Source organism: Petaurus breviceps, unplaced genomic scaffold, assembly GCF_028583685.1.
Source record: "Petaurus breviceps papuanus isolate PSGF00001 unplaced genomic scaffold, PetGlider_PUasm1.0 90842, whole genome shotgun sequence".
NCBI lineage: Eukaryota > Metazoa > Chordata > Mammalia > Diprotodontia > Petauridae > Petaurus > Petaurus breviceps.
In genome coordinates this window covers 13,410,940-13,555,118 of record NW_027187358.1, presented here as the reverse complement: position 1 = coordinate 13,555,118, position 144,179 = coordinate 13,410,940, and positions in this window count along the sequence as shown.

Below are 144,179 nucleotides of genomic sequence, written 5' to 3'. Positions count from 1 at the left end.
GAATTTATTAGAGCTCTGGACCCTAACAGTATAATGCAAAGGATAAGATAAATTATCAGGGCTACAGGACCTAGGAGTGGAATGCAGGTGACTGGTGAGTAGGAAGTAAAGGATAATGGTCTGATTTGCAATGGTGTGAAGCAGGACTGGAAGTAGCTTGGAGGTCTAGGATTGACAAGATAAGACAGAAACTGAATTATTTGGGCTGAAAGGCCTATAAAATGTTGAGGGGAGGCCTGCATTGGCTGCTTTCTCCATCATTCCTAAATCAGTAGAGGATGGCCTAAATTAGGGTGCAGGCAATATTGTCAGGATTGATGTAAACAATTCCAGCTTCCTTCTCTTCCCCACAATCTTCTATACTACCATTGGCTTGCACTACTTCTCTACCCCCAATCCCCAGGAATTTTAAATATCATCTAATTTAACTCCCTTACTTTAAAGATAAAGAAACTAAAGCTAGGGAAAACAGACACACAAACGAAACTGAAATAGTTAAATGAGTTGCCTAGGGTCACACAGGTAGAAGTTGCCTAGGGTCACACAGTAGAAGACTAGGATTAAACTCATATCCCGTGGCTCTAAATCCAGTGTTCTTTCCAATATGTCATGGTGTTTGTCTCTTTGTATGGACTACTTGTCAACCCCAGCCTTCCTCAACTTCTATCCCAATAATTTCTGAAATATCATATTGCTAGTCATTAGCAGTGATGGCCCAAGGAGTGGCAATTCCCATCAGTCACTAAAATAATCTTTGTCAGTTACACACAGGATGATTTTCTGTACATTCTTCTTTTAAGATTTCCCTAGCATAATGTGAGGTTTTTCTTCCCTTTTTTTTAGGCTGTTGGTCTGAAGTGGCATTCATTATGTAGATTTCTAAAATTGTAATCTAGACCTCTTTCCATCCCTGAGGCTTGTCTCTCTTATACATTAATATCAAATAAGACCCTATTTTGCATATTGTCCTGATTTCTGGGCTTGCCACTGTTGATACCTTTTTTTTTTTTTTGCATAGGTCTCAGGAAAGAATGCCATTATTGTCTGAAAATGTGACATGATTTAAGGACTCTCTATTTATCTTAATACCTTTTTTTTTGCCAGATCAAAGATATGGAATGTTTTCTTAAAGCAAAATGAGGGAGTGATCCAGTAGAAGGTTGTGTGAATGTCCTTGATATAATCAAGTTGAATCATCTTTTTATAGAATTTACTTGTTCCTTCTTCCTATACTATTCTGAACCCAACTCCTATTTTCAGAGATGCATTGGAGTAACTGTTCTTAATTATCAGCAATAAAAATTCTTTCATTAATAGTTTATTTAGGGGCGGCCAGGTGGCTCAGTGAGTAAGAGCACCGGCTCCAGTGTCGGGATGACCTGGATCAAATCCGGGCTCAGATACTTAGCTCCACCCAGAAATAACTGGCCGTGTAACCTTGAGCAAGTTACTTAACCCTGATTGCTTTAAAAAAAAATAGTTTATTTATATTTAGTGGTACAAATCAGTGTGTAATCCTCAGATTTATCCTAAAAACTCTGGATTAGAATCTTGCTTTTACTTTCGTTAGATATGGGGAGATTGTGTTAGGGTAAAACTAGCCAGAGAAATCTGACATTTCAGTTTCACTCTTATATAAGTTATCTCATTTGTGTCTCAAAAGAACCCTGTTTGGCTGTGCAGGCAATATTGCTTCTACTTTACACCTGAGGAATTAGACACCAAGTAGTAAAGAGGCCTGTTCAAGGTCCCATCTAGGAAGAGGCAAAGCTAGATGCAGACCTGGGCCTTATGTTTCCATATTCAATTCTCCTTCCGTGAATGGACAGAGCACTAGTGGAAGTTATACCCCAGAGGTCTACTTTTGACTCTGCTAATAACTACTCATATGACTCCTAGCAAGTCACTTAACTCACTAGGATCTGTTTTCTTATCTGCCTAATGAGGGGGTTGGACTTGGTGGTGACCTCTGCAGTGGCTTCCATCTGTAGTATTCCATGATTAATTCTAGGTAGCGAGATAGGTCATAGCAACCTGTTATCCTTCAAGACTCCTGTTGCAGAAAGTTATAAAATGTGGTTCCAAAGAGTTTTTTCTCCTGTGAATTTAGCTATGTGGTGAGTCAACTCAGATTCTTCAATTACATGACATAGAGAGCTCATAACCCTTTACATGCCCCCAAATCATCATTTTAATCATCTTCTGCCATATTTCACATTACTGCTAGCCTGTTTTATTTTTCAAATATCCTAGAATCAAATGAGGTATTTCAGCATTGCTCTCCAACTAGCTTAAAAAAAATAGGAGATGAACTAAAAGGCAAAAATGAAAGAAGGTAGCACTGAATTAACACAATTGCTATTTTTATACAATGGAATCAGTGCAGATACCTCAGCTCCCACCCAGTTCTCTGGCTCCAGAGTCAGTTCAGGCACTTATTAATGGCTTATTCTCCCTTGGCAATATTAGCATTGTTATTAAAATAATAATAATAGAGGGGTGGAGTCAAGATGGTGGAGTAGAAGAAGGATGGCTTCTGCTTCCACCTTCCCTAATCCATGTAAAAAGGGGACTCTAAACAAACTTTGGAGCTGCAGAATCCACAAAATGACACAGAGAAGGCTCACCTCCCATTGAGGACAGCCTGGCAGGCAGGCAGGAATCCACCAGTGCAGCGCTCTGGGAGCTGAGCCCAGCCCCACGCCAAGGCTTTAGCCCGAGGGCAGGCCTGACCAGCCCCCAGCTGGAGGGACTCCAGATCAGCAGAAGCTGTGGCCATTTCCAGATTGCAAAGGATGAGGTGAGAGGTCAGTGCAGTCTGGACTTTGGGACCCAGTAAGCGGGAGTGTGTGGCTTTTGCCCCCGGGGCAAGAGGCCTCTGAGATGCCATGGCCAACCGGCATCATGTGCTGTCTTCAGCTGCTGGCCTGCAGAGTGTAGGGGGACCAAACACCAGTCTGAGGGGTAATTGCTCTTGCTTTAACCTTCTTGGATCTGGATTGTGGTCTAGGGTGGAGGTCCTGGGGTGTGGGTCCAGCTTGCCAGAGCCTGTGGAGACCTTAGAGAGAGCACCCATCTAATACCTCTGGCAGCTGAGAAACCCCAGCGTTTGAGACGAAAGCTCCCCTATCTGGTGGCAGAGTCCTACTGTGGCAGGGAGCCTGGGGGTCAGGTGACTGAGGGGCGACATGACCAGGCGGGGTAAACAAAGCAGACAGAAGATTCCAACATTAGACTCCTATTTTGGGGACAAAAAGGAGCAAGGCATGGAACAGGAGGAAGACAGTGAAGTCAGAACTCCTGCACCAAAAGCTTCAAAGGAAGATACAAGCTGGTTACAGGCCATAGAGGACCTTAAGAAGCAGATAAGAGAAGTGGAGGAAAAATTGGGAAGAGAAATGAGAGCAATGTAAGAAAATTACAAAATGAGAGTCAACAGCCTGACTGAAGAAAATACTTCCTTAAAAAATAGACTAACTCAAATGGCAAAAGAGGCTCAAAGAGGCAATGAGGAGAAGAATGCCTTAAAAAGTGAATTTGCCAGATGGAAAAAGAATCTCAAAAGCTCAATGAGGAGAATCATTGCTTCAGAATTAGATTGGAACAAATGGAAGCTAATGACTTTATGAGAAATTAAGATGCTGTTAAACAGATCCAAACAAATAATGAAAGAATAGAAGGCAATGTGAAATATCTCATGGGAAAAACCACTGACCTGAAAAATAGATCCAGGAGAGATCATTTAAAAATTATTGGACTACCTGAAAGCCATGATCAAAGTAAGAACCTAGAAATCATCCTTCAGGAAGTTCTCACAGAAAACTGCTCTGATGTTTTAGAACCAGAGGGCAAATTAGAGGTTGAAAGAATCCACTGATCACCTCTTGAAAAAGATTCCAAAAAGAAAACTCCTAGGAATATTATAGACAGGTTCCGGAATTCCCAGATTAAGGAGAGGATATTACAAGCAGCCAGGAAGAAACAGTTTGAATATGGTGGAAACACAATCAGGATAACCCAGGATCTGGCAGCTTCTACAGTGAGGGATCAAAGGGCTTGGAATATGATATTCTGGAGGTCAAAGGAGCTGGGATTAAAACCAAGAGTCACCTACCCAGCAAAACTGAGTATCATGTTTCAGGGGAAAATATGGTCATTCAGTGGAATAGAGGACTTTCAAGCATTCTAGATGAAAAAACCAGAGTTGAATAGAAAATTTGACATTCAGATACAAGAAGCAAGAGAAGCATGAGAAAGTAAACAGGGAAAAGAAATCATAAGGAACTTATCAAAGTTGAACTATTAACATTTCTACATGGAAAATAATTGTAACTTATGAAATTTTTCTCAGTAGTTGAAGGGAATAGAAATATATATGTCTATATATGAGGGTATATGGGCATATGAATACATATGTGAATGTGTGTATATATGTTTACAGGCATATATAGATAGAGGGCACAGGACCAATTTAACAGGAAGGGTTGATACTTAAAAGGTGAAATTAAGAGGTGAGAGAGGAATATTATGAGATTAGATGGGGAGAGACAGAATGGGGTAAACCATCTCATATAGAAGAGGCAAGGGAAAATGGTTACAATGGAGGGGAAGAATAGGAAGGCAAAAGAGAATGAGTCAACCTTATTCCCATTGAATTTGGCTTGAGGAGGGAATGAAATACACACTAAATAGGGTATCTCACCCTCCAGGAGAGTAGGGGGGAAGTGGATGAGAGGGGAGATGATGGAAGGGAGGGCAAGCTGGGTGGGAGGGAAGTTGAAAGCACCCACTTTTGAAAAGGGACAGGATCAAAGCAAAGAATAGAACAAGTGGAAGGTGGGATAGGAGGGAGTGAAATATAGTCAGTCTTTTACAATATATCTACTATGTTATTGTTCTGTATTAACCACACATGTACAACCTATACTGAACTGCTTATCTTCCCAGTAAGGGTGGGTGACAAGGGAGGAAGGGAATGAATCTGGAATTCAAAGTTTTAAAATAAAGTATTCAAATATATATATACTGTTATTAATACTATTTTACATGTAATTGGGAGATAAAGATATACAGGCACTGGGGCATAGAGATCCACTGGAAAAGTCAAAAGGGGTATGGGAGAATATATGGGAGAGAGTAGATTGGAGGAGGGGGTTTCCTGTGGGACTTCTATTTTGGGGCAGTGGGTAGGGGAAAAACGGAAAAAATTTGTACCTCAAAATCTGTGGAAATGAATGATGTAAATCAAAAGTTAATAAAGCTTTTGGAAAAAAATAATAATAATAGTGGTAGTTAGATTTGTGATTGTAGGTTTTTTAAATTGCTGATGCTTCCTCTACCTTATTTGACCCTAAGAGAATCCCATGAGGTAGATTGGAAAGTTTTTATCTCCATTTTATTGGTAAAGAAACTGAGGTATAAAGAAATTAAGAGACTTGAGCAAGGTCACACAATAAGTTAATTGCTGAATCAGGCCTAGAACCCAGGTCTCCTAAGTTCTGAATCTATGATTTTCAATTAACATGTTCTGGACTAGAAATTAGCAACCATTTGGAGCTAGTACTTAAGTATCCTAAAACAAATCTTCATGGCTTTTGGTCAATTATGATGATGATGATGATGATGATGATGATGATGATTAATGGTAGTAACAGTAATAACAGTAACCAACATTTATATAGTGTATGCTCAACACTTTGTAAAGCTAAGCCGTTTGAAAATATTATCTCATTTTTTCTCTCAACAACACTGGCAGGTAGGTGCTATTATTGTCTTTCTTTCAAAGATGAGGAAATTGAGGCAAACAGAAGTTAAGTGACTTGCCACTCAGTGTCTGGGCCAGATTTGAACTCAGATATTCCTGACTCCAAAGCTACCACTGTACCACCCAGATGCCCCCTGGATCCTGTGACTACTCTAGGCATCAGATTCCTCATGTGTAAAAATTCCTTCCTTCATTCAACATTTATTAAGTGCCAGGGGCGTCCAGGTGGCTCAGTGAGTAAGAGCACTGGCTCCAGTGTCGGGATGACCTGAGGATCAAATCCGGGCTCAGATACTTAGCACCACACCCAGAAATAACTGGCCGTGTAACCTTGAGCAAGTTACTTAACTCCGATTGCTTTAAAAAAAAAAAGCATTTATTAGGTGCCTAAGATATGTAGATTCAAAGAGATTATAAATAAAAATAACAATTAATTCTTGTTCTGAAGGAATATGTATGTATAGGACAATATCACTTAGAGCTAGATGAGGCCCTAGGGGTCATCTAAAAGACCACTGTCTTTTTAAAAGTGAGGAAACCATTATCCATAGAGGTTAACTGACATACCCAAGGCCACATAAGTTATAAGTCATAAGTGGAAAAGCCAGAATTTGAACCAAGGTCTGATTGACCTTCTGTATTGTACCATGAGAAGAGACACGTACACAAATAGGTATAATAAAAATGTTGGTGATTAATGAATAAAAATGGTTCAGACAAATTTTATGAGAGTTTATTTCCCTGAGAAAGATCTCATGGATGAGTTGAAGTTTGAGCGGAGTCTTGCTGGAACGGTAGGATTCCAGGACGCAGACATGGAGGCCAAGTCATTCTAGGTGGATGGAGAGTTAAGTAAAAGCACTGAAGTGGGAAAGCAAATGGAAAAAACATGGTACATCCTTAGGGAAAAAGAAAAAAGCTGACTTTGACCAGAGTATAGAGTTCATAAAGGAGAATCCTGTGAGCTAAAGGTGGACTATATAATCTCTTAGGTCCATTCTAACTCTTACATTTTTGTGGATTTACACTGCACACCAATGTTCATATAGGACTGGCCTACATGACTTTTGAGTTCTGAAAAGTCCAGGATGAAGGTGTGAGTAACGAGTGAGCCAGACAGTGCATCTGTGACTGTAACAGACCAACTCTTGTTTGTTCCATCAATCAACCACAGGGTTTCTGAGCCACTGAATAGTACATGTACCTTTAAAATTAATTGAATGACAAGCTGATGCCAGGCTACAGGGCAAAGAGGAAATCTGTGATGCACTGGTTTTCATGGAAACCACTGCTACTTCTCTTGCCCTATTATCATTAGATTTTTGGTACTTTGGAGTCCATTGTATTCTATAGCAAATTCCTGGCCAAGTGCTAGCCTCCTAGGACTTGATGCCATTAAGTGAAAAGTTTGCTTTAAGCTTCAACCTTGGGAATTAAATTCCAGTTCTGAGTTCTCTTCAGTCTTCCACTACTACCATGAGCTGTCAATCTTAATCATTGGCTCAAACATCTGTTCAGAGCTCAATTACTAATAAAATCATTAGAAATCAAGTTGTATCTACAAAGGTCAAGTCTAAAATTCGAAGTCTGCTGACCTATTACAGATAGAACACAACTACAGAACCCAACCTTGCCCAGTCCTTGTTAAAAGCCAGGTGTTATTTCTTTTTCTATCAACATGACTTTGTTCATCCCCTGGGACAGCTGCTCTGTGTAGCATTCAATACCCTCTTGTGAAATATCACATCATGGAACTGGCTGTTCTCTTTTCTGTCCACCTTTATTTCTTTTGATTCACATTTTGATCATTCTTATTCTTTGTCTTTCTGTCATGCATTGTTTTATTTGTCTCATGTATTTTCAGATTTCCTGGCCAATCATGATTCATTGACATATTTATAGGAATTTTCCAGTTACATCAGTGTCAATGAAAACTATATTAACCAGCATCACGTACCTCTTTTTTTCCACTAAGTATTAGATTTCTGAGACACAAATAGACTAACTGCTTATGAAATGAGAAATAGATACATTTTCATGTTTGCTGCATCATATTTAAACTGAGTTTTGAATGTTTTTCTTAAAATTTACATAATCATTCACGAATCTCCTTTCACACTGAATGGTACAGTAATGACAACTTAAGATATATTGTTAGTTGCTCAAAATGGATTTCAATGATCAAAATATAGCTTTATTTATGCACCTGTTTTAATGTTTGCTAAGGGTGATATGATTAATAATTCTGATTATGAACACTGATGAAATTCTGAAAATGTTGATCAAAATGCATCATAGGGGTTTCTTTGAAAATAAGGAACTGTATTTAAGTTTTAGAAAAATGAAAAAATAGGAAAAAATAAAATGTGATTTATCCTGAAAGAAAAAGAAAAGATGGAACTGTTATTTTTCCAGGTCTTTTAAATTTTTCAGTGTTATATAGATTCCTATGTGTATGTACATTCAGATAGCTGTTGCATTGCATTCATATACTGTTTATGTAGTTATAATGTATATGGTTTTATACCCCAGTCTCCAAATAATAACAGAATAGGGTTGACTAAGTGATAATGCTAAACCAAAGCTAAACTCTAATCCCAGTGACAACATTCTTCTTCCCTGATGCTACAAACATACAAACCCCAATTTATTAATAATTCTAAATGTGGAAGTGAAAAGCAAAAACAAATTCACTCTGTCATCCAGATATTTTATACTACCTATTTTTCAAGGCCTGGCTCAAATCCCATCTTCTTCTCTACAGGAGGCTAAAAGTGACCTCTGCCTCTAAATTCCCATGGAACTTACTGTACTTCTCACATGGCATGTACTATTTACTGCTTGGATCTGTATGTTTTTTATTCCCAACTCAGTTGCAATTTCCTTAAGGTCAGTGATCCTGCCTCATAATTCTTCTAATTGCCCTTAGGAGTTCCTTGTCAATAAGGAAGGACTCAACATAGAAGATTTGATTATTGATCAATTGCTTTCTTTATTCACACAGTCCCAGATAGCCAGATGATGGAATGGATTGGAATTTTAATTTTTGTTTAAAATGTGTTATTATATCTTAAAGGTCATCAGCAAACATGGATATTTAAGAATAAATAAGGAAGGACTTAAAAAGGGGAATGCATATAAAACTATGAATCTGCCCCATGTAGATTTTTTTTTTGAGGGGGGAAGGTAGGGCATTTGGGGTTAAGTGACTTACCCAAGGTCACAGGCTAGTTTTTGTGTTGTGTCTGGACTAGATTTGAACTCAGGTCCTCCTGACTCCAGGGCCGGTGCTCTATTCATGGTGCCACCTAGCCGCCTCCCAACTAGATTATTTTTAAAAAGCATACACTATTACTGCTCTGCTTATTGGTGTCCCCTTCTAAACTTCCATTGCTCTCCTCTTACTATTTTTAAAAAGTGTCATTAATACTTTTTCTTTCTTTTCTTCTTTGTTTTATAATACTCTTGCTAAATCCCCCTCCTTCACTGATTTCTACTCCACCCCAATTTTTTTTTCACTTTTAATCCTAATTTCTGTCTTCATGTAGATACAGTAAAAGTTTAACTGAAAAGAAAGTCTCGGTAATGTTTTGCTTAAAGCAACCATAGCAAATGAGGTGTTCTCTAGTTAATGATCTAATCTTGTGTATTTACACTTGAATTACTCCGGAAATAATGTGAAGAACATTACATTGATAAGTTGTTTTTTCCCCCATTCAAATACATTTACCAAGGGTTATTTTACTGACAATCCTAATTTCAGACTTTAAATGACATGCTGGGTCCAATTGTCAAAGTGGAAATAATGATTTTCATCTGTGTAGCTGGAGGGTCTCACCACTGTTCTCGATAGGCTTGCCATCTGCATTCTCTAGAGGCTTAGATAAGGCCCCCAAGCTTGCCATTCTATCAGAACATTTTCTTCATCTTATTTCCTATCTTAAGCCTTGGTGGAAAGTGACTGGCACTGGAGGAACTGTTGCTTAAATTGACTGAGAAGGTGAAAGACTGTTTCAAATTGAATTGGATGAGAAATGCTCTATTTGAGGAAAAAGAACACTTTGAAATTTTACTGTCTGGGAATGAACATAACACGTATCTAAAATATGTGATATCCCATTATGCCAATGGATCTATGATCTAATAGATGGAGATTATCCCCACCAAGAATTCATATTATATACCATTGATGCTCACCCATCATAAGTGATTCTTGTCCAAGTCCTCTTCTCACAGAGGGTACCTCTAATATGCTTGGGGGCCTTCTTTTATTTCCTCAAGGATACCAGCAGACTAAACCTGCTATTCATGAGGTATTCCTTGGTCCTGCTACATGCATGGCCCATGTTCATTTTCTGCTATATCTTTCCTTTATGATATCCTACTATTTCTCCTGTATTATTTTTTGTAATGTGTTACAGCCAGTTCACACCTACTATGCACCTTTCCATTCCTTTTTGGGTTGCACAAAATTTCAGTGAATCTCAGTCATATAGTATCACAGAAGGAATATTAACTGGTGCTAAAAGATAAAACTTTTTTTTAAGTGAGAAACAGATTTCCCTTCTTATGATGTCTATTTCTTTTTTTTTTTAATTTATTTACTTTTAGTTTACAACAATCAGTTCTACAACTTTTTGAGTTACAGATTTTCTCCCCTCACTCCTCCCTCCATGATGGCATGCAGTCCTAGATAGTTTCTACATATAGCTTCACATTAAACATTAGTTAAGTTGTAAAGAAGAATTATAACCAATGCAATGAACAGTGAGGAAGGAGAAACAAAGCAAAACAAAACAAAAGAGAAAGAGAGAGCAGCAAGTACTTTGCTTCAGTCTACATTCAGACTCTGTAATTTTTTCTCTGGATGAGGATGGCCTTTTCCATCATGAATCCTTTGGAGTTGTCTTATAGCCTCGCATTGCTGAGATGAACCCAGTCTATCAAAGTTTGCCATCACAGATAGGATGTGTCTGTAATTGTGTACAGTGTTCTTCTGGTTCTGCTCCCCTTGCTCAGCATCAGTTTATATAAGTTTTTCCAGGTTATTATGAAGTCTGTCTGCTCCTCATTTCTTATAGCACAGCAGTATTCCATCACATTCATATACCACAACTTGTTTAGCCATTCCCCAATTGAAGGGCATCCCCTTGATTTCCAAGTCTTTTGTTAAAGAGCTGCTATAAATATTTTTGTACATACAGATCCTTTTCCCATTTGTATGATCTCTTTGGGTATTAGTGGTATAGGAAGTCAGAGGGTATGTACATTTTTATAGTCCTTTGGGCATACTTCCAAATTGCTATCCAGAATGGTTGGATCAGATCACAGCTGTACCAACAATGCATTAGTGTTCCAATTTTTCCATATCCTCTCCAGCATTTATTATTTTCCTGTTTTGTCATCTTAGCCAATTTTACTGATGAGATGTGGTACCTAAGAATTGTTTTGATTTACATTTCTCTAATCAATAGTGATTTAGAGCATTTTTTCATATGCTTATAGATATCTCTAATTTCTTCCTCTGAAAACTGCCTATATACCTAATACCAAAAGGTATTAACCTTTTGACCATTTATCAATTGGGGAATGACTTGTAGACATCTTTTATTTCTTAAGCTTCTCTCTGAAAACCAAACAACAAAATATTATAAGGAAAGAGATTTGGAATACATCATTATAGATTTTAGAACATAGACACTGATTTTGACCCATTGATCCAACCACATAGCAAGATAAAGGCTTTTGTAATGAGGTTTTCCTATATTTAAATTAGTCTCAAAATTTCTTCTTAACCCATCACTTGTGCAAGCAGTTTCTACACTCAAAAGATGGTATATCATCTGGGAATTGTAAAAGACACATGTAAACTCACTGATATCTGGAACAATAACATTTCTCCTCTATGCATGGGATTTTTATAGCATCCTTTAGTTCAGGACCTTAAGCCATGATCTGTGTATAAGCCTTACATATTCTCATAATCTGTAAAGTATACACATCTAATCAAAAGGCAAGACATGTGATGCTGAAATGGAAAACAGATCTCCAGAGGAGAAGATAAGAAAGATTTTGAGTATCAGGTGTATACATCAGGTATATACATATATATCTATACAAGATAGAATTCTAGCTATTCATAGGCAGTAGAGGACAGCACATGTTTTAACAAAAAGATGAGTGAATTAGGAATACCTGAATGCCTATCTGGTTCAGACAATTTTAGAGTTGGATAGGTCCCCACAAGTTATGTAGTACAACCCCTACCATTTAAGATTTAGTCTATAAAGACAAAAATGAAAATATCTCTGCTCTCAGGAATCTTACATTATATCCAAAAGTAACTTTTCCTAGCTTTGTGAGTTCATGGAGTGGTGGTAGTTTCATGAAAATAATACCAGATTGGAGTTCAGAAGACATGGGCTCAAATCCCTCTTACTGCTTTTACTAAGCAAATCATTTCAGTGTTTCATATATCTTTCCTTGACATATGACATATGTATAACATGTCTCTCTGTCACTAGAATGGCAAATCACTCCAGTATCTTTGCCAAGAAAACCCCAAATGGGGTCACAAAAAGTGATGACATGACTGAAAAACAACTGAACAATAATATGTAACTTCCTTCTTGAACGTCAGCCCTGCATCTCTACTTGTTGGACATCTCTTGTCCCCCCTCCCCTAAAACCCATATCCAGTCTGTCTCCAAGTTCTGTAAAAAAATTGGTTTAAAATCTCTTTACTTACCATACTCTATTGACATCTTGTCACCACTTGCTTGGAATATTATAATCGCTTCTTAATTGTCTTGAAGCTTCCAATCTCTAATCTCTCTCATTTTTAATTCACAGAATCTGACTTGGAAGGGACCTTCACAGTCATCTTTTCCAATGTATACACTACAAGAAATCCCCACTATAACTCATATGAAAAGTGATCTTCCAGCTGCTAAAACTATCTTCCAAAGACATTGGTCCTTACTATCTCTTTTCCATAGCCATCTTTGGTGGCTCTCCGTTCTCAAATAAAATATGAAATCCAGCCATTGAAGACCTTTACTTTCTCACTCCAACCTACCATTCCAGGCATATTTCACATTTCTCGCCTTTAAATATTCTTAATTTTTGGCAAACTATACGTACTATTAGCCATTCTGCAAATGTGATATTAAATTACTTTCATTAAATTTATCAGTTCTATTAATTTCCTCATGCCTGGAATAGATTCCTTCTTCATCTCTGCCTTTCAACAATCCTTATTTTTTTCCCAAGGCTTAGCTCAGGCACCACCTTTACATCACAATGTTCCCTGATCTCCCTCAGCAGAAAACATTCCCTTCTTCCCTAAATATTCGTAGAACACTCTAGTTGACAAGTCACCACAGTCCCTCTCTACATCATAATAACGTTTATTTTATAACATGCTATCTTTGTGCATATTAGTTCCTCCCAGGAAAATGTAATCTCTTTGTATCCTGAGCATCTAATACTGTGCCTTGCACATTGTAAATACTTAATGAATGTTGTTTGAATTGGATTAAATTACAAAATCCCTGACAGCTTATTTTGTTTTCATTTTCCTTGTTTTCCTAAAAGCCAAGCATGAGATAAAGTGTCTACTTAACTGAGTGTTCCAATTAGTAGAGGCTTTAATATGTGCTTTAGCTTTCCTGGGAAGATAAAGATATTTTTTAAACAATCAACTGGTGTCAAAAAGGAACCAGCGACCCAGAATGACCAGTTATTTGGTTTCATAGTAACAACTGCACGTGCACACACACACACACACACACACACGATCACACATTATTACTACTACTTTTGCTACTGCTACTATAGAGTCTTTATAATACCTTGTAAACTGATGAAAAATATTAATTCTCAACTCCAAGACCACTGTGCTTCCTTTGTTTCTTACATTGTTAATCTACTTTAAAATTCATTCTTACTGCCTCCCTCATTCCATATCCTTGGGTCTACTTTAGTTAGGCAATTGTTTTGTTTTGTTTTCCTTTTTTCTGGTTCCCTAAAACACATAGGGAGTGAAGGGACTAAGCAGTTTTACTGGTTTGGCTGTGGATGTGAACCCTTCCCTTGACACCCAAGACTTCAAGTTTCCAACAGCTTTCAAAATAGCACAGGAGACAGGCCTATGTTTAGTTGCCAAGCCTTACCCAGGTGTAGTATATACTACATTTCAAAAGCAAGTGGAGCAACAGTTGAAAAAATGGAGAAAGAATAAAAATTCTCTTCTCATTTTTTTATCACCACTAATTATTTTTAATTTTGTATCTTCCCAGGAGAACCTCAAGGGGCAGAAACCAATTCAGGCATTACAGTAGGTTTGTCACAGTATTTTTTTTTTCCTTTTGGAACCTTTTTAGTTTATGTTATAATTGTGTAATAATTCTCCAATCCTATTCAGACACCTTGAATTTAGGAGGTGTTATTTAGCAGTGATTGAAATTCCAATCTTACTCATAATCATTCTAAGGATTCTTTCACTGTTATCTTAACTGGCTCTGTAGCTTGAGAACCTCTGAACCTTGCCTTCTGCCCCACTGTTGTGCCCTTAGCACATCAAGGCCTTTCTAACTGCCATGAAGCTGAGCTTTTTTTTTTTTTTTGGAGGGCAATTAGGGTTAAGCAACTTGCCAAAGGTCACACGGCTAGTTTTTTGTGTTAAGTGTCTGAGGCTGTATTTGAACTCAGGTACTCCTGAATCCAGGGCCGGTGCTCTATTCACTGTGCCACCTAGCCACCCCCCATGAACTTTCTTAGTTACTAACCTCTATTAGAGTGCGAGGTCCTTGGGAGCAGGGACTGATTTGATTTTTTCTATTTGTATCCACAGTACTTAGAAAAATACTTGTTACATAGTAAGAACTTAAATGCTTTTCTATTCACCGAGTGATTCTGATAGTTTCTTCAGATTTTCAAATTGAATCACTTCTGATAGAATATATAACATGGCTTATTTCTATATAATTTAACCTATCTGATCTAAATTTTAATTTATGTTTATTTTCAAGGAACCAGCTCCTATTTTCTTTCTTGAGTAACCCTCCCTCATTGAAAATAGACACAGGGAGTGTCTCAGAGTCTCATTCTCAGTATTGTTTAGGGCTAGTTTTTATCACTGGCCATCTCCCTTTGACTGTCTATGGAACTCATGCCTTCCTAACTGAGTATTCACAATTGGGACTCCTTGCCATTACACACAAGCAGTTACAGAGTGGTGCATTCCCTGCTTCCTTGGAAACAAGCAAACAAAAAAAAAAGGACATAGTTTCCTGGTGCCCGACTTGGATTGACTAACTCTTGGGCAGAGATATGAACTAACACAATAGGAAAATTGAGGAAAGGATCCCTCAAAAAGAAGGTGAAATATTAGCATTCCCATCTAAATGTTCTGTCTGTGAAATTCATCAGTTACTGCTCTGCATTATCTTGTATCAGCTCTGTGTAGTCAAGCAATATCAAATAGCTTAATATAAATCTCTGATGCTTAGTCTTATAGACTACATCTTATTTCCTGCAATAGGGACAGCCAACAATGACAACATGCTCAGCTGTATTCTCTCAGTAGTCGATGTTCCTCTTTCACAAATCTGTGCAGCCATATTTTCATGGTACTCTTTGTGTTAGACATCAGGCTATGCCAATTGCCTTCTGGATGTGACTTGCTCAAGAGCATTTAGACTTTTTTACACTCTAACAAAATTTGGAGATATTCCATTCTCAGTGTCTTCTGATTTGCCTCTTGTGTAAGTTTGTGTCTTTTCCCTATGGTCAGTCCATTTGAGATTTGTACCAGGGGAATGTGTCCCATCTTTGTACTCTCAGGAGACCTGGAAACTGTGTGTGGCCAACCTATGCTTTTTAGCCATATTGGATATTATTCTTTCTCCCTCACCCTGAGGTAGAGTCAAACTGGCCTTCTTTCTGTCTTCCTCAAAAACAACAGTCCATTTCCCTTCTCTTTGCTTTTGTGTTGACCATATTATTTACCTGGAATGCAGTCTTTTTCTTACATTTGCCTCATTCTTCCTCTTACTTGAGATGTATCTCAAGTGCAGTTTTCTGCATAAAGCCTTTTCTGATATCACAACTGCCAGTGATCTCCCTCCAAAACTCCTTTGTTTTAAAATTCTTTGTGCATATTTTTATTTATTAATTTACTTTTAAAAAATTCCTTTATGGCATATTCCATAACATAGCACAATGAAAAGATGATTGTACATGAAACTGCAAATCTATCATGCACAACTTGCTTTTCCTTTCAAATATACAAAAAATTGTCATGTAAGTTCCCCCCCCCCATCCTAGAGATGGCTACCATTAGACACAAATATGTATGTATGTATCTATCTATCTATGTGTGTGTGTACATATATATATATATATATATATATAAATTATTCTATGCATACTTCTATTTATCACTTTTTTCTCTGGATGAAGATAGTCTTTCTTCATATGTCCTTCACAGTTAATTTGGGTATTTGTAATAGACAAAATGATTTATTCACTCATTTTTTAAAAAATTAATTTGTTTGTTTACTTTTAGTTTATAGTATTCAATCCCACAATTCCTTGAGTTTCACATTTTGTCACCCTCTCTCCCCTCTCCACCACAGCGGCATATAGTCAAGTATAGGATCTGTAAATACTTTCACATTATACATTAGTAAGGTTATAAAGATGGATTGTATCAGATGGAATGAAAAATGGTAAAGAAGACATAAAACCAAACAAGAAAAGGAAAAAGATCAGGTATTTTGCTTCCATCTGGATATAAACTCAGTGCTTTCTCTGGATGCACACATTTCTCTCCATCATGAGTCTTTTGGGATTGACTTAAATCACTGCATTGCTGAGAAGAGTCCAGTCTATCAAAGTTGGTCATCACACATACGTTGTGTCTGTAATTGTGTACAAATATGTCCTGGTTCTACTCTTCTCACTCAGCATCAGTTCGTATAAGCCTCTCCAGGTAAATATTAAGTCCATCTGCTCCTTGTTTCTTATAGCACAATAGTATTCCATAACATGCATATACCACAACTTGTTCAGCCATTCCCCAATTGATGGGCACTCCCTTAATTTCCAATTCTTTGCCACCACAAAAAAAGCTGCTATAAACATTTTTGTACATATGTGTCTTCCTCCCACTTCTATGAACTCTTTAGGATATAACCCTAGGAGTGGTATTGCTGGGTCAAAAGATATGAAATTATTTATAGCCCTTTGGGCATAATTCCAGATTGCTCTCCAGAAAGGCTGGATCAGTTCACAACTCCACCAGCAATGCATTAGTGTTCCAATTTATCCACATCCTCTCCAGCATTTTTCATTTTCCTGTTTTGTCATCTTAGCCAATCTGACTGGTGAGATGTGGTACCTCAGAGTTGTTTTGATTTGCATTTCTCTAATCAATAGTGATTTAGAGCATTTCTTCATGTGCTTAAAGATATCTTTAATTTCTTTCGCTGAAAATTGCCTATTCATATCATTTGACCATTTATCAATTGGGGAATGACTTGTATTCTTATAAATTTGACTCAATTCTTTGTATATTTTAGAAATGAATCCTTTGTCAGAGGCATAGGTTGTAAAGATTCTTTCCCAGTTCCCTCTTAATCTTGGTTACATTGGCTTTGTTTGTACAGAAGCTTTTCAATTTCATGTAGTCAAAATTATCCATTTTACATTTTATAATGTTGTCTAATTCTTGTTTAGTTATAAAGTCTTTCCCTCTCCACAAATCTGCCAGGTAAACTATTCCTTGTTTTTTGAGACTGCTTACAGTGTCAACCTTTATACCTAGATCATGCATCCATTTAGACTTGATTTTGGTATATGGTTTTAGATAATGGTCTATGCCCAGTTTCTGCCATACCATATTCCAGTTTTCCCAGCAGTTTTTGTCAAATAGTGAGTTCTTATCCCAAAAACTAGAGTCTTGGGGTTTATCAAACAATAGATTACTATAGTCGTTGACTTCTGAAGCTCATGTGCCTAATCTATTCCATTGATCCACTTTTCTATTCCTCAGCCAGTACCAAGTAGTTTTGATGACTGCTGCTTTATAATACAGATTAAAATCTGGTATAGCTACTCCACCTTCCCTAGCATTTCTTTTCATTAATTCCGTTGATATTCTGGACCTTCTATTCTTCCAGATGAATTTTGTTACTATTTTTCCTAGCTCTATAAAGTAGTTTTTTGGTAAATTAATTCATATAGCACTAAATATATAATTTAATTTAGGTAAAATTGTCATTTTTATTATATTAGCTCGACCCAGCCACGAGCAATTGATATTTTTCCAGTTAGTTAGATCTGACTTTATTTGTGTGAAAAGTGTTTTGTAGTTGTGGTCATATAGGTCCTGGGTTTGTTTTGGCAGGTAGATTCCCAAATATTTTATAATGTTTACAGTAACTTTAAATGGGATTTCCCTTTGTATCTCTTGTTGTTGAATTTCATTGAAAATATATAGGAATGCTGAGAATTTCTGTGGGTTTATTTTATATCCTGTAACTTTGCCAAATTTATTTATTGTCTCAAGTAGTTTTTTACTTGATTCTCTAGGATTCTCTAAGTATATCATCATATCATCTGCAAAGAGTGATAGCTTGGTCTCTTCTTTGCCTAATCTGATTCCTTTGATTTCTTTTTCTTCTCTAATTGCTACTGCTAACATTTCTAGTACCAGATTGAATAAGAGATCGTGGACACCCTTGTTTCACCCCTGATCTTATGGGAAATGCTTCTAGCTTCTCCATTACATATAATACTTGCTGATGGCTTTAAATAGATGCTACCTGTTATTTTAAGGAAGGCTCCATTTATTCCTATACTTTCTAGTGTTTTTAATAGGAATGGATGTTGTATTTTATCAAAAGCCTTTTCTGCATCTATTGAGATGATCATGTGGTTTCTGCTAGTTTTATTGTTGATACAATCAATTATACGGATGGTTTTCCTAATATTAAACCATCCTTGCATTCCTGGAATAAATCCTACCTGATCAAAGTGTATTATTCTTGAGATAAGTAGCTGTAGTGTTTTCCTAGTATTTTATTTAGAACTTTTGCATCTAAATTCATGAGAGGGATTGGTCCATAATTTTCTTTCTCTGTTTTATCTCTTCCTGATTTAGGTATCAGTACCATATTAGTGTCATAAAAAGAATTTGGTAGGACTCCTTCACTAATTTTCCCAAATAGTTTGTAGAGTATTGGAATCAATTGTTCTTTAAATGTTTGGTAGAATTCACTAGTAAATCCATCTGGCCCTGGAGATGTTTTTCCTAGGGAGTTGACTGGTGGCTTGTTCAATTTCTTTTTCTGAGATGGGGTTATTTAAGTAATTTACTTCCTCTTCAGTTAACTTGGGCAACTTGTATTTTTGTAAATATTCATCCATTTCCCTAAGATTGTCAAATTTATGTGCATAGAATTGGGACAAATAATTCCTAATTATTGTTTTGATTTCCTCTTCATTGGAGGTAGATTCACACTTTTCATTTTTGATATTCATAATTTGGTTTTCTTCTTTCTTTTTTTTATCATATTGACTAAGGGTCTATCAATTTTGTTGGTTTTTTTCATAAAACCAGCTCTTAGTTTTATTTATTAATTCAATAGTTTTCTTAATTACAATTTTATTAATCTCTCCTGTGGTTTTCATTATTTCTAATTTAGTATTTAATTGGGGATTTTGAATTTGTTCTTTTTCTAGGTTTTTCAATTGCATACCCAATTTATTGACCTCCCTTTTCTCTAATTTAATTAATCGTATGCGCTCAGGGATATAAAACTTCCCCTAAGAACTGCCTTTAATGCATCCCACAAATTTTGGTATGTTGTCTCATTGTTATCATTCTCTTGAATGAAATTACTGATTGTTTCTATAATTTCTTGTTTGACCCACTCATTCCTTAGGATTAAATTGTTTAATTTCCAATTAGTTTTTAGTCTGTCTTTCCATGGCCCTTTATTGCATATAATTTTTATTGCATCATGATATGAGAAGGATGCATTTAATATTTTTGCCTTACTGCATAGAATTGTGAGGTTTTTATGCCCTAGAACATGGTCAGTTTTTGGGTATGTGCCATGAACCACTGAGAAGAAAGTATATTCCTTTTTATCCCCATTCAGTTTTCTCCAGAGATCTGTCATACCTATCCTCTCTAAAATTCTGTTCACCTCCTTAACTTCTTGTTTATTTTGAGGTTGGATTTATCAAGTTCAGAGAGGGGTATATAGTTTTGCTATCTATTTCTTCCTCTAATTCCTTTACCTTCTCCTCTAGGAATTGGATGCTATACTGCTTGGTGCATATATGTTAAGTTATGATATTGCTTCATTCTCAATGGTGCCTTTTAACAGGATATAGTTTCCTTCCTTATCTCTTTTAATTAGGTCAATTTTTGCTTTTGCTTTATCTGAGATAAGGATTGCTACCCCTGCTTTTTTTACTTTAGCTGAGGCATGATATATTTTACTCCAGCCTTTTACCTTTACCCTGTGTGTATCCCTCTGTTTCAGATGTGTTTCTGGTAAGCAGCATATTGTAGGATTATGATTTCTAATCCATTCTGCTATCTGTCTCCATTTTATGGGAGAGTTCATTCCATTCACATTTACAGTTATGATTGTTATCTGTTTCTGTCCCTCCATCCTATTCCCTCACCTGTTAATGCTCATATTTTTCCCCTTCTCCCTTCCCCCCTTAATTATTTTCCTTTTGACCACTGCCTCTCTCAGTAGTCCCTTATCAGCCCCCCTCCATTTTCCTCCCCTTTCCCCTTACTTCTTCCCTCCCTACTAACCACCCCTACCCCTTTCATAGCCCTTTCCCCTTCCTACTGCCTGTAGGATATTTTTATACTTAATGAAGTATGTTATTTCTTCTTCGCACCAAGAGTGACAGGAAGAAATCTCATGCAAAGCTCCTCTCCCTCCCCTCTTTCCCTCTAAAATGATACTTTTTGCGTTTCTTCTCCATAGAGTCCTGTGCTTAACTGGTTGTTATTCCCTCCTTGTACTAGAACCAATGAGGGAAAAGCTCATAAGATTCTCATCTCCCTCCCTTCTTTTCCTCTGCTATGCTGTTTTTATGCCTCTTTGTGTGGCATAATTTACCCTTTTCTACTTCATTCATTCCTCATCTTCCATTGCAGTCCTTTTGTAGCCCTTAATAAGATATTTTTTTAATTGTCATTTTGTGTATTTTATACTCATACCCTCTACTTGTCTATAACCAGCTTGCTCTTATTAAATAGCAGTGTGTGTGTGTGTGTGTGTGTGTGTGTGTGTGTTTACAACTTGTTTACCTTTCTATGTCACTCTTGTATCTTGTAATTGGAGGTTGAATTTTCCATTGAGTTCTGGCTTTTTCATCAGGAAGGTCTGGAACTCTGTTATATCATTGAATGACCATCTCTTTGTCTGGAAGAATATGCTCAGTCTTGCTGGGTATGTGATCCTTGATTGTAACCTGAGCTCTTTTGCCTTCCGGAAAATTGTATTCCACTACTTCTGATCTGCTGCCAAATCTTGTGCGATCCTCACTGTGGACCCTCGATATTTGAATTGTTTCTTTCTGGCCACTTGAAGTATTTTCTCTTTTACCTGGTAGTTCTGGTGTTTGGCCACAACATTTTGAGGACTTTTCAGCTTGGGATCTCTTTCAGCAGGTGTCCCATGGATTTTTTCGATTTTTATTTTACCCTCAGGTTCTAGTATCTCAGGGCAGTTTTCCTTAATGAGCTCTTGGAGAATGTTGTCCAGGTTCATTTTTTCACCATGATTTTCTGGTAGGCCTATGAATTTCAGGTTATCTCTCCTGGATCTGTTTTCCAGGTCAGTTATTTTTCCACTGAGGTATTTTACCTCTTTTTCTAATTTTTCATTCTTGTTGTTTTGTTTGACTAATTCTTGGTTCCTCATAGAGTTATTTGTTTCCATTTGGTTGATTCTAGTTTTTAGCAAATCATTTTCCTTGGTTAATTTTTGGAGCTTCTTTTCCATATCATACACTTTTCTTTTTAGAGAGATGTTTTCTTCACTATAATGTTTTTCTAATTCTGCAATTTTAGTTTTGAGAGAATTATTCATTTTGTCTTCTATCTCTCTCATTTGGTTTTCAAAGTTCCTTTTGAGCTCATCTAGGAGAGCTTTCTGCGCTTGGGACCTGTTCCCTGTAGATGTTTCAGCTGTGGGTGTGGATTCCATATTGTCTCCCTCTGAATTTGGTTCCTCCCTCAACCCCCCTAGCCCTTCTAGGACTCCAGAGTCTTAGTAGTCTGCTTTCTACTCATTTTGAGGCAGGGCCCTAGCCACGCCCTTTCTCTAGGGATCCCAAGCCTTTATTGTAGAGGGTTTTGCCCTGGGGCAATAGTTACTATGTTTTCAGGGTCAGAGGAAGGGGAGGGGGGTTGGAGCAAGCGAGGTTCACTCTGTCATCCTGGTCTTTGGAGGACCTTATAGGGGCTTTTTTTTTTTTTTAATTTCTGGGCTATGAAATGGTAGCCCCAGGAGTATTTGCTGTCCCAGACAGGGGCCCCTGCATTTGGTTGTTACCTTGCTCTTTCCAGTCCCAGCCCTTTGGTGATAGGCCTGGTAGTGTGGTTGGTGGTTGCCCTCTGAGTTGATCAGGCCTCTTCCAGGCCTGCCACTGCCTCTGCCTCTGCTGGCCCTGCCTTCCTGGCCTGCCTCTGAGTCAGTGGGCCATGCCTTCCGGGACTGCCTTTGTGTCTCTTATTCACTCATTCTTAAAAAATATTGGTATTGCTGTGTACAATGTTCTCTTTGTTCTGCTCATTTTGCTCTTCACTGTTTTGTACAGGTCTTTCCATTTGTTAATTTTCTATTAGTGCTTCATATGTTTATGTGTGTACTTCTCCTTTAAAATATAATCTCTTTGAGAGAAGAGGTTGTTTCATTCTTTGTACTTGTAACCCTAGTATGTATCATAGTGATTGGCAAATAGTAGGCACTTAACTAAATACTTTTTCATAGATTGACTATATAATTCATAGTTTAGAAGTAAAATTCTGGGTTTACATATGTCAGGTCCAAACTTTGGCCCTTTTCACTATTTATAGAGTGTTTTTGTTGATGAGTCATTTCAGTCATGTTAGTCTCTTCATGGACCCCATTTGGGGTTTTCTTGGCAAAGATGCTGGTGTGGTTTGCCATTTCCTTCTCCAGCTCATTTTACAGATGAGGAAACTGAGGTAAACATAGCTAAGTGACTTGCCCAGGTTCACACAGCTAGTGTCTGAGGCCAGATTTGAACTCCAGGCCTAGCACTCTATCCACTGTGCCACATGCATGTGCTTGTGTGCATAGATGTGCATGTGTGTGTATGTTTGTGTGAATACACACACTTAGTTGTTCCCCTGGGGATTTCTGTAATTTGGTTCATGAATAAATATCAATAAAAAGGTCCTCAACTCTGAAGAAAATGCTTAGACTAAAAAGCAAAACAAAAACCAAAACATTCCATGAAGGATAAGACTTATTTAGTCTCACAAAAATGAGAAACAGTAAAGATATTTAGGGTATCTATCCCCATATTGTCCTCAGTGTGGAACTCAAATAGCTGACATATACAATTGAGTGACTTCTCCCACAGTCAACCCAGGAAGTTAGAAGTAAAACCATGAAGGGGATTGGGGAACATATCTTCTGTTTTATAGCTTTATGAAAACTTATCCTGTTCCATTAGTTTGACCATTAAGATATTGGTTTGTTTATCAGACAAAGAATAGTCTATCTTGCTAGAGCATGCAGAATGTTAATATGTAAAAAGGCCTGAAAGGTATAACAGTTTGGATTGTGGAAGAACTTAAATGCCTGACAAAGTTTTAATTTTAATCAATAGGTGATAGGAGCCATTGAAGATGTTTTAAAAGGGGGGAGAGGAAGGAATAAGCATGTATTTAGTTCCAACTATGTACCCAGAACTGTTCTGAGAAATTTAGAAATGTTATCTTTTTTTTTTTTTTATCTCACTGCAAACTCATTTAGAGAGACACAGAACTCTATCCACTTTGCCACCAAATTGTCTGATCAGAAGAGACAAAGGTATTTGGGGAAGAATTGTGATGGGGAAAGAGTAAAGGTAGAAAAGAGGCTATTACAATGTTTCATATAGATGGTAGTGGGAGATTTATATTGGGGTAGTTACAATGGAAATGGAGTGAGGAGTGAGGGAGAGAGAATACCTAGTACATCATAATTTATTGAATATGAGGGTTGAGGTAGATAGATGAGTCAAACATAATCCCAAGGTGCTGAATAGGAAAAACAAGATGAATTGACAGTAATGTTGAATCCAGAAGGAGGACAAGATTTGAAGTAAAGGTTTGGAGTTAAAGACTGTTCTTTGTCAGGTTCCACTTGGATTAGATGATCTCTTTCAGTTCTAAGATTTAATTGTTCTGTAATAAGCATGTTTAGGAACATGATTAATTTGAGGTGCTGGCTGGCTTTCCAGGAAGAAATGTCCTTTACACAATTACATGAAGGGTTCAAGAGCTCAGTAAAGAGGTCAGGACTGGTAGTATAAATTTGAGATTCATCTGTATAAAGGGGGCATTCAAAGCCATGGGAATAAAGGAAGTTGCTAATGGAGTGAGTATAGAGAAAATAGAAGAAAGCAAAGGAAAGAACCTTGGAAAGAACAAGCATTAAAGAGTCCTGAATACGCTTAATAGCTAAGAACACAGAAGAAGAATGGTTGAAAGAGTTCCAAAGAAAGTCTAGAGCGTAGAGTGTCTGAGAGAGACAGAGCAAGAGAGCCAGATCGAGACAGAGGGAGAGACACAGAGACAGAGATAATACTAGAGAAACTTTTACTGAACTGTATCAAATTTAGCAAGTATCAAGGAGTATGAAAACTGAAAAAAAAAAAAGACTATTGGACTTGGTGATTAGGAAGGAGTCATTGGTGTTCTTTAAGATAACCTCTACAGTAGAGCAGTGGGAGTAAAGTCAGTTGTAGTGGGTTGAGGTGAGGAAGTGGAAGCTTCTCACATCAGTAAAATTTTCCAAATGTTTGACTGCTTTAAGGAGTGAAAACAGGTGAGACTTGATGAATTAGAAAAAATCAAGAGAAGGCTTTTCTAGGATTGGAAAGACTTGAGTGTGTTTGTAGGAAAATGGCAAGGAGATAATGGTAAGATAGAGATTGACAATGAATGAAAGTCCTAATAATTAACTGCTGGAGTAGTCCTGGAAGTGGGACAGGATGTTATCAAGAATATATTATCCTTTGAGAGAAGTAGGTATGTTTTGTTTCTCTTGGGATCAAAGAAAATTAAGGATAAGGATGAGGCTGAGAAGTTTCAAACTTTGGACAAAGAGGGCTGAGTGTTCATATGTGCATCAAATAATAACAATCTTTGTGAAGTAGGAGGTACAGTTATAAGCTATAAATTTGAATGAATAAATAAAACATTTGTTAAGCACTTATTATTATACTCTGGTAAGTACTATGGGTACAATTGGAAAAGAGTAATTTCTCTGAAGAAGCTCACATCATAATGGAGGAGATTACATATATGGGAGGGTTTCATTGCAAATCAGATGGAAAGATTTTGGGTGTTGAAAGGAAGCTGGGTACTTGAGGGCAGAGAGAGGTCACAAAGGGGGATGAGAAACATGTACATATACAAACATGTACAGTGTGATTAAATCCAGGGCCTGCGTTCTTCAAGTTTGATATTTACAGCAACCTGTTGGAATCACAGTATTTGAGAGATGGAAAAGACTTCATTGACCATTTATTCTAACTCATAATCCCAAAGAATGTCCATCATAATGTACATGCCAAAGGGGTTGTTTACTTTCTACTTGAACACTGACAACGGGCAATAATCCAACAACTCTGGAGGCACCTTGTTCCATTTTTGGACACAGCATTAATTGTTAGGATGGTTTTCCTGATACAACCATAAGTTTGCTTCTTTGTAATGCTTCCCCATTGCTCCTGGTTCTTCTTTGTGGAGCCAAGCAAAACAAATTTAGTCCTTCCACCTGAAAATAAGTATTTGAATACAGTTATCATGTTCCCTTTGATTTTTTTCTTCTCCAGGCTAACCATCCATAGTCCCTTTAATTAATTCTTATATGACATAGTCTTAAGGTGCATTTCTGTTTATAGGATATAATTTCCAATGTGTTGTTAGCATAATTATGTGACAATTGCAAAGAAACTTGGGCATATCTGGGAGAGGAATATAGGTCACTTTAGGCCTATGTAAATTTGGAGGTGTGAAAAAAAGCATTTTTCTAAGTAACAGTTTTTGGAAACTCTATCAGTGATGTGTCTGACCATGTTGACTTGCAGACCTCTTCCACTATGAAGTGCTAATAATCATGATACCAAAAGATTCTCAACTATCAGTAAATACCATAATAACAAATTCCTGAAAGAATTAGCAAAAGAATAGTAATGGTAGGTTCCTTGGGCCTCAGCTGTATGTTGTAAAAGGAGGCATTGGGGTGGCAGGGGCATAAGAAGTGGCAATAAAGGGGCAATGGAGATGGCATTGCTTAATGTTAACCAGTCTTATTTAGAGCTGGTTCAGAGTAAGGAGTAGGAGCATAAGTCAAAACATATGTGAGCCTGTTTAAGCCCCTTTGCTGAAGTGCTTTCTGTTCTTATGGACAATGAAAGTCTCTGGATGGATCAAAAGAAAGACCCATCTTGGGGTTGGTTGAGGTTATAGGATTATAGTATCATAAGACTGGAGGAGACTTCACAGTCTGTACAATCTTCTTATTTTATAAATAAGGAGACTGAGACCTAGTACCACAATGTGGTATAAATAGTACATCTAGTATCTGAACCTATATCTCTAATGTTAAATCCAATATTCTTTCCACTAAACCATGAAACTATGCTTATGGTGTAAAACATAAATGGTCCATTGAATAAAATCCAAACACCAATATATTTTGAAATATATAGGCACACCTTATTATAAATAAAGGAAGAAAGCTCATCTGGATGAATGAATGAAAATTTTCACTTTTTACTGAGATGATTATGGATGGGCAGGTAATATGAAGGTGAATCCTGCCAGTCATTTTAACAGAGGTAGAACAGTCAGAGGATTTGAGATGTTAATTAGCCTTCCCCTGAGCTAAAGTAGTCTTTATCTCTAGCTGAGTGGCTCTAAGAAAGAATTGTCACTGGCCTTTGAAAATATCAAAAGAAAATTACTCCCTGTTTGATTCTTAGTACCAGAGGTTCATTTGGGACTTTGAATCAAAGGGTAATTACATCAGCACTAGGAAGAAATCACTTTCTGAGAGTCTAATTTGACATATGGAAGTGATTAGGAATGATCCCTAAACCTGTTCTCATTGTATTAAGATATTATCATTCTGTATTACAAAGGTTGCCCCTTGGAGCGAAGTGGGTACTATTACTTCTTGAACCTATTTAGATTTCTATTCTGTATGAACTTTTAGGATAACAAACTTCATATATTTATTGTTTGCTCATATAAAAACCATACTTTCTTTTCTTTCCCATAAATCTGCATGTCCTATAAAGTCCTCCTCCAATTCCTCATTAGGTGACCCTGGATTTTTGAAAGCCTTGCCTCTGAAAGTAGCACAAGTTCTTGCAGGTTTCATCAGTCTAGAAAATATTAAAAGTCCAATCCTAGTGATGAACTCTAGGTCTGTTGTCTGAGGATTGGGTTAGAGTAAACTCAATGAGGGTTCATCTCATATCTGGAGTGAGTAAGAGGTGAGTAGTAACAATAGCGATAACAACAACAATGACATTAACAAAAACTGGCATTTCTCTAGCACTTTAATATTTGGAAAAGACTTTATAAATATTATTTTAGTTTAAACTCACAACAGTTCTGGAAGGTAAATGCTATTATTGGTTTCATTTTGTAGATAAGGAAAGTGAGGCAGAATCATAGTAAGTATCTGAGGCTGCATTTCAGCTCAGGTCTTCCTGACTCCAGGTTTAGCAACATGTCCACTGTGTCACTCTACTAATCAGGTATAATAACTCTTGAAGAATTCGTCCTAAGTAGAGGAACTGTTTTCTGTATTGGTGAAAGAGGTATCTAGTGCAATGGAATCACAGTTCTTTGGAGTTGAAGCACTTAAGTGCCACCTATTTGACTGGTCCCTTCAACTTACAAAGTATATAAATATTCTCTCTTTTCTCTAAGTCCCTTCAGCACCTTGGACAACTCTAATAAAGTTCCCTAGTCTCTCCACCTGGATACTTTGTTTTCTCAGACTCCTCTACTACTTTAGCCCCCCTGCTGATTCCACTCAGCACTTTGGACAATGCTAACGGTGTGGCCTTTCCTCCCCAGCTGGATAGTCTGTCTTCTCAGGGTTACCTCAATCTAGACTTCTTTAGCCCTCTGTTGATTTGACTTTGTTCTACAACCTCAAGCTAGACCTCCAGAGGCCATGTCCAGGAATAGCTAAGCTTCTTTACCTCAAACTCCTATTCTGGAATCAAGCTTTATTTTTTTTTTTTTCATTTTTACTGTTGTTGTTTGGTCTGTTCAGATGTCACCAAAGCCCTTGGTAGTGTCAAATAGTTCGACATTAGAAACAGATATGGTTTTATGCATCAAAAAAGATACTAAAGAAAGTAGATTGCCATCTGCTTTGTCATTGTACCCTAAGAAGGAAACAAGCATTTATTAAGCACCTTAAATATCCCAGGTACTATGTTAAATACATTATAAATATTATCTCACTTGATCCTCAACAACAGCCCTGGGAAATACTATTATCCCCATTTCATAGTTGGAAAACTTAGACAGAGCTAAATGACTTGCCCAGGGTCACATAGTTTGTGTCTGAGGCAAGATTTTAATTTAGGTCTTCCTGATTCAAGGTCCAGGGCTGTATCCACTGAATCACTTAACTGACCTAGGGGGATATCCATCTGACCTACAGTTGAAACCTCCTACATTTGTTATTTCCCCATATTATAATGAAAAACACTTGAACAGGTACTGCTCTTACGTCACCAAAGTTTTGCACAATGCTTTGTACTTTGTAAATAATTAATACTTTACAATTCATTCATTCATTCATCTGTATTGTTTTATTTAAATATAATTTCATGGATTCCTTCAAAGCTTAGTTTATGTACTGCATCCCATGAGAAGCTTTTTTAGTTGTGAGTGATTTTTCCCTCTTTTGCAAACTACCATTTGTAAATTTATCTATTTACATGCTGCATCTTCTCAGTAGGAAATAAGATCCTTCAGATCAGGGACTTTTCTTTTGTGTTGTCTTGGTACCCCTAGTCCATAGCAATCAATCAGCAAAAACTTATTATGTGTAGGACATTGTTCAGAATGCTGGGGTTACAAAGACCAACATGAATCAATTTCTCCACTTGGGAAACTGATATCCAAACACAGGATCTTCCATACACTAAGTGATTCATAAATGCTTATTGGATTTCATGGACCACTATTCCAGTCCATGACAGGAAATAAAACTAGTTCAACATCATCAATAAATTTTGCACTTGGACTTAGGAAGACCCAGGTTCAAGTCCTAGCTCTGGAAGATATTAGCAGTGCTGGGTAAAAGATGAAATGGCAGAGGAAACAAAGATTTACTCTTTCAAGCATATCAATTTATTAAGCAATATATGCCAATTGCCTAACAATTCAGGACCAGAACTACTCAGGTTGGGGCTAGACTTTAAATACAGAGGGAGACAGACTTTTGTACATTAAAAATAACTATTCAAATAAGGCCAACTGATGAAAAGGAAACAATACAATATTAAGTAATCTGATTTCTAAGTGGAAGAGATATTAGGGACTTTCCAAGTGGGAGGGGGAGAGTGAACAGGTATAATTCCCTGAAATCAGAAAAAGTGTCCTACTCCCCAAAATAATGGAAATAATAAACTGACCAGAATGGGGGAAATTTTCAGATAAGACATGAGTTGCTTAATTTCTTTCTTTCTTTCTTTCTTTTTCTTTCTTTCTTTCTTTCTTTCTTTCTTTCTTTCTTTCTTTCTTTCATTTCTTTATTTCTTTCTTTCTATCTGTCATCTACCTATCATCTATCCATCCATCCATCCATAATTGTGAGAAAACTCCTTCCATCACTCTTTGGATCTGAGTTTCTGGGCAGCATAACCTAGGTCCTTGGCTAAAGGTCTCTAAACAGCAAGTAGAAGTGGTCCAGTTTCCCTGCCATGCTGTGCTAGGTTCACACAATACTATATGGTTTTCTCCCATTTCCCACAATTGAATAAACTTTTCTCACAAGATAGAATTTGGACTAGAATCATAATTGAATAGAAAGGAAACTGAGCTAGCTCCAGAATTGAGTCACAAGATGGAATCAGTGTGGTTTATTCAATTCCAACAATTAACCACTTGCTGTCCTAATCCCCTCAATTCCATCAATTTCATCATGACCCCTGGGCAAACCACTTAATGTCTCTGAGTCTATTCCCTCATTGCTCAAGTAGGACACTAATAATGCCTGTAGTATCTATGCCACATGGTTGTGGTAAGGTTTCTCATTCTTTCCCTAAACTATGTTGGATTCATTTTGTATACATATATGTATATACACATACATACATATATGTATATACACATTTGTTTTCTCTCCCATATGAATGCCAGCTAATAGAAAGCAAGGGATATTTCAGTTTTGCTTTGTATTCCTAGAACTTAGCACAATGCCCAGGTTGCATATTAGGCATTTAATAAATCCTTATGGGTTGGTTGATTGAGCAAATGAAAGCATCCTGGGCCATCTCCAGTCTCCTGATCTATACCTTGCCACTGGGCCCAGGTGACTCAGGAGGAGAGACTGAGGCTGATGACTTTGCACAGCTCTGCCTCACTTAAATCCAGTTCCCTTGCAGATCATGACATCACCTTCCCACATTTCACAGTCCTCTTCTAGAATGGAGGACAAACAACAGCAACAATGAACAAATGATATAATACCTGTAAGGTGCTTTGCAAAGTAAATCACTATGTCAGACTGCTGTTGCTCCTGTCAGCAATACCATTGTCATCTACCAGGTTCTGTGCCTGGTACTGGCGTTACAAAGATATTTAAGAGAAGACATATGACGTCTAAAAGCTTACAATCAGTGTGTGGAGAGGGGCAAGGTACATGTGTAGTAGGAAAACAAAACATTTCAAGGCAGCCTAAATGCCAAATGCATAGTGCAAGTAATTGGCACTACTAATGAATGGCACACATGGCAAGAACATTCCTTGGTTTGCCTCACAGGTGCTATTTTCAGAACCCAGCCTTCTTGATTCTGTTCCCTAGCTAGCCTGGTGGTTCACACTGCCTTTTAGATTTGCTCCATTCCTGGTTTGCCCTATACCCAGGTAAGGCTGTCTGTCACCTCTACTTCCCAGCAATCCATAGCTACACTGCCTCTTCAGTAATTGGGCTCTTATTATATTCTTAAGACAACTTTTCTCCTGCCCATCATTGGAGCACACTGTGCAGCAGCTGCTTAAGAATTCTGTTGTCATTCATTTCCCTTCTACATCCCACCCAGAAGAGTTATGTTTCAATATATATTGCTTCAGAGTGGGGAGGCTGGCTTCAATCCAGGACCTCATTGTCGGGAATGCTGTCTTCCCGTTTAATTCAGCAAGGCTCATTGATGGAGATGCTCAGGAAGCCATTTGGAGAATCCTAAGCAGCTCCAGGTCTCACCACTGTACAAAACAGCAGCAGATGGAGGTAATGAGGGGCACACACTGTCTGCCAGCTGCTCATAAAGCTCCGTGGCCTTCTTGGCTCACTTTGCTATGTAATGGGCATGAACCCATCAGAGAGCAGGAAGCAGACTGGTTAGCCCTGGAAAATAGGTTAATTTTTTTCAGGGTAAGAGTTCAGATGATTACAATCTCAGGAACAGAGAATGATTTAGCACCTGAGAGTGGTAGAGTTTTAGAGCTGTAGGGGATCTTAAAAATGATTTAACACAACTTTCACTTTATGCTTGAGAAAAGAGAAGTCTAGAGACATGAAGTATCATGGATCACTTGAGATGCAGTGTGGTAGAAAGGATACTGGGCTTTAGCTTTAGGAAAGACCCAATTACACACTCCTTCCTTCCTAATCATTAAAAATCAGTTCGTTGTTTTTTGTCCTTCATTTTCAAAGAGGAAAGGAGTTTTGGATGAGGAAATTACAGAGATGATAGCTTACATAGCTTTTCCAGTCACAATGATACTTAATTTGGTTATTATGTATAGAGCAAGAAGAGAAATTAGGAGAGAGGTACATAGAATTGCAATAGACAGATGACAAAATGACCTACTTGGATGACTGGATGGGGTGTGAAGGTGAATGAAACATGGCCTCCTCTTTATCACCAGAGTGAGTTAACAGTATTAGTTTAGAGTTAAAATTTTCTGTTTAGAGTTTAGAATTAAAATTTAAAAAAAAAATAAAAAAAATCTTTCAGTTAAAATCAGCTGGATAGTAGTTCCAAAGATGAGTGCATTAACTTCCCAGCCCAGGAAATTTTGTTTGAATAAACAAAGATCCACAGTGCAGAGGTCCAGGTCCAGGATGGAGGGTTTATATTACTAAGTTCACAAGTTACCCTCTACTTGTCTTCTCCAGAAGATTGCCCTCACAATAATCTCCTACTCTAATTAATTGTCAATCTCTTCCTGTTTTCCTTCCTTACTTCTTACAATTCTCTATCTTAAAAAAAAAATCCTACCATACTCTGAAGCTATTATCCGACATGTCTCTTCCCCTTGTCATTTAAATTCCTTGAAAATGCTGTTTACACTGATTGCCTCCATTTCTCCTTTTCCTCTATTCTAAACTCTCTAGTCTGACTTTTGACCTCATCATCCAATTGAAACTACTCTCTCCCAAGTTTACAGTAATTTCTTAATTGCCAAATCTAAAGTCCCTTCTCAGTGCCATCCTTATTTCATTTTCTACAGAACTTGATGTTGTTAGCTGCCCTCTCCTTCTAGGTTAGTTTTTTTGTTTTGTTTGTTTTTCTGACACCCTCCCCCCATTTATCTGACTATATTCTTAATCTCATTTCATGGATCACATCCAATAATTGTGGGTGAGCCACAAGGCTTTAACCTGAGTCATCTTCTGTTTCTCCCACTCTGCATAACCTTTCACTTAGTGATGTAACTAGCTGCTATCATCAGCTCTATTTAAATAATTCACAAACTCCTAGATTTATATTTCCAACTCTAGTCTCTCTCCTCAGCTCCCCTCATGTATAGTGAACTTCTCAGTCAACATTTCAAAGTACATTATCTCAAACTCTACATGTCCCAAACTGAATTTATTATTTTCTCCCCAAACCCACCCCTCTCCCAAACTTCCAAATTACTGTTGAGGGCAGCACTGAACTTCTAGTCAAGCAAGCTCAATACATGTCAACCTCATTCCTTATTCTTATCTCACATATCCAACCAATTGCCAAAGTTCACCATTTCTATCTTTATAACTCCATCATATATCCTCTCCCTCTCTAGCCACATAGTAACTCCTCTCATTTGGGCCTTATCACCTTTAGCCAGGAGTATTGCAATTTCCTTTTATTTGGTCTCCCTGTATCAAGACTCTCCTAGTTCCAGTCTATCGTGATCAGGCACAGTGGTCAAGATGATTTTCAGATGGCTCATCTCTATCTCCCTCCTACTTAATAAGTTCCAATGGCTGCCTATTGTCTCTTGGATCAAATATAAACTCTTTCTTGGCATTTAAGGCTCTTCAAAATATGGTTCCTTTTTAATTATAATATTTAATTTATATTTAATTCTATATAAGTATTATATATCATGTCTTTTTTTTCAATACTGTATAGCTACATTGGCCTATGTACTCTTAATTATGCCGTATGTTCAATTTTCTGATATTGTGTGCTTGCACTGGATATCCTCCATGCCTAGAATGAACTCCCTTCTCACCTTGACCTTTTGGAATTCTGTTTTCCTTCAGTAAGTACCTCAAAAGCTACATCAATCCTTTCCTGTTCTCCCCAGCTTCGAGGACCCTCCCCCCTCAAGTTAGCATTTATTCATTTTGCATATATTTTTTTATCTACTTCATGCCGTATTGCCCATTATAATGTAAGTTCTGTGAACGGAGGGAGTATTTTACTTTTGTCTCTTTGTTTCTGTTGCCCAGCATAGTGTCTGGCACATAGTTGGCAAATAATAAATGCTTGCTTCTTTGTTTGAGTGCATTCTGGAGTAAACAAATGAATCTAACTTTAAGAACTGTGAACATGATGATTCACAGTAAAGGCAGATTTCAAAGGCTTATCATTAAAATGCATATGCAATTTTGCTAAATCAAATAAATAGTATTTATAACATAGTACAGAAAATACAAAAACATTTTTTTCCCCAACTGGTAGGAAATGATATGGAAACTTCTGATTCAGGGAATCACAGAATCATAATTTCAGACTAGGAAAGGGCAAAGCAGTCAACTGGTTCCACCCATACTTTAAAAAGAAGCCCCACTATAGTTTATCTCCAAGAGAATCATTTATTATTATATATTTAAAAGGAATAGCAAGTTGTACATAATAGATTAGCAGTTTCATATGCAATCATCTTTTCAAAAATTACACTATAATGTTTATTTTATTCAATAAATTAAAAATAAAATTAATACAAATTTTAAAAGGAAAATGATCAAGCAGTCTCTGCTTGAAGAAACATGCAATGAATGAGGGTTCTACTACCTCCTGAGGCATTGCTTTTTAATTTTGGGCAACTCTACATTTTAGGAAGTCTTTCCTGACCTTGATCCTAAATTTGTTTCTTTATAACTTTTTTATCAACTATTTGTTCCTTGTTCTGAACATCAGGGCCAAACCAAACAAGTCCTACCTCTCTTCCACACAAAAACCCTCCACCTGCTCAAAAGCAGTTTTCTACAGATTCCAAGCAGCATAGCATGTCTTCTTCGCCTTTTAGAATGGCCCTGGTGACACTGTGAGATTATTAATAACAGGAGTATAATTTAATTGGCACTTTAATATTTGCAATGTGCTTCCCATGTATAATCTCATTTGATTTAGATCACGAAACTTACCCCTTGTAACATAGCACTATAACTTACCCCTTGTAACATAATACCATATATGTTCTATATAGGAATTGAACTCACATTTTCCTGACTATCTATTGGGTCAAATCTGCCTCTCACACATCTTAATGAAGTGTTATTTTACTTAAGAGAGGCATGCTTTCAGTTGCCAGCTTTCTACCCACAGTCACGTCAGAAAAAAAAAAGACAAGAGAACTTGCCTAACCTAGTCTTTTCTGATTCCAGAAAAGAAGTGTCAAAAGAAGGACCACTTTTGAATTCTGGTTTATACACATGCTGTGGTTACATTGATGGGTCTACTTTAGGCAAACAGGGTTTTCCTTGAATAAAGATGATTTCTTTTACTTTTCTGTAGCATGTTTCTCAGAAGTCCTTGAGCTTCCTGAAATTTCTATTAAGAATTCCAGATATTCTGGTAATAATTTTCAAATGCCACAGCTTTGACTAATACCAGTTTATGAATATAGCTTATGATTTTAAAATGATTCTATTAAATTTACTAAATATTTTTCTGGGAATAGGAGAAAGAAAAATTTCTATGTAAGAAAAACAGTAAAGGGGAGGAGGGGAAAGTATAATATTGAAAGATGACCTGGAGCCCCCAGGAATCTAAGCTTGGCATAATTCTCCAGTAAGATATTGAACATGCATGTGAATCTAGTATGTAATTAATTATAATATTCATTACTCTGAGCATATAAAGTCATCTGAATTGGCATTTATCTGGGAGACCACAGCTTACAGTTTATATCTGTATATGTGTATTATATTTATATGTGTACATGCACATATGCACACACATACATAGATGTTTATGTGTATGTATATACATTATATATAAACATGTGCATATATAATAATATAAACATAGAAATATATAAATTCATATACACATATAGTACATACTATATATACACCTGTTCACCTCAATACATCTGTACATATGGGTATGCATATGTTCATAAATATGTTGCATATATATGATGTACATGTGTTTATGCATGTGCATACATACACATATTTTGTGTATGTTTCTAAATACACAAATGATTCCTTCGGAGTGCTATAGAAAATGGTTTGGAAATACAAAAGTATTTTAAACTTTGTTAATTAACTGTAATTGAAGAAGGTCAATATGAACTAATGAAGAATCTCAGTTATATATGACCTCCTAAAAAAAATAAAGACTAACAACAGTTTTAGTACTTGAAAACATATAAAAATGACACTGCTTAAGGGGAGGGAAAGACAAAGGCAAAGATTGAGAACATTGTACTAGAATGGAAATAATATCGAACTTTGGGACAGAGGATCTGGACTCTGATCTGGCAAAGACACTTTTTAAGCAGTGTGACTGTAGACAAGACCTTGAATCTCTTTGAGTCTTATCTGTAAAATGGGGATAATGCCTGTACTGCTCATCTCACAGAATTTTTATGATTGAAGTGTTTCGTGGCATCCTCTAAATGGGGTTGTGGCATACTAAAAAGAACAATGGATTTGGCCTCTAGGTTTGAATCCCAACTGTTAAATGCCTGATTAAGTAAGTAGATATTATCTTTAAAATGATAAGGTAGTACTTGAGCAACTTCTAGGGTCCAGAGAGCCTTATCAATTCTTTAAGTTAAAAAGAAATTTATTTTAAAGCACTTAGCACAATACCTAGAACACAGCAAGCATTATATAAACGTTGCCTATTATTATTACTAAAATAGCTTAAATGGTCTTATCAAGATAATAAACATTTATAAGTAGTCAACTTTGATTAATAATATTTCCTTTAAATGGTAATAATTTTATACTTGATTATCTCACCTGACAGAATTCATGATCAGTCAATAAATCAATTCTCTGTTGTGTTCCTGGTACTGTATAAAATTCTGGAGAAATAAAGGAATAAACTAAGTCTCTATCCTCAAGGAGTTTATATCCTGTAGGATTATATAACATGTATATACATAAGCATTTTATTCTATTGTTTGGTCACTTTAGTTGTGTCCAACTCTTTGTGACCCCATTTGGGGTTTTCTTGGCAAAGGTACTGGAGTTGTTTGCCATTCCCTTCTCCAATTCATTTTACAGATGAGGAAACTGAGGCAAAACAGTTAAGTGACTTGCTCAGGGTTATACAGCTAGTAAGTGCCTAAGGTCAGATTTAAACTTATAAAGCTAGGGCTTCCTAATTCCAAGCCTAGTGCTCTATCCACTACGCCACCTAGCTGCAACACTTAAGCATTTATAATATGTATGTATACGTGTCTGTATATCACATGTATACATACATACACACATATGATATATGCAGTGCATTTCAAGAGTGGGGAGGAAACATGATTTTGTAGGGAAAGCAGAAAGGCCTTATGGGATGTGGAGCAGAATTTCAGGAGAGACAGAGAGTAATAGAAAGATTGAGAGACAGAGAGGAAAATGAGATAAAGTCTTGGTTTACATGCAAAATTGCAAAGGAGATTCAGGAACAAACCAGCAAGCAGGTTGCTAGAAAGACTATAGTAGTTTATATCACAACATCTATTGTGGAAGAAAACAAAGAAATTCTGAATAATGTGCAAATGAGCCCTGAATCAAACAGTACATGTCTTTAATATGAATGTGGGCACACATAAATATGGCAGAAAATATATTTTAAAATAAAGTTTCTATATGGACATATGAATACATATGTGAATGTGTGTATATATGTGTACAGGTATACATACATAGAGGACACAGGACCAATTTAATAGGAAGAGATGATACTTAAAAGGTGATATTAAGAGGTGAGAGAGGAATATAATGAGCAGCGATGGGGAGAGACCAAATGGGGTAATCTATCTCATATAGAAGAGGCAAGGGAAAATGGTTACAATGGAGGGGAAGAATAGGAAGGCAAAAGGGAATGGGTCAACCTTATTCTCATTGATTTTAGCTTGGGGAGGGAATGACATACTCACTAAATAAGGTATCTCACCCTACAGGAGTGAGGGGGGGCTATGATGGAAGGGAGGGCAGGCTTGGGGGGGAGGGAAGTTGGAAGCACCCACTTTTGAAAAAGGACAGGATCAAAGTAGAGAATAGAACAAGTGGGAGGTGGGATAGGAGGGAGGGAAATGTAGTTTGTCTTTTACAATATATCCACTATGGAAATGTTTTGCATAGTTACACATGTACAACCTATATTGAATTGCTTACCTTCCTAGTAAGTATGGGTGACAAAGGAGGAAGGGAATGAATCTGGAATTCAAAGTTTTAAAATCAAATGTTTAAATATATACTCTCATTAATATTATTTTAGATGTAACTGGGAAATAAGACATATAGGCACTGGGGCATAGAGATCCACCGTGCCCTACTGGAGAGTTGGAGGGGGTATGGGAAAAGATATGGGAGAGAGCAGATTGGAGGAGGGGGTATTTTTGGGTGGTGGGTAGGGGAAAAATGGGGAGAAAATTTGTAACTCAAAATCTTGCAGAAATGAATGATGTAAACTAGAAGTTAATAAAGCATTTGATTAAAAATAAAATAAAATAAATTTTCAGGGATAAGTAATGAAAGAGATTAGAGCCTTCTGGATCACATAGAAATCTCACACCTGTCACAAAGACTTTCTTCAAGAAGATAGAAGACCATGGCAAGCAAAAATCTCACATAAAAATATGAAAATACCTTAGTATTAGCAGACTGTAAAATGATTGTTTACTCTTGGTTAAAGAATATGACAAAGTAGTTTTCAGTGGAAGAAATCCAAACTATTGAAACCCATGTGAAAAAAGCCTCCAAATTACTAATAAAGAGAAATGCAACTTAGGACAACACTGTTTCCACCTCAAATTTTGTCAAGTTTTACAAAAAAAAAACAAAAAAAAAAGGAAAATTACAAGGTTGGAAGGTCTGTGGGAAGCTAGGAAGATTGATGCACTGTTGGTGGAGTTGTAAGGTGGTATAGCCATTCTGAAAAGCAATTTGGAACTATGCTTCCCAAATTATTAAACTGTTCATACACTTTTACCAAGCCATGCCACCACAAAGCATGTAAACCCCCCAAAAAATCTAAGAAAGAAGAAAACATTTTATATAAAAATACTTATAACTCTTTTTGTAGTGACAAAGAACTGGAAACTAAGGGTGTGTGTGTGTGTGTGTGTGTGTGTGTGTGTGTGTGTGTGTGTGTGTGAGTGTGTGTGAGTGATGGAATGCTATTGTGCAGTAAGAAATGATGAAAATAACAATTTTAGAGATGCTTAGAAAGACTTCTGTGCACTGATGCAGAATAAAGTGAGAAGAACCAGGAGAATAATTTTTCCTGTAATAAAAATACTACAAAAGCAATCAGTTTTTTTGGAAGACTTAACGAATTCTTGTCAAAGCAATGACTAAATGTGATTCCAGGGGACAGATTAGGAAGAATACTACCTACCTCCTGACAGAGATAGGATCAGGGTACATAATAAAAAGTGTGTGTGTGTGTGTGTGTGTGTGTGTGTGTGTGTGTGTGTGTATTTGAACTGGTTAATATGAGAATTTGGTTTGCTTAACAAATATTGGATATTTGCAATAAGACTTTTGCTTTTCTTTTCCTTTGTAGAAGGGAAGAGGGTTGGTGGAAGAAAAATAATGCTTGATGTTGGATAAAATAATTTAATTGCAAGTTTTTTTTTAAATTAGAGAAAAAAGAATCCGTTACTATTTTGGAAATCATTTCAGAATCCATTAACTGTAGGTTGTCCAACTCTAAACAATAAGAACAAAAATCAAAATTGAGTTAGAATAAAAAATAAATAGAAGAAACTATAATTGCATTAACTTTAGCTGAAACTGGGTTTTTTTTTTTGAAGTTGTATTGTTTTTGTTTTTCTTTTAATGTGAAGTGGGTAAATGAAAATTCATTGACACAAGGTCACTGAGCTCTTAATGGTATTCAAGTATTCACTTCATTTAAAAGGCTAAAAAAAAGCCCTGAAATCAACCTTATCCAACAAAGTCTTTATCTCCTTTAAGAAATATAGGGAAGTGAGGGACAGCCTTGCTTTAAAAAAAAAAGCAGTCTATTATAAAGAAGGATAATAGAAAATCAAGGATATTATCACCACAAAATAACAAAGATTAATGGAGGAAGGGATGAGCCAGAAATCTAAGGACAAACTAAGCCAGAATCTCTGAGGGTATGTATAGATTAAACTTAAAGGTCAACAAATAGATCTAAAAAGAGTGTTTGCCAATGATCAGTTCTATTATTGATGACCATATATTTGGGTTCTATCCTCAGAAAAGAGTAAGTAACACTGCATTTCCTCTCATAGAGCACAAAATTGGAAATAGGGAAAAAGAACAATAAAAATATATAGAAGAAATCTACATTGGAGTTGAAATATTTTTAAAGGTTCTCAAACCTCTTTTTCAAGATATTTCAAAGAGGGAAAGAGTCCAAAGAATGGAAAATATCACATTTGGTGTTATAGCAACAAAAGCGTGGCCAAGAAGACATCAACTACTGACTCATAAATCTATTTTCTTATCTGTATAAAATCTTAACTATAATGATATATCAGGAGCGTGCTGAAGATGTGAGAAGCAAAAATTAAGACACCAAAGACAATTTTCTACAGTAAGCATCATTTTCAATTCCATGCCATAGATGTAGATAATATAAATTGTGATTTTTTTAATGATTTAGCAAAAACCCTTTCAAAACATTTCACGTAGTAGAGCAAATTGCAGCCCAAATGGATGTCCTCCAACAAAATGTCTCCCATTCATACATAAAGTTCATAAATTCCCTGGATAGAGAAGACTGCAGAGGTACTCAAATGATCCTCTGAATATCAGTATTAAGCAAGGCATAAAATAAAGTTATTTATCCTCTCAAAAAAATGCTTCCAATTATAATGATGTATCCCTTCTGTGTGCCATCCAAAGGGAAGAAGAGTTCCCTTTGAATAGTAAAGTTCTTCAGATACTCTTGTTTTCAGGTTTCATAGAAGACCATCGTACAGCCAGGTTCTTCTCAGTGAGATCCACAAGAATTCAAAAGTGTTTGGTCTTACAATCCATATAGGAAAAAATGCATTAGGAATTTATATTACATAAATTATAACACAAAGTTGGATAGGCGGCACCTTTAGTTAGGCCATAAATATATCCTGGAAAGGCACTGGACATGGACCAGAATTGAAGAAGATTTTGGGTGGAATTACATTTAGGACACTTCAAAGATTGCAAGGTAATTCCCCAAATTATTTTTTATTGAAGAAAACACTAATATTCTTGTGACCTAATTAAATTAAGTAAGGCTTATCATTGGAATGACCAGAGAGTCATGATGCTTTGAACTACAACAATTCTCAGACAGTTAACTAAGTGATAGAGGAGTTGTGGTATCCATTGATGGAAAGAGTATTGATACATATAAAATTATAGACACTTGAAGTAATGTATATGAAGGGTTGTAATAAAATCAGCTCAAAGTGCTTCAGGAGTGCCAATTGTTAAATTTTCAGTGTAAGCATTTGCACTTCAGAAATCTGTAAATGTTATACATCAGGGCTAGATTTTCTAGACTCAAGAAAGTGAGAAAGAAAATAGTAATAATGCAGATTAAGTTTCAATGTGTTTTGTACATCTATTCCCCCTGCCCACTGAAGAGCTGATTGTTAAGCATTTACCAATACACCCCTGTTATATGACTATGAATAATGCAACTCCTTAATCTCAGAAGAATCAAAATTGTAGGTGATAGAAAGGACAATGGAGTGACAAAAGTGAGGGTAATTATGCTGCTGCATGTTACTAATAGTGACTTGTGCATGGGAAGTTACATTAAATTACATTCAGGTTATGCATGACTAGAAAAGAAGAGGAGCTGATCATGTTCTAAGAGTAAGGGATGTTTTTGTATCCACAAAAAAAGACTAGTGGAAGAACTACAGAACATTGGGTAAATTCTGTCTGGAGGATTCATTTAGAGATATGGACTAGAAACGAACAGGATAAAAACCAAAACCAAAATCATGGATGACTTAGAATCTGCTACAATGGTGAGATCATCTACCTTAGTTCATAGCTCTATTGTGGTATAAGTAAGAATGTGTAATATAGGAAAAATTCAGAAGAATATCAGTAATTAGCATATTTTGTTTAAATAATTATAACTGGAAACATTTGTAATGAGCATATTGTATTTGAATGCAAATTAATTGATCTTGAAACTAGTTTGTTATCCCTTTCCTCTTGGGATTTAGTATTAATATGCTTAATACTAGTTTGTTTTTATCCTTAGGCACTTTAAAGATAAACTTTAGTTCAATAGTTTCCCATTTATTTCAAATTTTAAAATAATGGACTCAGTTACTGATTTCATGTTGTATATTTTGAATGCCTTGACAGGGAAAGGCATACTGGTTTTATTCTACTGATATCTGAGAAGTAGCATTTGATTTCTAATGTGTGGCTCGACCTGTTGCTTCCTAGGATTCACAAGTATATGTAGAACGTCGCTATTCCCGATAAGAATTGGGTGATGATAGCTCCCCCCTGGGAGAACTGGAGCCAGTTGTCTATTTTAGAAACTGCCAGCTGTATAGAAAAAGCTCAGATCTATATTGCTTTGCATGAAAAGTCCATTAGGATCATACTTTAGTAAATATGGTTATAACACAGGATTTGATTAGACTTTCTCAAACAGCATGTTTAGCAAACTGTGTTAACAATGAATCCAGCTGTAAGGAAACTACTGTTATTTTTAAGGCTCTTGACTAGAAATTGTTTTGTGCCATCACTGGGCAATGCTTTTATTACTGTTTTTACTGCTTGTAAATTAGATTGCATGTTGCAGAAATTATGCATAACTGTACTGTTTTTAATATTTGCTGCTGTAGTCATTTCTGTAATTATGATACAGAAGTAACTATTGCAAGCTGTTCTCTTGGATGGCCATTTCTTCTGAGTTCTCACATTAGCAGCTCATGAAAATCCTGCTTGAAAGGGCATGCTACCAAGTGCTTCTCTTGTGATGTATTGCAGACATATATTATAAGATGCTTTTAATGAGCCTTATTTATGACAGCAGTGGCTCAATTTGACACATTATTTTAGATTCCAGACATTTTGAGACACAACCTGAGGTATTTTTCTTAGAGAAAGACAACCTGCTAGATTTTGAAACCAACACACAGGGTAGAGTAACATAGTTCATTTTAGTGTTTTTGGTTTTTAACACCATCTTGTGGTTGCAAAGTTGAGTGATGTCATATGGCCCAGGGAAAAACTGATTTGAAAAAAGATGTGTGCTCAATTAGTTATGCTTAAAAAAGCTTGTTGAATAACCTGAAAGGGACAACCGTAAAGTACCTGAAAAACTTGAGGAATACCCAGATTGAAGAACTGCTTGCTATGCAGATGTTAGGCTCAGTCACAATTTCTGTAGCAACTCATAAAGATAACCAGACGAGTGGTGCCAGTGAGCACAGATGTGTGCAGTTATACACATATGAATACACAAATATTCCCCTTCTCCTCTTTCCCCACTCCTCCCCTCCCTTCCATCCTATGGTTCAATTAAGGATGGAGCCAGGGCTGGTTTTTGATTGATTGTTTTGCATACTTTTATTAGGAGAGTCATCTACATGAAATAATACAAATGGTACAAAAGAATCTCTCCTACCTACGTGCCAACTCACTAAAAATGTTACCTCATATAAGGCCTTTCTTGATCCCCTAACTATTAATACTTTGCCCCATCACTTTGTATTGAATATGTCGGTATATACACAGACACACATGACTCCTCCCAAAGTATATAATAAATTAATCGAGGGTAGAGCATTCCATTTTTGTCTTTGTATATCCACAATGCATCTACCATAATGCCTAGCACAAGGTAGAGTGTTTAATAAATGACCAGTGAATGATTGTTTCATTCCTTAGGATTAAGCATCACTCTCTCTAGGTCTCTCTTTTAAAATGCATCTACTGCTAGAAAGGAGAATTCATTTGGTTTAGCCGTGGAAAGGTCATTGGACAGCATCTGGCCTCAAGCCTTCTCTTTACATGTTAAGAAAACAGGTCTAAGAGGTTTAAATGGTTTGCCCCAGTTCGCAAGGTATAAATGGAAGAACTAGAATTTAAACTCAGTTCTCATTATTCTTTCTCATATACCACACTGCTTCTCAGATACTTTTCCCTGATCCCAGGAAAGTATGATATAGTTTAAACAGTGCTGGATTTGGAGCAAAAGGATCTGATTTCAAATCCTGACACTTCCTAGTTAATATCAATGTAATCTAGTCACTTAATCTTTCTGAGTCTCTCTGTCAGGAGAAGGAGGAACCTGTACTAAATGACTGTAAGTTTACTCTCAGCTCTGCAATAAGATGTTAAGATGTTAGAGAGAGGGAACATCAAAACAAGGTAAAGAGGAAGTAGGGGCTCCAAGACAAAATTTACTGGCTTTCCAACATACTTCCTGCATGATCATCACAAGATGTATCATGTATCATGTTTGAGTTCATCACTGGCTGAGGATGAATCTGAAGCTGAAGAACTTTAAGTATCAGGTCAGAAATAAGACTCCATGTCACAAGAACATTTACTGCAGCTTTACTCATTCTGGAAACTCCAAGTCTCAGCTTTATGTTGGACCTAGAGAAACCGTGAGCCATCTTTTCAGAAAGTATGGAGCCAATCTGACCAACAGTCATTCTTCCTCTAGACGCAACTGTCAAACTGTTGAAGTTTGAAAAACAGAAAAAAAAACAATTTCCAATTTCTTGCCTCCTCTTTTTTCAACCCTGTTGGATCTCTCTTCCTTCATATTCCGTACCTGTCATCTACTACCACATTTCTGATCTCTTTATCTATATATTTCTTCTTTTCCTCTCCTTAGACACTTTTCCCACTGTATTGGCAATCATGATGTTGCCAGTATTTTCAAGGGTTTAGAAAAAATTTAAAAAAAGATGACTTCAGCCTTCACTTTTTTGTGGGGGTGCGGGAGTGTATTCCCTACTCTTATTTCAGTTTCATCTCCTCTCATATAGGGTTGCCCTTCTTTGGTCTAGCTTATTTGGAATGAAGAGGTGAACATTTGACTCAACTGAAAGCAGACCTCAATCTGGATCTAAAAAAAGAATCTCTTCTACATTTGGCAGGGGGTGATATAGCCTTAGTTTGGAAAGTTCCAGTGAAGGAGATGGCGCAGAACCCTGAGCCTTTGACTCAGCCCTGTCCACTGCACTGCCATAGTTCTAATGGTCAGGAAGTTTTTCCTTCCATCAAATCTAAAGAAGAAATTTGGCAACTTCACCCCTTTGCTTCCAGTTCAACCCTCTGGACCCAAGTGGAAAAAGGCTAATATCTCTTCCTTAGGACAGATCTTCAGATTCTTTAAGGCAGCTGTCAGGTCACCCCCTAGTTCTTTGCCTCTGGCTAAACAGTCCCATTTCCTTCAATTAATAAAAAAAATCAGTTAAAAAATAGACATCCTAGCTTCTCTCTGCCAGACCCTCTCCATCTTATCAATGTCCTGCCTAACTGTAACACCTGTATCTGAGTACAGTATATCAGATAAAGTTAGTTGTGGGCAGAGTCACCTCCTTGTTCCTGGAAAATATGCCTCTTATTGCAATATAACTTCACATTGACTTTTGTGATCACTTTACTAAGAGGGGCACCCATCTTCTCATCTTGGGTATTATGTGCTGGGATCACAGGTAAATTTTTAGTCTGTCTTCTTGGGAGCTAAAACTGGAAATGTTTCAGGAGTTAGATCATTTTAGCGATGACATCATTGGAACACTGTCACCTAGGTAATGGAATAATTGCCATAGCAACTGAGACCTTATCATTCAACAGCTATAAAATTTTGACAGATGGGAGAGACTGATTGAAGATTTCAAGTAGGACAAATGTAACACTTCACAGTGGTCAAAGTCATATTAATAGCCCTCAAATAGCAGTGTTTTAACAAAGATTAACATGCTTGAATATAAAATGTACACATTGTTATTTATTTCCATAGTTAATCTTGCTGTTGACCATAAGAACATTCTCCTTGAAAAATAGAGGCTACATAATTAAATGCAGGACTTATTAATACCAAAGATTGTTATGAAACCCTGGCTGGGAAGGGAAAAGAAGCCTTTTGTGGGGTGATTGTTTATTTCCTATTAAGTTGGTTTCCCTGAAAGTTTCTTAATATAATATAACCTACATTTTGGGAAAGAGCCTGATGACATTTTTGTCCCTTTATCTTTGATCTAAACTTGTAATAAGTTTCAGTCCTTTTTCCCTATGTGGTGAATAAGAGCCCCTGCTTTCAAGGAGCTTACATGTTTCATTTTCTTTTCTTTGAATCCCCAGTGCCTACCACAGTACCCAGCACATAGCAAATTTTTAAATAAATGCTTGATTGATAGGCTAGACAAGATTTTATTTCCAAAGAACCTTGTAGGATGTGTCAACTAATCCATACCAAAGGGAGACTTCAGCAACCATGCACGTTTTTCCTAAGCTCATACACAAGGAATAAGTTAACTTTCCATTTTATGTTTCCAAGTAATTTCCTTAAGAGATTTTAGTGAAATAGTAAAAGTGGGCCTGGGTCATTCAGTTTTGACAGTTTATTTCCTTGGCATCCAAAGAACATTTGACTTTGGTTTCTCATGCTGTCTCTGATTTGATTGGCAGTGTAACACTGGGAAAGTTGCTTAATCTCTCTGATTTATTTTCCTCATTTTAGGATATGGATAATAATCCCTACACTCCTTAATTCATAGAATTGCCATGAGTAAAGCACATTGGAAACCTTTGAGCACAATAGAAATGTCAGCTCTTCCTCATAAGGATGCATAATGCAAATGATTTATATTAATAAGCAATGTGTGGTACTAATTTGTACAGATGAATAAACAAAAAGTATATGTTGTAGCAACTTATCCCAGGTCTTGAAACTGAAAAGTGTAGTTTTGTGCTCAACTACATGAAAAAATCCATCATCAGTCCTGCTGAGTTTCTGTCTCTGGAATATTTTTTCCCCTTCCTCAAGCTATTCAGTTGGTTACTCAAAGGCAGGAGCAAATTTGAGGATGGAGACTCTACCAGGGCTTCCAAAGGTTGTGAGACTGGGCAAAGTTCTCTACACACAACACGGCTTGAATACTCTTTCCTCAGAGCCAAAATTAGCAATTCTACTACCCAGGGCAAACAGTTTAAAATGTGCCCAGGTCAAGTGACAAGAATTCTCCTGGGGAGCATTTTGGAGGTCAGGGAACGGGGAGGAGCCCATCTCCTTGGGCTGTGTCTACCAGGATAGAATATTGGTAGTGGGGAGAAAGTACCTTCCATTTGGTAACTTCTTATTTTACCAAATTCTTGCTAAGTAGAAATGAAATATGTAAAAGGCTTCTATAGAACAGCAGATCAGAGAGCTAGCCTTGGTCTGGAAGAACTGGATTCAAGATTTGACCTTGACATATAATATGCTCTGTCAAGTCATGTTACTTCTCAGTTCTCTAGGCAACTTTCTGAGTTGCAGAAAGGGTGTTGTCCCTCCTCATCAGAAAATTTCTCATGTTAATAAAAATTACAAGTCTATTTCCTATCCCTTAGTAAGTGCTAAAGTAAATGTTTCTTGACTTCCAAAGGACTGCAAGTGCTTTTAGGATGCTCAAAGTGTTGATGCCTTGGGGGAGTATTTCAGATACCCTGTAATAGTTACAGTGCTGACTCTCCTCTTCCAAAACAGCTATCAACACGGATCTATATCTAATGCAACAGCACACTAATCAACCTAATAAAGGTGAGTATATGGAGGGAGACGGTTTGCACTGTAAAAGCAAACAAAACCATATCAATATAAACTGTTGTTATCAGGTTTAATAGATAGTGTTTGAATATTGGAGCTGGAAGAGAATGGAGATTATAGTCCAACACCATTGTTTTATTGATAAAGAAATGGAGTTATTTCTATATGACAGAAAATCATTCAGGTAGGTAAATGAAAAATTTCTGTCAATCCTCAAGGTAGTTGACATTGTGGAAAAGAGACAAAACATACAACTGAACTAAATTGTTCTCTTTCCTAGGATGTTTTGGTATCATTATGGAAATTCCCTTCATGCAGATGTCTTCTGTTGTCTGTGTGTGTGGTAGGGATGGTGGTGGTAATGAAAGCAGGTGTTACCTACATGGTTCCAGGATAAGTGGTGGCAAAATGACATTTGTAATTTTGTGTCTTATTGCCCCATTGACTTTTAGAACTTGAAATCCACTTTTAATTGACCACAGCTATACAATTTTATGATTTAATGAAATTGAGTAGACCTGTTTAGACATATCCTAATGTACTGTTAGTGACACAAAATTTCACAAAAGGTGCTTATATGTTGCCCAAACCTTGAATATTTAATCTTCTCACAATGACTTTTTGTGTCATTTCTCTGGCCAGTGCAGGAGCTCTTGTTGGGAGGGAAGGGACAGTAGAAAGAAAAGACTTGTATTTGCCCTGAATTTTTCCAGAACTCACTTTCTCAAAACAGTGAACTTTGCTGTAATAAAGAATTTTCTATAATAAAGACATGCTTAACATTAACATATGAAAAAATTATATTTGGTGCAATTTCATAGCTCTTCTGAGCCATTCGTTAATAGAAACTGGTTCTGTCACCATTACAAAGCATGTTCTCCAAGTTTCTGTCTCACTATACTACTGTAACTTCATGTGAATGAAAAAAAAATATTCCAAATGTTACTCCCACCTTCACAGCTTGTACAGAAGAAGATAGAGACATAGGCATAGAAGCAAATATTCAGGACTGCACAATCTGTTTAATAATTGTTTAAAATTAATTTCAGCATTCTGAGAATAAAGGTTTTATACATCTAGAAAAATAAAGGAACTAAGTTCCTACTTAAGCTATTAATGGGGGGAGGGAGGGGGAGTGAACAACAAATCTGTCCATAAACATGACAAATGCTTTAAGAAATGATGGGAGTGTGTGTGGATACTTATACCAGTGAGCTAACTCTCCCCTCCAAGAGTACTGCAACCAATTTAAATTAAAAGTCAGGATATTAGAGATGTTGCAGAGATGGTGCTGACATCTTTTTACAGAGTTTCCTCATCAGGGTCCCCAACTACTTTAGACAAATTAAAATAACAGATTAGTAAAAGGGCAGTTGGCAAGAAGGGAATTTGAAACAATTAGAGGGTTAATTACTTCAGAAGCGTTAATGACCTTGAAACCGCAAATAAAAGGCTTGCTAATAATGCAGAAATCAAAGTTAATACTGAATGCAAGGGACTCAAGAAGTTCGGGAAAGACTGTGTCACCTACTCTCTCTGCCCTTCTTCTCTCCCCTGACTCCACAACTCATGAGATCCTCCATGCTTTGAAAATGTTTTAAAAATCCATATTATAATAATGCCTTTCACTTTTTAGGATACCTTATGTTTTTGGAACACTTTCATATCCCTCCTCTCATGTAATCTTCACAACTACCTTGTGAGTGTGACATTTAATAGTAGGAAAATTAACATGTATAAGGGTTTGGTGATTTGACCAAAACATGAATGCTGTGAATGATGGAATTAGGTGGAATTAGGACTCAATTTCTGGCTACCAGTCCAGTAATCCTTCCACTGAATTTTACTGTTAAAGTTCTAATACAATCTTCCCAGCATGGGAATTTATCTAGGAGTCTGGAGACTTGGGTTCTAATTGCAGTTTTGCTACTAACCGGTGAAATGACTTTGGACAAGACACTTTTTTTCTCTGATAATCAATTTCCTCATTGATAAAAACAGACTATTGGATTACTATCTCACAGGTTCCTTTTAGCTCTAAAGCTCCAAGATTCTTTATTTATGAGATGCTAACAAAGACAAGATTAGATAAGCAATTGGAATATGTTTCTTCTCACAGCCATTATACCCCTTGCTTCCAGAGAGTTCATTCAGTTTACTTAATGACTTTGGAAACTTCTGGAAATAGATGCTTTTCAAAAGAGCTGTTAGCATAAAAGTCAAAGTGGAGGTGTTACACCATGAATAGATAGTGGTAGAAGGAGTACTAGATTTGGGAATCACAAGAATGGGGTTTCATTTCCTATCTCCTCCTTTCTGATTTTTAACAAATTACCTAACTTATAATAGAGTTCCTCATCTGCAAAATAAATATAATACTAGTACTATCTTTTTCTCAGGACTGTTGTGAGATGGTATATACAAAGAACTTTGGAAACTTACAGAGGTCCACTATTACTGTTGCAGTTTGTGTAAAGGAGCTAATTGTATACCGTACAAGTAAATAAGATTTTTGAAGGTCACAATTAACCTAGTCACTGAGGGCTAAGAAAGAAAATCAGAAACTTGTCCAGACTAGTAGTGATCAAAGAGGCCAGAAGTTATTGATATAAAAATGTCATGGTGGCCATGAGACACAGCTGCTTGAACAGTTAACTGTAGGTGACTTCTGTTGGCATGAATGAGATGACAGAAAAGCACTTCTCTTCCTTGGACCTCAGTTTCTTCCTTAGTAGAATGATGGAATTGAGCATAAGATTCTCAGAGATCTCCTCTAGTATTGTGCCCTAGATTTTATGAGCATGACAATGAGAATGGTATAAGTAATCAAGCAGAAAGTACTCTTTAACTTGGAATGATCTCTTTATGCTCCTCCCCTTACCCAAATGCCCATGCAGACCCTTGGATGCCTAGGAAATTATAAAGATAGAAGCCAAGTATTGGAACAGCAATCTATGCCTAAAGGTAAAGTTCATATAAATGAAATAAAAGATGTAAATAAGCTACCTGAGACCAAGGACACTTAGGCTTTTGTCTATGTAGCACTATCACATGGCACTGGGCTTTGTTCATATTTTTTGTTGTTTGTCATTTAATTGATGCTAGGACCTTTATAGCCTGTGGGATTTTAAGGCAATTCGATGGTTTAGAAAAGTAAGTGATTCAGTGAGTCATTTTCAGCATATCTCCTCTTTAGGTCTTGAATTTTGGGGTTCCCTGTCTGACACAAATCAGTTGCAGTAAACTAGTCCGGTGAAATCTCGGTTAATTACTCCTGGACACTGGGTATGTAAGCTACAGATGTCCCTTTTTAGCTTAGACTTTCCCATCAATGCTTGTTTTTTGTTTTTTTCTCTAAGAGCAAAACACTCTACAGCAGTCATCTGCCAAGTTTGTTAAACCTCTCAGCAGCTTGTCACATTGCTGGGAAGTGTAAGTGTCAGGGAAATGGGTGAAAATAAATCCAGATCATAAAATTAGAGGTAATGATAGAGAAATGTTGGAAGTGAGAAATGTCATAACCCAAGGAGAAAAGAAGAGAAAAAAATTGTAACAAGAAAATGAACTCAGCATATAGACAAGTCACAAAGCAGAGCAAAAACCCTCCTGGTTTCGTTGTTAGACCAGTGAGCTCGCTCATTTTCCACAGGAAAAAAGGCTTTACATTAGGATTAGTATTATTCTATTAAATGAGTGTAAACTTGGAGATCTAAACATGGAGAGTGCTACACCCAGGAGATTTGGATTCACATTTCACCTTTAATATGTATTAGCTTTTTGGTAGTAGGAAATGTCACTTCATGTTCCTGAGACTCAGTTCTCTTGTCTATAAAGCAGTAGTGATAATACCTGTTGCCCTTGTTTGAAGAGTTATTTAAAGGAAAGTGCTCTGTAAACTTTGATATGTTTCTAAATGAATTATTATTATTATTATAAATAGCTTCTTAGATATTTAGTTGAAATGATTTTTTTTTGGTGTGCCTTTTTTTTCATCTTTAGACTTTTGAGTTTAAGCTCACAGGATCTCACTAAAGGAGAAAAGTTTATGCATAAATTCTTCCTTCCACTTTAGAAAAGAAGGAGTTGGGGGAAAGGGAAAAGAATGGAGTGAACAGCATGTATATTTCATACAGCACAGTACAGAATGGTACACTCTGATATTTGCAAAATGCCACATTGCCATAAGAACAGACATTATCACATATGAAGAAGAGTGACATTTGGTCATGATAACGCAATCCATTTAAAAGATGTAAATGGTAGAATTGCCATTTTGAGACCATAGTGTCAGAAAATAATTGCTTGTTTCATTACTTTCCTACTTGGAAACCTCCTACTGAACATTGGGTAACCTTTTGTGTATGGTGACTGAAAGTGGAAAGAGAGGAAATAAATCAGGATTTTTTTCTGGGTTTGTTAATATTATGGATTTCCATGTTATATTAGATTGGTTGGTGATACCATTCATTTATTTCTTATCAGAGAAGTCTTGATTGTTGTGGTTTTGTGTATATGTATAATTTCTCAAATTTAATCATTAACTTCTTGAGGGCAGTGATAATATTTATAAAGGTATCTAGACTGGTGCTTTGTTTACATCAAACAATAAATATTTATTCAATACTCTCCAATTATATTCTATGCTGTACTAAATGATGAAAGGGACAGTTTCAAAGAAACATGGCAAAATATGTATGAACTGACATAGGATTAAGTAAGAAGAAAGAACCTGGAAAGTGATTTCTTCTTTAATATTATGAAAAAGAACAATTTGAAAATACTTCAGAATTCTGATCATTAAAAGGACCACCCATGATACCAGAGGACTGATGATAAAAATGTTAACCCCACCCACAACCTAAAAGGAAATGTTGCAGAAAGGAAGAAATACAGAATCAGACACAGAGTTTTGGACCTGGCCAGTGTGAGAATTTGTCTTTCATGACAATGAATATTTGCCACAAAGATTTTGGTTTTCTCTTTTCGTGGTGGGGGAAGGTAAAATAAATGCTTGTAAATTGAAAATATTAAGATTTTTTCTTAAAAGTATTGATTAATGGTGTTAAGAAAAGTTGTAAAGATAAAGAATGGCTCTGTTGATAGCATGTTTTCTCTATCATGCAAATTTGTAACCTCAGAACTAAACTTACCTCTTCTTTTAACTTTATCCCTCACACCCAGCCATTTGCCAAATTCCATCAAGAGCCTTTCCAATGTCTCTTACTGCTCATTTCGTCCTTAGAAACCTGGCAATTCCCATGCACATTCAAGACTTCATTACACCTCAATTAAATTGTTTTTAACATCCTTTTAACTGCCTTTCCTGCCTCCAGTCTCTATTTTCCCCTTTTTTATAGCTTCCAAAATTTTAATTTTTAAAATTTATTTATTTTTAATTTTCAACATTCATTTTTATAAAATTTTGAGTTCAAAATTTTTCTGCCTCCCCAAGATGCCATGAAATTTGATGCAGGCTATACATGTACAATCATATTAAAACATTTCCACATTAGTCATGTTGTGAAAGAAGAATCAAAACAAAAGAGAAAAACCACAAGAAGTAAAAAAAGAGAAGATGTTATGTTTGGTCTGCATTCACACTCCATGGTTCTTTCTTTGGATGTGAATAGTGTTTTCTATCAAGAGTCTTTTGGAATTGTCCTAGATCATTGCATTACTCACAAGAGGTAAGTTAGTCTCAGTTGATCATTGCACAGTGTTGCTGTAACTGTGTACAATGTTCTCCTGGTTCTGCTGGCTTCACTGAGATTCAGTTCATGTAAATCCTTCCAGGTTTTTCTGAAATTTGCCTGCTCATCATTTCTCATGGAAAAATAGTATTCCACTACATTCATATACCACAACTTGTTCAGCCATTCCCCAGTTGGTGGGCATCCCCTCAATTTCTAGTTCTTGGCTACCACAAAAAGAGCTGCTATAAATATTTTTGTACATGTAGATTCTTTTCCCTTTATATGATCTCTTTGGGATACAGACCTAGTAGTGGAATGCACAGTTTTATAGCCCTTTAGGCATAGTTCCAAATTATTCTCCAGAATGGTTGTATCAGTTTACAACTTCACCAACAATGCATTAATGTTCCAATTTTCCTACATCTCCAACATTTATCATTTTCTGTTTTGTCATGTTAATCGATCTGATAGGTGTCATGTGGTACCTCAGAGTTGTTTGGATTTTCATCTCTGATGAATAGTGGAAAGGCCTTAGCCTAAAAGGACCAGGACATCCTGGGTCATTTCCAGTCATCCTGATGATTACCTGATCACTGGATCCAGATGGCTCTGGGGGAGAAAGTGAAACTGGTGACCTTGCACAGCCCTCCCTCACTCAGCTGCAAGTTGTGTCATCCTTTCCCTGATGACATGGTCTTCTTTGAAAATGAAGGACAAACACAACAACCTGTGATTGATTTAGAGCATTTTTTCATATGACTATAGATAACTTTAATTTATTCCTCTAAAAACTGCATCTTCATATCCTTTGACCATTTATCAGTTGGGCAATGACTTGTATTCTTGTAAATTTGACTCAATTATTTATATATTTTAGAAATGAAGCCTATATCAGAGACGTTAGTTGTAAAAATTCTTTCCCAGATTTCTGCCTCCCTCCTGATCTTGGTTGCATTGACTTTGTTTGTACAAAAACATTTTGATTTAATGTAATTAAAATTTTCCATTTTGCATTTCATAATGTTCTCTATCTCTTGTTTGGTCATAATTAATTCTCCATAACTCTGATAGATAAACTATTCCTTGCTCCCCCAATTTGTTTATAGTATCAGCCTTTATATCTAAATGGTGTACACATTCAGACTTTATTTTGGTATTCAGTGTCAGATGTTGGTCTGTGCCTAGTTTCTGCCATACTGTTTTCCAGTTTTCCCAGGAGTTATTTGTTAAATAGTGAATCCTTATCCCAGAAGCTGGAGTCTTTGGGTTTCTCAAACAATAGATAACTGTAGTCATTAACTGTTATGTCTTATGTAACTAACTCATTCCTTTGATCAACTATTCTATTTCTTTGCTAGTACCAAGTAGTTTTGATGATTGCTGCTTTATAATACAATTTAAAATCTGGTATGTCTAGGCCTCCCTCCCTTGCATTTCTTTTCATTAAATCCCTTGATATTCTCTATCTTTTATTCTTCCAGTTGAATTTTGTTATAATTTTTTTTTTAGCTCTGTAAAACTTTTGGTAGGTTGATTGCTATGGCACTGAATAAGTAAATTAATTTAGGTAGAATTGTCATTTTTATTATATTAGCTTGGCCTACCCATGAGCAATTGATATTTTTCTAATTATTTACATCTGATTTTTATTTATATGAAAAATGTTTTGTAATTGTGTTCATATAGTTCCTGGGTTAGTTTTGGCAGGTAGATTCCCATATATTTTATAATGTCTATAGTAACTTTAAATGGAATTTCTCTTATCTCTTGCTGGTGGGCTTTGTTAGAATATGTAGAAATGCTGATGATTTATGTGGGTTTATTTTATATCCTGCAACTTTGCTAAATTTGTTTATTATTTCAAGTAGATTTTTTTTTATTTGATTCTCTAGGACTCTCTAGAAAATCATCATGTCATCTGCAAAGAATGATAGCTTTTTTTCTTACTCTTTTTTTAATAATTTCTAAAAATTTAATTAATTTCTTTGTTTCCTTTTAGTTTACAGGATTCAATTCCACAATTCCTTGACTTTCACATTTTGTCCCCCTCCCTCCCCTCTCCCCCATGGCAGCATATAGTCAAGTATAGGATCTGTAAATACTTTAACATTATACATTAGTCAGGTTATAAAGACGGATTGTACCAGCTGGAATGAGAAATGGTAAAGAGGACATAAAACCAAATAAGAGAAGGAAAAAGATCAGGTATTTTGCTTCCACCTGGATATAAACTTAGTTCTTTCTCATTCTTTCTCTGGATGCACATATTTCTCTTCTTTTCTTATTCTAATTCCTTCAATTTCTTTTGCTTTTCTTATTGCTAAAGCTGACACTTCTAATAACAATACTGAACAACAGTGGTGATAATGGAAATCCTTGTTTCACTCCTGAACTTATTGGAAATGCTTCTAGGTTATCCTCATTACCTATAATGCTTGCTGATGGTTTTTGGTAGATGCTACTTATCATTTTAAGGAAGATTCCATTTATTCCTCTCTAATGTTTTTAATTGGAATGGATGTTGTATTTTGCCAAAAGCTTTTTCTGTTCTTATTGAGATAAGCATGTTTTCTGTTAAATTTTGTTATTGATATGGTCAATTATGCTGATAGTTTTCCTAATATTGAACCAGCCCTGCATTCCTGGTATAAATCCCACCTGGTCATAGTATATTATCCTTATGATAAATTTCTGTAATGTCTTTGCTAATATTTATTTTTTTTTTCATCTATGTTCACTAGGGAAATTGCTCTATAATTTTCTTTATCTGTTTTGGCTCTTACAGTTTAGGTATCAGCGTCATATTTCTGTCATAAATTTTATTTCCTCTTCTGATAATCTGGGCAATTTATATTTTTATAAAAATCAATCCATTTCACTTAGATTGTCAGATTTATTGATATGTAGTTGAGCAAAACTGTTCCTAATTATTGTTTTAATTTCATCTTCACTGGTGGTAAATTCACCCTTATTTTTGATACTGATAATCTGGTTTTCTTCTTTCTTTTTTTTTAAATCAAACTAAAGAAAGGTTTATCTATTTCATTTTTTCATAAAATCAGCTCTTAGTTTTATTTATTAGTTCAATAGTTTTTTTTTTACTTTCAGCCTTATTAATCTCTCCTTTGATTGTCAGAATTTCTAACAGTATTTAATTGGGGATTTTTAATTTGTTCTTTTTCTAGCCTTTTTAGTTGTACACCCAATTCATTGATATGATATCTAGTTTGAAATCCAGGACTATCTTTTACTTCTTTTTTTTTAAATTTTTTTTAATTTAAATGCTTTATTAACTGCTGATTTACATCATTCGTTTCCGCTAGATTTTGAGTTACAAATTTTCTTCCCATTTTCCCCCCACCCATCCCCCCAAAACAGCAGTCCCACAGGATATCCCCACCTCCAATCTGCTCTCTCCCATATTTTCTCCCATACACGTTTCAACTTTTCCAGTGGATCTCTATGCCTCAGTGCCTGTATATCTTTTTTCTTAATTACATGTAAGATGGTATTAATAATAGTATATATATATATATATACATATATATATATATACACTCACATATATATATTTGAATATTTGATTTAAACTTTCAATTCCAGATTCATTCCCTCCCCCCCCCCCGCCACCCACTCCCACTGGGGGGACAAGAAGTTCAGTATAGCTATCCCCAACACTTAGTAAAGTGTCTGACACATAATAAGCACTTAATAACAAGTTTTTAAGTGATTGTTAATAGTGAACATGTATTTCTGTTCGGGGAGGGAATCATTGAGATGTTGTAATATACTTTGCAGTCAGGTTGCTAAAGATTGGAGGTACAAATTCATCAAATATTTATTAAACTCTTACTATGTATAGTACCAAATGCTACAGTATCTTTAAACATAAAGGACATCAACTTTGTATATCCACATAAATGCATATTCTGGCTTCAAAGAGTTGAGGCATTTCCCTAAAGTAACCTTCACAAAATGGGCCTAATTATAGGATCCATTGGACTTAGAAATGGGCATTGGTTAGATGTGTCTTAGTTCTCACTGATACTAGTATTCCCTTTGCTGGAATAAACTGCAGTCGATCCACAGTTTCTCATTCTCCATTGTTTTCCATAAAACATCCATAAAGAATCCTCTTACTATATTTTATGACTTGTTCCTATTTATGTCATGGAAACCAGTATAGCACTCAGCATTCAGTCTACCCTTGATTTTTTTCTATATGATGAGCTTTTCTGGCTATCCATGTCCTTGATTTTTATGCCATCTGGCATAGTGGTCAGCCTTGGCAATATGCTTCAACCTATTTAACTATAACTCTGTAACTTTCCATTGCTCTTTGGATTAGATTAAACTTTAATTCTACTAAGATCATTATGATTTTTGATTCATGGGCACATAGAATTATCAAAAGCATTCTCTTCCTCTTTTTTTTTTAAATTTTAAGAATTAACTTTTTAATATAACCTCTTGTACTTTCTACTAAGCTGGAATATAGGCCTGGTGACAGACTGTGTTTTCTGTCAGAGGACCAGCTCAGCTAAGTATGGAGAGGTTTATCACCATAAGGTCGGCCAATAGTTGATGAATTCTTTGGCCATGACAACCCATGAAAAAAAAACACAAATTATTCACATTTAAGTAAATTAGTTTTAAAAAAGACTGAAAATTTTCAAGAGCTTTCAATAAATAAAAATAAATTTTCAGATTATAATTTCTGTTAGCATTTTATATTGGTGAATATGCCAGTTATTGCTTAAGAAGATGTATCTAAAGTAGTAAAGGCAACCTTTAACATTCTCATTTTGGATTAATATTCTGTTGCATGTAACTATGATGATTTTCTTTAGAATCCAGCTTTCAAAGGAAATCCTGATATAGTATGGGGCAACAAAGTCTTCTTATGTTTTTGTGAGACACATGTGGGTAAAGCCTACGAGGGCAACATTAGAATAAATGAAGATAGAAACATGGTTTTCTTGGCAATATATGCTTTTTTGCCATATGTTCAAAGTCAGGGATTGTGTGTAGTATTATTCATAATTGCCTATATTCATCAGAAATCCCTGACTTTCTAGCAATGGTCCTACGGTCCCAGTGGGTGGGCATGGCTATAATCCCACTGATCTTAATTCAATATTTTCCTTTTAACAAAATGTTCCATTCCACAGAGCAAGGGTCACAATGTATTCATTGGTAACACATTAGAGGGTTTATAATAATACAAATTTGCATAGTTCTAATTACAGTTGAGACAAAGGCATGTGAATGAAAAAGGGGAAAGATAAAGGTAAATTCCGCAAGGATTAGTAATAATTACACAGAATCTGAATTCTTAATCAAAAAGAAGTTAGCTACATCATGTAGCAATGGTATCATGTAGCAATACTAGAGAGGACAAAATTTTCACCAAAATCTATTTAGCTCTAATATTTATGCTAGACTTATACAAATTCATGAATATCACCTATCCTCTTTTTTTCCCCTCTGTCCTCATGGAAAGAAGACATGAAGAAAAGTTCTAGTTTTTCTCCCAGAAGAAGAACAATTACAGAGGTTAAAAATGAGAGGGTTTTTTTTTTGGACCAAGGAATAAAATATGGGAATTTCAGACTCCTAGCCAGGGATGCAGTTCACCTAAAATGGACTGGTAAAACTATCTTTAGCTGAAGTCTTGCAAACCTACTGAAAACAATTACAAATGAAAAGAGGAAAAATGGACTTGGATATAATAGAAGATAATTATAAAGTACCAGGAATATTTGAGAGGAAAAAAATACACTGGGGAAAAATGGAAAGAAAAGAGTACCAAAATCCCTGGTTTTTCAGACATCTATACAAACGCACAAAGTATGGATGATAAACTATGAGCTAGAGCTCCTTATTCAAGGAAATAAATTTATCTCAAAGATAAGTTGAGATTTAAGTAGATGAATCATGATGGCAGAGTGTATTGAGCACTGAAGCTGGAATCAGCAATAGATAACTTGAAATCTGGCCTCAGACCCTTAATAGCCATGTGACTGGGCAACTTACCTCTCTGCCTCAGTTTCTTCATGTGAAAAGTAGGGAAAATGATAGCACCTAACTCCCAGGGTTGTGGTGAGGATACAATGAGTTAAAATTTGTAAAACACTTTACGAAACTTAAAGCTCTGTATAAATACTAGCAATTATTAGAAAAGCATACCTTATTCAGAAGAAACCAGAGAAATTAACATATGGCTGTGCTAATTTATTAAACTGTAAACTTCTTAAAAGCAGTAACTATCTTTTGCCTCTTGTATCCTCAACACTTAGTACAGTGTCCTTCACATAGTAGGCACTTAATAAATGTCAATCAATTCACTGGCTGACTATGTGTGTGAGGTGGCATTGTATATTAAGAATATCTACATACATGGAAATTAGATGAGAACAAGAAGCAGACAAGAATAGAAAACATTTTAGAGACTTTTAATAACAATTTATTTTCTCTGTAAGTTACAGTGGAGTCACTCCAATTTGAACCTAATATTATAGTCCCCAATGCAATGTATGAAGATGTAGAAATAATGTTAAATTGGTAAGAAAATGATAAGAGCAGCTAGACTAGTCTGAGTATATAGAAAGGAGGCATTTCCTGGAAGAAACACAATTTTGAGGAAATTCATGTACTTTGTGATAAACTCCTTAATAAGACCATCTACAATAGGTTCCTCCACTTTTTCTCCTTTCACTTTCTTCTTAAACCATTAGAGGCAGCTTCCAGTTTTATCATTCTGTCAAAACTACTCTATCCAAAGATACCAATGATCTCTTAGCTGTTAAATCCAGTGACCTTTTTTCAATTCTCATTGACCTCTGTGAAGCCTTTGACATTGTTAATCATCCTGTCCTCCTTGATCCCCCCCTCTTCTCTCAAGGTTTTAGACACTGTTCTCTCCTGATTCTATTCCTATCTGTCTGACCTCTCCTCCACCTACTTTACTGGACCTTCACCCAAATCGTCTCTTCTAACCATAGATATTCCTCAAGGTTCTATCCTGGGCCCCACTCTTTTTCCTTCTAAAATACTTCACTTGATGATTACATTAGCTCTAGAATTTATTATAAAAGGCATAGTATTGAACCTTTCGTAAAGGTAGTGATGACCACCAATAACCTTCCCATATGACTCCATCAAAATACAAGTAATGCCAGAATAAGCTGATTATTTTTGGATAAAGTTACTTAGCTGGTATAACAGGGATACTAGATATTAGTATCCAAATACTAGAAGGTTTAACAAGTATTAGGAAAGCATTTAACAAAGTTCCTCATTCTCCTGAAGGAAAAAAAAATATTCAGGAAGGATATGATAACTGTTTTCAACAGCTGTTTTCAGGGTCGTCATGTGATAGAGAAATTGAGCTTGTTCTCTTTGGCCCCAGAAGGCAGGACCAAGAGCAATGAAAAGAGGTTGCAAAGGAGTAAAATGAAGATAAATGTCAGGAGAAAACAAGCTAACAATCAAACAAAACGAAATAAGTTCCCGGTAATGAAAGCTGTCCAAAAGTAGCATAAGGCCCTTCCTCCTTTCTGAAGGTTTTCTAGCACAGGCTTGATGATCACTTGGAGATGCCTTTTGGTTGTCAGTTAAGCTAGGTACCTACTGATGTTTTCAGAGAACCACAGTGATGTAGATAGAAAATTAGCACAGTAAAGTGAGTACAGAAATAGTTGAATGATCAGATCCAAGGAGAGGTCATGAATTATAAATGCAACCTGGAAAGTGGTCTCTTGTGTTATGCCCTAGTTATCTATGCTTAGATTTGTGCTCTTCCATAATTTTGTCAGTGACTTTGGAAAAGGTATAGGTGTCATGCTTACTCAATTTGCAGATGACACAAAGTTGGCAGGGGGGGGCGGGAAATCTAAAATGTTGGATGATAGAATCAGTTTCCAAAGTATTTCTTCTGTTTAGAACATGGCACTGAATCTAATAAGATGGAATTTATAGAGATAAATGTAAAGTTATAGAACTGGTTTAAAAAAAATCTAATTGTGACCCCATTCTGGCTAGGTAGATGTCATTAGGCAAGTCATATAAACTTTTTGATCTTCAGTTTCATCATTTGTAAAGTAGGGAGGATAATACTTATATCTCCTACCTTATAGTATTATTGTGAGGAAGGTGCTTTCTAAATGTAGCAGAACTTCACCCCCCCTTCTCACCCCCCTCCACCCCCATATTTCACATATGCTTGGAAAGAAAGAAAGAAAATTAGTGTAATGGATAGAGGACTAGGCTTGGAGTCATCTGAGTTGAAATCCTCTTTCACCTACTTAGGAGTTATATAACCCTGGGAAAACCACTTAATGTCTTTCAGTATCACTTTCCTCATCTATAAAATGAGGGGATTAGACTCATTAGAGCTTCTAACTCTAAATCTATGACATGATTTATTCCATGATTTTAATTATAACAAGATCATCTGACCCAATAATTTAAGCATGTGGCTGAGTGTGGGAGAACAGTCTACAAGATGATTTAGTGGTAGAAATGACTTTAAGGATCATAGATCCAATCTACTCATCTTACATATAAGGATAATGGTACCTATGGGGGTAAACTGAACTGCCCACATTTAATCAAATAACAGAACTAGAATCCAAAGCTAGAACCTCTGTGTTTGGACCTAGGACTCTTTTTATGATACCACACTGTGGCTAAACCAGTCACTTGTTTCAGGATCACAACTGCAGATTACTGCACTGTGTGGGAGAGGGAGGCAGGACTAGAAAGAAGTAGAAGGCAAGAAGACCACATGGACTATTTTGTATCCCTAAAAGCAGTTCCTGAATCTCCCATGGCATTTTGTCCAAGATCCTGAGCACCATTCTTTCTTATCTGGGTGTTGATAATGACATGCAGTATCACCACATTTCAGCACTACTGCCAAGTAGAAGCAAGAATGTTTCTTATCTTCAAAAAAAGGGTTGCGTGATTTTAAATTAACTTGTTAAAAAGAATTTAGAAATAATCATACCAAAAGGAAAGCACACCTTTTAGGTCTCAAAAATTCTGAACTAGTCAGTGACCTCAAAACCCCCTTTTTCCTGGTTGCATCTCTTTTGCTTGCTTCCCCCCTCTCCCAGGTGCTCCATGCTATCAGCCTTTTCCTTCCTTTCTCCTTTCAAAATAGGCACTTAAAAAAAAAAGAATCTGATCACTGTTTCATTTAGATGTAAATGACCTCTAATGATCTAATGGTCTAATGGTCTCTTAAGGTGTTCATAGTTTAATAGGGGTAAATACCTTAATCACAAAGAATACAAGTTTCATTACTCTTCTTTCCCCTTTTTTAGTCATAGCCCCAGGCTTAAAGAATAATAGGGTCTTTCTGAAGATGAAATTAATTGTGTATCTTAGTTCTACATTTAACCCTGACTGAAGGAGATAGTCCTAAGTTGTCCAATAAAAAATGTCAGCCTCCTCATAGGGAAGTTTAATATATCTACATTCTAAAATGTTCAGAAATATTCCACGATGTTCTAGACTATACCATTATTGTTGAAAAATAATATATAACATGGCATGACATTGAACGATATGACATAGCATAATAACATTTTCCCTGAAAATGGGGCTGTATTTCAAACTTTTTATCACATACAGAAATTGCAAATCATAGATTAAGACTTTGTACTACTTTTGGTCAGTAACCTTTTAAGTCATATCACAATATATCACAGATCAATACAGGTCAATTATAAAAATAGCCATGTGACTTTGGGCATGTCACTTAACCCCACCTGCCTTCCAAAAAGCAAAAAAAAAATCCATCTTTTAGTACAGATTAGGTAAAATTAATACTGAAATAAAGGAGATACTAAAATCCAAAGAAGGAAAAGTTGAACCAGAAGACATTTAACATCTTCACTATGTGCAAAATCCAAAAGTTTTTTGTTCTTCATTTATTTCAGTGGGGTCCAATTCTTCATGACTCTATTTGGGTTTTCTTGGCAATAAAAAAAGGCCAAAAAAAAATTTGCTTGCATGTAAGAATAATTTAATCTGTAAAACGTTGTAATAATATAGGAAAGAAAAGCAAACCTCAAATAAAAGTGAACGCTCTAATGTTTTTGAGTGCCTGGAACACATGAATTATTCATTTGTTTTTCAGTCATGTCTGATTCTTCATAACTGTAATGGTAATGTAATTTGTATTTGAAGACCCCTTTTTGTATTGGCGAGTAAGCAGGTACTTAGCAGCTTGTTTCAAGTTAAGCAAAGGTGGCAGGTACTTAGCACTTAGTAATTGATCAAGCCTCTGTTGGGGAAACAGAAGGTATGAACTCCTGTCTCCTGTTATTGATGTAACAACAGGAAGGGGTTGGCTGAAACAAGAAGCTAATGCTGTGTATATATAATAAAAAGCCCCAGAGAGGAAGGGTCAGAATTTCTTGGAACCAGCATCTGGAAGCAGAGCAGCTACAGAAGAGAAATGAGAATTGAGAACTGAGTCAGAATTTCCTGAGAAATTGTGGTGGCGGAGCTTCTTCTGATGCGGAGGCTGAAGAGGAGCCCAGGAGGCCAGGAACCCAGGATCCACCCCGCCCCCCCAAGCTGGATAAGGTGATTCTGATTTTTTTGAACGAGCTGCAGAAGACTGAGGAAGCATGACTGGGAAGCTAAGATTTGTCTCTTTGTGCCTTGTTGGGTCTTGAAAGGATTTGAGATGGATTGGACCCTGTGATCTTCAGTGTGGAGCAGGACTTACATGGAGAGCTGGACAAGGAACTGGGAGCTATCTGCCTTTGAATCCAGGTGACTGTTTGGTGGATTTAGGTAGGAGGTGCCTGCCTCAAGTCAAGATGAAAAGACCTCTCCGTGGGTACTGAGTAGTGATGAAATTGTAGATTACTAGTGACCAAGGGGTGGAGAGTCTGTGTATTTTCTAATGATTGTACTTAGTGATTAGTGATACTTAGTAATTGGTTGCTGAATGAGTAACTGAGTTAACTTAGTGTGCCCCATGAGTGGAAGACTTTGATTATTGTACTTTGAGATGATTTTTCTTTGTTCAAAACTTTGTGGTCACTATGGTGGAAACTGTGGCCATTTAAATGATAAGCTGTTGTGAATACTTTATTGTGATTTTCTGTGATAAATTGTAATATTGTGAATGCTGTACCTTGATTTTCTGTGAATGTTTTGCTCTCATTTGTTACGGAATAAATAGAGTGTTTACTGTACTATGTAATCAGAACCTTAAAAGCTGATCACAGTAGCATTCTTCTGGAAAGCTGCTCGTGCATGGTGTTACAGTAATCCTATTTGGGGTTTCATTGACAAAGACACTGGAGTGGTTTGCAATTTCTGTTTTCATCTCATTTTTACATGAGAAACTGGGGCAGAGTTAAATGAGTTGCCCAGGGTCACACAGCTAGTATGTGTCTGAAGCCAGATTTGAACTCAGAAAGATAAATCTTTCTGGTTCCAGGCCCAATAACCTATCCATTGCACTACCTAGCTGCCCAGAATTTTTTCCTTAAGAAGAAAACATTTGACAAAAACAATATTAACGTCTCACAGGATTTTGATTATAGGCTGGACATATTTTAGCATATCAAAAAGCCCTTTTAAAATTTGTTTGTACAAATTTAGCTAATAACCCACAATATACAAGCAAATAATTCTTTAAAAAGCATGTACTTTCTATAACCATCAGAAACACCTTATTCCCTCTCAATATTTGAAAGTATCTAAACATTTCATGATCTGTATAACTATATATAAATGTATACATATATATATACATACGTATATACATATATGTAGTCAACCATTACTGAGTTCATGCTAAGAAAAACAAATAAAATTAGGCTTCATGTGTATGTTTATTTCTCAAAGTTTGTGGAAGATGCATATAGAGAGACACATGACAGTTCATTGTAGAAATCAACCCAAGGATGGACAGACAAAGGGTACATTATTTCTTCAGAGCAATTCTCTCTTATCCCTCCCTCCCTTCCTGGCTCAGGATGCCTACATTAGCCAAAATTAGAGTTTCCATATGTGTCAACCATAATATGAGAAAGGAATTTCTTCAGTGAATAAATTGTAAATAAAGTAAGATAGGGGAATGTCAAAGTGTCAGTAGAAATTATAGATCCATAGCATGTATCTATAGACTGCCAAGATAAGAAAAGTCACATTATTCAAGGTAATGTTTGAGTTAAGGTGCCTTGTCCTTGGTAGTCATAAACAAAAGAATGCTTCTGGTCAGCTTCACCTGACCTTGTAGTTGCTGACACAGGAAGGGGCATTTTGAGGTCATTCATAGAGCAAAGCAAAGGCATGTTTGTTATTCCAGAGCACGCAAGGCATTATGGTAGGTTAGGCTCAGAGTGGGCCAGAATGTCTCTCCTGATTGGCCAATACAGGTTTTAGACCTTTCTCAGGTCTTGGGGGTTCAGAAATGGTTTGGGGAAGAGTCTAACAAACACACGCACACACACACACACACACATAATCACCCATTGCTATGATAAGAACAGTGGTAGCAATGGGGAGGTGGAATTTCCAAGGAATACTCCTCAGCAAAGACTTGAAATCCCTTAATGGCAGAAACAATTTGAGAAAACTACTGAAGATATGGAGAAAGACATTAGAAAATTACATCAACACTTAGTTGGTATGTATAGAAGGAAACAAAGATCACACTGCCTTATTAAAGGCAACAAAACAGAAATATGTGCAAAGGGATCATGAAAGCACATGTAGTAAAATTCTAGATTTCCTAAATCAACCATTAAAAACAAAAGTCAAAAGGTGAAGATAATACAAAACATCGGGCAATCAAAAACTATTATAGAGGCTTAGGGAGCAAAGAAATCAGAGAAGAGAGGAACAACTCCTGAAGAAACAGAATGAAGAAAATTTAATGTCATCTATATGGTTATAAGAAGTACAGCATGACAAAAATTTTAATTGGATCAAATTTCAAATCAAAAGTTTGTGCACCATGAAACATATGACTGACAGAAGAGTTAAATCAGGGGAGGAAACTGAAACTCAAGATTCTCTGCAGAACTGGAAAACAGAGTATGCCTTCCAGGTTAAAGATGGAATCATCCAGAAATATATATCACATGATATATTGGGGAGAAATCAATTTATATGGCTCAACTGACAAACATTAATTATACTACTTATATTACAGAATCTTTCTCAAATAGCATCAAAATATCATTTGTATGTAGTCAGCATGAAATTATTGACATACACATAGTAAAGACAGAGACTCCATGGTTCAAGGTGAATATGAAGGCAAAATTGATCCAATAGATAAAGGGAATATCTTATTAAAATGTGTCTTCTCCAGACAAGATACATCGTGTGTAAAGCTATCAAGGAGAAAGTTATGGTTGTGTATGTCAAGAGATTTACTTATATCCTGAAGACAAGAGTCAGTTTGAAGAATATACTGCAAGTAAATATACAAAGCTAGACTTAACATATGCTTTTGGAAATATAAATTGGACAATAACAGATTTGGAAAGTATGCAACAAAATCCTATACAATATTGATGAAATACAATGGAAATCACCCTAAGGCAGTTCTGGAAAGAATAACACTTATTCATTAAAAAGAGACAGGGTGAGAGGAAGGGAGGGAGAAAAAGAGAGAGAGAAAGAGAGATTTAATAGACATTATCAGGGCACATGTTAAACCACTTAAAACACACAGAAATGTTTTTGGAAAAAAGATGTCATCACATTACTGAACAATAAAAAAGGCTGGCAATAGGTACATGACATTGAATTTATTGAAAGTAACTAAAAATGATTTACTTATGAATAGAAACTGAATAATCTAGAATTCAACAATGAAATCAGAAGGTCCCCGCACAGGTGTCACACAGGAACTCAATCAGAAAAAAATGGATTGAAAAAATAGCCCTGTCAGGTGAATTTGTTAAGAGAAGTGGAGAGCTAACTGGGAACTGTTCACTGGACTTCTATACCAATACACATTATGCAAGATCATAGAGACTATACGATATAACCTTGCAGGTTGTAAATACTAGGAACTATTGAATACTGAGCAAGACATGACCTGATTTTTATACCAGAAATATGCTTTTTCTCAAAATGTAATTGAGAATGGAACACATAAATTGTATTGAAATTGAAATATTATTATAGACAGATCTGTCATTTCTCACAATCACTGGGACATAGCATTGATATCTAAGTATTTTAAGGGTGATGTGTTTAATAGATGTCATTTGAAATTTTTGTATTTTCCAATCAACATGGAATGAAAATCTTTTTAAAATATAGAAATCTAACAATTCAAGATTATGTATTGTGAGTTACCACAATTTTTAACAGTCCTTTATATTTTTAAATGTCAAGTCTATGGTTATCATATTGGACAAAAGCATGTGTTCTTAAGATTTTTTCCCTTAAATTACATTATCATGTTGCATATAAATATTTTGTTTAATGTTCTCATTTAATATTATTACTAATGTAGCCATTTAAATCTAAACATGCTAATTTATCCTTAATAATTCCTTCTATTTGTCAAATTGAAAAGAATTATCTCTCCTTCACAACCGAGGTAAATACATTTCATCTTCTTCCATTTTTTTATAGTTCATTTAAATGTGTATATTTTAATCAATTATCCATCTGGAATTCACTGTGGAATATGGCTTACAACATCAAGTCAGCAAGAATTTGTTGAACAGTTACTGTGTATCAAGAACAATCCTAAGTGTCGCAGATACAAAGAAGAAAAATGGCACATTCCCTATTCTCAAAGAGCTTACATACTATTGGGGGACAGAATAAGTAAACAACTTTGTATATACAGAATGTATACAAAGTAGATGGAAGAGACTCAGGGATTAGAAGATTAGACTCAAGCATTAGAAGCTGGGGGAACCAGGACTTTCTTAAGTGGAATTTTAGGTGAGTCTTGAAGGAAGATAAGGGGGAAAAAGAGATAGATGTGAAGGAAACATTCTAGGCATGGGGACAATAAGTGAAGTTAAGGAGAAGAGAGATAAAGAATACTGTCCAAGGAACTGCAAGAAGGGCAGTTACTAGAATATAAGAAAACTCTATAGGATTAAAGGAGAATAAATGTAAGAAAGATTTTGTTTTTTAAAAAAAAGAGTTTATATTTGGTGCTAGTAGAAAAATGAGTCATTAGAACTCATTGTGTGGGTGAGTAGGTAGAGGGGTTGATATGGTCAAATCAATGGTCCTGAAAAAATCATTTTGCCTGGAAGGTGAATTGAAGTTAAGGTGAGTGAGATATGAGGCAGGAAGTTTAGCTTTCCTATTGCCATAGTTTATTTATGGGTCAATTAATAATAATCAATAAATATCCATTATATGCTTATTATGTGTCAGCCACTGTGCTAAGCACTGGCTACAAACACACAAAAAGAAAGGCATAAGACATTTCCTACCCTCAAGGAGCTCACAACCTAATGGAGAAAGGCAACATATAAAAAGAAATTGAAAGGGCTTGGAAGGAGAGGAAGGTTACCCAGTTCAGGGGCATGATGAAATCTTCCAGACCTGGGGACAAAAATTATCAGAAGAGGTAAACATTTAACAGTTGATTTTATCTTGCAGAATGACGAGTTTCTAAAGATCATGAAGTGCAGGAAAGGATGAGGTGAATTCCCTGAGAGCCCTCCTGAAGTGGTGGAGGATTGGAGTTCCTCTTTCACCCTCTCCAATCCAAGGGAGAGAGTAGCCCCAGAAACAACGGGTGCTGAGATATGAGTTTGACAGTTGATTTCTAGAATGGTGAGTTTCTGGAGATCATGAAGTCCAGAAAAGCAGCTAGTGAGAAATGGGTGAGTCTAAATCCGGGATGTGCTAGAGCCTGTTCTTATCGGCATGTAAACTTAGATTATTAAAGTTTCAGTGTGAGAATTTACACCTCATAAATCACCAAGTCCTACAAATCAAGGCTTGCTTTATTGTTTTATTGTTCGTTTAGATTTAAGTGCTTAATTAATGCGTATAGACTTGACTTGACCAAGAAATCTTGTTTAAAAAAGATTTTTTAAAAGTCCACCAAAAAAAAAGCAAAACCTAAATGAAGTCTGATGTTATATGAGACATTCTTCACCCACAGTCCCCATTTTTTTCAATGAGGGGAGAGAGGTACATTCTCTTTTCTTTAGGATGACATTTCATCACTATAATTTCAAAACATTTGTTTTCAATTACTTTATGATTTTCTCCCTTTATATTCTTGTGGTCACTGTAGGTGGAAGAGAATAGGGAACAAGAATTTTTATAGCATCTATTATGGCCAAGCACATAATACAGATGAATCTTATTTGATCCTCACAACAGACTTGTGAGATAGATGCTTTTATTGTTGTATTTGGCAGTTGAGGAAACTGAGGAAAATAGAGGTGAAGTGATTTGCCTAGTGTCATAGAACTAGTAAGTCTCCAAGTCTGCATTTGAACTCAGGTCTTCCTATTTCTAGGCGCAGTCCTCTGTTCCCTGCATCTCCTCACTGCCTTGATCACAGTATTATTTTCTTACTATGGCTTATTTCACTTTGCATGAGCTCATGTAACTCTTCTCATACTTTGCCTTAACCTTTGTAGTTATCCTTTCTCATACTGCATTATTTCCCCTGACATTCTTCATTTTTTTTTTTTTTTGGTTTCTCCAAATGAATTTTGTCATTGTTTTATTTTGTTTTTTTTTTTTTTTGGTAAAGTAAACTTTTGCTAGTCTGAACAGGATAGAATTAAAATTATAAATTAACTTTTATAGTATTCTCATTTTTTTATTTATGTTGGCACAGCCTAGCCACAAGCACTGAATATTCCTCCAGATATTTAGGTTGTTCTCTATTTCTTTAAGGAGATTTTATAGTTCAGTCTATATATTTTGTATGTTTTCATAGATTGATCCCCAAATATTTTATGTATTTTTTTAAAATTAATTTCCCTTTCTATTATTTTTCTTTTGAACTTTATTACTATTATACAGAAATGTTGAGTTAATTTTAGTGTGAGGATTTGTTTTGTGGCCTGCAACTTTGCTGAAGCTATTTTCATTTAATTTATTTGCTAATTCTTGAGGATTTTCTAATTAAACCATAATATTATTAACAAATAGGAATAGTTTTTTTCTCTTCTTTGCCTATCTTTTTGCTTTTAATTTTTTTCTCTTCTCATTACTTTTTAAAAAGTATTAGTTTGGTTTTTACATTACAAATATTTTTAAATGACCTTTACTCTTTGAGAGTTTTCTTCTCACCAGAGAAACCAATCAGATAAAGCTGACCTGATCTGAAAATGCATGAATCATTCTACATCTGTAGCATCACCTGCCTTTCTATTTTTTTTAATGAATAGAAATGTTTTATCTCCCTCCTATCTTATTTTTAAAAAAGAAAAGAAAATTAGCATGCTGATTCATTGTCCTTCATTTTCAAAGCATATATGTATTGAAGAAATTTGTTTTGCTTAACTATGTATATTTGTTACAAGGAATGTTTTTCATATTGCTTTTGCTAGCATTTCTAGAACTAGGGAAAAAATGTCTAGAAATGATCTTTGCTTTTCTCCTATATCGATTGGCAAAGTTTCTAGTGTACCCTTATTGCATTTGATACACACTTGACTGACTAAGTGAATGTACTTTGTATAAGAAGGAAGACTTTTTAATTGAAGAGATTAAGACAGTGTGACCTAGGAGTGGACTTTGTTATTGACTAAATGAATAAATGCATCTTGTTTAAAAGAGAACTTTAACCTTTGTACTTTGTGATTGAATTGGGGACTTACTAAATGAGAGATAACCCAGGATCTGGCAGCTTCTACACTGAGGGATCAAAGGGCTTGGAATTTGATAATCCAGAGGACAAAGGAGCTGGGATTAAACCAAGAATCACCTACCCAGCAAAACTGAGTATCATGTTTCAGGGGGAAATATGGTCATTCAGTGGAATAAAGGACTTTCAAGCTTTCTTGATGAAAAAAACAGAGTTGAATAGAAAATTTGACATTCAGATACTAGAAGCATGAGAAGGTAAAAAGGGAAAAGAAATCATAAGGAACTTATCAAAGTTGAACTATTAACATTTGTACATGGAAAAACAATAATTGTAACTGATGAAACTTTTCTCAGTATGAAAATAGTTGAAGGGAATAGAAATATATGTATATGTAATATATATGTCTACATATGAGGGTATATGGGCATATGAATACATATGTGAATGTGTGTATATGTGTTTACACGTATACATAGATAGAGGGCACAGGACCAATTAAATAGGAAGGGATGATACTTAAAAGGTGAAATTAAGAGGTGAGAGAGGAATATAATGAGAGGAGATGGGGAGAGACAGAATGGGGTAGACTATCTCATATAGAAGAGGCAACGGAAAATGGTTACAATGAAGGGGAAGAATAGGAAGGCAAAGGGGAATGGGTCAACCTTATTCTCATTGAATTTGGCTTGGGGAGGGAATGAAATACACACTACATAGGGTATCTCACCCTACAGGAGAGTCGGGGGGAAGGGGATAAGAGGGGGGATGATGAATGGAGGGCAGGCTGGGGGGAGGGAAGTTGGAAGCACCCACTTTTGAAAAGGTATGGGATCAAATTAGAGAATACAACAAGTGGGAGGTGGGATAGGAAGGAGGGAAATATAGTCAGTCTTTTATAATATATCTACTAAGTTAATATTTTGCATTAGCTACACCTGTACAACCTATACTGAACTGCTTATCTTCCCAGTAAGGGTGGGTGACAAGGGAGGAAGGGAATGAATCTGGAATTCAAAGTTTTAAAATCAAATATTTTAAAAAATATATATATATATTATATAAGTTCTATTATTAATACTATTTTACATGTAATTGGGAAATAAGATATAAAGTCACTGAGGCAAAACGATCCACTATGCCCTACTGGAAAAGTCAAAACAGGTATGGGAGAAAATATGGGAGAGAGCAGATTGGAGGAGGTGATATCCTATGGGCCTGCTATTTTGGGGTGGTGGGTAGTTGAAAAATGGAGAGACAATTTGTAACTCAAAATCTGGCGGAAATGAATGTTGTAAATCAGAAGTTAATAAGGCATTTGAAAAATGAAAAAAAAGAAAAAATATATTATGGCTTTTTGCTTAGCTTCCTTTAGATTGTCCTTCCTTTCTATGTATTTACATTTCTGATATATTATTCACTTTTCTTTTGTTTTTGGTGAAACTTGCTATCCTAGATGTAAATATTTCTATTCTGATAATTATTCAGGTCATAAATTCCATTCTCATAATTCTAATTTCTCTTTTAAACCACTTAGAAACAGCATATTGTGACTTCATGTTCTCTTCGACATCCACAGGGTCCTTTGTCTCATCAAGGATTGAAGAATTTTCTTTTGTTTTGCAGTATTTATTCATAGATGATTGAATTCATTTACTGTGTGTAGGGGGAAGTAATTTTCCTTTCGTGATTAATGTTTGGCCTATTGGTTTACATTCTTATGAGCAAGTTTTAAATTTTTCTTCCTCCTGAGATCTTTGATAATTTCAGTCTTTGCCCACCTATTGCTCACTTCCTGACTCCCTCATCTTTAGTTTTGATTTTCCTAGGGTTAGATTTCCAAACCACACTGCTCATTTCACAGTTCAGAAGCCTAGGTTTCTACTATGAGTGGCTCTTTCTCTTAGGCTTGAAGGAATTCCACATAGCACCCACCCTCAACCCCTTGGTTTCCTAGCCCTGTCCTTGTATTTCTCTGTTCTCTGGCTCATCAGTACAACTATTGTCATGCTAGTGTTATTATAGCCTAAGGTGATTTCTGTAATCGGGGGAATGGATCTCTTATACTTTTGAAAGGGGTGGGTGATACTGGAATTGAGGGATTGCACTATTTCAAGGCTCTATCTATCTTAGCCATTTCCCTTTGTTTCTCCCCTTGATTTTTTTAAATTAAATTTTATGTTTACTTTTAGTTTTATATCATTCATTTCCATAAGATTTTGAGTGACAAATCCCTGTCTTTCCCCTACCCACCACCCCAAAACAGCTATCTCATTGTATACCCCCTTCCCTAATCTGCTCTCTCCTATATCCTCCCCCATTCCTCTTCTGACTTTCTGGTAGGACAAGAGGGATCTCCACACCCCAGTGCCTGTATATTTTATTTCCCAGTTGCATGTAAAATAATAATAATAATAATTTTTTAAACCTTTGATTTTGAAACTTCCTTCCTCCCTCATTACCCACCCTTACTGGAAAGATAAGCAATTCAATATAGGTTGTACAAGTGTAGCTATGCAAAACATTTCCATACTGGATATATTGTGAGAGACTGACTATATTTCCCTCCATCCTATCCTGCCACCCACTTATTCCATTCTCTACTTTGACCCTGTCCCTTTTCGAAAGTATGTGCTTCTAACTACCCTCCTCCTAGGCTGTCCTCCCCTTTATGATTCCCTCTCTCATCCTCTTATTCTCCTGTAGGGAAAGATACCCAGTTTAGTGTGTTTCCCTCCTAAGTCAAATTCAATGAAAATAAGGTTGACCCATTCCCTTTTGCCTTCTTGTTCTTCCTCTCTATTGTAATATTTTTCCCTTGCCTTTTCTATTTGAGATAATTTACTCCATTCTGTCTTTCCCCATCTCCTGTCATTATATTTCTCTCTCACCTCTCAATTTTACCTTTTAAGTATCATTCCTTCCTATTCAATTGGTCCTCTGCCCTCTGTCTATGTATACCTGTACACATATATGCACACACACATATGTATTCATACACCCATATGCCTTCCTATATAGACATAAATATGTATGTATATATGTATACATTTCTATTCCCTTCAACAATTTTCATACTGAGAAAAGTTTCATAAGTTACAGTTATTGTTTTTCCATGTAGGAATGTACATAGTTCAATTTTGATAAATTCCTTATGCTTTCTTTTCCCTGTATACCTTCTCATGCTTCTCTTGCTTCTTGTATCTGAATATCAAATTTTCTATTCAACTCTGGTTTTTTCATCAAGAATGCTTGAAAGTCCTTTATTCCACTAAATGACCATATTTTCCCCTGAAACGTGATACTCAGTTTTGCTGGGTAGGTGATTCTTGGTTTTAATTCCACCTCCTTTGTCCTCTGGAATATCAAATTCCAAGCCCTTTGATCCTTCAGTGTAGAAGCTGCCAGGTCCTCAATTATCTTGTTTGTGTTTCCACAATATTGAAATTGTTTCTTCTGGCTGCTTGTAATATTTTCTCCTTGATCTGCGAACTCCGGAACCTGGCTATAATATTCCCAGGAGTTTTCTTTTTGGGATCTTTTTTGGGAGGTGATCAGTGGACTCTTTCAACCTCTATTTTTCCCTCTGGTTCTAAAACATCAGGGCAGTTTTCCTTGAGAATTTCTTGAAGGATGATTTCTAGGTTCTTTTTTTGATCATGGCTTTCAGATAGTCCAATAATTTTTAAATGATCTCTCCTGGATCTATTTTCCAGGTCAGTGGTTTTCCCAATGAGATATTTCACATTGCCTTCTATTTTTTTCCTTTGTTGGGATCTATTTAATAGAATCTTGATTTCTCATAAAGTCACTAGCTTCCATTTGCTCCAGTCTAATTCTGAAGGAATGATTCTCTTCAGTGAACTTTTGAGATTCTTTTTCCCTCTGGCAAATTCAGCTTTTTAATAAAGCATTCTCCTCATTGCCTTTTTGAGCCTCTTTTGCCATCTGAGTTATTCTATTTTTTAAAGTGTTATTTTCTTCAGTCAGGTTGTTGACTCTCATTTCATAATTTTCTTGCATCATTCTCATTTCTCTTCCCAATTTTTCCTGCATTTCTCTTATTTGATTTTCAAAATCCTTTTTAAGCTCCTCTATGGCCTGTAACCAGCCCATATTTTTCTTGCAAGCTTTTGGTGCAGGAGTTCTGACTTCACTGTCTTCCACCTGTTCCATGCTTTCATCCTTTTTGCCCCAAAATAGGAGTGCAAAGTTGGGTTCTTCTGTTTGCTTTGTTTCTTTTGCTTGTTCATGTTGCCACTCAATTACTTGACTTTTGAGCCTTTTGCCACAGTAGTTCTCTACTACCAGAAACAGGAGCTTTATCCCAAATGCTGGTGTTTTCGCAGCTGCTAGAGGTATTAGTTGGGTGCCCTCTCTGAAGCCTTTAGACGGTCTGGCAGACTGCTCACACACCCCAAGACCTCTACTCTCAATAGCAATCCAAATCCAAGTAGGTTAAAGCAAGAGTAATTTCCCCTCAGACTTGTCCCTTGTACCCCCTACAACCTTCAGGCCAGGAGCTGATGCAGCCACGTAGCTGGGGCTGCAGGTCCGCTGTGCCTCAGCCACTTCCCATCCCGGGGCCAAAGGCCGGATCCCCCTCCTAATTCCCAGGTCCCATAGTCCACATTACACTGACCTCTCACTTTGTCCTTCGCATCTATGGGTTGATAATTCTGGTAACCACTACAGCTGCTGGTTATCTGAGGTCCCTCCATCCGATGGATAGTCAGGCCTGCCCTGGGGCTGAAACCCCCCGTTCGCATGGGGCTGGGGTCGGCTCCCAGCATGCTGAGCTGGCTGATTCCTGCCGGCCTGCCTGGCTGTCCTCAGTAGAAGGTTAGCTTCTCTGTGTCATTTTGTGGGTTCTGTAGCTCCAGAGTTTGTCTAGAGTCATTTTTACATGAATTGGAGGAGGTGGGAGCCAGAGCTGTGCGGCAGTCCTGTTTCTACTGCAACATCTTGACTCTGCCCCCTAGCATTTCATTTTTAAGTCCTTAAACTTATATTTAGTATACCACCCTTTTTACACATGTAGCAATTTCTCCTTGTTACAATCCTTTGTATTAATGCCATGTGGTACTTAGAAATGTATATTTCTTATTTAGTGAATCCATTAGTAAGACACTAGCAATTTGTTCTGTCTTATATTTTCCCTTTCTTTTATATTTCTGTACAATTTTCTAACTCTTAAAAAGTAACATTAAAGTCTTCTATTGTTACTATTAATATGTATTTTTGAAATTCAGTGTTTTTTTCTTTTAGGTGCTATGGTCTTTTGAACACATAAGTTTAACTTTGCTATTTGTTGGCTTTGTGATTCCTTTCAGTATAATCTAATTCTCTTATTTATATCTGTTTAAATTGGTATTTTTTTCTTGCTTTTTCTCATAATATGATTACAATCCTGCTGTAAAATATTTATTTGCCGCAAAATAAGTTTTATTTCAGCCTCACATTTTTATTGTATGGATATATCTATCTATGTCTATATCTATCAATATATGCATACATACATACGATCTGCCACTTTCATTTTTGGGTCATTTAATAAATTCACATTTCAAGTTATGAGATTTTTTAATTTTCTCTTCATCTCTAGTATTTTTTTTTCTAGATTGAAGGTATTTTGGTTCTATTTACTCTTTTAAGTCAGTATTTTCTACCTATGATTTAGTTTTTTAATCTACTTTAAGACCACACTGTTCCTACTATTCCCAAACCCCTTTGTCCTTCCTTTTCCACTTGCTTGTTCTTTCTCTCATTTTTGGAAATTTATTCAACCTAATAAATTATTTTACTTTTCTGTTATTTTGTCATATAATGTTTCTCTTATTTTCCTCTTTACTCTTTGTAAAGTAGTCAAAATGCCTCCCTCTTATCTTATTTTTCATGTTCTTTTCTAAAGTTTTTTCACCTGTTTCTATACCCCTTTCTAAGAAAGATTTCTCTGCCTTTTTTTCTTTACTTATCTTTCATTTCTGCCTGGTCTGAATTTTTATTTTTGATCAGTGCTCTATGTACTTTCTTTTTTCCTTGTTTGCCCTGTTTGCATTTCTCATAGAATTAAATATTATGAAGTATCAAATCTGAATGTTTTCTTTTAACCAATCTCTATATTATTGCCTCTATAGATCTTGTATTTTATATTTTTTCTTTTGTATCTCACTTTTTTCACTAATCAAATTTATGAATTATATAATGAGAATAGAAATATTGTCCCAGAGTAGAAAATTTATTTTTTTTTTCAAATTGTGCAGTCCAGTTCTCCTATTTTTATAGCCAATGATTTTCTTCTCTTTTTCATTTACTAAAAAATATCCCATCTGAGTCTATGCCCTCCCAAATTTGTGATTGGCAGTTGTCCATAGCAGCTCTGATTTCTTTTTTCCCGTGGCATGATGTTGCTCAGTAATGCTTGTCATTCAGAGGAAGTAGTCTCCCAGTTAGCCAACATTTTATGTATTGTTGTTGGGGGTGGCCATTTATTTTCTTAGAGAATCAATGACATGAAGATGTTAAGGGTCATGGTATAGTCTGTTCAGCTGTAACTGATCAGTCTAATGTGATTTTGGAAAGCTCTCACATGGGTAGAGTATGAGTGGTTTGTTAGAACATTTGAAATAGAGATGTCTCTGGATTTGCACAGTTCGTGTTTCCTTTGTGCTACTGCGATTCTGCATTGCTTTAAGAGTACAGCAGCTTTGATGGCAGGAACACTATGGTGGGCATTCTGGTGTCAGCATCATCCATGTTTCACAATCAGTGTTAAACTTCTTAGAGAGACCTTAATTGTCTCCTTGTACTGCTTCTTCTGACCACTCTGTTAGCATTTGCTCTGTGCAAGTCCTTCATAAAATAGTCTTTTAGTTTAGCATGAGTTTGGCATTTGGTATATGTGACCAACCATCAAGAAAGGATTTCAGTGTCTGGTATCTTATCTTTCCAGTTAATCTTGAGAATCTTCCCAAGACAATTCAGATGGAAGGGGTTCAGTGTGTTCTGGCATGGTGTTATTAACTATTCAGATTTCACAGGCATACAACAGTGAACTTAGTGCAATGACTTTGTAAACCAGTTCATTATGGAGCATAATACTTCTGCTCTCCCACACTTTCTTTCAGAGACTCCTAAATGCTGAGATAGCTTTGGCAATTCATGTACCAACCTTATCATCTATATGAACATCCCTAGAAAGTATACTATCAAGATAAGTGAACAGGGACGGCTAGGTGGCGCAGTGAATAGAGCACCGGCCCTGGAGTCAGGAAGACCTGAGTTCTAATCCGGCCTCAGACACTTAACACAAAAACTAGCCATGTGACCTTAGGCAAGTCACTTAACCCCAATTGCCCTAACTTCCCCCTCCAAAAAGCAAAAAAAAAAAAAGATAAGTGAACTTACCCACAGCATTCAACATTTTTCCATTTACCATGGAACCAATGGTTGCATGTATTGATGTTGCAGTGCATGTTTTCATGGTGTTGATTGTCAGGTCAAAATAAGCACAAGTGGCAGAGAATTGAAGCAAACATTGTTGCATCTCAGTCTCAGAAACTAGATTGAATACATAATCATCTCTGAACAAAAAGACACACACCAGTTCTTCTGTCTACTTTGATATTGACTTGTAACCTTTTCAAGTAAAATAGTTTACCATCAATGTGGTAGCTGACCTTGATGCCGTTTTCATCTTAGTAGAAGACCTCTGACATCATTATGGAAAATATACTAAAAAATATCACCAGGGTTCAAACTATTCCCTTAACATGGGAAAAGTATACAACCCTGATTCACTCCATTGGTGACTGGGAAAGCATGAGAGCAGCATCCATTATCCAGAACACATGTGTGGAAGCCATGGTAAAACAGGCAGAAAACACTGCATTTCTCCAGGCAACAAAATTTTACTGTGATCATCCACAAGCACTTACAATTTGCAGTACGAAAGACCTTAATCAGGGCAATGAATTTTGAGTATAGACATGTTCTGTTTCTTACATTTCTCTTGGAGTTGCCAGGCAGCAAACACCATGTCAGCTATTCCTTGACCTTTTCTGAAGTGACACCGGCTCTCAGGTAGATAGCTATCTTCCAGGTGAAGGATCTGCCTGTTGAGGGGTACTTTGGCAAGAATCACGATGTTTGTGAATGGTCTGACCTATATGAACAAATGTAGTTCTGTATATCAAATCTCTGAAAGCTGCCCACTCCTTTTCTGTTCCACTCTTGTTAATTGTGTGCCAACTCTGTTTTCCCTCCATGTTAGCAATGATAGCAAAACTATTTACACAGTGAAAAGTACTCTAATACGTTGACATTGAGTGTCATGGCAGTCATCTTTTTTTGAGGCTGTTGCTTTTGCTGAATGTGAATCACTGGCTAGGAGATGAGTCTATGATTCTTCCAGCAGCCTGCACCACATATTACCTTCATTATTCTCACATCCTGACCATCTCTTCTCCTTACAATGATATAGTCTGTTAAATGTCAGTGATTACTGTGAGGTTCATTCACAATATTTTGTTGTAGTTATGGAGTAAAAGACAGGATAGAAGGTCCTGAAACATACAAGTCTTTAGTAGTAAGTGACTATTGCTGTTGTTTCCAATTTGGTTCCTCCAAAGAACTCCCTAGTCATGAGCCTGTTTGATCACTCATTTTGGGAGGCACTGCTGCTCCATTGGAAGACAACCAATGCCCTGAATTGACTTTGTTCAGTCTTGTGGCTACAGCTCCCAGTGTTTGGGCCCATTGCCATAGAAGTTCGAGGCAGGTAAAAGAATAAAATAGTAAGATATTAGTTAAATAGCAAAATAGTTAAATAATGGATGATGGGTGATAACTTGCACGTGAACTAGATGTAAGTAAAGCAGAATCATGTAAAATTGTTAGCCTCACTCTATCGTCCAGAGTCATTAAAGTCTAGGAGGAAGACAAAAGTCAAGATGACTGTCAGTGACCTGGGATGCCATGGATGACCTTGGCATTTTAACTTCAGACCAAGGTTTAAGTGCTTCACAGCACCTACTTCAGTCACCCTTATGGCCACTGGAACAAATTGATCTCATACGCCCATTCCACATTCTTGGGGTAGACTTCCCCCTAACTCACCAATAGGTTTGAGGTTTTTTGGTTACCCTCAACCTGGTTTAGCTCATCTGCAAAGAAGGTTTTACTGGGGTGTAGCACCTACACATGCTACAGCTTGTTGAAGACACAGATGAGAGTTGAGTGATAAGTAGACACCAAATGTGGATGAGCAGCCCTGAAAAGGGTTTACCACCAGAGGAACTGTCCTCCTTGAACACCTCATACACCCATCTTTACAAATTACACCTTTGTAAGGTCCTTACACTTATTAAAAAAATATACTTACAACATGGGAATATTTTTCAGCTGAACTCTCCCCTATTTAGTATGATCTTCTCCTCCCTCCTTCCTCCCCACCACCTTGTTTCAAATCTCTCCCTTTTTACTTTTTTAGTTCTGTTGTGGGCACTCTTCTTACTTAGTGACTGTAGGGATTATCTTCCCCTTGTGAGTTCTGTGTTAAAGAATCTTTTTATACACAAATAAAGTCAGATCTAAATACTTGGAAAAATATCAGTTGCTAATGGGTAGACCAAGCTAATATACTAAAAATGACAATTCTGCCTAAATTAATTTACTTATTCAGTGCCATACCAATCAAACTACCAAAAATATTTTATAGAGTTAGAAAAAATAATAACAAAATTCATCTGGAAGAACAAAAGGCCTGGAATATCAAGGGAATTAATAAAAAGAAATGAAAAGGAAGGTGGCCTAGCCATACCAGATCTTAAATTGCATTATAAAGCAGCAATCATCAAAGCTACTTGGTCCTAGCAAAGAAATAGAGTGGTGGATCAGTGAAATATGTCAGGTACACAGGACACAATAGTCATCAACTGTAGTAATCTACTGTTTGATAAACCCGAAGACTCTGAGTTCTGGGATAAGGACTTACTATTTTAACCAAAAACTGCTGGGAAAACTAGAAAACAGTATGACAGAAACTAGGCATAGACCAACATCTTACCCTATATACCAAGATAAAGTCAAAATGGGTACATAATTTAGATATAAAGGCTGATACTATAAGCAAACATGGAGAGAAAGGAATAGCTTACCTGTAAGACTTATGGAGAAGGGAAGAATTTATGACCAAACCAGAGATAGAGAACATTATGAAATGTAAAATGGATGATTTCTATTACATTAAATTGAAAAGTTTTTGCACAAAGAAAGCCAATGCACCCAAGATCAGAGGGGAAATAGAAAACTGGGAAACAATTTTTATAGCCAATGTCTCTGATGAAGGCCTCATTTCTGATATATAGAGAACTGTCAACTTTAAAAGAATACAAATCATTCCCCAATTGATAAATGGTCAAAGGATATGAACAGGCAGTTTTCAGATGAAAAAATTAAACCTATCTCTAGTCATGTGAAAAAAATGCTCTAAATCACTATTGATTAGAGGAATGCGAATCAGAACAACTTGGAGGCACCACCTCACAGCAATTAGATCAGCTAACATGACAAAACAGGAAAATGACAAATGTTGGAGAAGATGTGGGAAAATTGAAACACTAATACATTGTTGGTAGAGTTATGAACTATTCCAACCATTCTGGAGAACAATTTGGAACTGTGCTCAAAGGTCTATAAAATTGTGTGTACCCTTTGGCCTAGCAATAGCACTTCTAGGGCTATATCCCAAAGAGATCATACAAATGGGAAAAGGACCTACATGTATAAAAGTATCTTGGAATTTAAGGGGATGCCCATCAGATGGGGAATTATAATGGTAATCTGAAGATCTTCCCTGCCCCTTGATAGCCCTAAGTGAATTTGAGAACCTTCCCTGATTTGAAAATATACTCTGCCCCCTAGTAGTCTGATTGTGGTCACATGGAGCCTGTGGTGGGAGGCTTATTTTTCAGGAAGCCACAACTTTTGTTACTTTTTAGTCAAGTGGATTAGGAGAGTTGTGATGTTCTCTGACCCTGAAGGTGGCTATATATACCACTGAGGTGACGTTTGGCTTAGGGGATGACTTATGGGAAGAGTTGTGTCATTTGGTCAGATGAGACTCTGGGCAGCCATTGTACCCCCTGGCTTTGAAAACCCAGATGTTGGTGCTTCTCTCTCTGGTGAATAACTGTATGCGTGTGATGGTCAGAAAACTAGAAGCCCTGTCTGTTGAATTGTGTTATTTTCTCTGTATTTTTTGTCTGCTTGTAAACTTCTCTTTGTATTTCCTCTGAAGTTCAAGGTGCTGACTTTTCCCCTGAACTAGGTAAATGATACATGTTTGATTAAAGTAAGATTGTTAACCCTTTTTGAGTTGCTTTCCTTTAGAAAAGAAGATCAAAGAACCTGTGCTAGCAGCCATCCGGGGTATGCTAGGGTGCTTGCTGCTACAGGAATTGCTCAACAATTTGTGGGATATGAATGTAATTGAATACTATTGTGCTATGAGAAATGATGAACAGGTGGACTTAAGAAAAATCTGGAAAGACTTACATGAACTTATGCTGAGTGAATTGAGTAGAAACAGAAGAACACTGTGTACAGAAATAGCCACATTGTGCTATGACTAACTTTGACAGACAGTTCTTTTCAGCAATGCAAGAATCTAAGACCACTCCAAAAGATTCATGATAGAAAATGTTATCCACATCCAAAGAAAGAACTTTGGAGTATGAATGCAGAAGGAAGCATACTGTTTGCTCTCTCTTTTGTTGTTGTTTTGCTTTGTTTCTTTTTTCTTATGGATCCTTACATTGGTTCTAATTCTTCTTTACGATATGACTGATGTAAAAAAAATAATCTTTTTAGACAGAAGTACTGTTGGCATTCAAACATGGCCAGCCTATCAGAGTTGCACTCTCTACAGTAGAGTTTGAATGCTTGCCAGTTCAGCTAGAGAAAGCATCTCAGTGTCTGATAGTATATCTTGCCAGGTGATCGTCATAATCTTCCTAAGACAATTCAGATGGAAGCAATTCAGTTTCCTGGCATGGCACTTCTGTTCTGTCTAGGTGTCACAGGCCTACAACAAAGAGGAAAGCACAGTCGTTCTATAGACCTTCAGTTTGATGGGCAGTTAATACCTCCTCTTTCACATTTTCCTTTGATTCCTCCTAATGCTGAGCTAGCTCTTTGCAGTGTGTGCATCAACCTTATCATCTCTATGGACATCCCTGAAAAGTGTACTAGCAAGGTAAGTGAATTTATATATAGCACTCAACATTTCTCCATTTGCTGTAATCAGTGGTTCCATATATGGATAATGTGGTGTTGGTTGATGGAGAACCTCTGTTTTCTTGGTGTTGGTTGTCAGGTCAAAATTAGCACAAGTGACAGAAAATCAATCCATACTCTGTTGCATCTAAGCTTCAGAGACTGAATTGAGTACATAATCATCTTGAGAACAAAAAGTTGTGTATCAACTCTCTCTCCACTTTGGTCTTGGCCTTTTCAAATTCAGTAATTTACTGGGTTTTTTTTTTTTTTATAAGCAATTGGGGTTAAATAACTTGCTCAAGGTTACATGACCACTCCAGGTCATCCCAACACTGGAGCCAGTGCTCTTACTTGCTGAGCCACCTGGCCATCCCTAAGCAATTGGGGTTAAGTAACTTGCTCAAGGTTACACGGCCAGGTGTTTCTGGGTGGGTGCTAAGTGTCTGAGCCCGGATTCGATCCCCAGGTCATCCCGACACTGGGGCTGGTGCTCTTACTCGCTGTGCTACCTGGCTGCCCCCAGTAATTTACTGTTAATGTGGTAACTGACCTTGATGTCATTTTCATTCTGGTTGAAGGCCTCTGGAAAACATCATGTTAAGAAGCATGGGAACAATTGCATAGGCTTGCTTCACTCAATTTTGACTGGAAAAGCATAAGAGCATCATCCTTTATCCAGATCCTGAGTAAACATGCTATCATGAAGTTGACATACAATACTGATACATTTCTCTGGGAAAACAATTTGACTATGATCTTCCATAAACCATTTTGACTGATAGTATCACAGACCTTGGTTAAGTCAATGAACATTGTGTACAGACCTCTATTCTGCTCCTGGCATTTCCCCCGGAGTTGTCAGGCATCAAATAGCATGTCAATCATTCCTTGGTCCTTTTTTTAAGCCACCCTGAATCTCAAGTAGATGACCATCTTCTAGGTAGAGGAGCAGCCTTTTAAGGAGGAGTTTGGCAAGACTCTTGCCATCAATGACTAAGATAGAAACCCCTCTGTGATTGTCACAGGACAGTCTGTTTCCATTCTCTTTATGGACAATGGAGGCATCCTTGAACTCCTGGAGGATAATCTCTTGCTATATAACCTGGAAGATTTCAGTTAGCTTTTGTGTGAGCAATGGACACCCTGCCTTGTAAATCTCAGCTGGAAGAGAAACTGTACTAGGCACTTTGCCACATGAGAGGAGCCTAATGGCATTCAAAACCTCTTCTTCAGTTGGAAACTCAGCTAGAGAGGGATTGCCTTTAACCTGAGGTAAGTGGTTAATGGCTTTAGCATTGGTTGATGATGGTCTGTTGAGAACATTTTGGAAGTGTTCAGCCCATCTCTCCAGGATCATTTCCTTATTACTAATCAATGTGACTGCATCACCACTGAGTAGTTGAGATGCACCATAGGTCTTTGGCCCATAAATAGCCTTCAGGGCATCATAAAAGCACTTTGGATTGTTACTATCAGAGTACAACTGAATTTCATCTGCATTCTTACTGAGCCAAGAATCTTGAATCTCTCTAAGCTTCACTTGCACTTTACTTTTGAAATGCTGCCTTTTTGAAGACAGATCAGCTGTCCTGCTGGTCAATCCTGTGCATTTCTTCTTTTTCATTGAGTATCTTCTCAATTTTCCCATCATTTTCATCATACCAATCTTGAACTTTCCAAGTATTCTGGCCCAGGTGCTATACACCAAATCTCTCAAAGCTTCCCACTCCTTTTCTGTTCCCCTTTGCTAGAGAGAGCTGGGCTGGATCTGGGTCTGGGTCTGTTACTTTGCCTGGGAGACTGGTGCAGGAGCAAAGTTAAAAGATGGAAGTGGATAGGTACTCACATCAGCAGAGAGTGTCATTTATGAGCCAGTCTTGGATCTGGGTTTAGCCTGGCACTTTGTGCAGGCAGATGGCTTTCTATCTAAGCCCTTCTGCTTCATGCATACAAGTAGAAAGTCTGTTAACTTCATAGTGCAAAGTCAAGAACAATATTAATAATTGTTTAGTGAGTTTTGTGAACTGTTCAAGCCTTTCTGACCTCCTAGACTCTGGACCTTGATTGCCTGGTTAGATTTAGAGTACTTATGTATATTCTCTCTCTTTGTTTATTTTCCTGAACAAGATCTCTTCTTTGCCTAACTTATATCATCTTACTGACTTTACTTGTCCTTTTTGCCTCTTCAGTATTTGGCCTGTTGCCTCCCCAATCAATAATATCTCCTAGACTTCTAAGTTCTAGTTTCTATTGGTCAAACCAGTCCCATTTCTGCCTTCATTTAATGTAACACTGACTGGTTGTATTGGCTTCCCTGCCTCAGAAAAAGCATATAGCAAAGTAACCAAGGCTGCCTTTAAACCAAACTCTGAAGGTGGCTTTGGAGACTCTTATCCAATTTCTTCCTCTCCTAACTTTATTACCAAAGATAAGAAAATTACATGTTGATTTGATGACCTTTTTTTTCCCTGCTTATGTTTAACCACTATACTATTAGAAAGGGTCATCTAAGAAATGCCATTCTTTTTCTTTGATTTGTATATCCCCCCCAAAAAACCCATAATATTTCCATCAAGTATTCCAGTTCTCTTAACCATAGTTTTCTATACTTTTAAAATTAAGCAAATAGCATCAACTTGGCTGTTATGACTCTGATATTACAGAGCCTTTTTTGCTTGATCATGAACCATTTTGTATTCAGTACTACTTTTTTGTACTTTTGCTTTTCCCCCTAAAATAATATAACAGTAAAATCCTAAGTGTGGTAATATGTGATCTTTGACATAACTCCCATAACACATTTAGTAGTCTTGTCTAATTTACCATGGAAGTGTTAAAAACAGGAATATGTGTGAAGCAATTAACCAAAAATATATTATTGCTTGCCCTCACATGGTCCTGAAGCTAAAGTACTGAATGCTATTTTAGTTAGCTTTTTTCCTCCCAGTTTATTTGCTAAACTTTCCATCAAAATAAATTTGATAAAAACATAGTCCCTGTCAGTGAATTATGAAAATGGAAGTTTCCCTACAGCCTGAGTCCCCAAAGACAGTTATTTTATTACCTTTTACGTTCAGATTCTAGGGTTTATTTTATGTTTAAAACTATAGATCAAGCCAGAGTAATAAAGTGAGGAGAAAGTACACAACTTCTGAATAATTTAATAGGCTGGAAAGCCTCTCCTCATTTCCAGATGAAGGCCAATTAGAAACATTGGAGTTCTACTTTAGCTATGGCGTATATTGTTATATTGTCAGCACTCAAGAGTTGCTGTGAAATGACCCATATAGAGCTAGTATAACCTTACATTAATACAACCATGCTTGCAAATATGGCTCATACAAACCTTTTAAATGTTAGGTTTTGATTGGTTTTTGCTAGGTATCCAAAGGCGAGGAAGGAGATATGAAAACCTATTAATAGGGAAAAAAAGAAACCCAACAAAATGGTATGCCTGTCTGACTAAAGAAGGATTTAGTTAGATATTTGATATTTGGCCAGCTCACTATGTAGTGCTATTAGATTACTATTTGATATGTCAGATGAACATGCAATTTGGCCAACAAGACTATCTTTAACTCCCCAAAGCATTGTTTTTTAATATGTCATTTTGGAATGTGGCAGTGTAATCGGTAATGTATATGAGCTGGTAAACTGATTAATAAACCTTTCTACCTTTACAACATTATTTTTTTTAAGTTCACAGTAAAATCTTATTTATATTTGACCCTTTTTCAATATACAAGATTTAAGATATTCAATCGTTGACCCTTTTTTTAGATATACATGACAACCTCATATGAAAGTGCCCCAACTGAGATTGTTTTGTAATAGCATAAGTAATACACAGTGACCTAGCCAAAGTTTGAAGACATGAAACAATGCTTGGCCAATCACCTTTTACAATTCTATACTAATGGAATTAACTGTCCCCTATAAACTCTTCTGCCTAATGGCTCATTTTCTCAGAACCAAAGAAGATGTTGGGCAGGGTATGGATATGTTTCTACAGGAAACAGGAAAATAGTAGGGAAGGTGCTATTTCTGATGCTTAAACTAAAGATCCATATGAATAATGAAAGTAGTGCCTGTGCTATTAAACAAAGAGTAAGGGCTAATAAATTGAAAATAATCAGTGTGTGTGTGTGTGTGTGTGTGTGTGTGTGTGTAAGAGATAACACAAGGTAAGGATTCAAATTTTCTCATTATTGAAATGTACTATTTTAGTTTAAAGTAGCTTTCATTTGCCTTTAGGGGAAGTTCTAAAACAATAATTGAAAAATTATTCCAATTCTTCCTCACTGATTCCTAGAAATACTTCATATGTGGTATATGATACAGAAAATAAAAAGCTGATATTTATATAGTATATGAAACTCTGCAAAGAACTTTACAAACATCTAAATTTAACTTCACAATAAGCCTATAAGGTAGGTTTCCACTAGCATTACAATGGAGGAAACTAAGGCTTAGCATGATTCACTGACTTGTTCAAAGTCACATAAGTAGTATGTCTCCAAAGGAGGAGTCAGACCTAGGTCTTCCTGATTCTCTTCAGTCCTCTATCCACAAAATGCTGCCTCTCTTACCCAAAAAGAAAGGAAAGGAAAGGAAGTGTGTTTTATACTCATACCCTCTACTTGTCTATAACAGTTTGCTCTTATTAAATAGCATAGTGTGTGTGTGTGTGTGTGTGTGTGTATATATGTGTGTGTTGACCTTGTTTACCTTTTTATGTCACTCTTGCATCTCTTCCTTCTTTCCTTTCTTTTGGAGACATACTGAATATATAAGACTATAGAAGGTTACTTTCTTGGTACAAGGTATTTTTTAATGTTGGTGGTGAAGAAGATAAAAGCTTACAGTTGGAGAGAGATCAAAGCATATGACTGGTATAAGACAGCAAAGTCAAGGCTCCTTCATCCAAAGCCTCCAAGAAGAATATGAAATGGTCTCAGGCCATAGAAGAGCTCAACAAGGATTTTGAAAATCAAGTAAGAGCAGTAGAGGAGAAATTGGGAAGAGAAATGAGACCAATGCAAGAAAATAATGAAAAATGAGTCAACAGTTTGCTAAAAAAAGACTCAAAAAATGCTCAAGAAAATAACATTAAAAATTAAGTAACTCAAATGGCAAAAGTTTTAAAAAGCCAATCAGGAGAAGAATGCCTTAAAAAGCAGAACTGGCCAAAGAGAAAAGGAGGTCCAAAAATTTACTGAAGAAAATAATTTCTTAAAAATCAGAATAAAATTATAAAACAAAACCAAAAGAATGAAAAATAGAAAACAATATGAAATAATTACTCATTGGAAATACAACTGATCTGTAAAATACATCCAGGAGAAATAATTTAGAAATTATTGGTCTACCTGAAAATCATGATAAAAAAAAAACCTAGACATCATCTTTCAAGAAATTATCAAGAAATACTGCCCTGATATTCTAGAACCAGGTGGTAAAATGGAAATTGAAAGAATTCACTGATCACCTCCTGAAAGAGATTCCCAAAAGGAAAACTAGGAATATTTTAGCCAAATTCCAGAGTTCGCAGGTCAAGGAGAAAATATTACAAGCATCCAGAAAGAAACAATTCAAGTATTGTGGAAACATAATCAAAGTAACACAAGATTTAGCATCTTTTACACTAAGGGATTGGAGGGCTTAGAATATGATATTCCACAGGTTAAAGGTGGTAGGATGGAAACCAAGAATCACCTATGCCAAGAAAAACTGAGTATAATACTTCAAGGGGGAAAATGAAATTTCAGTGGAATAGAAGACTTCCAAATATTCTTGTTGAAAAGTCCAGAGATGAATAGAAAATCTGACTTTCATATACAAGAATCAAGAGAAACATGAAGAGGTAAACAGGGAAGAGGGACTCATTAAAGAGGGACATCAGGGACTCATTAAAGTTGAACTGTTTATATTCCTACATAGAAAGATGATATTTGTAACTCACACTTTTCTCAGGGTAGTTAGAAGGGAAATGTGTGTGTGTGTGTGTGTGTGTGTGTGTGTATGTGTGTGTGTATGGAGAGAGAGAGCTAGAGAGCATACATTGAGCTGAATATGAAGGAAAGATACCAAAAAATGTGTTTAGAGGAATGTATTGGGAGAAAGAGAAAGGGAGAAATAGAATGTAATAAATCATCTCACATAAGAGAGACAAGAAAGAGCTTTTACAATGGAAAGGAAGGGCAGGGGGGAGGTGAGAGGGAATAAGTGAGCCTTATTCACATTGGATTTGCCCTAAGGAGGAAATAACACATGGATGGAAATATATCTTACCCTGAGGAAAGTAGGTGGAAAGGGGATAATAGAAGGAATGGCAGATTGGGGGAAAGGGTAATCAGAAGCAAACACTTGTAGGGGGATAGGTCAAAGGAGAGAATGGAATAAATGGAGGGCAGGACAGGATAGAGGGAAATGTGGTTAGTCTTTTGCAACATGACTTATGGAAGTGTTTTGCATGACCACACATGTATGACCTGTATTGAATTGCTTGCTTTCTCATGAGGTTGGGTGGTTAGGGAGGAAGGGAGAGAATGTGGAATGAATGTTAAAAATTGTTTTTGCATACAACTGGGAAATAAGATGTAAAGGAAATAGGGTATAGAAATCTATCTTGCCCTGTAGGAAAATAGAGGAGAGGGGGGTGGGAGAATAGGTGTGATAGAAGGGAAGGCAGATTGTGGGAAAGGGTGGTTGGGGTGCACATTGTTCTGGGGGGGATGGTAGAGATGGGGAGAAAATTTGGAATTCAAAAATCTTGTGAAAGTGAATGTTTAAAACTGAAAATAAATCATATAATTAAAAAAGGGAAAAAAACAAATAACTAATATAAAAAATGAAAGAGGTGAACTCATCACCAATGAAGAAGAAATTAAGAAAGTTGTTAGGAGGCATTTTGTCCTGTTGTATGCCAATAAATTTGACAATCTAAATGAAATAGATGAATATCTACAAAAATGTAATTTACCTAGATTAACAGAAGAAAAAAATACTTAACCCAATGTTATAAAAAAATATTGAACAAGCCATCAATCAGCTTCTTGAGAAAAAAATCCTCAGAATCAGATAGATTCACAAGTGAATTCTACCAAACATTTAAGTTACAATTAATTCTAATACGGTATAAACTATTTGAAAAAAAATAGGCAGAGTTCCTACTAAATCCCCCTCATAACACAAATATGATGCTGAAACCCAATCCAGGAAGAGCCCAAACAGAAAAAAAATATATAGATCAATTTCCCTAATGAATATTTATGGCAAAATTAAAAAAAAATCCATTACCAAACATATTGCAGAAATATATCACAAGGATCATACTCTGACCAGGTGGGATTTATACCAGGAATGCAGGGCTAGTTCAATATTAGGAAAAAATTTTTTAGCAAAATTGACCATATCAGTAACAAAACCAGCAGAAATCATGATTCTCAGTAGGTGCAAAAAAAGCCTTTGACAAAATACAGCACCCATTCCTATTGAAAAAACTAGAGAGCATAGGAATAAATGGAATTTGCTTTAAAATGGTAAGGAATATTTAAAACCATCATCAAGTATTGTCTGTAAATGGAATAAGCCATAAGCCTATCCAATATAATCAGAGATGAAGCAAGGATGCCCATTATCACTTCTATTATTTAATATTGTACTAGAAATGTTAGCTATAGGGGTGGTTAGGTGGCACAGTGAGTAAAGCACAGGCCCTGGAGTCAGGAGGACCTGAGTTTGGTTCCGGCCTCAGGAACTTAACACCCACACAAAAAAACTAGCCATGTAACCTTGGGCAAGTTACTTAACCCCAACTGCCCTCCAAAAGGCAAAAAAAAAAAAAGTTAGCTATAGCAGTAAGAGAAGAAAAAGAAATTTAGTTAGACTAGACAATGAGGAAACAAAACTCACTCTTTGCTGATTATATGACACTGTACTTAGAAAATCCTAGAGAATCAATTAACAAAGTACTTGAAATAATGAACAAATATAGCAAAGTTGCATGATACAAAATAAACCTACATAAATCATCAACGTTTCTATTTTACCCCCAAAGTCCAGAAGCAAGAGATAGAGAAATTCTGTTTAAAATAACTATAGAATGTGTAAAATTCTTAGGGGGGGCTTACCTTCTGTAATGGGAATGTAAATTTAAAGATATTCCCTGCCCCTAGGCTGAAGTGCACCTGGAGCCTGGGGTGGGAGGCTTGTTTTTCAGTAGATACTTCTTGATTGGCCAGTGAGTCAATAAGGTAGTTACATTCTCTGAGCCAGGAGAAGGCTATATAAGCCCTGATGTGTAGCTTTGTTTTGGGGCTCACTTTGAGAAGTGTTCTGTGATTTGGTATGGATTCTGGGAAGCCATTGTCCAGAGCCCCCCGGCTTTGAAACCCAGATGTTGAAACCCAGATGTTAATTGGGTATGGATGTAATGGTTGGACAGTTTGAAATCTGTCTACTTGATCTGTTTCTGTCTTGATAATTCTGTCTGTATATTCTGAAGTTCGGGGTGCTGACCTCTTTCCCCTGAACTAGGTGAACAATACATGTTTGACTGATTAAAGTAAGCTTGTTAACCCATTTTGAGTTGCTTTCCTTTATCAAAGCAGATCCAAGAACCTGTGTTGGCAGCAAACCCTGAGGACGCTTGGGGTGCTTGCTGCTACACCTTCCAAGACAAACCCAAGAATAATGTGAAAACAACTACAAAACACTTCACACAAATAAAGTCAGATTTAAACAATTGGAACAATATTAATTACTCATGGGTAGACTGAAGCAATATAATAAAAATGGCAATTCTACCTAGTCTATTCAGTTGCATACCAAACGAACTATCAATATTTAATAATTAGAAAAAAATAACAATTCATCTGGAAGGACAAAAAAATCAAGGCTATCAAGGGAATCAATGAAAAAATGCAAAAGGTGATGAAGTTATACCAGATCTCAAACTATATTATAAAGCAGTAATTATCAAAGTACTCTGCTCCTGGCTAAGAAATAGAGTGGTGGATTATTGGAATAGTTTAGGTACAAATTACATTATAATAAATGACAATAGTAATCTAGTATATGATAAACCCAAAGATCTGAGCTTTTGGAACAAAAACTTGTTATTTTACAAAAACTGATGAGAAAACTGGCAAACAGTATGGCAGAATCCAGGTATAGACCAACATCTCAGACCATAAACCAAGATAAGATCAAAATGGGAACATGATGTAAACATAAATGTTGACACCATAAGCAAATTAAGAGATCATGGAATAGTTTCTCTTTCAGAGTTATGGTTAAGGGGAAAATGTAGGACCAAAGAAGATACAGATACAGAAGATACATTACAAAAAATAAAATAGGTAATACTGATTATGTAAAATGAAAAAGGTTTTACACAAGTAAAACCAATGCAACCAAAATTATAAGGAGAGCAGAGAACAGGGAATTTTTGCAACAAGTATCTCTGATTAAGATCGTATTTCTCAAATATATAGAGAATTGAATCAAATTTATAAAAAATACAAATGGTCAAAGGATATTAACAGGTGCTTTTCAGACAAAGAAATCAAAGTTATCTATAATCATATGAAAAAATGCTCTGAATTTCCATTGATCAGAGAAATACAAATTAAAACAACTGAGGTACCAACCATTTCTCATCTGAAGAGTGGCAAGTATGACAAAAAAGAAAAATGTTGGATGTTGGAAGGGCTGTGGGAAAATTGGGATACTAATGCACTGTTGGTGGAGTTGTGAACTGATTCAACCATTCTCCAGAGCAATTTGGTACTATGCCCAAAGGACTATAAAACTGTGCATACCCTTTGATCTCTCAATACCACTGATAGGGCTGCATCCCAAAGACATCCCAAAAAAGTGGGGGAAGGACCTATTTGTGTAAAAATATTTAATGCAGCAGCTCTTTTTTTTGTGGTGGTTAAGAACTGGAAATCAAGGGATACCCATCTGTTTGGAAATGGCTAAACAAGCTGTGGTATATGATTGTAATAGAATATTACTGTGATGTAAGAAATGGCAAGCAGGCTGATTTCAGAAAAACTTATAAAAACTAACATTAACTGATGCTTAATGAAGTGAACACAACCAGGAGAGTGTTAAACATAATAACAGTAATATTGTTCAGTGGGGCATTATGAATGACTTAACTATTCTCAGCAACACAGTTATCTAAGATAATTTAATGATTATAACATTATGACTAATGATGAAGTATACTATCTGCCTTCAGAGAAAGAGCTAATATTGATTGAATACAGACTCTAGCATACTATTTTTTTCATTTTCATTTTTTATTTGTCCTGTATAAAATTACTAATGTGGAAATATTTTGCATAATTGCATATGTATAACCTATATCTGCTTACCATCTCAGGACGGGATAAGAGGAGTGAGGGAGAGATGGATAGAAACTAGAACTCAAAACTTCAATAAGTAAAACTGTTTAAAAAAGAAAAGGAAAGAGTTATCATGAAAAATCAGGCTCTGTCAAAAACAGATCAAGACAAAACATATTCATTGTCTTTCTGATACTTGTTACTAGACCAATAAGTAGTTGAGGATAATTATTTTATATTTAGTTTACCTAAAGTCAAGTAGAGCATTTGACAATAATCTCATGATATGGTAGAATAGTGAGACAGATAAGAAAATGGGTCAAGAAGTAAAAATTACTGGATATGAAGACAGAACACCTGAATTAAGATGCAAACTCTGACACTTTCTGCCTTGGGCAAGTCATTTAACCCCTTTTTATATCATCTCTTTATTTTTAAAATAAGGTTACTGGATTAGGTTATATCTAAGGTCACTTTCTACCTTAAATCTATGATCCTATGACTAGCTGTTAGCATTATTGGATAGATTTGAAATTGGTAGACTGATTGGGTATCTAAAATACTTATTAAGGGGTTGATGTCAACTTGAAAAACCACCTTTAATGGAGTGTTCCATGGTCCACTTGACTTGGCTCTATGCTGTTTAAATTTCTCAATTTTGTCATCATTATTAATGAATTGAAAAAGTGATAGATGGCATGTTTATTACATTTTTAGATCATGCAAAATTGGGAACAGTAGCAAATACACTAGATGACAATGTCAGGATCAAAAGAAGCTTTTAGTAAGGCTATAGCTTGGACCAAATTGAATGACATTACATTTTTAAGAAATCAAAATGTATAAGGTGGGAAAGACGTGGCTAAACAAAAGTTAAATTTTTAAAAAAGATCCAGGGTTTTCAATAGACTGCAAGCTCAATCTGAGTTCAAAGTGTGTTATGGCAATCAAAAGAGGTAAAGTGATCTTAGACAATAGCAAGAAAGCCATAGTGTCCTGCTTTAAGAAGGTGAGAGTTCTATAGTACTCTGAACTGGCAGACTATATCTTGAATATTCTGTTGAGTTCTAGGTGCTTTTTTAACAAAAACATTGATAAACTGGAGTGTGTCCAAATAAAGGTAGCCAGGATGGTGAAGGGCCTTGAGTTCATACTATATAAGGACTGGTCAAAGAAATTGAGGATTTATGGCCAAGAGAATAATATGTGAGATAACAGTTATTTTGTACTATTTGAAGGGTCTCAACATGGAAATGGAAGTTAACTTGTTTGGTACTAGAGGCAAAAATATGAAGAACTACAGGAAATCAGTTTTAAGCTTGATAGAAGAAAAAGAAAACTTCCTAAAATTATACTTATTAAAAATTAGAATAGGTCACATCTGGGGCTAGTAGATATTCTCTTAATAGGGTTTTTCAGTCAGGTTTAGTGGCACATACCTGCCATCCCTGATACTGGAGAGGTATTGGCTAGAGGATGTCTTGAACTTGGGAGTTTTGAACTACAGTATGGTTAAAATTGATCATCTGTCCACTTTGTCTGACACCAATATGGTGAAACCCAAGTAAGAAGTGAGTCCTTAAATGGAGCAGGTCAAAGTTTCCTTACCATTGGAATTTAATTATAAGTGAATGCTGTACTTCCAGCCAAGATAAGATAGACTCAGTGTGAGAAGAGATACAGAGACAGAGACAGACAGAGGTAGAGAGAGAGAGACATAGACAGAGGCAGAGACAGAAATTTTCAAGTAAAGGTTGGATAACTACATGTTAAATATTGCTATAAAGGGTATTCTTGTTGAGAGATGAGTTAGAACAGATATCTCCAAGGTCCCTTATAAGTGACATTCTGTAAAATGTGAAACATTCCACCAAAATTTAGACTTGTATATTAGAATACATGTGACTGGAACCTAGACCTGACAACTTAAGGAATGGAGTACTGGCAACAATTTTACAGCTATCTCCTTCCATTGAGAAGAATTTTTTTTTTATGATATATATATTTTTCATAAATTTTGGTGGGAGAAATTTTCCAATTTTCTAAGTGAGGCTTTTTTATATGTGGATTGAATCTTAGAGTTCTATATGAATGAAGCCTCATTGAGGTTATTTAGGATGACTGCTTGATGTTATTACGTAATTTATAAAACTTCTAATTACTTCTATTGTAGTACTATGCTATTATCTTTTAAAAAAGAAGTGGTTCATTCAGTATTGTCATTATTTCACTGCTAATCCACTCCATTCAAGACCTAAGGCTTCCCATTGTTGCAACTCTTAGACAGAGCTATAAAAAATATGAAAAGGCAACCACAACATTCAAGAGGTCCTCAGCTTTCTAATCATATCCCATATGAAGCTACCTCTCTCTTCCCTCCCTGTAATGAATTCCTGTAAGAGCAAATACTTCAGGTCTTTGTTTTTTGGGGGGTTTTTTTGATGCTCTCAATGATAGGAATATACCCTAGGCCTTTTAGCATTTTTGAAGGGTATATGTTGATTCTCTCTTTAACAATGTGGCTAAATGGACTGTCTTCATTCTTGCCTCAAATAGAATACATCAACCTCTCCCTGGTCTGGTCTCAAGGTCAAACTACTGAGATTTAAGGGAAGGAGGTGACCTGTTATTCCCTGAAAAATTTCCTTGAGAACATCTAGAGATACCTTAAAAGCAATTAGGAACTGTGTGTGCTCATAATATTTTTACATAAGGACTTGTCTTGTAGTTGTCTATTCAATAAACCAACAATAAGAATGGAGAAAAATGCTTCTCACACAGTGTAGGAGCATTTTAAATTATAAAACCAAGCCTTATTCAGATACCACTTATCTAATCCTTTCATTTACGTTTTTACATTCTATCTTTAGTTTTATGATTTTCTATGGAATTAGATTTTCCCATTAACTTTCCCCCATTCCCCAGATATCTTCTAAAAATGAATGTTTTAATCTACAATATTATTTTTGTGACATCTGCCATAATTGGTTATGGAACCAACCTCTGGAACATTGCTTTCTGAAACTTGAAAAATAATTGTTTGGATTACCGTATCAATTCTTTGGTGTATTAATCTTTCTTAAAAAATCTGTGTATGGATCTCTCTTGCCCCCTTGTAAAGGAGAAAATTTCACCTATTTAAATAAACCAGCATATGGGTGGGTCCTACTTTAAGCAAATCTATTTATGCAAAGGCAAGCTTACATAATAAGTGTGCTAGAAGATAATCATTTGCATTGTGAAAACATTCTTGAAAAAAAGGTGTCAATTCAGAATCTCCTTAAATATTAATTTTCCTTTTAAAATTGCTTTCAATTTGCAATAAAATGAACATTAGCTTAGAACATCTGTTGTATTCAATGGATTTTACCTAGGTCATCAAAGTTAAAAACTTGAATAGTTTATTTGTTACATAGTAATGGAGGATTATGGATTTAGGATTTGGTAACCTCTAGATCTGCCAAAGTTCTCCTATAACTCTTGTTGTCAAAGCTCTTTGAGCTCCCTAGATGAGTCCAAACATTGTCAGGTCCTATTAACTGGAAAGGTTGTGAGTTTAGTTACAAATGATAAGCAATATGTTTCTTGTCCAAGGACCAGACCCTCTAAGTTCAAAGTGGTTCACCAGTAGGTTGGGAATAAAAACTTATGAAAGAACTGAACACTGAGAAAAGTGACTTTTGAAAAAGATGGAGAGAAAAATTTTGAAATTCTACCACCTCTACAAAGCTTTTCCCTATCAATGGCATATGATGTGCCATCAGTGATGGTATAACTGAACATTCAACCTATTTCTCTTATTCTTTCAATTTTTGAGAAAATATGTACATTAAGGAACATTGAAATCATCAATACAGACTGATGAATTAATATACAATTGTTGCACACTTTTTATTAATCAAAAAAACTAAAATCTGAAACAGGTAAATTATATAAACTATATACATTGTTATGGTTCTCCTTATACATAACTTCTCCCAATGATTCCTTGTTCCAGACACCATGTAATAAGCATTTGTGTAAGTATTTTTTCAAAGTTATATGTATATTCATTATCTTATAGGAAAATTAAGATTATTTTTTTCAGATGGTAATGAAAGTTCATGATATTAATTTTATAGGACTGTCTAGAACCAAAAATAAATGGGTAATTTATAAAATCTTTTGATGATAATAACGATTAATTATTTTTTGTCAAGATTTAATGTCAGTCTTCATATTTCAGTAAATAAAGTTGAAGATTCTTTACTGGGGAGGGAAAAGTATATATTATAGTATTAGCATTGTCCTTTCAGAGAGAACATTCTTTCCTATTCACCTAGTCTTTTGTGAATGGCAGATTGAGTATTGAAGACTATTTAAAATTATGTGTTAAAAGTCATCACCTTTTCTTAAAGTTTGCATCAGGTGGACATTCAAAACATTTTTTTAGGGATCATTTGAAAAGTGCTACAAGAAGAATTCTCTGAGTCAAGGGACTGAGGGTCTTTCCTTTTTTATTCAGGGTTTTGCTGACTAGTATAATTCAGGAAAAAGTGTAAAATTAGCCTATTTGATAATTTTTGTGTACATACTGAAAGTCTCCCCTTTACAATTTCAGGGCCTGGTCCATAGCAATATCCACACCATGATAAAAACAAACACACAACTGCATTATTTTTTTCATTCCCATAGTTCTTTGGACAATCTGTGTCATCTGTGTAACACTGATCAACTGATATCACCAAGTTGGATACATTTATTCCCTATTTTGGCAACTTGGAGAATACTCTTAATTGATGATGCACTGATGGTCATAGCAGAATGTGTCCCCCCTTTTCTGGTCCTTTTTTGTACTGATTATCACAAAACTGTACCCTTTTCAAAGTGCCTAACCTCCTTTGGTAACAAGTTGATTAATCACCCAGGCAAATAGATTTCCATTCTGAAGCCATTTTCCATATGACTTACTTTTGACCCTGATTTAGTTGGTTCGAAGGGTGTCATCCAAGACTCCAGAGTTTGTTTACTTGATGCCTGATTTTAGTGTAACTTTATTTGGAGAATGCCATTCAAATGGCTGGCTGAACAAAGCCTTTTCCTGTTACAACACAAGATTGTATTATGGGCTCTTGATGATGGATGGTTTTGCCTCCTGTATTGTTTTGAAGGAATTAAACAAAAAGTCGATGTTGAGCTCCCATTTTTTTTTTGAAATAAAAAAGTGTATTTTCTAAAACGAACAAACAAAAAAACTTGTCTAGGCAGCCAAGGTTTTAGGAAAGATACTGAAGGGAAAGCACCCTTTTCCCTCTTAACCTTCTTTCAGTCCTGCCTTTCAAGTTGTTTGAGCAGATGTCTTTGCAGAATGCACATTTGTCTGGGGACCAGGACTTTCTTAGGGTATTTTTCTTGATAAGACTTTGGAAAAAGATGCTCATTGAACCTTGGGGCCATTATAGATGTAGCCAGGGTGTCTTCCTCAACACACTTAAGTCTGATTGAATTTTACATTTGAGGATTTTATTTTGGCTTTGTTTTTCAATAACATTTTCAGTTGTAGCTGTCAATAAAAGTGGGAAAAGCAATTAATGTTTTTTTTTTCTTCTGTCTTCATAAAACCCTTATCTTTCTGTATGTAAGCTTCTTGGGGGAAGGAGAAAAAGGACAGATAATAAGACAAGAGTCTTAGCTGGATTTTTGTGCTCACAGCTTCATTAGCAACTAGCAGTGAACCCTAACAAAGAAGAATATAGAGCAAGATGTTGATAAACATAATTGCAATAAAAAACACTTTTGAGTTTTGAACCCACCTTTTTCAATTAGAAAAGAAAGGTTTGGCTCTACATTTCAAGATATTGTTCTTAAGACTTGCATTTAGAAGTTTATCTACAAAGAATGCCTCAGGATTTGTATTTAACATACGAATGAGAAACCAGATTCTACTTTTAGTTAATCAGGTAGGAAATGGTATTTATTATTTGACATTCATTTATATTGGACATTTTAAAATAAGAATTTTAATTTGCTTTTTATGGGGACATATGCATTTGTGGCCACAAATCTATGATGTGCCCACAGTGGTACTATCTTCTACAGCAGTTGTCTCCAAAGTAGGATATGGGATCACCTTGGGGACCAGGATCTATTCCCAATGGATGTGTGGTCAGTAAATTCAATGGAATAAGATGAGTCATGTTCTATCCTATGATGATAAGTAATTTTAGATCTTTTCTCCAATGCAATGACATCTACCCTTCTCTTATTGCAACCCGAACCCCCCCCCCCCCACACACACACACATACTCCATCACCTCCTACCATCCAAACTTTCAATCTTCCCCCTCCTAAACCCAAAGCCAATCACTCAGGGCTCTAATATAATCTCACATAAGGTACCTGCAGAAGCAGCTGTGTTAAGTGTCACTGGGAAATTCCCTAACAGACCAGCATATACAAAAATAAAACTTATTGATAAGGGTTCATGATCAAAAATATTTGAAGACTACTATTCTACAGGGATAGAGCAAATGCAATGGTGATATAATCTATTAGCAACAGTAGCCAGCCTTATTAACGAGCAGGTTTCAGAACAGAAATTCTAGCATAACAACTTTGTAAATAAAAGGCACTCCTAAAACATGATGACTATTATTGTATCACAAGCTCTTAGAAAGAAAACACAAAGGAATCAATTGCCATTTCATAAGATTGTATACCCTCCAGCTATTCTTTAAACCTTTTAAACAATTTCTTAGTTGTTACTAATGTTTGCAATAGATATTTTGTATATATGATGTATGTGCTATGATCCACTGTTGAATTATGAGACCATTAAATCTGGTTCAAAATAAGCAAACAAAAAAACTCCGAATAGGTATGCAAATCTTTCCACCATTGTTCTTCTTGTTCATGGAACAATTGCTTATATATTAAATTAAATACTACAACTAGTATCCCCTACAACTGCTCCTTGGTGTAGCTGTTGTGTTTGGCCCCTAGCTATATTAATCCACTGACCTTACTTACTAAGTCTTCGACTGAAAGTTATCACTTTGATTTTCTTGGACATTTTCAAAGTCAAAAATTATTTCACACTTTGAAAAGCTACTGGCATAGCTACCAATAATGATAACTGTAACTTGTGGGATTGTTAGGTTAGAGCCAATTATAACCTGAAATAACCTGACAGCAATGAACTGCCTAGCTGAATTCCCTATGTTCAGTTCCTGGGGGGGAGGGGAGTATGGAGGGAGGGGTGTAGTCACTATTTACAACTAAGCAGAATCTGGTTTGGAAAGCTCCCTTTTATGTTACTTACAATGCAGTGTTTCTTCAGATCTCATGCTTGAAACAAAATTTGAAGGAAATTGCCTCCTATTATAGCAGGTCTCCAGCTTACAAAATTTGATGTTTGGGTTACACTGTAGGGGACAACCAAGTTGCTCTATCTGGCACAGACAATTTGTTTTGGAATGAATTCTTCTGTTTCTATTAGTGAAAAATGTTTCTCTCTGATATGTCTGTCCCATACAAGGGATGGGCATGTGACAGAGCTATCTGGATTTCTATTGATCTGATTTATGATGGGTGCCAATCAATCTAAGCAGATGTATGAATTTGCAATAAATGAATGTTTCCTTTTTATAATAAAAAATTCAGAATTTGAGAACTTGAAAGAGATCCTTTAGTTTAAAAGACACTTGAAAAGGAATCCTTTCTATGATATTGCAGAGATCTCTTTTATTGTTTCTACTTGAAAATCCCCTGTGATGCATCTCTCATTACCTTAAAGTGAAGCCCATCCTACTTTTGGACAACTCAAAGTGACAATATATTTTTCCTTGTATCTAGTTGAAATCTGCCCATATAAATTCCTCATTTTGCTTCCAATTTTGATCTTTGAAGTCAAACAAAATATAAACGTGTCTCTTCCACATGATAATGGATAGGTACTGCATCTATGACTTCACTGATACAGGAAACTCCTGGGTGAAAAAACTACCTCTGGAAGTTATCTTCATACAGGTAATAATGGAACTTATGGGAACTGATGAGATCATTAAGATAAATGGTTTAGAGAAGGAGTTCTTAAACTTTTCATGTCATTGACCCAGGGGCTGTGCTGGGAAACATTTAACAATTTACTCCCTGGGTAAAATGCATATGTGACCTAATTCTAATATGAATGAATAATATTTTCTTTGTCACTTTCTGAAATTTAGATTATGAATAGCACAGTAAAACAAGTTCAGATTTATAGTGTTTGCTGATTTCTGAGGTGTAAATGCTTACACTAAAATTTTAACAATTGACTTTCTTCAGCCAGTATAAATTGACTACAACATATCACTGAATAGATCTCTTTGGCAAACTAGTGAAGCCTATTACCACTTCTCACATTTTTGTTTTTAGATATATGAACATTTAAATGTTTTTAAATGTATTAAATAAAGTAAAAACACATTTTACAAAGTAAACCAGTTGTATTGAAATATAGGTATTGAGATGTTTCATGGACTCCAGGTTAAGAGAGTGCAGAAAAGGGGCCTCAGAACAAAGCCTTCATTAGAGAACAGGATAAAGGAAATGATCCGATGAAGGAAAATGAAAAGAAATGGTTGGAATAGATAGCAAGAAAATAAGAATGGAATGTTGTCCTGACAACCAAGGGAGGAAAGGATATAAAAAATGGATGTATCAACATGGTCAAATGCTGCAGAGAGACTGATAAGGATTGAGACTGAGGAAAGGCTATCAGATTTAGCAATTAAAAATAATTAGCAATTTTGGAGAGAACAGTTTCAAAGCAGTGAGATCAGAAGTCTGATTATAGGGGTCTGAAAAGTGAGTAAGAAGGAACTAAGTGGATACAAAATGTGTTCAAAAGTTATTCTTGTTGTTATTGTTTAATTATTTTTCTTGGACATTAGCTGCAAAATAGATCTAACTATAAGCAAATTTAACTTGTGATAAGAAAGATGAACTAGGGGTCCTCATTCAAAAATGTACATTTGTTCTTATAGCTAGCATTGAGACATGGTAAGATGAAACCACAATGGTGGGAATCTCAAGTGGCATGCATTATACGTAGGCTTGCCTCAACTTTGTTTCACTGTAATATGTCTCCCTCCATCTTCTCCTTATCTGCTTTAATGTCTAGACTAGAATCCAAGGTCTGTGATATATATATCACATATGCCTTTTCAGAGCTAGAACTCCTTCTCTACTCTCTTGGTTGGTGAGTAGTACCTCACATGGTAAGGAGGTGGGCATCATCCATACTTCACTTTACTTCTCAGACATCTTCTCTTTAGCCACATTGTTGCATATGCTAAAGAGAACATGATTTAAAAAAATCATCCTAAAATAATTATCCCTGACAATATATAAACATAAATGAAGATAATTGGACAGTCAGAATAAAGGAAAGATTAAATACATTCCTTCAAAAGAACCCAGAACTGCACAGAGCATTTAACATGAAAACTGATTTTACATTAAAAAGATAAATACTTTCAGATAATAAATGAAGACTAAATATGAAATGTTTACCTTTGGAATCAGGAGTAGACAAGCACATGAATATGGGGTGAGGTGACTTCTCTCTTTTTCTTCTTTTAAATATATTTTTATTTTTTAAAATATTTTCCAATTGCATGTAAAAAAAATTTAAACATTCTTTTAAAAAAAATGAGTTCTAAATTCTGTCCCTCCTTCCAACCCCTCCCCTACCTCATATAAAGGCAAGCAATATATGGGAAGTCAGATTAAACATATTTCCATGATAGCCAGATTGCAAAAATTTAAAAAGCAAGAGAAATAAAAAAGGCAAAAAAATTAATCTATACTCAGAGTTCATCAGTTCTCTCTATGGAGGTGGATAGCATTTTTAATCATGGATCCTTTGTCTTTATCAGAGTACCTAAGTCTTCTGCACTTGGTCATTGTTACAATATTGTTATTACTATTTACAGTGCTCTGGTTCTGCTTACTTCATTTTGCATCAATTCATAAAAGTCTTCCCAGGTTTTTCAGGAACTATTCTGCTCATCATTTCTTATTGCACAGTAGTATTCTATCACAATCACATACCACAACTTATTCAACCATTTCTCAACTTATGGCCATTTCCCCAATTTCCAATTCTTTGCCACCACAAAAAGAACTGCTATAAAAGTTTTGAACAAGTATGTTCTTTACTCTTTTCTTTGATTTCATTGGGATAGAGACCTACTAGTAGTATTGTTGGATCAAAAGATATGCACAGTATTATAGCCCTTTGAATATAATTCCAATTGTTCTAGAAGAGTTATGAGTTCACAACTCCAACAACAACACATCAGTATCCCAGTTTTTCCTCATCTCTAGCATTTGTCATTTTCCTTTCCTGTAATGTTAGCCAGTCTGGTAGGTGTGAGGGAGTACCTCAGAGTTTTTTAAAGTTCAATTTCTCTAATCAATAGTGATTTAAAGCATTTTCCATATGACTATAGATAGCTTTTATTCCTTCTTTTGAAAAGTGCATGTTCATATTCTTTGACCATTTATCAATTGAGGAATGACATTTTAAAAAATAGATTTGACCATGTCATCTGCAAAGAGTGATGGTTTTGATTTTCATTGCCTATTTTTATTCCTCCAATTTATTTTTCTTATCTTATTGATATAGCCAGAATTTCTGATACAATGTTGAATTTTTGTGGTGATAATGGGCATACTTGCTTCATCCTTGGATCTTATTGGGGAGGCTTTAACTTTATCTCTGTTACAGATTATCCTTGTTCTTTAGATTAGGCATTGGGAACCTGTGGCCTTAAGGCCACATGTGGCCCTCTCAGTCCTCAAGTGTCGCCCTTTGACTGAATCCAAACTTCACAGAACAAATTGCCTTAATAAAAGGATTTGTTTTGTATAACTTGGACTCAGTCAAAAGATTGTACCCAAGGAACTAGAAGGCCACATGTGGCTTCAAGGTTGCAGGTTCCCCAACCCTGTTTTAGATAGATATTACTTTTCATTTTTCAGAAAGGTTCCATTTATTCCTTTGCTCCCTGGTGTTTTTAGTAGGAATGAGTGTTGTATTTTGTCAAAAAGCTTTTTTCTACATCTGTTGATATAGTCACATGATTTTTATTATTTTTGTTATTGTTATGGTTAATTAATATTGAACCAGCCATGCATTCTTGGTATAAATCCCAACCCAGTCATAGTATGTTATCTTTGTGATATACTGCTGTATATTACTAGTATTTTATTTGAACTTTTTGTATTGATATACATTAAGGAAATCATCCTAAAGTTTTCTTTCTCTGTGTCTGAGGTATCAAAACCGTATTTATGTCATGGAAAGAATTTGGAAGGACTCCTTCTTTATCTATTTCTAAAATTTGTTTATATAGTATTGGGATTAATCGCTTCTTAATGTTTGGTAGAATTCACTTTTAAATCCACACATTCCAGGTATTTTTTTCTTAGAGAATTCATTTATAGCTTGTTCAATTTCTTTTTAAAGATAGGATTATTTAAGTATTCTATTTCCTCTTCTGTTAATCTAAGCAGTTATCATTGTTTGTAAATATCCATCCATTTCACTTAGATCATCAATTTTACTGGCATATGATAGTACAAAATAATTTTTAACATTTGTTTCAGTTTCATATTCATTGGTGGTACAACCACCCTTTTCATTTTTGATACTAGTAATTTGGTTTTCTTTTTAAAATCAAATTAACCAATGGTTTATCTATTTTATTTCTTTTACTAAAACTAGCTTCTAGTTTTATTTATTAGTTCTTTATTTAGCTTTCAATTTTAATAATTTCTCTTTTTTTAGTTTTAAGATTTCCATTTTGGTGCTTAATTGGGGATTTTTAATTTGTTCTTTTTCTAGTGTTTTTAGTTGCATGCCCAATTCATTGATCTGTTCTTTCTCCTTTTTATTGATGTACACATTCAGAGATATAGTAAATTTTGGTATGTTGTCTTACTGTCATTATCTTTAATGAAATTATTGGTTGTTTCTATATTTGTTCTTTGACTCACTCCTTTTTTTCAATTAATTTTTAATCTATTTTCCATGGCTTTTTATTGAATGTAATTTTAAAAATTACATTATGATTTGTAAAGTATGCATTTAATATTTATGCTTTTTTTTTTCATTTGCTTGTGAAGTTTTATGCCCTAATACATGGTCAGTTTTTGTGAAGGTTCCATGTGCAAGTAAGAAAAAGGCATACTCCTTTCTATCCCCAATCCATTTTCTCCAGATGACTATCATATCTAATTTTTCTCAGATTCTATTCAATTCCCTATGTTATTTCTTATTTGTTTTCTGATTAGATTTATCTGACTCTGAGAGGGAAAATTGAGGTCCCCCACTAGTATAGTTTTACTGTCCATTTCCCTCAGTAATTAATTTTTCCTCTATGAATTTGAATGCTAATTGGTGCGTGTCATTTGAATGCCATTTGGTGCCTATAGGTTTAGTATCTATATCACTTCATTGTCTATGGTGATCTTTAGTAAGAATGCGTTTCCCTGCTCTTCTTTTTTGATTATCTATTTTTGCTTTTGCTTTTGTATGAGATCATGATTTCTTCAAGCTATTAGAAAGAAAGCGTTCAAATAATAATGAAGTGTATAATAAACACTTAATAAATGTTTGTTAATTTATTGAGTGATTGAAGTTCTTGGACTAGTTCCATGGATATTTCCTATTATATATACTTCACTATTTCCATTAAGAATGAACACTTTGGGAAAGATAGAATCTTCTAGGGAATGTTAGAACTTGTATAGAATAGGAGATCGGTAGAAAGACAATACTTATTAGAAAGAGGCATTACAAAATAACATCAATAAAACAGAAGAATGGGTAACATATGGAAGAAATTTAGGTACCACATTCTTACCTAAACTGGAAAAGAAAAGGAAATGTATAAAAGGTTTGGAGTTTTGCAATGACTTTACTGGGACTTTACTTTTTTGGATTCCTTTTATGAAATAATCTGAATTCTTTTTATTTTGGCTTTTTACTCTGATTACAATAGAAATTGGTAGATCTGGAGATGATTGTTATTTCTTGAAATATGGTGCCCTAAATAAGACTTTATTTTTTTTAATCATTTTTTTTCAGGGATTCCAATGATTCTGAAATTCTCTCACCTGTTTTCCAAGTTCTTATATCACAAATTTTCTTCTAATTTTATGGTTTTGTAAAAAAAATTATTACCAAGTTTAAACACTATAAAAAGCTTTTCCAAACATAAAGCACGTATGAAAAAATAGGATTCTACACAAAGCCATGAACTTTACTTCATATCATTTGCTTTAAGTATATAATTCTATACTTTTATTCCAAAACACTTTTCCTTGTCATGCTCTTCTTGAAACTTCCTTATATTCCCTTTTGTGAATTTGAAATATTACAGTGGCCTTTATGATACATCATTATTGCTAATCCTGACTCACTACTAAGTTCTTTCTCTTCTCCCCAATTAAAAACATAAAGTGGAGAGATTTGTAATACAGACAAAATGCATTCATATTGTGGCCATGTCCAAAAATGTGTGCCCCTTTCTCCATCCTGGAGTCTATCCCTTCTGTTTGGAGGAGGGTCACACTATTTCTAGGTTTTTTGAATACTTGGTTGTTTGATTGTATTCATTATTTTCAAAGTTGTTTCTCTTTAAATTGTTGTATTGGTTTAATTTCTTCTGATTCCGCTCATTTCATTCTGCCATCTGCCATCAATTCATATTACCCAAGATTCTATGTAATCATCTCTCATAATTTCCTTTCTAGATGTCTCTGGACTTAGGAGTTTTATTTCAAACTTCCTACTTACCTCTAGTCCTTATTCTATTGCATTAAATATCCATCTTTTCCCACATAAGATTATACTGATTTTTTTTTTGGCTTTTTGGAGGGCAATTGGGGTTAAGTGACTTGCCCAAGGTCACACAGATAGTTTTTGTGTTGTGTGACTGAGACTGGATCCAAACCCAGGTCCTCCTTACTCCAAGGTCTATGCTCTATTACTGTGCCACCTAACTTCCCCTACACTGAGTTTTCCAAGGAAGATTATTCTTGATTGTGAGAACATCTCTAAATATTGTATTACATGATTTCCTTTCATTTTTAAAAAATTATAATGGCCAAGTCTTGTGTAATCCTGATTGTAATTCTGTGGTACTGGTACTACTTCATTTTTATTATCATAATATTTTCTCTTTGACATGGGAGTTCTAAATTTTGACTATGACATTCTTGGTAGTTTTCATTTGGGGAGTTATTTCAGGCAGTGTCCTATGGAGTCTTTCTATCTTCCCTCTGCCTTCTGATTCTAATAAGTGTGAATAGTTTCCATTTATGATTTCTTAAAATACAGTAAACAAGCTTTTTTACTATATTAATGTTTGCAGGTAGTCTAATAATTTTATATTGTCTCTTCTTGACAAGTTTTCCCAGCCAGTTGTTTTTGTTACCAGATATTTTACATTTCCTTCTTTTAGTTTTTGTATCTTTTGATTTTGTTCTAATATTTCTTGCTGTCTCATGGAGTCATTGATTTCTATTTGGTCTATTCTTGTTTTTAAGGACTCCTGTTCTTGGGTAAGGTTTACCATTTTCTCTTCTAAGCTAGTTATTCTACTTCCAATTCTTTCCTCTAGGCATTATTATTTCATTTTTATCTTTTCCTTCATTTTTTCTAGGAATTCACATAGTTCTTGTAGAGAATCTACTTTTTTTCCCCTTTGACTCTCTTATCTACAATTATTATAGAGTTGGTTGTTAATTCTTTTGGAGGACTTCTAGATTTAATATTGCTTAATTTTTTTCTCTTAATTTATTTATCTCTCCAGGTTTATCTTCTGAGTTAGGACTTTATGCTAGGGCCAGGCTATATTTCCTAATGAACTTCTGGGTAGGATGGCTGACAATATGGAGTCTCACCTTAGATCTCATGGGTTCTTGTGCTGCTCCACATTCCAGGATTAGGCGTCCTTGGGTTTTTGAGGTTCCGACCTGGATCTTTAGGTCCCTTTCTGTTGCCTCAGGATAGTGTCAAGAATCTCAGAGCCCCTAGGCCTGAGATGAGTCCTAATATGATGACTATGGGTTCCTACCACCTCAAAACTCTCGCACTTCCAACTTTTCTACCTTAGGACTTTTGCAATAAAAAAAAAGTACGCTTGATTCTCTCGATAGCTGTAGGCTACTTGTACCCCCTAGCTGAACTAGGAGATGTAGACCCTGGTTTTGTTGGCAGCACTCCTTCCTTCTATTTAGACTGGCTGATTTTTGTGCAGTTCTAGGGTGGAAGAAGTCACTGATTGTTTCTCATGGGATTTCAGTGTGGTGAGGACTTTAGGGTTTGTTGGAGTAGGTCTGCAGGAGCTTAGGTGATCAATCCTGATTCTCAAAATCTGGACAGCTGATCCTAAATGATGACTTGATGGAAATGTTGAAGAAGGAATTTTTGTCCAGAAATGAGTTGGTTTAGATAACTTCTTCCAACTACAAGCCTCTTCACTACTCAAAAGGAGTCTCTTATAAAAGTTCATCTTCTCTCTGATGTCACAAAAATGTCCTATTTTTCCTTAAAAATAAAGTCAGTTATTTTCCCATGCACCCTTCCTACAGGTAGTAAAATAAGTCAGCAGCCCAGGAAAAGAAAATAACAGGAGATGATTCCCCCAGTATCTAGCCACATTCGTTTCTATTTTTTAATCTTTTGATTTTTTTCCCTGTAATATTTCTCATGGTCTAATGGAGTTTTAATTTCTATATGGTCTATTCTAATTTTCTACCATTTCATTTCTTGGGCAATGTTGATCACTTTTCCTTTTAAGCTCATTACTCTCTATTTTTTTCCCTCAAGAACTTATGTTTCATTTTATATACTTTGTTTCATTTCTTCTAGATATTTTCATAGTTCATTCTAAAATGAAGCAATCTTTTTTTTCGATGAGTGGGGGAAATCTTCAACAAAGTACTATACAGAGCTCTTATATTCATAGAATATGTCATAGAAAGCAGGGCTGATGAGGGGCCCTTCTTTAATATGAGGAAAATTATGCTATTAAAACAAATAAATGATATTATTGCAGTTGTTTGAAATATTTTTGATAATTATTTTTATTTCTTTGATAAACTCATCTCTCTGATTTTAATTGCTGAGTGGGAGATTTCTGCTGGTGCTATCCTCTATCCCTCACTGCCCTCTAGGATGGTATGGTCTGACCAGTTTGGTCTTGTCTGTATCCTTTTGTTTTCTCTCTCCTGAGGTTTGTACCTCCTTCTGGATTTTTTATATTAAGAGACCAGATTTTTAGATTCACTATCACCTCTACTTATCAGGATACAGTGTTTGGTTCTTTGGAATAGCTATGCTGGGCTGTTTGAACATTGGCCCTGCATCATCACCCTGGTCTAGTCAATATTGCTCATTGTCTCCTGCTACTCCGTGGAGCTTCTAAGGTCATCACCCTGAAAAGTATGGACCACTCTTGGAGTTTCTAACCATCCTGGGGCTTTGTCAAAGGAAACCCTCCTCTCTTGTTGCCTTGAGACCCAAGAGTGTTTGCCATCTACAGGTCTCCTTGGCCATCTCTGGCTGTGCTGGGTGACTGCACTGTTATAGATTTACTGGCAAAAGCCAGCTGATATTTTAGTGTGCATATGTGAGGTAGGAGAAGTAATTTATTATGTTTTCTCATTGGATTTCTTTTTTATTATTTAGTTTGGTGAACACTTCAAGGTTTTTCTACAAGTATTATTATATGGAAGTTCAGCAGCTTGCCTCTTATTCAAAAGACTGCATGAAAATATCTCAAAGTGTCTATGGAAATATATACAGAAACTCATTTGCTATGGTCATTAATAAAAAAATTCACTTATTTAATGAGTTGGGGAAGCCTTTGATAAAATACTATATAAAACTCTCATATTAAAACCCAAAAAAGCATAGCTAAGAAAGGACCCTTCTTTATTTTGAAGAAAAGCATGCAGTTTAAATCAAGAAATAATATTGTTAGCAATGCAGAAATACTAGAGGCTTTTCCAGGACAAAGAGAGGTAAAGCAAGGATGCCTTATAATCATAATATTTGATACAGTTCCAAAAATGTTAACTATATATTAAAATAAGATAACAAAATCAAATGTATAAACTTAAATGAAGAGAACACAAAAGTTACCCAGTTTGGAGGTAACAGGATGCTTTATTTTGAAAACCCCAGAGTATGTCTGAAGAGACTAATTAAGAAGACTAACAACTACAGTATGTTCAAATAATGCAAAATAAATCCACAAAAACATTAGCATTTCTGTATACTATATACTAATAAAAACAAGAAAAATTATGTTAAAAGGAATGAAAATTGCATAGATTACCAAGAAGCACATAATTTTTATGAATAGCACTAAAAAAAAATACTGTAGAGAAAAAAAAGGATGATTATGTGGGGAAATACTACTTAAACATTTTTGAGAAGGGACAGGATGAAAGGAGAGAAAGAATAGAATAAATGGGTAGGGGGAATAGGATGGAGGGAATACAGTTAGTAATAGTAACTGTCAAAAAAATTGAAGTAAGTTTCTCTGTTAAAGGCCTCATTTCTCTAACATATAGAGAACTCTGTCAAATTTATAAAAATAAGAGCCATTCCCCAATTGATAAACGATTGGAAGATATGATCAGTTTCAGATAAAGTAATTAAAACTGTCTATAGCCATATGAAAAAATACTCTAATTCACTATTGATTGGTGAAACGCAAGTTAAAATACTTCTGAGGTACTACCTAATGCCCATTAGGTCAGATAATAGGACAGATAAGATAAATGACAAATGTTGGAGGAGGAGATGTGGGAAAAATGAGACTTGAATGTACTGTTGTCAGAGTTGTGAACCAACTGAACCATTCTATAGAGCAATTTGGAACTATGCCCAAAGGGCTGTAGAACCATGCATAACCATTGACATAGCAATACCACTACTAGGTCTGTATACCAAAAGAGATAAAAAAAAGAAAAAGACCTATATGTACAAAAAACATTTATAGCAGTTCTTTTCTGGGGGTAAAGAATTAGAAATCGAGGGTATGCTCATCACTTGGGGAATGGCTGAATAAGTTGTCCTATGTTAATTATGATGGAATACTATTGTACTATAAGAAATGATGAGTAGGATACTCTCAAAAATACCTAGAAAGACTTACATGAGTTGATACAAAGTGATATGTACTGGGTAACTTAGCTATTCTCAGCAATACAATGATCCATGACAACTCTGAAAGACTTAGGATGAAAAGTGCCATCCGTCCCCAGAAAAGGAACTGATGGTTTCTAAATACAGATTGAAGCAACTTTAGGTTGTTGTTCTTTTAATTTTATTTTTCTTGAGGTTTTCTTTTTCGTCTATGTTTTCATTCACAGCGTGACTATTATGGATATGTTTGGCATGATTATACATATATAACACGGAATTACCTTCTCAATGAGGGGGGTTGCAGAGGGAGGAAGGGAGAGAATTTGGAACTCAAAGTTTGAAAAACAAATGTTAAAAATTGTTTTAACATGTAACAGAGGAAAAATTAGATGCTTAATAAATGACAAAAAAAATTTAAATGACATCTTGCCAATAAAACACATGAAATGATTCAGAAAAAAAGAAATACTGCTTGTGATTTGGCTATGTTGATATAATAGAAATTATGATACTACCCAAATTTACTTACAAGTTTATTATAATACCAAACTAATTATGAGTGGATACTTTTTTTAGAATAAGAAAAAAAATTGTTTGGATTAAAAAGATCTAGAATCGCAAGCAAAATAGGAGTAAGTATGAATAACATGAGCATCATATTTAGAATCCTGAAATTGCCACAAAATATTCAACAAAATTATTTAATACTGGTTAAAAAATGGAAAAGTTTATCAGTTGAATTAAATAAATAAACAAGAAACTGAAGCAATTGAAAGCAGGTCAAGTACTTGATAAACCCAAGAACATGTGTTAGGGGAATGACTTTCATATAAAAAAATCTGAGAAAATTGAAAAGCAATTTGTCAGAAACTGGGCTTAAAATTTTTGTATCACTTATTATAGGCTCAAATAATTTACAATCTATATCTATTTATCTATAAAAGATAACGTGTCTTTCATAAGTGTGGTTATAAAAAAATTTAACCAAATAAGAAATATAGATCATAAAGACAAATAGTTTTAAGTACATAAAATTAAAATGCTTTACATGAATAAAATTAATGAAGACAGAATTTGATGAGAAATGGTGAAATAGGAATACTTTTACCCAGAATATCATTGATGAAATCTATGAGTTGGTCAAACTATTATGAATTTCACTTTGAAATGATGTAAGAAAATGGTCTAAGCCAGAAATATAAAATTCTGCCAGTGGCAGAATTGATGCTGTGGCAGAGTGCAACCCCAATGTGATTAAAATGTAAGAGAGAATATTTAACAAAATAAATAAAAATACAATAATATATAAATAATGTTAGTGTGTGGCTTTCTAATTCAATATTTATCCCCTAGGGATCCTCATGTACAACATTTCTATCTGAATTAAGTACTACTGTTCTAAGCTAATGATAGCCTTTGACTCAGAGATTCTACTACTGGGTATACATCTAAATTAAATCAGACAGAAGAAATAAATGCTTAAAATGTACCAATATGTTCATAGCAGAGATCTTTTCAGTATTATTGAACTGGAAACAAAGTGAGTGCTCATTGACTGGAGAATAACTGGAAAATAAATTATGCTCTATGAACATAATATGATATAATTATGTAATAACAATACACATGAGGAATACATTTTGTCTTTGTATCCCTAATGTGGCTCAGTGGAAAGAGAATCTCCCTAGATGGGGATTGGAGGGGGTAGGGGAAGAAACCTGGGTTCTAGTCTCACATCTATCAATTTTAGCTGGATGACCTTGAGCAGGTCAAATGCCTTATAGACCTCAGTTTCCTTACCTATAAAATTAAGATGATTCTAAGGTCATGAACTATTTTGCCACATTGAAACAACATTTTGTAAACCTTAAAGGACTATAAAGGGTTAATTCACTATCACAAAGGAGAGTAACTTTACTTTCTCACCTCTACTCTGTCTAGGATCATGCACAATATAATTTAAAATAGTCCAGCATTCTACTGACACTCTCAGATATAACATTATTAATTCATGTCAGCATGAACCTTCTATAGATAGGACTTAATGTCAGACTTAGAAACAAAGCTCATTAAAGCCTCAAGTGACAATTGTCTAAAGTTTCAGCATTGAAAGACTTTTGGAATGGTCTAAGAGGAAAGGATAAGCCATTCATCTTGTTTTCATCTCAGTAACACTCAGTAACACAAACACTGGATAACAACATGCTAAATCTGAATTACAAGGTGTGGGGGTGGCTATCCTGGTTGTGTATGCTCAAAATGAAGTACTATCTTCATTGTTCGTCTCTTTTTCATGGGATGTTAAACATTCAGAGCAATTTATGAAGCCATAAACCTGCTCAATTTCTTCTCCAGCTGAGGCTAAGTTGAGGCAATCTCTATTTTTATTTGTCTAGTCCACACCACCAAAGTCAGTTTATCATTGAGTGAAGTGACAAATACTTTTTAAACATGAGTGAGAGTTTATTCTCTCTTGGGTACCATAATTATAATGATAACCTTTTATGTTTATTTCCCTCTTTACTATTTTGCTAAAATCAATATGTGAGGCTTCATTAAATTGACTACTAAATCTGAAGTGTATTTAATATGGTTTAAAATGTAAATGATTCACTTTATTGTTTCCCAATTAAAGGAGCACAATAAAATGTCAGTTGCGAAAATGATAGTGATGTCATGAATGAGCATGTTTATTTTAACATTTTTATAAATCAAGTTTCCTTTTATAATGCTCTAGATCAGTCCTGGGAACAGAGAAGGAGATTTTGAGCTAAATGCTTCAAATAAATTTCCTGAATTTTGTTTTGTTTTATTGGACGGAGGGCTGTAGAAAGAAGAAACTGAAGTTAAGGTATGAATTATTTGTTCATGGGGAAGGGTAAGTCTCCCAAACTTTTTCTCTGCTTTCTTGACATCCTTGCAAATTTGAACTTGGAACTTTAAGGATGTAAGGTGAGAATTTGCCCTACCGTATTTGTCACAACATAGCTTGGTTCTGTCATTTTCCACATTAATAGGATTTTGTGACTGAGTGACCTTGTTAATATAGCAATATGTTTTCTGCCATAGCATCAGTAACAATCTTCCAAATAGAAAAAGCCAGCATTAAGAAATCACGCTTGGTTTCACTCCATTTAAAAAAAAAATTGTTGCTAAGAGCAAACAACTTCCATTATGTTCCAGTGAAAGAAAACAAAACATTTCTAGTATTTAGAATCCAACCTGACAACAGTGTGTGGGTTAGGTACTGCTTTCCCATGGAAATGATGTCTTACCTTGACTTTGGAAATGTATAAGAAAAAGACATCTTAATGTGGGTAGGATATTAAAAAATTCACCATGACAAGTAGAAAAGAGGAAAAAATAGAATTGAAATTCCTGACCTAATGTCAAAGAGTGAGAGAGAGAGAGAGAGAGAGGGAGAGGGAGAGAGGGAGAGAGAGGGAGGAGAGAGTCATTAGAATTTTTCCTTCAAATCTCTGAACCCATATCTTGCTTTATTCCCCATCATGTTATGTCAGTTACAGCTGTATGGTATCATATCAGCCTTGGAATCGTGGTTTGGCATAAAAAGTGATGTTCAATAACTTTGATAAAGAACTAGGGAATCAGAAAAAAAGCACTATTTGCAAACTGAGACATAGTATCCTAACAAGGAGTCCTCAGTGAGATTTAAGGGATATATATAATAAAAAAAAAAATCTCAGGATTTGGTATTTATTCCTTTCAGTCACTTGGCTATTGATTTTCTCCTAGAGTGACTATGAGGGAAGGGCTCACTACATTTAACATGCCTAAATATTTTTGCTCTTGGTATATCAAGCTTGTTGACTGATCAGTCATCACTAAAATTTGTCATATGAACCAACTATTTAATATTTCATAGGATTATAGATTTGCATCTAGATGGTCATGTAGTCCAAAACTCTTATTTTATACATAAAGAAACTGAGACCAATGATAGTATAGACCTCTTCCCCAAGGTTATCCAATCAAAAAGGAGTAAATGCAGTCTTTGAACCCAGGGCCTCTCATTCCAAATCCAATGCCCTTTTAGCCATGACACATTATTTCAGCTACCATCACTGACCCCAGAAAAGGAAACCTTAGCTTAGTTTCAAGTAGGTTGTAGCAAACAGGCTGGTTTGTCTGGAGTAAGGTCACCTATTCCTATGTAGCACATTCTTTTACAAGAAAACAAAAAAACATCTCTCTGTGGCTTTGAGGCTGGCTTTTTTTCTTGTTAGGGAGCTCTTTTGTCCTGGCCTAGGCTCCTGTCTTCTCATAAACTAGATTTAAGAACCAGTTCCTTTTAGTCTCAATCTTATCTAAGGCCCAGGCAGTGGGGTTTGTGGATTTTTTTTTTAATCTAAATGGTTCATTATGAGCAATTGCATTTGTCAGCTGTCATTTGGTCCAAGAAGAGGCCTGAATGTGGTTGTTTAATGCCCATACGCTGCAGTGGGTGCATCTGTCTTCACAGACAGCTCTAATCCTTTGTGGTCCACTGGCTGTACCTTTATGAGTTCTTTTGATTGGTAATTGAGAAAATAAATCTTTGAAGAACTTACATAAATGCAAAAAAATACATTAAGATTTCAGCAATAAAGTGCCTACTGGAGTATTTTATGCAGTCCCCTTTCAAAGCTCTGCTGTTTAAATTCATATTGCCAGACAAAGATTTGGGATTATGATTCAGTTATGTATATATATATATTTTTTTTCTTATATGCTGTCAGACACCTCTTCCTCAGTGCTAAGATAGCAAGTGATCTATGTGGGGTGGCAAAGTGATCTGAGACATCTCACACACCTTAAAGGGATAGTATAGATGTTAGCAATATGCCTACATGGAATTAAGAGGGCATAGGAATATGTAAGGGGATTGGCTCAAGGAGAAAAAAAGTATAGCTTGAATGTCATCCATCAATCAATCAACAAATATTTATTGAGCACCAACTGTGCTAGACTGGGGTGGGATTGTGGAGAAAGGGCAATACAAAGATAAAAGGAAAACAATTTCTACCTTTAAGTATCTTACATCATGTTAAGGCAGACAATATGAATGTATATAGGTTTATACAAAATATATAAAAAGTAAATTCGAAATGATTTTTTGGGGGAAAGGACTCTAGCTACTGAGGGTGGAGGGGTTATCAAAGAAGGAATCATGTAGAAGGTTAACATTTAAGCTAAGTCATAAAGAAAACAAGTAATTCAAAGAGGTAGAGATGAGAAGGGAGTTCATCCATGGCAAGAGGAACAATTAGAACATAGTCTTGACCTCATCAACTTTAGTGCCTTAAGTAGAGAACAGTGAGAAGGCCAGTTAGATTGAATCAAAGAGTATGTAAAAGGGAGTAATGTAAAATAAGGTTGGAAGTCTAGGAAGTAGGCAGGTTGGCAAAGACTTTGTAGGTCAAAGACCTTTTAATCTATCTGTCTAATTTAATAGTTGATGAACTTGGGACTCAGATATTGAAGATGGTTGAAGGTTTACAAATTTTGACAGAAAAGACTAAGGGACTTGTTTAATCATTTCAGTCATGTCCAATTCTGTGTGACCCCCTTTTGAGGATTTCTTGGCAAAGATACTCAAGTAGTTTGCCATTTCCTTCTCCCACTCATCCTTGTTCCAGATGAGGAAACTGAGGCAAACAGGGTTAAGTGACTTCTCCAGGGTCACAGATATTAAGTATGTGAAGTCAATTTTGAACTCAGGTCTATGCTGGCTCAAGACCTTGTGCTATATTTATTCACTGTACCACCTAGCTGCCAAGGGCTGGATAGCCCTTGTTCCCAAATGTTCCTTATACATTTAAATTTTATGGTCCTATGAACTAGGATTATTAACATGGAGAAGAAAAGGCTAAGGGGTGGTATTACATTGAGCTGAGATTATCAGTCTTCTTAAGGCATCACTTTAATCATGTTACTCCTCTGCTTTAAAATGTTTGATAAGCCATCATTTCTTGATAGATAAAGACCATACTCCTTCTTCTGGTAGCTAAGGTCCTTCCCTAATTCCCAAATTCTCTTTTTATCCCTATCTCTCAATATTCACTTAAGCAGGCTATCTTCACTATCCTCCCAAATGCCTTGCATGTAAATTCTACCACATCTTTGCTCATGTGATTTTCCCTACCTTTCATATTACTTATCCTCTCCTTTCTCTTTTGAATCTTACCCAGTCTTCAAAATGAAATCAGAGTTCTACATTCTCCATAGAGAAGAATGACTGCTGCAATTTGTACTGGCTCCTTTGTAAATCCTTGTAAACACTTATTTCTGATACAAGTCATTGGAACGTTTTTTTCAGAGGTTTTTTTGTTTGCTTTATTTTTTTCTATTTGTCCTTTGTTCTTTAAGAGGACCATGGCATCAGGGAGGTGAGACCATGACATGCAAGTGAATTGGATTTAAGTAGGGAGAGCTATGCAAAGTGTCCAGCCTCACTTTCTCCTCCAGAGCCATCTGGGTCCAGTAGCCAGATAGGGATCAGGAAAACTGGAGATGGCCCAGGATATAGTGGAGGACCTTGACCTTTTCAAGCTAAGGTCTTTAACAAATCTCAATTTGACTGAGGCAACCCTCAGTCAGTGATTATGATTTAATAACAAATTAGGCAGAGAATGGCCTCTTAAAAAATAAAAACAAACAAAACAGCAACAACAAAGCACAGAACTGGGAGGGGAAGACCCTAGTTTCAGACCAAAACAGAAACAATCGTTATTTACAGTCATTCTGAACCAATCGGTGCCCAAACGATGACCAAGTACGGATTGGCCTGGGACCTAATGTTGGTCAATCAATGAGAGCCAAAGTGATTTGGGTTTAAGGCTAGTTTTTAAGAGAAAAAAAAAACAAAAAATTTCAGATATTAAAATTTATATTCTCTTTGGGCAGAATACCCCAAGTAAAGGTAGAGTGCCAGCCCTGGAGTCAAGAGGCAATGAATTAAAATTCTATCTCAGACGCTTACTAGCTGTGTGATCTGGGCAAGTCACTTAACCCTGTGTGCCTCAGTTTCCTCATCTACAATATGATCTGGAGAAGAAAATGACAAACCACTCCAGTATCTTTGCCAAGAAAATCCCAAATGGGGTCATGGAGACTCAGACGTGACTGCAAAACAACTGAGAACATAGAAAATCCTTAAAATGCTTTTTTATTAACTAATTCATTGCCAAGTGCTGCATTTGTTTGTTTTACCTGTGAATCATGTCTCTTCCTCAATGGCAGGACTATAATCATAGGATCACTGGTCTATAGCTGGAAAAGATATTAGAGGTCATTGATTCTACACATTTTGTCTTATAGATGGGGAAATATCAGGCTCAGAATGATTAAGTGAATTTTCAGCATCATGCAGCTAGTAAATAACAGGCAGAATTTGAACATAGGACTTCCTAGCTTCAAGTATGGTATCTGTACTTATGTTTATCATAAAAATTTGCTTTTATACTACTTGCTATAATATGGGCAATCTGCAAATAGTAGTTACTTATTAAATATATTTGTAAATTGATGGAATAAAGTAATCTTACATGAAGAATGATGATTCATTCAACAAACCTTTATTGAATATCTACTATGTGTAAAGTATTATCCCAATCAATAAGGATAGAAAGATGAAAAATGATAGTTCCTTCTTGATATTTGAAATATCTTGATATTTCAAGATATTACAGTCTGGTGGGTGGTATGTTGGGAAAGAGATATGCTAAGTATACTCATAAACTTGATATTGAGTAAAATACAAAAAAATTATGAGGGATTAGAAAATGTGCAAAGAAATGATATTCCCTGAGGATAGAACAAAAGGAATAATGATGGCTATAGTAGGAGGATAGAGGTTAGTCCCTGAGGTAAAAAAAAAAAAAAGAAATCACAACAATCCCAATCCCACTTTTTGACAGAAAAGACTCTAAGATGCTAGAATGATACCCCAGTGAAATTGTAATATTTGCCTTTCTAAAATTAATTGGTGTACAAGTGAACTGTTTGGGAATTGACATCACATGAAGACACAGAATAGAAAGAGCATAAGATTTCAAGCTAAAGGACATGGTATGCCAGATTAGCTATTTAATATCTGTGTAAACTTCAACAAATCATCCTTTCTAGGCCTTAGTTTTTAAAGATTCAGCATAGTACAGAGCATAGGATATGGAGTTGGAGTGCTTGTGCTTAAATCCTGGATCTGCCACTTACTATGTAAGTGACTTTGGGTAAATGACTTCATCTCCATGGGCCTTGGTTTCTTCATCTGGAATAATACTAACTGACATTTAAAGAACATTTTAATGTTTGTAAAACACTTTACATATATTAATTCATTTCATTCTTACAATAACCCTGTGAGGTCAATACTGCAATGATAATTATCCCTATTTAACATCCCTAGTTAATATTTAATATTAAATATTTAGGGAAATGAGAGTGTTAAACTTTATGCCTTTCCAGATCTTCTACAACCCTAAATCTATGAAGGTAAGAGAATGGACCCAATATCCTCTCAAAAATGCTTCTAAGCCTAGGACTTTCAGGTTTCATATATGACAGAGGTCACTTATTTGTAAAACAAACAAACAAAAAAAGTCTGCAGAAATAACTAGTGACATCACTGTCCTTTCCTTTGTTAATGATGAGTCTGCTTTCAATATGTGAGAGAGAAAATTGTTGCTAGGGAACAAGACTTTCTCTTTGGTGGGTATAGTTTTCAGTAAGCAGATGAAACTGAGAGCCCATGCCACTGTTCCCTTCCAAAATTTTGAAGGCTTTTAAAACAAAAGAATGAGATGTGACATCAGATGTGTGATTAAGTTCTGAAGCAGAAGTGTTTGGAAGAGCAGGGATTTACATTTAGAAATTTGAGGTTCTAAGTCATTTAATTATACTGAATTTTGATTGGCTTATTTGCAAAATAAGGGGAGATGGATTAAATTGTCTCCAAGAAACCTTCCTAAGAGCTTCATCTTTTTTCCTCTTCTAATCTCACGTTACCTACATATTTTCTGTCATTTATCCTCCTCCATTCCTATCTCACATGATAAGATGGTCCCTTTCCTTGCCAAGACCAGCTTCACTGCATGCTCAATTGATCCCACTGTATCCCATTTCCTAAAATAGCTTGTTACTCTTTCATCTATACTCTCTTTTCTTCTGTTACTCCTTTCCTAATCATTGCTTCCCTAGTGCCTGTAATTATGTTCCATGCCTCCTCTGTTCCCAAACAAACAAAAAACAATTTCCCTTGATCCATCCTTTTCTGCTAACTATTATACTATATCTTTCTTGTCTTGTGGGACTAAACTCCTTGAGAAGGTTATCTAAAATAGATACTCCACTTCCTTTCCTTTCACTTTCTTTTTAACTCACCATATTTTGGCTTCCAATTTCATCTTTCTACCAAAAGTGCTCTCTCCAAAGTTACCAATGATCTCTTAGTTGCCAAATCAAATGACCCTTTATCAATTAATGTCCTTTTTTTATCTCTTTCTAGTTCTTGATGCTGTTGATCATTCTCTTCTCCTTGGTATTCTGTTCTCTCCAGGTTTTTAGGACAATAGCCTCTCCTGATTCTACTTCTACCTATATGGCTGTATTTTCTATTTTCTCAGTCTTCTTTGATGGATTTTCATAAAGCCCACTAATCATGAGTGCCTCACAGAGCTATGTTCTATGCCCTTTTCATTTCTTCCTCTATCCAGTTTCACCTGATGATCTTAGCAACTTCTATGGATTCAAATATCATCTTTTTGATGATTATTCTCAAATCTGCTTATCCAGTGCTAACTGCTCTATTGACCTCCAGTCTCACATGTCCAACTTCTTAATGGATATCTCAAATTGGCTATCCTATAGACATCTTAAACTCATAATATCCCAAACTAAACTCCTTGTCTTCCTCACCAAATATTCCTTCCTTTCAAACTTCCCTAATACTGTTGAAAGACCCCTATTCTCTTAGTTCCCCATTTTCGCAATGTAGATGTTATCCCTGATTCCTCATTATCTCTGACCCACCCTGATATCTATTCTCTTGCCAAAGCCTATTGAGTTTCCCTTTCCAACATCTCTCAAATATGCCTTTCCACCCCTCTGGCACTGCCCTCATCCTGGTGCTGGATCTTTCTGCTTCTACCTAGATTATTGCAATAGCCTGCTATTATTTTTCAGTCTGCCACAAGTCCATCCTCCATTCAGTTGCTAAAATGATTTTTCAAAAGCATAGATCCAACCATATCACCATTCTGCTCAATAAAACACAGTGGATTCTCAGCACCTCTAGGATCAAACATAAATCCTCCTACTTCCTGTTTAAAACTCTTGATAACCTTCCCCCCCCCCCATTTTTCAATTCTTCTTACATCTTACAGCCCCTTCCTCAAACAAAACATTCCATTTCCCAACTCCAGGCATTTTCTCTGCTTATACTTCATGATGCCTGCAATATTCTCCCTCCTTATCTTCACCCCTTGGTTTCCCTTATTTCCTTCAAATCTCAAATAAAATCCCACCTTCAATAGGAAACCTTTCATAACCACCCCCCCCCTTACTCTAATGCCTTATTTCCTGTTTATCCTGTATATAGTTTGTTTGTACGTAGATCTTTGCATATTGTCTCCCTCTTTAAATGGCAAGCCCTTTGAAGGCAGGGGCCATCTTTTGCCATTCTATATATGCTGTGGTGGATAATTATTAACTGAGGAAACAACCTGAGCTCTGTAATTTATTAGTAAAACAGACATAATAAACAGATCAATATATTCCTCAGTCAGTCCAAAGTACCTGAATCCTGTGTGAGATAGATTTTTATGTATTGAAAACAACAAGATGAGATGAATTAATTAAAAGAAAACCATTAACAGACAACAAGGCAGAATACACAATTTGGTGTATTTGGTACTGATTTCTAATTGGAAGAAAGATTAGGGACTTTCCTAGTTGGGAAAGGGGGAAAATAAGTTTTTGTGGAGTGCAGGGGGTAAGTAGATTTGGGGGTCTTTCTTTTCCCAGAATTGAGAGATGCTGATTAATTGAATCTACCTCCATTTTTGAAATAATAGATGGCTTCTACCATCTAGTTCCCCATGGTTGATTTGTAGAAAAACAAGATATAGGATAATACATGTGGTGGCACAAGATGGTATCAGTGTTCATGAGAAAGAATCTAATTAATTCTCTCAAATTCTCACACGAAACCAACTCCATTTTGTCATTACTCCATTTCATCAATATTTAGCACAGTGTCTGGCACATCATTGTTATTGTTGTTCAGTCATTTCAGTCATGTCAACCCCATTTCAGGTTTTCTTGGCAAAGATACTGGAGTGGTTTGCCATTTCCTTCTTCAGCTCATTTTACAGTTGAGGAAAATGAGGAAAACAAGGTTAAGTGACTTGCCCAAGGTCACAATGATAATGTGTGTGAGGCCAGATTTGAATTAAAGTCTTCCTGACTCCAGGCCCAGCCCTTTACCCCCTCAGCTACCTAACTGCCTATCTGACATATAGTAGGCACTTAATAAATGTTTATTGATTTTTTGAACCAATGTTGTCTTTGTGTTTGATCTCTCTACTTGGCAAGGGACTCTTGCCCCTTTTTTCCTTGATGGAGATAAGTTAAACTTCTCTAGGAAATGGCATAATCTATGGTGATATCTTGGACAGCTAGGTGGCCAAGTGGATAAAGCATTGGGTTTTGGGTCAGGAAGACTTTAGTTCAAATCCAGCTTTAGACTCATACTAGCTGTGTGACCCTGGGCAAAGTAATTTAACCTTGTTTGCTTCAGTAAAAATTATATATCTGGAGAAGGAAATGGTGGACTACTCCTGTAGCTTTGCTAAGAAAACCCCAAATAGAGTCACAAAGAGTTTGACATGACTGAAAAGAGCTGAACAACAATTCCTTATCTATTAAAACATAAGCAATTTCATCTTACATTGTGTTATTTGGTACCTGCAATTTTCTGCCTCCTTACCTCTTTTACAAATAAAATATTGATACGAGGCATGAAGTCTCTTGTTTCTTCTCTCAATGATTTTCAACATATTTTCTCCAATTACCTTTGTACTCACCTTTACACTGAAATCACCCAAAATACTTAATTTTGAAGAATTTATTGTTTTTTTTGGGTAGAATTCTCTACTTCCTTATAATTTGTTATAGACGTTGACACATAAGCTTCAAGAATTATCCATGATGACTTTTTTTGAAAATGCTTATTACTATAATAGAAGATGACCAAAAATCTTGTGAAAATATCATGCCTATGGACACAAAGTAAAACTAACTCAACTTATTTTCCTCTCTAAGGAGAACCTGTGAATCATATTGCCATTGAGCTAAAAATTCCTTTTGTCTACTGGTTAAATTCACAGCAAGAACCTACAGATGAACATGATTCATCTTCTCCAGTAGAGCATTTACTTATTGGTCACTAGACGAGGACCTTACATTTAGTATGCCAATAGCTACATTAATGTTTATAGTTGAGTTAAAAACAATAATAATTCAAACCTTTTGACCCCTTTTCTGACATTCTGTCATCATCATTGTATAAGCTGAAGTTGACTGAAAAATGCTGAGGGCCATTATTTTTTATTTAGTGCCTTGTCATAAGCAAAGACTTATTCAGCAACCTAGGAGTGATGAGCTTCTAAATTCGAACAGGAAAACAGCAACCAGGTAGACTGGGAGAAACAGTGTCTGTCACATATATCCCTTGTTGGGAAAGTGTATGTTATTGATTCATTCATTTGTCCCTCCCCCCACACCCCCACGATTACTGAGCTTTCATTATATACATTGTATTCTGGTTAGTTATTGTCCTTTGTTCTTGAAAAAGAACAAAATGGCATCTCTATGTCAGGGTCAAGATACAGCATTTCTGACTATAGATGATCAGACTAATACAAACTCAGAAGATGCTACCACAGCTCGGGTAACATTTGGAGTAGAGATATCTTCAATTGGGTGCATCTCATGTTTATTTTGAGCTACTTCAATTCTGCTTTGGTCATAGATACTGGCAGTCCTGTGCCAGTGTCTCTCGTGTCTCCTAATCCATTTCAAAGTTCTTCAAAGAGACAGAGTATTCGAGTGGAAGCAATAAAGGAAATTGAAGAAATAGAAGTGTCTACCCACAAGGAGCTTAGATCATTACCAGATCAATAGTACGTACTTAATAAATGCTTGTTGATTCATTGACAAGATATTCATGGAACAAGTGAATGACATGTATATGCAAATGTATTCTCATGTGGTGCAGACAGTATTCATGAGTGCCAAGTGGGAAAAATATCATTATATGTGAAGACAGGGGGAAGGGGGTCAGACACCTTAGATGATGTAACTATTATACTGGGTCCTGCAGGCAGAGCTCTGCTCCCTATACATCCATTTGTGTGGTAAAAAATAATTTTCTCCTCTAGAAGCATAGATTCTTGGGGTGATTCAGGCTCTGAAAAAGAAATCAGCCTCAATTCTTCTTAAATATAAGCTCTACCTGGACCTCTCAAGTACTTTCTAATTCTGTCTGTAGGTTACTAGATAAGCCAACATCATGGACAACTATGCTTTTGACCCCAGCAAATTGAAGGTCTCTTTCAGCTTCAGTGCTTGTATTATTTAGGGCCAGATTTAAAGGTACAACTTCAAATTCTTTCTGTGGTGCTTGACAAGTACAAGCTGATAAGGAATAAAAATCATGTCACATGATAGAACTGCAAGGGAGGGTCAGAACAGACTGTGTTTTCTATTCTGAGCAAGTTTATTTAAATGCTGCATCTCTCTTTTTTGTCTGTCAATTTGCATCCTCACTTAGACATGACCCAAACAGTGTGTGTCTCATATTTCCAACAGTCTGAATTCAATTTCCATTCACTGTCAATGAAAGGGAAATCTATATACTCATATCGTATATATATATGTGTGTGTGTGTGTGTGTGTGTATAATATGATATCATATATATGCATATATAAAGTTATGTATTTTATGTATAATAATATAACTATAGGACATGTTTATATATAACCAATACATCACACAATGCACATTTATGTATATATTTCATGATTGCAAAGTGGTTAGTGATTTCTAACCACAATGAAAAAGAAAGCCACAGAATCATGTCGGAGTGTCTGCAATATAGTAAGGAAACAAAGTAAGGTTTTATTGACTTGCTGTCTGACTTGAAGCCCTTAAAGATTCAGATTCATTGATTCAATCATTTATTCTATCAATTATATTCATTGTGTACCTATTATATGCCCAGCACTATACTAAGAGCTATGGGGGATCTAAGAGAAGCATAGGGGGTGGCTAGGTGGCGCAGTGAGTAAAGCTCTGGCCCCAGAGTCAGGAGGACCCAAGTTCGGTTCCAGCCTCAGACACTTAACACTCACACACACACACCCACACACACACAAAAACTAGCTGTGTAACCTTGGGCAAGTTACTTAACCCCAATTGCCCTCCAAAAGGCAAAATAAATAAATATAAATCAATCAATAAATAAAAGAAGCATAGGCTGGTTCTTGCTATTGAAATCTTCATCCATAGTCTAGTTCAGAAAAGTGAACATATACATACACACACATATACATATGCACATATATGATGCAAGACTGCCAATCAACTACTGCTTTGTGTTATGTTGCTATGGGTGATAACACATGGCAAATGATTATTATGTACCTATTCTGTGTAGAGAAGTATCCTAATATGATAGAAAGAGATTTATCCTTGAAATCAGGAAGATGTGTTCAAGGCTCACTCACTGCTAATGCAGATTTAAATGTGTTTTGCATGAAAATATTTATAATGGGTATCATATTTCTTACCTTCTCAATGTATTCCTAGTACTTAGAACAGAGCCTGGGCATAGTAGGTATTTAGTAGTTATTGATTATTGACTGAAAGAGTTGTCAACAATCATCCAGACTTAACTAGAATCCATAAGAATTTCAGAACATTTAGATACTACCATATTGACAATAATCATCCCCACACTAAGATGAGTGAAAATCTTTCACAAAATATAGACCTAGGAGGAGAAACCCAAAACATGTGGGAATAGGATGAAATACATAGCAACCTTGCCTTCTTATCTACTATTAGATTTTTTTCTAAAGATGCTTCCAGTGAGAAAGCTTACATCCCTATTCTGCAATTTTACCCTTTCTTTTTAATTTTTTATTCTAAATTTGTTTACCAACAAATAAGATGGTAATTTCCATATACATAGTAGAACAGAAAAATATTTTTATGAGGCTATAAATCTTGATTATGTATAGCTTGTTGTTTTTTTAGATATTCAACTTTCAAAGCTGTCCTCCTTGCCTGAGATTTTTTCTGGCCTTCTTTTTCCCTTCTGTGCATTTAAAAAATGTTTCAATGACAAAAAGTCTGAGTAATGAATGAAGAGATGAAGAAAAGGAGACTAGGTGAATCAAGATAAGGAAACTATCCTAAGAGTCAGGAGCCTGAGAAGAGTTCATGCCCCTGTGATTCTCTGAACAAACTGTCCAGCTCTTAAGTGAGGGGTGGAGAAGAAGCATGAACTAAAGGAAGCCACATCTGCCTCCCTCCCACACACATACACATCTCAAGGGAAAAAACTGGCAAAGAATAGCTCTACTAACACATAAAGTGGGAACCAGAGAGGTAGTGGCTAGTATTCTGGTTAAGCCAAGTTAAACCCCAACTCCGCACCTCTGCTACAAATGCAAAGCTGAAAAAATGATATCAGAATAAGATTCATAAATATTGTCAAGCATTTCACAGGGTGCATAAATTATTAACAAAACATTTCACTAATTTTCTATCTTATGTAAACATAATTTCATTCTTAACAGAAGACATCACATACTTGTTATCAAAAGAAGTGAACCCCAATGATTACTCTAAACACATTCCAATGAAATGTTTATATTTTTCTTGAGGTCTGCAAGCTGTGACTGCTTAGTATGTAGTACATTATATACATACAAGAAAATCATTCATTAGCTAAGGAGCAAAATGACTGTGTCAAAAAAATCCCAGCTATGTGAACAGTAAATCATTATTGATTTTATAACTGTTGAAGAAGTGATACCCATAGTGCCATTGCATTTGTATAGCCTTGATTAATTATGGGAAAGCCTTTAGGTCCATTCTGAACTCATGACTTTGTCCTATACTATAACTACATAAAATAGATCCAAGATCCCTGAGTGTTCTAGTGCATTTGATTTGCTTGTGGAAAACTAGTGTCTATTTAAAACACTCCACTAACAAAAATAATGTCAAAAAAATTCTATGAAACATATCACCTTCCAGGAAGAAAGTTTAAGTCTGCTGTAGTTTAAAAACTGCTTGTAGTTTTTAAACATATACTTTGGGCATGGTAAACAATAGAAAATAGATCTAGATTTTGACCCAACAAAAAATGGTACAATGTTAACACAACATAGAGCCCATTGTTGTGAGGCACCTTTTGAAAGAATGACACTTCCTCATCAATAAGGAGGAAAGGGATTGATAGAGGTTCCCAGGGTTTGTGATAAACACTACAAATTTACATGAATAATTTTGGAATTGAAAGGTGATAAGAGTTTGAATTAAGGTGATAGTTATGTGAGTAGACAGAAAAATAGATGTGAGGGATTCTGTGGAAGTAAAAATAGCAAAACTAGGCAAAAGATTGGATTTGTGGGGTCAGAGGGAGAAGTTGAGGATAATGCTGAGAATATGAATCTTAGACATTGGAAGGAGAATGATACTTTGGATGGAGGTAAAATTTGGGAAAGGAAAGGGAATAGGGAGGAAAATAATGAATTCAACTTAAGAAATATTGGGTTTAAGACTTCTGTAGGATATCTAGTTTGAAATGTATGGTTGGTAATTGGCGAAATGGGACAGAAACTCTGAGAAGAATCTGTATTGTGGCTGGCTATATAGATATGGGAATCATCTGCATAGACATCATAGTTGTATTTGTGAAGAGAGACAGAGAAACAGAGAGAGAGAGAGAGGACTCTCTAGCCAAGGGAGAATTGAGATGGATAAGAGAAGAGGGGCCAGGTCAGAAACTTGGAAAAACACCTACAGTTACAAAGGGCATGATATAGATGATGAGCCAGCAAAGAATGGTTAGCTATGCAGGAAGCAAACCAGGAAAGAGCAATGTCATAAAAACCCAGAGAACATTCAGGAAGAGAGGGAAATGAACAGTATCAAATATACCAGATAGATCGAGAGGGATTAAGACTGAGAAAAGATCAAAAGATTTGTCATTTAAGTGATCATTGGGGTGTGTGAGGCAAATCATAGGGAAAGAAGAAGGAACTGTCTGAGGCCACTTGGCTAATGAGAAAACTATCCATCTTCCACTTGAAGACGTGTCATACATATAGCTCAAGAACAGTGAGAATTCTACCACCAAGGACACAAAGCCCAAAGACTCCAATTCCTCCATTATGCCTACTTGGGGGTGCACAAGCAAATGCTTAACGACAGCATGAATGTTTATCTAAAAAAACCATGTTCTACCATCGACTCCTGTTTAAGGACAATGCTGTGCTGAACATGGGCTCAGGTACTAGCATTCTCATCTTCATAACCAAAGCCGGGGCTCACCATGTGACTAGTACTGAATCGCCAGCATCTCACACTAGTCAGTAAAGACGGCCGTGGCCAATAAGAGGAACAATGTGGTGACCATCATCAAGGGAAGTTAGAAGAGGTAGAGCCGTCCATAGGTAAGGTGGATGTGGCTATACGTGAGTGCATCAGCTACTGCTCACCTTGTAAATATATGATTAACATTGTCCTGCACGCCTGAGACAATTGGCTATCCTCTGATGGGCTCATCTTCTCTGACAAAGAAATACGTGACTGCCATTTGGGGCTGACATAACTGTGAGTACAATGAGAGCTCCACTAGTGGGAGAACATCAATGTCACCAAAATGAAGGACATTATAAAAATCATAAATGCATCCAGGATGTGGTCACCAGAGCCACTTGTCTGTCTGGTTGACCTCAAACGGCTTTTATGAAAAAAAAAAAAATGGACGTTTTGATTTCATCATCTTGACTTGGATTCCAAAGGGCATCGCCCTTCCCTTCTATTCTTCCCGGCATCCTGCCTTGGGCCTAGTCATCAACACTAGAGACGGCACCTACAGAGGGTCAGCAAATTCCTTATATGGTGAAGAGACTGAGTTGATGATTTTGAGAAAACCGATCCCCTTCTCTCCTCGTCCTCTATGCGTCTCCTACCCCTGAGCCCTATTCCCTCCCCACAGGGAAGAGGGGCCCTGGGGCAACAGTGGGACTGTATCTCATAACATCTTTGTATATAGCTGCCTTCATGACAATAAACTGTGAGCTGGGGGAAAAGAAGATAATTTTCAGCTTTGGAGAGAGCAGTTTGTTGAGTTAAAAGCCAGCATGCAAAGCACTAAGGAGTGAATGAGGGGGGGAGAGGTAAAAGTGATGAGATAGACCACCTTTTCAAGGAATTTGTCAGTTAAAGGGAGGAAAAATATAGAAAAATATGGAATTGAGGGAATGAAAGGTCTAGTAAAGATTTTTCAAGGGTGAGGTATACTTGGGCATGGTTAAAGAGAGTAGGAAAAAACAGTTGATAGAGACTGAAGGTTTAAGAGAGAAGGAGGGATTGTTGAGTACACAATCAGTTGGGGAAAACAGAAGGGGATGGGGTCAAGTTTATGGGTAGAAGAGTTGACTTTGTCAGGGAGAAGGCCAACCTCAGTGTCAGAGATGATAGTTTTAGAGGCTTGATTCTACTTTCCCAGGATTACACAGCCAGCATTACGCAGAGTCAGGACTTTAATGCAGGTCATCTCGGATCTGAGACCAACTGTCTATCCACTATATCACTGTCTCTTTGGGGAGAAAATTTCAAAATACAGATGTAGTGCAAGAGATTAAAAATCTTTTGGGACCACAGACAAATATGTCAATTTTTCCTGTCTGTTACTGAAGGTGTTCCAGAGATTCTTTCAATGACTCAACATGTAAATATCTCTTAACTCAATTTAAAAAAATGACCTTACATACAAATACTGTTATTTAACTTCAGAAATCAGGCATTTTGTCTACCCACACATTAGTCCTCGGAACATTAATTATAAAAGAATAATAATAGCAGAATAATGTCTTGTCTAAGGTTTGTCTGTATCTTAACTTCATTGAGGCAGCTAGGTGGTGAAGTAGATATAGCCCTGAGCCTAGAGTAGGGAGACCTGGGTTCAATCTATGCTCTGACCCTTCCTGCTTATGTAACACTGGGCAATTCCTCAGTTTCCTCATTTGTAAAAATGGGGATAATAATAGCACCTTCCTCCCAGAGCTGTTTTGAGCATCCAACGAGATAATATTTGTAACACACTTAACATAGTGCCTAGCACATAGTAAGCACTATATTAATGTTAGCTGTTATTATTAGGAACAACATGTGAATAATAAAAATGTTTCACATATAGAGATTTAGACTTTACAAAACACTTTAAATACTTTATCTCATTTGATCTTCCTAGCAACTTTGTGAGGTAGATATTATTACATTCATTTTACAAATGAGGAAACTGAGGCTCTGAGAGTTTATGAATTTCCCAGTCACATAGCTAGAAAATAACTGAGGTTGAAATCAAATCATGTCTTCCTGATTCCATGTCTAGCACTCCATCCATTTCAGGGGCTCTATGTGACTTCAAGGTAGATGTTGATTTTCTTAGGAGTAAACATTAGCCACTCCACCATCAACACAACGCCCCTTTCCTCCCAAGAGTCAGGATTCTTTTCTTCCCCCAAAAGCTGTGCAAGTGGGGCAACTTGGTGGCACAGTGAATAGAACACTGGCCCTGGAGTCAAGAGGACCTGAGTTCAAATCCGATCTCAGACACTTAACATTTACTAGCCATGTAAACTTGGACAAGTCACTTAACCCCAATTGCCCTGCCTTCCCCCCACCCTCCAAAAAAGCAAAAATAAACAAACAAAAGCTGTGTGTGGAAAGCTAAAGTCAGCTGTTTTCTCTGCTTCATTTCTAAGGGCCACCTAAAAAGGTCAGGATATTTTCACAGATCCTTAATTTACCTTCTAGAATGGGATGAAAGGAAAATAGCGACTTTTATTCTGATTTTCATCACCTTCAAATGTATAAAGAAGTATTTTGTAATTCAATTATGCATAGAAAGGTTGGTCTTATACATAGGTGGAGTTGGCAGAAGCTAACATGGTGTGGTTTTAGTGGTTCTGGCTAAAATCCAGCCATCACCTTCCCACTCCACCCCCATCTTCTATATTACTTCAACAGGGAAAGCCTTTCATTCTACAATTAATCAATCAACAAGCATTTATTTAAATGCCTGCTATGTTCCTGCACTGAGAGATAAGACTGAAAAAGAGTATAGATACTTAAATTAATTTACATGTCAATACTTTTATTCAATTACAAAAAGCAATCATTTTATCCACCTGTGCTATAGTTCTTATAACACTCAGTATAACATAATAAACATGGTAGAGTGACTTGTCCCAGGTCTATTTATAACTAAAAATAATTGGAACAACCAACCCTCTCTTAGCAGGGTAAGGTTAAGGAAGTAGGGAGTAAAGACATAAGAAAGATGTTTTCCCCCAACAAATTGTGTACTCAATCATCCCTCCTCTCTTAAACCTTCAGTCTCTATCAACTGTTTTTTCCTACTCTCTTTAACCATGCCTAAGTATACCTCATCCTTGAAAAATCTTCACTAGACCTTTCATTCCCTCAATTCCATATTTTTTCTATATTTTTCTTCCCTTTCTCAGACAAATTCCTTGAAAAAAGTGGTCTATCTTCATTACTTTCACCTTCCCTCCCCCCCCCCCCCCCCCCCCCGCGCCTTCTGTCTTTTCAATCTGTTTTTTTTTTTTCTCTCATACCCTCTCCTCCCCCCCCATAATATTTTTTCTCCTCTCCTCCCTCCCCCCCCCCACTCCCCCCCTCTCTCCTTCTCTTTGTTGTTTTTTTTATGCGTGTTTTTGCCTCCAACAACCCCCTTCTACAAAGCAGAAATTTTTTTCCCCCCCCCCCCTTTGCTTCCCAGCTCACAGTTTGTCATGGAGGCAGCTGTATATAAAGATGTTAGGAAAATACAGTCCTAATGCTGCCCTAGGGCCCCTCTCCCCTGTGGGGAGGGAATAGGGCTCAGGGGTAGGAGACACATAGAGGACAAGGAGAGAAGGGGATAGGTTTTCCCAAAATCATCAACTCAGTCTCCTCATCATTTAAGGAATTTGCTGAGCCCTCTGTAGGTTCCATCTCTAGTTTTGGTGACTAGGCCTAAGGCAGGATGCTAGGAACAGCAAGGGAAAAGAGATCATAAGGTAGTAGAAAGGGGAGGTGGGGTGAATGGGGCAAGAGTTCTTTGGTCACTAAATGCATGCAATCTTTTTGATCCTATAACACTTGAGAACTACTCATTAAAAAACAAAAAGCAATTTAATATAGGTTTTCCACTTCCTTCAAGACTTCCTCCAATTTAGGACCAAACAAAGCACCACTCTTAGCTCTCCTATAGCTCTATCCCTCTGTCATATTCCCATCCAATCAGGAAATCCTCAAATTACTCCAAGTAGAGTCTAAGGGTTATTCTTCTCTATCAATCCTCAAATAAAGTAGATTCCACAATCTTACCTAATCCTACATTCCATTACCTCACCATCTTTCTCCCAGAAAGTTCTTTCTAATAAAGAAAGTAGAGTTAGCAGAGTTCCACCTGCTAACATTCCAATCATTGCATATTGATCCTAATTTTAATAGAATTATAAAACAAGGCATCACCCACAGTTGAAACTCCAATGGCAAGGAGACACTTTTTCTAAGAATGGCAGAAGTAGAGGTGGTTATAAACTTCTCCAAATCTACAATTAATGAAGTGCAGGACCAACTTCAAGGTTTTATCTTTTTCTTGCTTAATTAGCTATCTTGGCCAAAACTGGGCCCAGCATCTATGCAGCCCCTCATTAAAGCATTATCAGTGAAGTAGAAGGCTCCCCTGTTCCCTTTTAATGAGGTGACCGTGTACCTCATTTTCAAAACAGTAGGTCAGATGAAACCTTCCTTTTTCCCCTGGATTGGTGGATGATGGGTAATTGGATAGTGCAGCCCTTTCCTGAGACCCTGGGGAGATACCCTTATTCTTTGCACTGCCTCAGCTTGGGGCCACGCCTTGCCAAACAGAGCTCTAGCTTGCTGCTCCCTTCACAGGGTAGGGAACCAGAATCCATGCCTGCTCTCAGATAGATCAAGTTCAGAGGGAAAACAAATATCCTTGTCTGTTTCAGGCCATATGTGCTACTTTTTCAAAAGAGCGGAAGTGTTTAGTACTGTTTTCCCTCAGTTCCCCATTCTGATCGCTGCTTGGTGTCCTTTACCCATGGGGTTCAACATGATCACTCTCATATCAGAGTCATCATCATTTTCTTCCAAAAGATACCAGCTTATAAAGATGCTCTCTAAGACCCCTCCTAACTTTCAATCCCAATGCATCTTACCCCTTCACATATACCCAAACCTCAGAGTACATCCCTGTAGGTCTCAGTTTCCTCATCTGTGAAAAAAAGAAAAGAAAAGGAGCTATTTTAGATTAAGAATTCTTAACCTTTTGGTAGATCATGAAGCCCTTTGGAAGTCTGGTAATAAATATGAGCTCATTCCTAGAATAATATTAATAATAATGTATATTTTTAATTAATAAAGAATAAAAGATAGATGCATAAAAATGCAAATGAAACTACTTGCATCAAAACATAGCAAGCAAATCATTGTTTAAAAAAAAAAACATCAAGTTTAGGGACTCAAGTTAAGAAACCCTGTATTAGATCAGTTTAGATCTAAGTTCCCTTCTGTAATGAGAATGGGAATTTGAAGATATTCCCTGCCCCTTAAGAGACCTAGGGGAGAGTTTGAAGACCTCCTCTGCTTTGAAAGTAAACTCTGCCCCCTAATAGGCTGAATGTAGTCACATGGAGCCTGTGGTAGGAGGAGTTTGCTAAAGGGAAGCAGAGCCCACAGGAAGCAGGTAATCAGAGCAGCTAGATGGTAGGGGAGAGAAGAGATGCTCATGCAAAGAGTCAGATAGGCTCGTGAGTAGATATTGATCTTGTATTTGTTTGTGGGAAGGTTAAAGGAGAGCATGGCGCTCAATGTTATTATGGCTTCTGAATATCTTTGGTACTATGATGGAATCGGCTTACTGGCTTTGGGATTCTGTTTTCTGGCGTCTAAATAAATGCTTCAGTTCTGTACTCTACCTGGAGAATCTGGTATATTTTTCAATCAAATACCATGCGATGCCACTTATAGTCATGGTCTTTATCATGATTGTGGGCGCTGTAAATATTGCATTGGCTCCACATCTTCCAACTCTAAATATGATTTTAGAATCCTATTAGAAAGTAACCTTTTCACATTTGGACTGACATGTTGGTATTTATTATTATATTCTAGGCAGCTAGATGGCATAGTGGATAGAGCTCTAGCCTTGGAGTCAGGAAGAATTGAGCTCAAATCTGGCTTCAGACACTTATTAGCTATATGACTTGTAAGCAAGTCACTTTACCCTCTTTGCCTCAGTTTTCTCATCTGTAAAATGAGCTAGAGAACATAATGGAAAACTACTCCATTATCTTTGCGAAGAAAGCCTCAAATGGGGTCAAGGGATATGGACATGACTAAAACAACTCAACAAAAATAGTTATCGATATTCAAATTTTCAGGCTTGAGGTTTTTAATTCTCCATTTTTAGTTTCAGATTTTTTTATGTGTTCATATCTCTGTTTCTGTATATGTAATATTTAAAATAAAAAATTTCATGAACTCATCTACCAAATGAAGGATTGCCAGAAGGATGAAGAAAAACATATTTTTCATCATGGACAGTGATTGAGCCACATTTGGACTTCAACATCACAGACCCAGATAGCTTTGCTTATAGAAGAGGTAAAAATTGCCCTAAAGAGAATAAAAAGAGGAAAATAGACTCAGTACTTCAATGCAAAGGGGCAAATATATAGATATAGCTAGAAATATATTGAAAAATAAGGGTCAGCAGGCCAGACCAGCTGGCGGCTGGAAGAACCCTAGATCACGAGTAGCTGTGGCTGTTTCTAGAATTATCAACACACAGATGCTAAGGACAAAGTGAGAGGTCAGTGCAGTGTGGACTTTGGGACCACGTAGTTGGAATGCATCAGCTTTTGCCCCTGGGGAAAGAAGCTGCTGATGGCTGCAGTGCAGCTGCCACCACATGGCAGCTTCAGGTCCTGGCCTGCAGAGTGTAGGGGGACCAAGCAACCAGTCTGAAGGTTAATCGCTCTTGCTTTAACCTGGTTGGATCTGGATTGTGATCTAGGGTGGAGATACTGTGTGACCAGCTTGGCAGAGGGTGTGGAGGCTTCAGAGAGGGCACCCAACTAATACCTCTGGCAGCTGAGAAAACCCCAGCATTTGGAATGAAGCTCCCCTGTCTGGTGGAAGAGTCCTACTGTGGCAAAAAACCAGGGGTCAAGTGACTGAATTGTGACATGATCAGGCAAAGGAAGCAAAGCAAAAAGAAGAATCCAACATTAGACTCCTATTTTGGGGACAAAAAGGATCAAAGCATGAAACAGGAGGAAGACAGTGAAATCAGAACTCCTACACCAAAAGCTTCCAAGAAAAATATGAGCTGATTACAGGCCATAGAGGACCTTAAGAAGCAGATAATAGAAGTGGAGGAAAAATTGGGAAGAGAAATGAGAACGATGCAAGAAAATTATGAAATGAGAGTCAACAGCCTGACTGAAGAAAATAATACCTTAAAAAACAGACTGACTCAAATGGCAAAAGAGGCTCAAAAAGGCAATGAGGAGAAGAATGCCTTAAAAAGCCGAATTTGCCAGATGGAAAAAGAATCTCAAAAGCTCACTGAGGAGGATCATTCCTTCAGAATTATATTGGAGCAAATGGAAGCTAATGATTTATGAGAAATCAAGATGCTTTTAAACAGATGAAAGAATAGAAGGCAATGTGAAATATCTCTTTGGAAAAACTACTGACCTGGAAAATAAATCCAGGAGAGATAATTTAAAAATTATTGGACTACCTGAAAGCCATAATCAAAGAAAGAACCTAGAAATCATCCTCCAAGAAATTTTCAAGGAAAACTGCTCTGATGTTTTAGAACCAGAGGGCAAAAGAGAGCTTGAAAGAATCCACTGATCACCTCCTGAAAAAGATCCCAAAAAGAAAACTCCTAGGAATATTATAGCCAGGTTCTTAAATTCCCAGATCAAGGAGAGATTATTACAAGCAGCCAGGAAGAAACAATTTGAATATTGTGGAAACATAATCAGGATAACTCAGGATCTGGCAGCTTCTACACTGAGGGATTGAAGGGCTTGGAATATGATATTCCAGAGGTCAAAGGAGCTGGGATTAAAACCAAGAATCACCTATGCAGCAAAACTGAGTATCATGTTTCAGGGGAATATATGGTCATTCAGTGGAATAGAGGACTGTCAAGCATTCTTGATGAAAAAACCAGAATTGAATAGAAAATTTGACATTCAAATACAAGAAGCAAGCTAAGTATGAGAAGGTAAACAGGGAAAAGAAATCATAATGAACTTACCAAAGTTGAACTATTAACATTCCTACATGGAAAAACAATAATTGTAACTGATGAAACTTTTCTCAGTAAGAAAATAGTTGAAGGGAATAGATAGATAGATAGATAGATAGATAGATAGATAGATAGATAGATAGATAGATAGATAGATAGATAGATGTCTATATCGGAGGGTATATGGGCATGTGAATACATATGTGAATGTGTGTATATATGTTTACAGGTATACATAGAGCACACAGGAACAATTTTATATGAAGGGATGATACTTAAAAGGTGACATTAAGAGATGAGAGAGGAATATAATGAGAGGAGATGGGGAGAGACAGAAGGGGATAAATTATCTTATATAGAAGAGGCAAGGGAAAATGGTCACAATGGAGGGGAAGAACAGGAAGGCAAAAGGGAATGGGTCAACCGTATTCTCATTGAATTTGGCTCAGGGAGGGAATGACATACACACTAAATAGGGTATCTCATCCTACAGGAGAGTAGGGGAGAAGGGAATGAGAGGGGGGATGATGGAAGGGAGGGCAGGCTGGGGAGGAGGGAAGTAGGAAGCACCCACTTTTGAAAAGGGATGGGATCAAAGTAGAGAATAAAACAAGTGGGACGTGGGATAGGAGGGAGGGAAATATAGTCAGTCTTTTACAATATATCTGCTATGGTAATGTTTTGCATTAGCTACACATGTACAAACCTATACTGAATTTCCTATCTTCCCAGTAAGGGTAGGTGACAAGGGAGGAAGGGAATGAATTTGGAATTCAAAGTTTTAAAATCAAATGTCTAAATATAGATAGATAGATAGATAGATAGATAGATAGATAGATAGATAGATAGATAGATAGTATTATTAATTCTATTTTCCATGTATTTGGGAAATAAGATATACAGACACTGGGGCATAGAGATCCACCATGCCCTATGGAAAAGTTGAAGGGGGTATGGGAGAATATATGGGAGAGAGCAGACCGGAGAAGGGGATATCCTGTGGGACTATTTTGGGGCAGTCGGTAGGGGAAAAACGGGGAGAAAATTTGTAAATCAAAATCTGGCGGAAATGAATGATGGAAATCAGAAGTTAATAAAGCATTTGAAAAAAAATATGGTCAGGGATAAAGAAGAAGTGAAATTTCTGTTTGAGACTATATAGAAAGAAACCTCATCTCTCTACATTAGGAGTCCTTAATCATTTTTTTTTATGTAAATCATGGACCTCTTTGATAGTCTGGGAAAAAATCTGTGGACCCCTTCTCAGAATGATAGTTTGTTGTCTACATTCAAAATTAAAGGAAATCACAAATTTCAGTTGGAGTTCAGTGAAAATAATGTTATAATTATTTTTCCAGAGACAAAACAGAGAAAGAAAATTATAGACCAATTTCCCTCATGAATATAGATGCAAAAATTCTAAATAAAATATTAGCAAAAAGACTACAGCAACTTATCAGGAGAATGATACACTTTAATCAGGTAGGATTTATTCCAGGAATGCAAGAGTGGTCCAATATCAGGAAAACTATCAGTATAATTGATCACATCAACAACAAAACTAGCAGAAATCATATGATTATCTCAATAGATGCAGAAAAGTCTTTTGACAAAATACAACACCCATTCCCATTAAAAACACTAGATAGTATAGGAATAAATGTAGTCTTCCTTAAAATAATAAGTAGCCTCTATCTAAAACCACCAGCAAATATTATATGTAATGGGGATAAGCTAGAATGATTTCCAATAAGATCAGGGGTGAAACAAGGATGTCTACTTTCATGCCTCTTATTCAATCTGGTACTAGAAATGTTAGCAGTAGCAATAAGAGAAGAAAAAGAAATTGAAGGAATCAAATTAGGCAAAGAAGAGACTAAGCTATCACTCTTTGCAGATGATAGGATGATATACTTAGAGAATCCTAGAGAATCAAGTAAAAAACTACTTGAAATAAATAAATTTGGCAAAGTGGCAGGATACAAAATAAACCCACATAAATCCTTGGCATTTCTATATATCTCTAATGAAATCCAACAGCAAGAGATAGAAAGAGCAATCCCATTGAAAGTTACTGTAGACATTATAAAATATTTAGGAATCTACCTGCCAAAACAAACCGAGGACCTATACAAACACAATTACAAAACACTTTTCACACAAATAAAGTCAGATCTAACTAATTGGAAAAATATCAATTGCTCGTGGCTGGGTCAAGCTAATATAATAAAAATGACAATTTTATCTAAATTAAACGACATATTTAGTGCCATACCAATCAATCTACCAAACAATTACTTTGTAGAGCTAGAAAAAATAGTAGCAAAATTCATTTGGAAGAACTAAAGTCCAGGATATCAAGGCAATTAATAAAAAGAAATGCTAGGGAAGGTGGCCTATCCATACCAGATTTTAATCTGTATTATAAAGCAGCAATCATCAAAACTACTTGGTACTGGCTAAGGAATAGAGTAGTAGACCAATGGAATAGATTGGGTACACGAGACTCAGTAGCCAATGACTATAGTAATCTACTGTTTGATAAACCCAAAGACCCCAGTTTTTGTGATAAGAACGTCCTATTTGACAAAAACTGCTGGGAAAACTGGAACACAGTATAGCAGAAACTGGGCATAGACCAGGTATTTAACACCATACACCAAAATAAAGTCAAAATGTGTGTATGGTCTAGGTATAAAGGCTGATACTGTAAGCAATCTGGGAGAGCAAGGAATCATTTACCTGTCAGATCTATGGAGAGGGGAAGATTTTATGATGAAACAAGAGTTTGAAAGCATTATAAAATGCAAAATGGATAATTTTCATTACATTAAATTGAAAAGTTTCTGTACAAATAAAGCCAATGTAACCAAGATTAAGAGGGAAGTGGAAAATTGGAAAAGAATTTTTACAACCAGCATCTCTGATAAAGGCCTCATTTCTAAAATATATAAAGAATTTAGTCAAATCTATAAGAACACAAGCCACTCCTCAATTGATAAATGGTCAAAGAATATGGACAGGCAGTTCTCAGAAGATGAAATTAATTATATCTATAAGAATATAAAAAATGCTCTAAATCAGTATTGATTAGAGAAATACTAATCAAAACAACTTTGAGGTACCACATTTCACCCGCCAGGTTGGCTAAGATGACAAAACAGAAAAATGATAAATGCTAGAGAGGATGTGGAAAAATTAGAACATTAATGAATTATTGGTGGAGTTGTGAACTGATCTAACCTTTCTGGAGAGCTATCTGGAACTATGCCCAAAGGGCTATAAATAAGGGCATACCTTTTGACCCACCAGCACCACTTCTAGGGCTATATCCCAAAGAGGTCAGAGAAGTGGGAGGAGGACCTGTATGTACAAAAATATTTATAGCAGCTCTTTTTGTGGTGGCAAAGTTTTGGAAATCAAGGGGATATCCATCAATTGGGGAATAACTGAACAAATCGTTGTATATGAATGTAATGGAATAATACTGTGCTATAAGAAATGAGGAGCAGACAGACTTCATAGTAACCTGGAGAGACTTATATAAACTGATGCTGATCGAGAAGAGCAGAACCATAATAAATCTGTACACAATCACAGACACAACATATATGTGACAACTAACTTCAATAGACTGGGCTCTTCTCAGCAATTTAAGGTTATAAGACAACTCCAAAAGACTCATGATCAAAAGAGATATTCGCATCCAGAGAAAGAGCTGCGGAGTCTGAATGCAGATTGAAACAAACTACTTGCTCTGTTCCTTTTTCTTGTTTTGTTTTGTTTCCTCTTTCCCATTGTTCATTCCATTGGTTATAATCCATCTTTACAAGCTGACCGATGATTAGTGTGAAGATATTTGTAGAACCTATATTTGAGTGCATGCTGCCATGACAGGGGTGGAGGATGGCGGAGTGATGGAAGGGAAGAAAATTTGAAACTCAAGGGACTGTGGAACTGAATGTTGTAAACTAAAAATTAATTAATTAATTAATTTTGAAAAAAATATTTTTCCAACCAAACTAATGTACCCTCAAATATCTGTCTGCAAATCCATAAACTTTATGCTCAGAAACTTGTTCTATATCATAAATACTTTCTTTAAGAAAAAAATATATTATTCTAGGTAGGACATGGAAAATATTGAATAATCTCACAAAAATAAAAATTATTACATATTAACTGTTAGGAAAATACTAGTCATTAATATTAGGGGAGTAATCCTTGAATGAGTTTTGTATAGTTATACCATTAACTTATGAGAATATCAAAATTATTTAAAATCCAGAAGAAATAATGAGAAAAATAAAGGGCCTCCAAATGAAATAACTCAAAGCCAAAAATGAGGAAAGGATAATAGGAAGAACATCAACACTATTTATAAGTTTTTGTTTTTAAAGAATTTTAGCTGATATTAAAATATATATACATATATATACATATATATATAATAAGGAAATAAGAGTCAAAAAGAGACCCCATGTGAGCAAAATTTGCCTTTCTTGCTAAATGGAGAAAGATGGCAATTGAAGGCAATACAAATTTACAATATAAATTGTTTTGTTAAATCTTACAAAGATGCATGAAGGAATATTATGAGCAATATTGGTGTCATAAATCAGAAAGTATCAGCAGAAGATAAAAATAATTTCAATATAGCATGTTTGGAAATTCAAATAAGCAGATAATTCCAAGATTATTCAAGGGTAAAAATAAATGGTAGACAACAAACTGAAAAAAATAGAAGAGATATGCAAGGTTTTTTATAATGGGTTATTTGAACCATCAAGAACAAGAGAGTCAATACACTTGGACAGTATCATCATAAATTTTAATTTTCTTATAAAGAAGTAGAAATTAGACTATATTCATCAACCACTCAATAAGTAATTATTAAACATATAGAATGTGTTAAGCATTGTTCTAGACCCTTAGTATACAAGTAGCTTAATTATAAATGAGGATAGATATCAAGTATATGTAAATAGATATACAATGAAACATAAAATTAAGAAATATAAATATATACCAGGTGGTTAAATAGAAAATAATTTGGGAAGTATAACTCCAACAGTTGGCAGGAAAAAGTAAGCCTCCATGCATAATATGCTATTTTCACTATATCTTAAAGCAAAAGTCCATCTGATGATATCAATAATCTATCCAGGTAGTCATATGACTGTGAGCTATGGAAAAACAAATATCCAAAGAATTGCAATCAAGTTTTACCCAGAAGGCAATTGAGAAGCACAAGTTTATTGGGACCAAGATGCAATGTGTAATAAGGAATTTGAAAGATGGGCTGGTCATGTAGTAAGGGAAAGGGATAAAAAATAGAGGGCTTGATTTCTTGTATTGTTAATTGAATAGAAAGATATTTATTGCCCATTAATAGGCCTATGTTACCTGCTTTGAGCCCTCAGGCTCAAACTCTTCATATGGAAGCCTGAGTCACATGAGTCTGAGTCACATGGATTCTGTGGTAGGAGGAGCTTGATGAATGAGTGGAGCAGGAAGTGGGAGAGTGAGGTGGAGCTGAGAGAAAGAGGATGCAGAGAGAGTCAGAGCAGCTGATATGGGTGAGAGAGGGGCATTTTGCCCAAGGGAGCTTGTTTGTGGGAAGGCCTAATGGAGGGAAGGCTGAGGGATGGCAATGCTCCCTGCATTGGTAATATGTATTGATTTCTTTATTACCATGGTGGATTTGGCTTTCTAGTATATGAATAAATATCTTGGTTTTGTCCTCAAATCATAGAGTCTATTATATCTTGTGATTCAAACCTGGAAATATGCTGGCATATTCATAGCAGCTTCTGTGGGTATCACATTGGTGATATAGTTCTCCATTGCTATACTTATGGTGGTCCCTATTACCTCTGGGATGAAATATAAAATCTATTTTACTTTTAAAGTACTTTATAACTTGACCCCTTTTAACCTTTGCAGTCTTGCCTTACTCTTCTTTACATAGTCTAATGCATCCTTACTCTTCTTTATACATAATACTCCATCCTAAGAGTCTATTAATTTTCACTCTCTCTTCCCCATGCTTAAATTTTTGTACCTCCTCAAAATCCTTCTGATTTTGGCTCCTTTCTTCCTTAGATTACTGCAAGCCTTAAGAAGCCTTTCCTGGTTCTCTATCATAGCGTCTTTCCTCCAAGATTATTTCCAATCTACCCAGTACATAGTTATTTAGCATGTTATATCCCACATTAAAATTGTGAGTTCCTTGACAGGAGGGACTTTTTCTCCTTTCTTCATATCCCCAGAGCTTAGCACATAATAGATGCTTAATAAATGCTTTAAAAAATTTTTTTGGTCTTTATTAATTTTTTTACTTTTAGTTTATAAGATTCATTTCCACAATTCCTTGAGTTTCAAATTTTCTCTCCCTCCCTCCCTCTTTCCCTTCCTCCCTGTAGCGGCATACAATCAAGTATAGTATCTGCAAATACTTTCACATTAGATATTAATCAGGTTATGAA